Genomic DNA, 121,896 nt, shown 5'->3' with positions numbered 1-121,896 from the left:
GCTGGACATATCCCTCCCTACATATGACTCTGTACTTGTCCCTTGCTGCCTCTGCCTTGTTCTTGTCCCTGTCCCTACATCTAACTCCATCCTTGTCCATATCTCTAACTCTATTCCCCTCCCCACCTCTAACTCTATCCTCATTTCCATCTCAGTCTCTATCAAGATCCCATCCTGATCCCCACAAGTCTCTGGAAGTCTCTCTTCCTATAGCAATCATGGTGGACATCAACAGACCCAAACTTGTACCGTCCCCCTTAGCAACCCAAACAGCAAGGGAGCATCTTCCTTATAGCTCTGGGAGTTAAATCTCAGACAATTGTCTGACTGGCTATGTGAGGTCATCTGCTTTTCTCTGAAGTTGATAGTAATTAGGGAGAAAGGTAATGTGGTTATCCAGGTTTGGGTCATACCCAACCATGTGAATAGGACAGAGTGGGTTCAGCCCCTACCTGAAAGAACCACATGGAGTGAGCGTCCCTACAGGAAAAAAAAAAAAAAAAAAAAAATCCAAAATAAGGGCAAAAACAGCTAGGCTGGCAAAAAAAAAAAAAAAAGGAAGATTTCTACCATTGATATGTTTTCTCCTTACAGAAAAGAAAACTGAGCTCAGAAAGAGTGTTTTATTTTCCCAAGGACACACAGGAGGTAAATCATGAAGCTGGGATTCAAATCCAACTCTGACTCTAAAGCCTTGTCCCCAAACCATTTTGCTGAATTATGTTCTTTTATATAGACCTAAAAAGTAAACGGTAAGCCTTCAAAATTTAACATGACCAAAAATAAAGAAAAAATAATTAATTCGTCTAAATTTGTGAGGCAGGGCTAAGGCTGTGACCGGAATTGTCATCTATATGCAATCCAACCAAAGTAAGACTCCTTACCAGAGTATACTATTCCTTTTTATAATGGTCCATTAAAAAAAAAAAAAAAGTCCAGGGGCGCCTGGGTGGCTCAGTGGGTTAAATAAAGCCTCTGCCTTTGGCTTGGGTCATGATCTCAGGGTCCTGGGATTGAGCCCCGCATCGGGCTTTCTGCTCAGTGGGGAGCCTGCTCCCCCCACTGCTGTCTCTCTGCCTACTTGTGATCTCTGTCTGTCAAATAAACTAAACAAATTTTTTAAAAAACAATAACATATAATTGTTCAAAAACAAACAAACTTTGTACCCTTAGGGGTTTTATTGTTTTTCTTTGCGGGGAAGATTTATTCTTTAAATAGGTAGTCTCTGCAGAGCTATTTTTCTAAATGATGCTCAGCTTCTTAATACCTTTTCCTAACTAAACATAATCATAGCAACCTTAAACTACCAAGATGGATTCCCATGTACATACATTATATGTGTCTTGATGTTGTTCTTTTCTTTCCTGTTTGTTTTTAATTTAGTATTTTTTTTAATATGAGTATAGCTGACACATCATGTTACATTAGTTTCAGGTGTATAATTTAGTGATTCAAAACCATAGTCATACATCAGTTAGAATAGCTAAAATCAAAATGATAAGAAATAACAAGTGTTGGTGAGGATGTGGAGAAAAAAAACCTTCGTGCATTACTGGTGGGAATGCAAATTGGTGCAGCCACTGCGGAAAACAGTATGGAAGTTCCTCAAAAAATTAAAAATAGAAATACCATATAACTCAACAATTCCATTATTGGGTATTTACCCAAATAAAAACCACTAATATGAAAAGATATATGCACCCCTGCTTATTGTTGTTTATTGCAGCATTATTTAGTCAAGATATGGAAGAAACAGAGCATCCATCAATAAATGAATGGATAAAGAAAATGTGGTGTGTGCATATGTATATGTATGAAATATTATGTGTGTAACCTAAGCATCCATCAATAGATGAAGGGATAGAAAACATGGTTGCGTGTGTGTGTGTGTGTGTGTAATATTTCAAGCCATAAAAAGGATAAGAGTGTGTCATTTGAGACCACATGGATGGACCTATAGTGTATTACACTAAGTGAAATAAATCAGTCTTAGCATTATTCTTAATACTGGTCATGCCTTTTTGGTTTCCCTAACACAGTACAGGCTACTCTACCCACATACTTTCTATGTTTAATCGCTCATCCATAGGAATCCTAAAGATGTGGATGTGAAGGCAATCTGGCTGCAACATCTGTCACCCCACTGATCGCCAGGGTTGATTCGGCTGATCTGGCTAGCTAGGCGCGTGTCCCCTTCCTCCCTCACCGCTCCATGTGCGTCCCTCCCGAAGCTGTGCGCTTGGTCAAAGAGGACGACCTTCCCTGATAGAGGAGAGGACCGTTCTTTGGTCAAGGGTATATGAGTAGCTCCGCTCCCCTGCTAGAACCTCCAAACAAGCTCTCAAGGAATCCTAAAGATGTTAAACATGCCATGTAGATATTAAGGGATTTGGGTGCAGGGAATCATCCTAGAGATCATTAAACCCAATCATCTCATTTCATAGATGAGAGAAACAAATTCAGAGGTTAAGTGGCTTGCCCAAAGTCATTCTACTGGTTTGGCAGAATCTGGGACTAGGTTTTCTGGTGCTTTTTCTAACATTTTACCATTATTCAGATTGTGCCTTATCTCATTTACCATGCACTGTTAGGTCTTCCTCTCCAGGACCTGAAATACAACCTTCTCTAAAACTCGGTGGGCCAGAAAATTCAAGCAGTAAATGTTTGCCCCGGCATACTAGTCATGTGATTAGTATGAAAATGAAGCAAATACAGTCAAATTCCAAGAAATATAAAGGTGCCATTGAAAAGTACCAAAGATAGATAGATGGATTGATTTAAATTTGAAGTTTGTATTTGTTATTTATTAGAGAGAGAGAGACCAGAAGCAGGGAGAGCAGGAGAGGGAGAGAGAGAAGTGGGCTCCCCACTGAGCAGGGAGCCTGACATGGGGCTGGATCCCAAGACCCTGAGATCATGACCTGAGCTGAAACCAAGACTTGGATGTTCAACCGACTGAGCCACCCAGGTGCCCCAAGGGTAGAGTATTTATAGAAATTATTTGAAAATTTTCTGCACAGAAGATCTGTCTCATCTCTCCCATTTATTTATATCTGTATGGACTCATAGATATTTATTGTATATTCTGAACTATAATCCAAAGCTACTTCATTTATTTTGTTTCTCAAAGTGTTCTAATTTTGGCATTGGACGTTCTTTCAGCTGATTTCTGTATTCCTTTGACATACCTTCATATTAGTTGAGTTTGGTTTTGTATTTTGAGATGTTCCAGGCTCATCTTATATGTGTATATTTCCTGTTTCAGTCCTAGAATCAGATATTTCTCCAAGGATCTATGGTTTTGTTTTGTTTTGTTTTTTAAAGGGCAATTAGAAACCAAGATATGAGCAGTAGGTATGTTCATTTCTACTTGGGTGTCATTGATTCTAAACCCTCCTAGCTGACAAGCCAGGAAATATTTATGTCTATACTAACTCATGTATATATAAATATCTGTAACTATTTATATATACAACCATTCATATCTGTATTAGACTAAACATGAATTCCCACTATACAACTTAAAGACCACAATACAGCCATTTATAAAACAAGACAATATGGCTTTAAAAATTATTTAAAACACAGAAATTCATATTAGGAAATTCAATTATTGTTACTGTGCTGTTATTTAATTTTATTGAAATGACTTCTATGAATTAAGAATGACTTTCTGTGTATCTCTGTGTGTCATGTTTTCTGGTTATCCTATAAACAATGGTTACCCCGCAGTTGGCTGAATAAAATTGAGTTAGAGATACATGAAAAAGTACTTCAAACAAACATTAATGAATAAACATTCTGTCATCACGGTGCAGGCCTGTTTTAGAGAGATACCAGTGTTTTATCCATTCTAGTGTCACACTTCAACGATCACGTGCAACAACACACAAAGTGAAGAAGAATGACTCCCAGGACCCTCGTTGCTTAGGTCTGTGTGGCAAGACTACTCATCACGTTGCCGCCATTATCCCCTCCTTTTGTTCCCAGTATAAAGCACGCTAGCCTTGTCACTGCTGCAGCTGAAGATGAGTCGTTATGCCTCTAATAAAATGTGATTCTAGGGAGGCTTCTGAGTTCAGCATTGAGGGAACATGAGTTGGCCGTTTCCAGCTGGGGAAGAAGACCCAAACATTTTTCTCTTCTCCTTTTCACAGACTAAAATTATGAAAACTCTCAGATGTGTCCAGAAAAAGAAGCTGAGAAATGTGTAGCACGAGATCTAGTTCATGGTGCTCTTGCAAACAGAGCTATTTCCTGCCCACATGGTTGCCTTCTACAGTGTTGTGATTCCGAACAAGGCTTGTTAGAAGCAACTTTCAGCAATTTAGGGGAGCTATCTTCTCTAAAAACTAAATTCACATAATTCTGGTGGGACATTTTGGAATGTACCTGAGCGGTATACTCGCCTTCAGTCTGTGGTGACCTCCACATCCAGAAACCCAAATTATCTTGGAAGGCTTGTAAATTGCTTTGTAAAGAAGGCATCAATCTCATTATCGGTGGTGTTATGTTGAAATTCATTACGTGGTCTTATTTCTGAACAGACTGGGGGAAATTTTCTCAGCTTGACATAAATCCTTAGATGGTAGAGAATGATGATCAGTGGCGAAAAAAAAAAACACACTTTCTTTTTTTCTCTTTTCATGGTTAAGTGTTTCAATTGCATTTCCTCACTTTAACTGGGCATAAGTCACTTACCCATTGATGACTGAATTAAGTCTGCAAACCATGAAGGGAAAAAAAAGTTCATTTTTCTGAGAGGAATCGACAGCAGTGAGCAGTTACCCTTCAGGCAAGAAAAACATAATTTCAGTGTTCATTATTTAAAATTGTGCCGTTGTTTTCTTTTCTTGAAACCTCCTTTTTCTTTGAACATACGATATGGGGACACAACTATACAAATGTTTATTTTCAAGAAAGCCAGCTGAGCATTGTAGAAAGAATGTGGGCTTTGAATTCATACAGACAAGAATTTGAATCTCAGCTCTACCCCTTAATAGCTACGATTGTTACTAACTTATTTATCCTCATTGGATATTAGTTTCCTCATTTCTATAGTGGGAAATAATAATGCCTATAGGGCTGCAGAAAAGATTGAATTAGATCAGTTATGTATATGATACACTTGGCACATAGTAGGCGCCTAATAATGGTTGTAATTAGCATCATTATTGTTGTTTACTAGTGTTATTATTTGTCATGTAGCTATTTTGCTATGTTTAAAACAGAGAGGAAAGTATATGTCTACTTCTGGAAACAGATTGGCCTGAGCAAATTATATAATAAAGAGCTTAGTCAGAGAATACCTGAATGATAATCAAATAGTGATAAAGGGGAAGGGAAAAGCTGATTAGAATAATTGGTTGCTAAGCTATTTTTTCCCCCAATTAAAAGTCCACCCCATGGAGTTCAATGAAGACTTTCTGCATATCTGAATTTCAATGATTCTATCACCCATCCATTCAGAAACTGCCCATTTATGTCACATGAAAGGCACTTGGGGAAGAGGAAGGATCAAGAAATAGGTGGATGCAAGGAAGTCTTCATCTGAATTGTAAATATACCAAAAAAAAAAAAAAAAAAGCTCATCCTAAGCCAATGTTAAGAAATGTAGATTAATAAAAATATCAGGTACTTTCTCTCACAGGATTGAGAAAAATGAGAAAGACTAATAGCATGTAAATTGGCAAAGATACTGAGACACTCTCATCCAACCAGATGAGTGTAAATTGTTAAAATTATTGGGGGGAGGAAATTTGACAATATCTAAGTTTAAAATGTGCACAGCCAGACAAGTTTTAAGAATTCATCCGTGGTGGCTCAGTCACTGAGCGTCTGCCTTCATCTCAGATCATGATCCCGGGGTCTTGGGATCAAGCCCCACATCAGGTTCCCTGTTTGGCAGGGAGCTTGCTTCTCCCTCTCTAACTCCCCTGTTTGTGTTCCCTCTCTTGCTGTGTCTCTCTCTGTCAAATAAATAAATAAAATCTTAAAAGGAAAAAAAAAAAGAATTCATCCTATAGAGGGGCATCTGGGTGGCTCAGTTAATTATGTGTCTGCCTTCAATTTGGGTCCTGATCTTAGGGTCCTGGGATCAAGTACCACATCAGGCTCCCGGCCCAGCAGGGAGCCTGCTTCTCCCTCTCTCTCTGTCCCTCTCCCTGCTTGTACTCTCTCTCTCTCTCTCTCTCAAATAAATAAATAAAATCTTGGGGGGAAAAAAGAATTCATCCTATAGAAATAATATCCTGAGGACATAAAGATATATATGCAAGGAGGTTTGGTGCAGCATTGTTTATAATTGTAAAAAAGGATTCGGGAAGAACAACACACTTCTGTTTCTGGGTGATAAGTTATCCTCAAGATTAGCAGTTCAAAACAACAATTCTTTATTATCTCCCAGTTTCTGAAGGTGGTGAATTTGGCTGTGGCTTTGCTAGGTGATCCTAGCTCAGGGTCTTTTGTTAGTCAAGATGTTTGCCAGGAGTGCAGTCTTTGAAGGCTTGACTGAGACAGGAGGTTCTGCTTCTAAGAGGGCTCACTCACATGTCAGTTTGTCGAAGGGGCCTCAGTCCCTCTCCACACCAACCACACGACTCTCTCCCTAGAGCTGTTTTTGCATTCTCGTGACATGGCTGCTGGCTTATTCCAGAACGAGTGATCTAAGAGAGAGCAAGAAAGAGCTGCCATGCTTTCTGTGGCCTTGCCTTAGAAGTCACACACTATCATTTCTACAATATTCTACAGCATTACTATTCTATCCATTCTACAATATTCCAAGTTATCAAGTCCAATCTAAGCTCAAGGAAAAGTGATTTTGTCTCTACTTCTTGGAGCGAAGTGTTGACTGATTCTTGGACATATTTTAAAACTACCCCAACTTGTCTTCTGGCTATACATTATTAAAATTATTTTCACAGAGAAAATATACTCATCCCCTTCTAAGCCTACCCCCGTCTACCCCCAAGTCTCAAAACTTTACAGTATCAGCTTAAAGTTCAGAAACATGTCATGTTAGTTGGATCAAGGAATGGCTGAAGCTTCTCGGTGTCATTCCTTAAGTGCAGTTCCTTTGATCTCAAGCCTTATGAACTAAAAAGACAAGATAACATACACACCCAGCATACATATGTGGGACAGGCCAAGGATAACCACTCTAGACATTCCTGACTAAAAAGAGGGGAAAATGGGAGGCCAAAGCAATCACTGTTCTAAGTTACAGGTTAGAAGTTTCTTGATTTGAATTCAGTCTTACTCCTGTCAAGGCATGATTCTCTGTGGCCCTTGGCTCCACATTCTGGTTGCTTGATTACCTCTTTTGATTTATCCTTCCTTTTCCTTGAAAGGTAGCCTGTTTTGGAGCTGTGTGGTTTTCCCAGTAAAATTTTGGATTCCAAATGCCTCATTTCACTGTGTACTATCTCTGTCTCCTTCAGTCTAATACAGTGGTATTTCTGTAATTATAATTATTTTGAGTAACCTGTGGGCCTAAAGGCTTGACTTGGGCTGGCAGACCCACTACCAAGATGGTTCACGGAAATGTATATTGGCAGAGGGTCACAGTTTCTCACTGACTATTGGCAGGGGCCCCTAGCTTCTTGCCATGTGGGCCTTTCTTTAGGGATGCTCGAATGTCTTGGTGACACAGAACTCGTTTCTCCTTGAATGAGTGGTCTGGGAGAGAGAGGGAGCAAAAGAGAGGCTGCAATGTCTTTTATGATCTATTCTCAAATGACACACATTGTCACTTCTGCCATATTCTGTTCATTAGAAGTGAGTCACTAAGCCCACACTCAGAAGGGAATTATTCTCCAAATTTTGGAGAGGACAATCAAGAACAAGGAGAATTATTTTATTTAGGAATCTGTCTTAAAACTACCTCAATCCTCATTAAAATTAATGAAGTATGTAAAAAAAATACTAACTTAGAAAATTGCTATTGATACACCATTAAGTAAAAAAGAACAGAGCAAGCTTTTTATTTTTAAGTTTTTTTGTTTGTATGATTGTTTGTTTTTTGTTTTTTTTTTGTTGTTGTTGTTGTTGTTGTTTTGACAGAGAGAGATAGATCACAAGTAGGTAGGGAGGCAGGCAGAGAGAGCGGGGTGGGGGGGAAAGCAGGCTCCCGGCTGAGCAGAGGGCCTGAAGCGATGCGGGGCTCAATCCCAGGACCCTGAGGTCATGATCTGAGCCAAAGGCAGAGGCTTAACCCACTGAGCCACCCAGGTGCCCTCCAGAGCAAGCTCTATAATAATATGTATAGCATGATCCTGTATTTTGGGAGAAACAAATCTAACCTTGCATATGTACATATAAACACAGAAATATCTAGAAGCCTACAGACCAAAATGTTGATAGTGCTTACAGAGATCTGGTAGAATGAATTCTACATATTACTTTGAAAAAAGAGTAATGATTTTTTTTTTTACTGTTTTGTGTTCTTCTGTGTTTTCCAAATGTGCTAAAAGAAACCTGTGTTGCTTATATAATTAGAAGGTAGCAAGGTATATAATCGAGAGAGATTTAATAGTTAGTTATAAATATTGAACTGAGATTGAAAGAGAACAGAGATGATATCCTAGCCAAGTCTCAACATAATGATCAAATCTCCAGGAAGAAAACCAGTTTGGTCCTACTGAAGATTTGATTTGTTAGAAGCTGATAAAAGCAGACATGTCAATTGTGAAAAATATAATTTCAATTCTACTTGTGGTACTAAACAGTAAATGTTGACAAGATTGTAAGAAATAATATGTAACAAGGGATTTCTAATTAACACAGAAATATGGAAGACTGAAACATGCTTTACCTATTCATCCCTTCTAAGTCTCCACTACAGTGACAGGAAGGGGTTACCAACATACACACACACACACACACACACACACACACACACACACACACACAGTGAGAGAGAAGAAGGGAGGAGAGAGAGATACAGATAGAGATGGAGGGAGAGAAGGAGGAGAGAGAGCCAAGGGAGAGAGTATGAAAGAAGACAGTGGTATAATTTTAGCTGGATAACTGATCTGGGTAACTCTCACAATATTAACTATGGATAAATGGTGACTAACTCCACAGGAAGCTGAAACCCAAGCCCACCAGGACTAAACCTAAGAAGCATATCAACCCATGCCAAGGATTTAAAAAGAAAAAGAAACTGACTTTACCAAGTACTTCAGAATATGGGAGACCAAGTAGAGAAGAAAACAACAGGGTTGGTTGAAAGTCCACAGAGGATATAGATCATTATCTAGGTCCTTTCCCCAGCCGGGTAACTGCCTCTTCATGAAGCTGACAGAAAATCAGAGGTTTACTCCCTGAAGATGGCAAACCAGAGGTCTCTAGTCTTAGTGCACATAGCGTAAAAATTGTGCTACCAACTAAACACGGGGCCACTGAATGAAAGCCTCTATTCTAAACAACTTCCATGGCTCACTCTTAGATGCTGGCAGCCATGTTTAAGGGCAGGATATTGAAGGAATTCTCTCAGAGGAAAGTGATCAGCCAAAGAGAAAAATGGGGGAAGAAATAAAATGTTGACACTTGGGAGTTCCCCAGTGAAATGGTTGTGTTCTGCCCAATTACCCTCCAGTGAAGTCCAGTATTTAATAAGCCCTACCCTGTCTCACAATACAGGGCTTCTTTCTTAAATATGAGCCAAAATAAGAATGATGAGAGATTTGAAGGCAACTTTTAATATCATGGAGACCAAAACTAATAGGAAAGATAACGGAGATGAAACTGACAAGAAGCAGAAGAGAAACAGACAATAATTATCTTCAGGGAAATAAGAAAAAGCATTACATCCATCACACACACACACACACACACACACACATACACATCATGAAAAAAGAACAATTAGAAAACAAAACAGACCACCTAGAGGCACCTAGGTGGCTCAGTCTCTTAAGCATCTGCCTCAGCTCAGGTCATGATCCCAGGGTCCTGGATCGAGCCCCTGCGTTGGGCTCTCTGCTCAGTGGGGAGTCTGCTTCTCCCTCTGTCCCTAACCCTATCTTGCAAATAAATAAATAAAATATTAAAAAAAAAAAACAGAAACACAACAAAACAGATCACCTAGAAATTTTATAATATGACACCAGAAAGTACAATCTGGAATAAAATTTAGAATGCCTTGATGACGGGTATATAGAAAACTATCAGGGGAGCCTGGGTGGCTCAGTAGGTTAAAGCCTCTGCCTTCGGCTCAGGTCATGATCCCAGGGTCCTGGGATCGAGCCCCACATCGGGCTCTCTGCTTGCCAGGGAACCTGTTTCCTCCTCTCTCTCTCTCTGCCTGCCTCTCTGCCTACTTGTGATCGCTGTCAAATAAATAAATAAAAGTCTTAAAAAAAAAAAACTTGTCAGAAAACTATTAAATGAAAAAAGAGATAACTATTAATTTCAAGGGAAACATAACATACAAGAAAAGAATATAATAAGATATTGGTCCCGATAAAAATAATTTTACATGGATACAATAATGTAAACTCAAATACTGATCTATGAAAAAATATATGGTTATATAGATGGGTGGATGCAGAGAAATCTGTGTTTGGGGGAGTTGTGATTGTCTTCAATGGTGGGGACCAGCCTAGGTAGTATGTAAAATACAAAATTTAAAAATAGTACAATAAACTCATCCATTAAAAAGCTGCGATAGATATTTGTCATTTCTTTTCAGTCTGTCCAGCTCCTTTTGTATGACATCTTATTATATTTGGGAAATTTACTGCCATATGTGCCCCCAAAATAACCTCCAAATTCTGTTCCAGTGTCTTTGGCAGCTGGCATAGTCACCTGGGACCTGGGCTCCACTGCCAGACTCGCTCCCTTGAGTGTCTGCCTTAGAAGGGGGCACCTCGAGGAAGGGGCCCTCCGGGGAGAACATTTGGCCAGTAAGGGAGTGGCAGAATCACTGAGCTTCAGAACATGGCCACAAGGTCGAGTTTCCGAACACATTGGTACCAGTGGGGAAGTGGTGGTAGAACTTTCTTTTTTTAGGGCAGTGTGTCACATGGCTTTAACCTCGGTTCCTAGAAACTAAGCACCCCTGTGAGCTACCCAATTGTCTGAATCGGTCTGCTGTTTGCAACTAACAACCCTGAGAACTGCTGGGGCAAAGAAGAAGAACCCAGGAACTTCAAAAGGTGGTCTTAGGAGTGAACATGAGGAGTGGGAAGGGCTGCATCAGGACACGACTGTTTTTTATTATAAGCCTTCGTCTTCCTAACGGGCTCTTTAACCACGACTATTTGAGTTTCTAACTATGCATATGTACAAGTTAGATAAAAATTAAAATTGAAACAAAAGGAAAGAAAACAGAAACAATGAGAACAATCTTTTGGAGAGCAAAATGCAACCCTTTTTGGTCTGTGGGAGATATTACTAATGGATAACAGCTCTTTTTCCCTCCGGGGCCTGGAAACAAACTCACAAACCTTCCCAATATCTATTTTAGGTAATGAAGCTGGGTCTTCCAATGAAAACTATCTGCCATTCTTAGCCTCAGAGGAAATACTCAGTCTCTTAGAGGCCTGGACCTGCATTCCTGAACTTAGATGAAAACAAGCCCAGAATATATTTTATGGTATACAGAAATTCTGTATTACTTACATCCTGGTATACCTAATTCTGACAAATCCCTTAATTAAAGGATATAAGTCACCACTATAGAACTGTATTACTCCAGTGAAATTGCTATGGTTGAAAAAAAAAAGCCATTTAGGTTTCTGAACATGAACATGAAGATATAGTTTGAAGCTTTACAGCACTATGACTAATAGAATTTTATTACTTGAGAGTTCTCAAAGTGCTGCAAATCTCCTCACTGGCAATATTGGCATAACACCATAGAAGAAAAAAATGTTTCTTCAAGTCAACATATAGTTAATTCGCGTTTGGAGATAAGGCTACCGTGACAACATGACAATTTAATGAGGTTTGAACAGCTTTAGAAAAGGGATTATTAAAAGGAATAGAAAAGAAATGTTCTGTGAGAGGAAAATGGAATACCAGAATTACCTGGACAATTTTTAACAGTCATTTGCAAGGATTTCTTGTCACTTCTTTTATCATAATTCTTTTTCTTTCTCTCTCCCTTTCTTTCTTTCTTTCTTTCTTTCTTTTTTCTTTCTTTCTTTCTTTCTTTTTTTCCCTTTCTTTCCATTTCTACTACTACAGTGGTTGGGTTATTTGTCTACGATGATAATGAGTTTCTGTACAAGATTCAAGACGAATACTTAAATCCATCGAGCACAGCATCTGCTAAAAATCTTCTGGCATTTTGGAGAACCTGGGTAGCTCAGTTGGTTAGATGTCTGCCTTCGGCTCAGGTCATAATTATGAGCCCCATGTTGGGCGCCCCACTCAGCGGTGAGTCTGTTTAAGGATTCTCTCTCTCCCTCTGCCCTTCCCCCACAGCCCTGCTCCAGCTGTCTGTTTCTCTCTCTCTCAAATAAATATATCTTGGGACATCTGAGTGGCTCCGTCGGTTAAGCATCTGCCTTCAGCTTGGGTCATGATCTCAGGATCCTGGGATCAAACCCCATGCCAGGCTCCCTCCTCAGCGGGGAGCCTGCTTCTCCCTTTGCCTCCCCTTGCTTGCGTTTCCTCTCTTGATATCCTTGCCAAATAAATAAAGTCTTTAAAAAAATTAAAAGAGAAGCTTGAACATTTGACACTGCAAGTTATGCAAATTAAAATTTTTTATTTCAAATTAAACAAATACTTCTTGGGTACCCAATACAGACCAGGACATATACTAGGTGTGTTCATATATATTATCTATTTTATTTTCATAACAACAAATAACTTTATCAAAAAATACTAAAGTTATAAACCTTCATCTTAAAATTTTTTTCATTGTTTTGTCTTCTCTCTACCATCTGCAAGCTTTCTTCTGATCTATGCTCTAGTTCACAAATTCTCTCTGCACCTGTATCAAACTAGTATTACATACATCAATTGTGTTCTTAATTTTGGTTGTTAGTAATTTTTCTTAGTTCTAGAATTCCTATTTGGTTCCTTTTCAAATATGCTAAGTCAGTTTTTTTTTTAAGTATTTATTTATTTATTTTTTATTTGAGAGAGAGAGAGAGAGACAGAAAGAGTGAGTGGGAGGGAGAGGGAGAGAGAATCTGAAGCAGACTGTGTTGAGTACACAGCCAGACATGGGGCTCGATCCCACAACCCTGAGACCATGACCTGAGCAGAAACCAAGAGTCAGATGCTCAACTGACTGAGCCACTCAGATGTCCCACTAAGTCACTTTTTATATTTAGTCTCCCTAAAGACTTTTTCAATCTTGTCTTTTATGTCTTTAACCATAGAGTTTTACAATTGTTTTCTGATTCCAGTATCTAAGGTTTCCATGGTTTGGTTTCTGTGGTCTGTAGTTTATACTGATTTTCCCTGAGGGTATCTTGTTTCCTGGCCCTGGATTATCTTTGAGTGTGTTCTGGTCACTGTATTTGAGAAATTATTCTTTGGAGTAATCTGAGGCCTTGAATAATTTGAATCTTCACCAAAGAAAATGTCTGCTTCCTTCCTCCTGCTGTCTTAATCACCAGTCTAATACTGCCTCAGCCTTGCTCTGACATTGAGGCTGTCCTGAATTACCCAGGCAATCCAAAACTGGGTCACAAGTCACTAAGGGTGCTTATTTATTTCCATCTTACCATATTCCTGAGGGCAGCCCTGTGGGGTTCCAATTTAAAGGCCGAACTCCTTACTTGGAGTGAGCCCAGGCTTTGTCTTTTGTTCCATTTGCTTAATAAGACCAACACAACTGCCACTCAGTTTTGTAGTTATTCCTCCCAAAGCATCAAATGCCTTCCAGGCAAAAGCAGCATTGAGGCTGGGCCCACTTCTCTAGGTTATTTCTTGCCTTTTCCTAGACTTTGACCCAATAATTTCTCACTATCTTATTAGCTTGGGACTTGAAAATCTTTAACAGAAATGAACTTCTAGGAAGAGTTGACTCCCCAGAGGGGGCTCCAAATTCATTTTCCCCACTGGGAACTTTTCACTTCAGCATTGCCCCTGCTGTGCCCGATTCCAGGAAATAAGTTATTCCATCCATGAAACTTTAGCTCAAGTTGATACAGAATCCTTCATTCCCCTTAATGCTCAAGAGAGGATGACTTTTCAAAACCATAGTGCTAAAACACTAAGGGTCTATAAGAAGGCAAAGTGAGGGAAAAAATTATGATTGCCATTTTCCAAAGACTTTGGTTTTGTTTTCTGAACCTACGATGAGTCCTGATGCTTATAATTCCCATCAGAAGGACACACTCCTTTGGCACCTAAGCCCCTGGCCAGCCAAAACTAAGAGGTAAGGACCTCCCATTTACTCTGAATTCTCTTTGGAGAAGCAGCCCTTACTAGGAGAATTGATAGGACTGTGAATCATAATGCAGTGAAAGACCTCTCCCTGCCCTGCTAAGGGTCCCAGGGATGTATTTCTCTTCTTCCAACCTAGAGATGGTGGAGGAGACTTTCTTAGTCCCTCTCAAATCACATCCAAATAATTTAGAATCTCTGTCATTGCATGACCCTTCACACTTAACAAAGGGCTTTAGTACATTGGCCAGGCACCTGTATTCTGGGGCTGGTCTGTCCAATATGGTAGCCACCAGTCACATGTGGCTATTGAGCACGTGAATATGGCTCTATGAACTGATTGTGCTGTAAGTATAAACTACACAGGAGATTTTGAAAACTTAGTATGGAAAAAAAGAATGCACAGTATCTTAATAATTTTTTATATTGACTATGTGTTGAAATAATATTTTGGATATCTTAAGTTAAATAAGTATATTGTTGAAATTAACTGCACCTACTTCTTATTTTTTTAATTTGACTACTAGAATATTTAAAATTACATAAGTGGTTTGCATTATATTTCTATTGGACAGTACTGTCCTTATGGTGATCTTGTTTGTAAAAACTAAATTTCCTTTTCCTGAATAGTTATATTCCCAACTAGAATATGTACTGAATATGTATTGAAGTATCTCCAGAAAATTCCTCAATTTGCTTCCATTTATAGAAGCAGCATAATATAATAAAAAAACACTCTAAAATCTCTATGTTTCTTATTAACTAGCAATGAAGGTAGTCAAATCATTTTAACTCTTCAGATCTGAGTTTTTTCATATAAAATGAAAAGGTTAAACCACATCACCTCTATGGTTTCTTCTATTCTATGATTATTTGATCATTATTATGTTAAAATTTCTTCTAAAATATTTTCTATGGATAAGATAGACTTAACTTTTTATTGTAATGTCTATACAATTTCTGAACCTTCTCTTGGAGATATAAAAATAAGTATTTCCCTTGTAAAAAAAGACAGACGTTAAGTTAATTTATATAAGCTTACTTATGCTTAAGTGAATGTTCCTTTTCTGTGCTAGCATTACAAGTTATGCTGTGAAAACTTTGTTTTTCCATTTTTAAGGTTCAGTCCATGGGTACAATTATTATTTATTTTATATCATTGGTCCTCTGGCTTCTCCTCCACAGATCATTCTCATTCCTCAAACATACATGTCTCCTATACTCTCTTTTGACCGTTTCTGGTTATATTTTATGTCTTATTCTGTCCTTGCTGTGTCCTCCAATTCTCTTTCAGGACTGAGCTCTCTTGCCATCTCTCCCCAGCAGCCTGGTCACACTCGTCGTCTCCTCCTTTAGACTCCGAGACTTCCTGCTTTCCTCATCCCTTTCAAAACAATTTAATCTGAAAAGGTAAAATAATAGGTCCGCTTCAGGGTAAATCCAGTCTTTGCAGTTAGTATTTATTTGAGCGGTGAGGGGTGGTGAGGTGGTGGGAAGGTAGGTCTTCCATATCAAGCCTTAAATTTCATCCCCATATGAAAGCCTCTATTCCTATTAAATTGAGTGGAGTGTTTCCATCCTATATTTAAATCTTCTTAAACTCTATCACATACTTACGCTTTGCAAGCCCTGCCCACACCCATTCTTTTTTGTAAAAATGTGGCTTTCAACACATTTACAGTTACCTATGCAAAATTCTGTCTGCTCAAGAAACCTACTCAATCTTAACGTTTGGGCAGAGTTTGAGGAGCACAGCATTTAGAGTAAAACGATCTAGGATCATTATCTTAGCTGCATTTGAACTAGATGTATCATCTTGGACAAATTCACTATTCCGAGGTTCAGGTTCCTAATCTGCCAAAAGGAGCTGGAATAACCCCTGTTATACATGTCACATGGTACTTCTGAGCATCTAAAGGAATAATGAGCATGAACGTACTTACCAGTGGTAAAGCGCTACACAGCATGAGTGATATTGGACATCCTGAAACTCCATTAAATTTTGTTCCTATTTCCATTTTCCCTTCTTCGGGTCAGAATAAATACATTGACCCATTAAGTTTAGACAAGAATAAAGAATATGACTTCAGGTTTCCAGAATAATGGAAAGTTTCAAGTTAAGATGAAATGATCACTCTCTTCATTCAATCATAATGAGAGCTATGAAACACTTATTAGAACTAATGACCTAAATTACTTTACACAATTCATCTAGGAAACTCAATTTGTCAAGAAACAGCAGACGGTTTTTTGAAATTCAAATGGAACCTGGATGGAGGGATTGGGGTCAATGGTAAATTGACAGTCATTTTAAGGAGCAAATTAATGTTACTGTAATGAAAGCGGAGTGCAAAGAAAAGATTTTTAAGAATTAGATGTTAATCAACCAGATTCCCGAGAAAGAATGATGTTCCTAAAATTGGTACAAAAATATTTTCCAATTACAAATTCAAATGCTTAAAAATATCACCCAAGGTATCAACAGAAAAAATCGCGTGTATGTATACATGTATATATGCATATATTCTTTCCTGTTCTTTGAAATCAGAACTATGACACAGAGATTCTATCATCAATTATTCTTGGAATTTAGTGAAAAAAGAAAAGAATCTGGAATCAGTCACTCGGTTCCCGCCTAACCCTACTTAGGAGCTATTTCCTTCTCCCTAAAAAAGGGAGGCAATCCTGTCTGCTCCGCCTAACTGGCAAAGTTGTGGTAAGGACCTGGGCGCTGTATGGGAAAGACAGGTACAGCTGCTGCTGTTGGCTGAGCGGCTGTGGGCGGAGCAATGCAGCTTTAACCGACACCCCCCCCCCCCCGTTCTTGCGAGGGGGAAGGACACCTTGGCCTTGGCCAAGAGAAAGGTAGTTCTCTTTACCCCAAGTGTATTTCACTTTTCATACTATTTCAAAGGTGGGTGAGAGGGAGGAGACCCAGGGGGATTTAAGAAAGTTGGATGCTGGGGAGAATGGCTGGCTCATTCAGTCAGTAGAGCATGAGACGCTCTGATCTCGGGTTGTGAGTTCGAGCCCCACCTTGGGTATAGAGGTTACTTACAAATGGGATCTGAAAGAAAGAAAGAAAGAAAGAAAGAAAGAAAGAAAGAAAGAAAGAAAGAAAGAAAGAAAGGAAGGAAGAAAAGAAACGTGGATTCAGATCCCCCCCCCCACTTTTCCTTCCTTCACTGAACAAATATTTCTCCAACCCTGTTGGGTGCCCGGCCCTGGGCTAGGGAAAGCCACGAAGAGGAAAGGACCCAGAATAAGGTCCCGGGGAAGACTGTCCAGGGAGCAGACACCGCACGGGTAACCCGCGGAGGGCGAGGGCCCGGGTGCCACCCAGCAAGGCTGCTCCGCTGCGGCTGCCGAGCCCATCCCCCCGCTCCCCTTCCCTGAGGCAGCCGCGTCGCCATGGCAACCAGTGGCGGTGCGGCGGGCCGTAGGGTGGCCGGGAGGGAGAGGCCCTAACGGCCTCGGAGGCCGCGCGGAGGGCGGGCCCGGGTGGCGGGAGCGCGGCGGCGGGAGGCGGGCGGCGGGGCCCCTGGGGGCGGGCCGGGCGGGGGTTGACCCCGGCGTTCCTGCTCCGGGGGCCTCAGACCTCTCGGGAGAGCGCGGCGCGGCGCAGGTAACCCGCCCTGGTCCCCGGGACCCGGTTTCGACCCTCCGCCCTCGACCTCGCTCCTCGGCCAGGCCTGCCCAGGGTGGGCCCCGGGGACCCCTACAGTCCGGCAGCTGCGCTGGGGGGCTGGACGTGAGCGGTGCGCAGTCCGGTGGGGGCGGCGCGCGCTGGCGGGGAGAGCCTGGGATGTCCCCAGGGTAGCGCAGAGCGCAGAACCCAGAGCCCCGTCTGCCTGAGTCAGCAGGTGTAGGTTCTAGCTTTGTGGCCTTGGGCAAGTAAACTAGCTTGTCTGTGCCTCAGTTTCCCTGACGTTACAGTGAGTGATTGGAAGAACCTGCAAAATCAGTTTACTCATCTGTTCTGTCAAGTTTTCCCTCCCCATTCCTGCTACTCACCTCTCCGCTCCACACACAGTCTCAGAGCCTCTCTTTAAACTCCCTTAATTTGGAAATGATGTGAGCTGGGAAGTCTTCCTCTTCGTTCTACCATCTTGAATGCTATTTAATTGGCTTCAATTCAGTGATTCAGAGCAGCTGAAGTTCTTTTCAGTACTTTGTCCACTTATCCTCATATGTTGTAGTTGTAATTAAAACTTTGTTACCTGGGAAAACTTTTTTATCTTACTTTTCTTTTTTATAATTTAGGCAAGTACTAACATCCAGATAAGCAGTTGCCCAAAAAGCCACTGAGGAATTGTAAGATTTATATTTTTAGGCAACTCTTAGTCCGTTTGTCCTAAATCTCATGGTATATTCATTCTAACAAAGCCCAGAAAGGGCCAAAAAGAGAATTTACTCAAATAAAAGGCAAACTTTTAAGGGACAAGAAAGGAAAGTTTGAGAACATTTAGCTGTAACTCCTCTACAACAGGAATTCTGTTTTACTCATCTCTTGTGATGAGCACTTTGCAAGGTACCTGGCGCCAAGCTGTTCTTCAGAAAATAGCCAACGAACGCTCGTTTCAGCCAATACCACCTATTTCAATTTAGGACTAAGCCTATGTCATAAATACAGGGGAGGGATTTTTAAAAAGGCCTAGGGGTGCCGGGGTGGCTCAGTGGATTAAGCCTCTGCCTTCGGCCCAGGTCATGAGCCCCACATCGGGCTCTCTGCTCAGTGCCCCCTTCCCCCTCTCTCTGCCTGCCTCTCTGCCTACTTGTGATCTCTGTTAAATAAAAATAAAAAAATAAAAATTTAAAAAATAAATTAAAAAAGGCTCAAATTTCTACATTTTGTAGAATCAAGAGCTACTACCCTTGGAGAAGCACACATTCCATGGTTTGCCAATAGTAGAATTTTCCTGTTTTATAGGTTGATAAAGTAAGCATTTTAGTAATCTACATCATTTTCCCCCTAACAGATTAAAAATCAAGACACAAACCAGATGCAGCAGTTTCTTGACATGGAGAACCAAACCCATAATGCGATGGGGTAAGTGTTGATTGAAAATTTTCTGTTTAATAAGTGAGTCTTTAACTATCTCCTAAACTCCCAGATAATACATGAATTTTGAAATTTAAATATTAATAATAAGATGTGCCGATTAGTATTGGTGAGGTAGATGGAGGGAAATTCAAATGATTCTAATCAAGAACCTATGGTGTGAATCTTTCCAATTTTGACTATGGGTCTGTACTCGAAAATCACCATTTTCCAACTTTTAGTGAGTTTTTCTGGTGTTTTACGACGATAGCTGCCCACAAAGGCCAATGTGCAGCTCTTGGGTTCCCAGCATGTCCCACCCAGTTTGTTCCTTTATTGCTGCACTGAGTATCCCAGGTTTCCCTCCACACTTGCCCTTAAGGCTGAGCTCAACCCGTAAACATAACCTCAGAACAGATTTGGCTCGTACAGACTCCAAACTACAGAGAACAAACTGATGGTCACCAGAGGGCAGGTGGGTGGTGTGATGGGTGAAATAGGTGAAAAGGATGAAAGTGTCCTTATCATGATGAGTGCTGGGTGATGTATAGACTGCTGAATCACTATATTGTATACCTGACACTAATATAACAATATGTTAACTATTCCGGAATTAAAATTTTAAAACTTAATAAAATTAAAAAAAAAAAGATTTGGGGGTGCCTGGGTGGCTCAAGTGGGTTAAGCCTCTGCCTTCAGCTCAGGTCACGATCCCAGGGTCCTGGGATCAAGCTCCACATTGTACTCTTTCCTCAGCAGGGAGCCTGCTTTCCCCTCTCTCTCTGCCTGCCTCTCTGACCACTCATGATGTCTCTCTGTCAAATAAATAAATAAATAAAATATTAAAAAAAAAAAAAAAAAGATTTGACTTCCCAAACAACTTATTGTTGTTTGGATATTTTACCAAAGGTTTCATGAAGAGATAAGGAATAAAATTTGTACAGCGTTCCCCATTGTAAAAAATTAAATTCCCTTTCACAGATATCTTGTCCCCACCCCTCCCATGCCACCAGGACCACAAAGGTTTCTTTTCCTGTTGTTTCATTAGTCAGCTGGCCGCTGGCTAACCCCAAAGCTGGGGACTGGGAAGCAGGGGCAGGTGAGGGGTGAACATGGGAGGGACAGTGGGTAGGAGTGGTGCTCTAGTGCCTAATCTTGACTGTGTCTGACTTGCACTCGTCAAACCACTCCAATAATAACTCCTTTCAGTTGTTCTGCTCAGACCATGACTTTGACATCAGGCTAAAGGAATGCTGCACAGGTTTGGGTAAGAACAACGGTCAGTTTTCTAGATCTTGCTGCACACATCTTGCAACAGCCTGGCTGGATACTGTTCTCATTGTATAACTAAGAAAATCATATGCTTGTTAGACTTGAGTCTAAGGTCTTGTAATAAAGAGACCCCAAAAATACAGTGGTATAAATAAGTTTGAAGTTTATTTCTGTTTCATGGACAAGTTTTGGGATAAGCAGCCCAGGACTGGGAGGGCAGTTCTGCCATCCTCCCTGCATGATTTTTATGTCTGGACCCGAAGTGATGGCTTCAGCTTCCACCCTTGTGCTCCTGCCAGAGGGAAAGGGCCAGGGCAAGAGGAGAGGAGATATGGGTCCTTTTTGGAATGTGTCCTGGAAATAGCAGGCCTCACTTCTAGCCATTTCCCGTGGGCCAGAACTTCATCCCAGAACTACAGCTAACTAGCTGCAGGAAAAGGTTGGGACATGTGGTCTCTAACTGAGTAGCTCAATGGCCAGCTAAAGCCTAGGTGATAAAAGGAAGAAGAATGAATACTGGCAGACAGTTATCAGCCTTTGCTGTATTTCTGAGCTAAGAAAGAGAAAGAAAGCAGCAAATTGCTCCAGAATGTACAACTGGTTGATGAAAAAGCAGAATTTGAATTCAGATACGTGTGGCTCTAATCCCTGCAGGCTTTGCTACACTGGAAATGGGTGGCAGTGAGATGTGGGAGCAGCCTGCCTACTATGTGCAGAAGAGCCAGGTTAGGATCCGGGATTGAACAGGTGTTAGGTCCCTGATGTGATGATGGCACTGAGGGCTAAGAGGCAGACTGAAGGTCTTGAACCTTTGGTTGGTACCAGATACCTCTTCACTCTTGCAGATCTGAGGCCATGGGGACTGCTGTTTGTCTTCATTCATTCTTTCAGGGGGAATGTGTATAATATTGAATGCATGGCAAGCACAACATTAAGTCTCTTGGTTTATACAAAGATCAATAAGAAACAGACCTTAAAGAACTTAGAATTAGTCAAGAGTCATAGAGCTTGTCTGGGTACAATGTACTACAAGCCAGAAGTGAGTGAGAATCACTAGAGGTTTCCATGAGGAACTACCGTATTCATCCCAGCATGCATGGGACCAGACATTGTCTACCACGGTCTACAAAGCATGGACAGCCAGGTTGGCTTTGCTTCTGTCCTTCATGCTATTGAGATAATATGTAAAAATCTAGATCATAAAGACAATAAAACCTCATCAGGGGCATGTTAAAGAGCAAACCATGTCACCTACATGCACGGTAATATTTTGTGGCATGACATCATCTAACAGATATCTAGAGTCTACTATAAGCCATTGACTGGTCTCAGCACAAGAAAGAGAGCAGTGAATGAAATAAGACCACTCCTCCAGGGGTTAGTGGGAGATATGAAATGTTTCATATGGTCCTATGAAGAAAAGCAAAGCAGGCTAAGGATGAGAGATTGAATGGGATGATCAAACAAGGTTCCTGGTAAGGTGGCATTGGAGCAGAAATTGTATTGGGCAAAGAGAGCTCTGGAGACAGTAAGAACAGAAAGTGTGAAGGTATAAGGAGGGAGCTTCTGCCCAGAACACTTGTTGGGTGAGTCATTATTTTCTGACACTTGGGTTATCACAGGGTTTGATTTTAATTTTATATCCATGATTCCCCGATTATAGGTATTTACATTTCTGTTGTATTAATCAACCTACACTCCTTCTAATCAAAACACCCATATCTGAGTTTGTCCTTTCCGTTTGCTTTTAGAGTGTGTGCCCAGAACATAAATTACTGCAGAATGAACAAAAGGTCTATTCGTTTTGGGCCTATTAAAGAGCACCGTGTCTAGATTTTGCTTTGTTTCTGTTTCCTTCTTATATTCTACTCTTACTAGCTTGTCCTTATATGATTTCTTTTACTTATCTTGTTCCCCTGATTTTTGAGTTGAAAAATCTGGTTGTTATTCTTATGATTTCTGAATTTTATGATTTCTTTAAGTAATAAAAGCATCAAAACTCAAGTTTCTCCTGAGTACAGCTCTGCTGTGGGCCATACTATTGGTGTTTCCACTCTCATTTCCTAAATAGCCTGGTATTTCAATTTTGCTTTCCTCTGTGACTAATTTGAGATATTTAAGACATGTAACTTCCAAGGGTGGGGGGGTAATTATATTTTTATTACTATTACTTTCTAATCTCACTACCGCCACTGTGGCCCATCTGATATTCCAGTTTTGTTTAGCGTGTTCTTATAATCTCTTGCATGATCAGCTGTTAGAAATGTCCTTTGGACATTTGAAAACTCATGTATATTCTCTAATGCTTACATAAAAATGTTAAAAAATTTTCACACAGATCATCAGACCTTTTACTATGTTTAAATCATGTTTTTCAAATCCATCGTTACCTTACATTTTGTCTATTTGATCTGTCAAATTTTAAGAAAGCTCTTTACCATATTGTAGTTTTGTCCAATTCTTTTTTTTTTAAGATTTTTAATTTATTTATTTGAAAGACAGAGATCAGAAGTAGGCAGAGAGAGAGAGGAGGAAGCAGGCTCCCTGCGAGGAGAGAGCCCGATGCGGGGCTCGATCCCAGGACCCTGGGATCATTACCTCAGCCGAAGGCAGAGGCTTTAACCCACTGAGCCACCCAGGCGCCCCGTTTTGTCCAATTCTTATATTCAAAACAGTTTTTGTCTGTTTTTTTGTCTACCATTTCATTCTATTAAGCAACAGTGTTCTGTTGCTTAATGCATTGAGGTTCATGGATGTTGTATCTTGATGCATTACACAATGTAGCTTTATGAAAGAACTCACAAGTATAGGTTCATGTGTTTTTTTGTTGTTGAAATTCTGCTTCGCCTGATATTCATATTGCCACTTCTGCTCTCTCTTTCATTTACTTGAGTCTGTAATGTCCTTGATCATCCCCTTTTGTAATGGAAGAAACTCAGTCTTTTCCTTTCTCTTTAGGGAGAAACCAGTTCTTCTCTCCTATGTCTTTCTTCCCTGTGTGCCTTTATCTTCACAGAGAACACTTCACTTCTGACACTTCTGGTCATCAAATGTGTGGAGGTTTACCCTCACCGAGCGATTGTCTGTGTCCCCCCACGCCGGGTGTCCTACAATTTAACACAATTCTGACACCACCTACCTGGAGATGGCGCGAGGCCACACAGGTGAAGAGCTCAGCCCCACAAGGCTGTTCCTGCTGCCACTTTAGATTCCAGGAGCAAGCCCAGGTTGCTGCCTGTGCTTCGGGAGGCTGTAGATGGGACATTCCAGTGCCCCCCATCTAATTTGCCAGAGCAGTTCACAGAAGGTGGGGAAACATGTTTACCAGGATGAAGGAGAAAGGCTACAGATAAACCACCAGATGGAAGAGAGGCAAGGCAAGGTGTGTGGGAAGTCGTGCTTGGCTTCCAGGCTCTTGCCAGGCGGGCCAGCCTCCCAGCACTTCCTGTGTTACTGACCCAGAAGCTCTCTGAACACTGTTGCTTTGGGGATTTCTATGGCCACTCCATCTAATAGGCCTAATGGACCATTAACTCCATTTGCAGTCTTTCTCCCTTCTCAAAAGAATGGAAGGTGGGGCTGAAAATTCCAAGCTTCCAATCTTGGCTTGGTCTTCAAAGTGACTAGCCCTCGGCCAGGAGACCACCCAGGATTGCCTCATTAGAATAAAAGGCACTCCTACCACCTGGGAAATTACAAAAGTTTCAGGAGCCCTGGGCCAGGAACCCAGGTCAAAGACCTGGTGCTATTATCACTTAGGAAATGGCAAGGATTTTAGCAGCTCTGTGCCAGGAATCGGGACAGAGACCAGTCTATATTTTCTATCATCTCACACTCTTGTTTTGAAATTTTTTATATCATATTGTGTTTCTTGTAAAGAACATATGATTAGATTTAAAAATATACCTCAATTGGAGAGTCTTTGCCATTAAAAAGAGGATTTATTTATTTATTCATTTATTTACTTATGCTAATATTTGACCCATTTTGATTTCCCCAAACTTACTAGTCTGATCTAATTTTCTTTTCCCTCATTTTCTCTTAGAAGTTTTACATCCTATTTTTAAGTTGTCAGTGAATATTTTTTTAAAGCTTTTATTTATTTATTTGAGAGAGACAGAGACAGAGCCCAAACAGGGGGAAGGGCAGAAGGAGGGGGAGAAGCAGGCACCTCACTGAGCAGGGAGCCTGATGTAATGCCGGGCTCTCTTTCAGGTTTGTTCTTCCCTTTCTTTTCCTTTCTCTCTCTCTGTACGTGTGTGTGAAAGTTTATAGGATTTCTTTTTATCCTTTGAACTTACAATTTATCAGGAAAGCTTTCTAGGGACGGATTCTTTTGCAGTAATCCTTCACAGCATTTGGTGAACTCTTTTGCACAAAAGATTCGTATCTCCTCAACTCAGTGACATTTTCTTCTATTTCTTTGGTTAATGATTCACCACTCTCTTCTGTCAGTCTCATCTCCTAGGAGGATCTCATCTTTTTCTTTCCTCTTGTAATTTCCATTGTTGTCCTGGAGGAATTTCTTGAGTTTTCTCACTTTTATTTCAGCACTGACTTTTTGTTTTTACTGCCTCTCCTGAGAGAGATCTTTAGTACCAGCAACCATGCCAGGACCGTGAGATCATGACCTGAGCCAAAGTCAGAGGGTTAACTGACTGAGCCACCCAGGCACCCCTAAAGGGCATTTCTAAATAGGAATTTGATCAGAATAAAATGCATTGAGTAATCCTAAACTCAACAAAATGCATATATAGAGTTCCAAAATGTATGAATTCCAGAGTGTTGCTTTTAAGAAATGTTTTTTTTTTTCCCTTGTGTAAGTGGATTCCCCTATAGTGGCTTACTTCTTTAAAATATCTTTTCTAACTGAAACAGAACATTTATCCAAATCTTTCTTTGTTGAGTTACATATATATATAGTTTAAAAAGTCATTTGGTTCCTTATCACTGTTATCAAAAAACAACAGTCTCCTGTTGCCTCCCCAGTTTTCCATTGCCCAGAGGAAATTCTTTTGGCGGATTATTTTGGTATTTATCTCTGTATCTCTATATAACATGATTATTTTGATACTTCTTGATTTTTCAGTTTTAGGCATTATCTATTGATGCCCATTTTGGTTATTTTTCCTGCCTCCGCCACTTCATCCCCACCATATACAGAGTCTCATACACACACATATACACACACACACACACAGAGTCACACATGTACACATACACATGGTCTCACACATACACATACACAGTCATACATACACACATACACATAGTCCTACATAAACGCAAACATACAATCCCACACATACACATACACAGCCACACACATGCACGTACACAGAGTCCCACACACACAGTCCCACACATATACATATACAGTCATACATACACATAAGTAGAGTCCCACACATACACATATACACAGTCCCACAATACACATATACAGTCATACACACATACATACACATAGTCCCACATATACACATACATACAGTCCCACACATACACATACACAGTCATACACACAGTCCCACACATACAGTCACACACATACACATACACAGTCAGACATAAACACACATAGTCCAGCATATACACATACATACAGTCCTCCACATACACATACACAGTCATACACACAGTCCCACACATACACAGTCACACACATACACATACACATAGTCCCAAACATACACATACACAGCCACACATATGCACATACACACAGTCCCACACATACACATACACAGTCATACATACACACACATAGTCCAACATACACACATACATACAGTCCCACACATACACAGTCATACACACAGTCCCACATATACACAATCACACACATACACATAGTCCCACACATACACATACACAGACACACACGTACACATACACACAGTCACACACATACACATATACACAGTCCCACCCATACACATACACAGCCACACACGTACACATACACACAGTCCCGCACATACACACAGTCCCACACATACACAGTCCCACACATACACATACACCATATACATAGTCCCACACATACACATACACAGTCCCACACATACACATACACAGCCACACATGTGCACATACACACAGTCACACACATACACATATACACAGTCCCACACATACACATATAGTCATACACACACACACACACATAGTCCCACATATACACATATAGACAGTCCCACACATACACATACACAGTCACATACATACACATTCATATAGTCCTACACAAACATATACTCCCACACATGTACATACACACAGCCCGTCACACACATACACATATGCAGTCACAAACATACAGTCACACACATACACACAGTCCCACACATAAATACACACACAATCCCACACATACAGTCCCACACATACAGTCCCACACACACACACACACACACACACACAGCCATACTTCCCATTCTTCCATCCACCCAATACACCCTAATTCTGACTTCATCAACATTCTGTTTGCCTCGTTATGCCTTTATAAATGCTCCTCACCTCTGAGCCATATTGCATGCTGTAGCGACTCTTCCTTTCTTATAAAATGTTTTGTTTTCTCCTGGACTTAAGAATTCTAGAAACTTAACTATAATTTTTAAGTTTTCTTCTTCATGATTTCCTTCCAAAAATGTCTTTCTGTTTGTATTTGACCTAGTTGCGTGAACTGCTTTCCTCAAACGTCTGTAATTGCCGGCTGCTCACCCCTGTGTAAGATGGCAGAGTCAAAGCTGACAGGAAACTCGGATGTATACAGAAGGTGCTTGTTGACAGGGAGCATCAAGGCATGTCATCAGCCTTGTCTTGTTCAGTCTCTGTCTCAGGCTGATCAGATTCTAGAGAACACTCTTCTAAATTCTCCGGCTTAGAGGGTGTAAATTGGGCTGCCAGCACTTACCTTCTACTTCACTGGGTTGCTTCTTGGCTTTGTCTACTGCCGGCTACCATTATCTTTGCCCTTGTAGGTTAAACATATCTCTTTACCTTATTTTAGTAGGATTTGGGAAGGAAAAAATATTTATGTTCATCTATCTTCAACCAAAAATCTCGTTTTTCTCTACTAAATCATTTACTCCATTTTTGATTCTGTGACTTACATCATAGTCATTGAGCTCGTTCATAGAATCTTATCAAATCCTTCCTAAAAATCTGCTGCACGATCTGCCAATTTTTTTTTATCTGCCTTGAAAGTCATATTTTCAAAGAGCTAAGGCAGATGGATAATAAAGCATAAACTTCTCACATCTAATTCAGAAAGATCTTTAAAGCAGTACTCTGTGTGTGCATCTTTCTTAACCTTTTATGTGTTCTTTCCCTCTGAGATGTATTAATTCATAATCACAACTTTACTTCCCAGTTTCTTAGTTTAATACAATTTTAATTATAATTTGTAAAACATTCTAGTGTAATTAATATATTAACAGGTTAATAAGTTGCAGTAAAATATTCTTTTTTAAAGATTTTATCTATTTTTTTGAGGGAGAGAGAGCACAAGCAGGGGGAGTGGAGAGGAGGAGGGAGAAGCAGGCTCCCGGCTGAGCAGGGAGCTCAATGTGGGGCTCCACCTCAGGACCCTGAAATTATAACTTGAGCTGAAGACAGCCGCTAAACCGACTGAGCCACCCAGGCACTCCTAAATTGTAGTGATGTATTCTTTTTCACATTGAAAATTCTTTTTTAAAATATGATTAATTCTCTTGTCTTCTGAATGGCCCAGTCTATACCCCCATTATTCTCCCTCCACTCTTTATTCCCAGCCACACATATTCCTTTCCAGAGTAATCAAATCTGGTAAATTGTACTTCCTGGTTTCTCTGAAGAAGAAACAAAGTGAAATAGACCTAGGGTAAAATCCTGATATTTTACTTTGAAGGTAGATCCTGAAATGTTAGATGGTACTTAGTGCTTATAGGAATTCACTGAGTGATGTTGAAAGGGAGGAAGAAACTGGGAAGGGAGGGAGTGGGTGTTGGGAGAAGGGAGGGAGAGAGCAGGGAAAGAAACAAAGGAAGGGAAAGATTCCTTTGAGAGACAACTGAGCTGCTACCGAGTTTAGGCAAAGATTCAAAACGCCACCAGGAAGGAAACATTTGCATAAACTTTTTCCAGGACAAGTTTTATGTGAGGTTAATTGCAGCAGTTACAAATTACAAATGATATGTGTAAGCCCAGGCACCTACACCACGGGTTAGGCACAAGGGCCGTTTAAAATGGGAAGTCACTGGAGGGCATGGAGAAAAGCAGTGACATTCTCCGACTTAGTGTTTTAAAAGGCTTACTCTGGTTACTCTGTGGAGAAGAGACCACAGCATGGCAAGAGCAGGATGGATAGACAAGCGAAGCCATTGTAGTAATTCGGGTGGGAGATGACAGTGATTTGGATCAGGTTGGTAAAGGTAGAAATAGAAACAAATGGGTACATTTTGACAGAAGTGCTGACAATATTTAGAGATTGTGGATTGGATACGTGGTGTGCAAGAGAGAGATGGACAAAGGATGATGCAAGTCTCTTCACCCACCATCCGGAAGGATAAGACTGTCATTTATTAAAACAAGGAAGACTAGAGAAAACGCAAGCTTGGTTTGAGCTGCCTGTTACACATCCAGCTGAAGATACCAAATAATTAGCTGTGTATACAAGTCTCTGTGTAGCTTTCTGCTTCCCCACCCTCGGGGTGGGGCTTTTTTGTTTGTGGTCCCCTTATGGCCACAAGATGGCTACCCGCCTCAACCGTTAAATCTCCTTCCAGAGTGGGAGCAGAGCAAGGGCAATAGGGTAAAAACAGAAGAGCACACACCAGCGTTTTATTTTGGCTTCTTCCAGAAGCCAAAGCCCCAAGAAACAAGGATTTGGATGCAGGTGGTTTCTTTGATAGATGAAAAATGTGGTGTATTAGTTTCCTCTGACTGCTGTATGACAAACGTGTTGTAAAAACGTGGTGTAAAACAACCAAAATGGATTCACTCACAGTTCTGGAGTCCAGAAGTCCAAAGTCAGTATCCCTGGGTCAATATCAAGGCATCTGGAGGGCTGCATTCTCTCCAGATGGTCTGGGGAAGAATCCATTCCTTGCCTCTTCTGGCTTCTGGTGGCTGTCAGCATTCCTTGGCTCCTGGCCACTCAAGCCAGCATCTTCACGCCCCTCTCTCGTTCATCTCCATATCTCTTCTCCTGTGTGTGTCCCATCTTCCCCTGCCTCTTTCTTAGGGCACACCCAGATGATCTAGGATAATCTCCCAACTCAAGATCATCAACTTATGCCAAGACCTTTCTTCTAAATAAAGTAGCATTTATTTATTTATTGCAGACTTTCAGATGTGATATCTTTGGGTATCGTGTTTCAGCCTACCACCTATAAGGACAGGGAAGTGAAATAAGAAAGAGCAAGTTATGAAACCAGTTATCACTGAGAGTGACTGAAGCAAAACCTACTGGGGAGATTCTGGAACCCAGTCTAGAGCCCAGTCTAGAGCACAGCCCTTAGAGATATCCCATCCAGGGAGAAGTGAGTATTTACATACCAATAACTGACATTCACTGGTTGAGAATTGCTTCTGGGAGGGCTTCAATTTCCTGTTACCTCTGGCCTATCACACAGGTGGCACAGAGGACCCCAGTGGCAAGAAGAGGGACTCAAGCAAAGAAATGCAGGTTCTGTCCCCTGGAAATCAGGCTGAGTGCCCCCAAGTGGAAAGTATGAGCGATGCATAGGCACCAAGGACCACCACCCTAGCTCTCTTCTAAATAGCTTCATGGCTATTACCTCTCACAGGCCAGATTTTGTTGCATGGCCATGCCTAGCTCCAGGAGAGACTGGCCAATGTAGTTGTACTTTTAGCTGGACACGTTTCCAGTCTGAGTAACACTGGAGATCTGTTATGGAAGAAAGGAAGGGTGGATGTTGGGTGCAGGCACCTATCCAAGTGGGAGATAAGAATGGAATCAGACAAGTGATAAGGATGACTCAGACCAAGTTCTTACCACTGGACAGAGTGAGAAGTGATCAGAATTTAGGGTATATATTGGAGGCAATGCCAACAGACCTGTTATTCTGTGGTTTGAGGAAACACGAATCTCAGGTCATGAGGGTTTGGATCTTGAGCCGCTATAGCTGTAATGCCAATTAAAGAGACAGAGTGGTGGGTATTAGCAAGGGCACGGATTACATGGAGCACTGGGTGTGGTGCAAAAACAATGAACACTGTTATGCTGAAAAGAAATAAAAAATTTAAAAATAAATAAATAAATACTAAAGCACAAAAAAAAAGAGAGACAGAGTGGACTGGAGTGGGAGCAGGTCTGTGGTGCGGGGGTTCAAGTGCTGTTTTGAATATGAGAAGTTTGAGGTGCCTATAGACGTCTTGCGAGAATGTTGATGTGGAATGGTAGTTGGATATTGAAGTCTGGAGCTCAGAGCTCTGGCTGCAGAGAGAGATTTGAAAGTTTTAACAATAAGCAGGCATTAGACGGTTCATTTCCAACATTCAGGAAACAGCATCTTTTCTATTTTCCTAATATTGGAAAAACAGACTTTATCAATGTTTAGCTAATTCTTTGCTGTTAGGATCCAGTGAACTAGCTAGCTCTAGTTTTAAATAAAAAGGGGTTAAGTGGCTATCCTCCTTTGTACTACCACTGCATTCTTTCATCAGATAGACCTTTTAGCAAGAGGGAGTTTTAATTGTCCTAGAGATTGGTTTATAGAATCCAAGCTAACCTATATATAGTTTATTATTAATCATACCATGGTTCTCCATATTAATATGAAATATGTCAGATATATAAGTTTATGGGGACAGTTTGGTTATTTGTATTTTTAGGTAATTATAAAAATCACCTGCAGAAAGAGGTTTGGTGTTTGCTAATATTTCAACTATCCTCTTCTATCATTCAGTGTGTGAGCCAAGATGTTACTCAGAAGAGGAGTAGTCATTATAGAAAAAGTTTTTAGAAAAAGTTTAACTGTAATACAGGTATTTACAAGATCTTCCATTCTTTTTAGAACATAAAAACTGTTAGATATTAAATTTGTATGTATCTAGAATTCTTTTTTTTTAAGGATTTTATTTACTTATTTGACAGAGAAAGATCACAAGTAGGCAGAGAGGCAGGCAAAGAGAGAGGGGGAAGCAGGATCCCTGCTGAGGAGAGACCCGATGCAGGGCTCGATCCCAGGACCCTGAGATCATGACCTGAGCCAAAGGCTCACTGAGCCCCTGTATCTAGAATTCTGATAAAACATTGACAGGGACTTGAAAGCTATCACATTGCATTTTATTTCTGTAAATGTCTCTCCTTGATGATTTTGATGAAGGCTCTAGAATAAGGCCTTGATAAGTACATGTAAGCATGCTTTTGGGGAATGTTGGGATTTCTCCTCCACATTCCAACATTAAGCTTATTACAGATGAGGGAGAAGAATAGTCTGAGAATAAGCCACCATCTTAAATATGCCGTAAAGATAGGCGTTGTAATGCTGTCAAGTCAGCACACATTAGTGATGACAGTAAATAGCATTTTTTGGACAATGAGAAAAGTGCTAGAGAAAAGCTATTTTTAGCTATAATTTGGTAGCCAATTTTGAAGGAGGGCAACTGTGAAATTGTGATGGAGGAGTCATAAAGTAGTAAGCCTTTCACTTTACTGTCTTGGGGGGACAGTCAACTATAGAGCAGGCTGACATCACAGATATGTCTATGAAAGTGGGTTCTGGGGCATCTGGAATCTCTCCCATTTGGTTCTATTTAAGTTTCTGGGGTGGTACAGTATTTGATATACGGAACAGGGTCTATGAGCCACCACAGAAAAGTTAAATTATATTGGTATGACTAAATATATAGTAATATAACTAAGTAATATATAATAATATATATAATATATATAATATAATAATCATATAACTAAGTAATATAACTGCTTCATTTTAGAAGAGTTTCATTAAAATATTTTGAAAAAGTTAAGACCTGATATGATGGTTTATATAACCCATCAACCTTTTGGAGACTCGTTCTCTTAGACTCTTCCATGTTGCGGAACATAGTCTCCTCTTTCTCTTCAGCCTATGCTTTCCTTCCTCAATCCCTCCGCTTCCTCCACAATGACTTCCATGTTTGTTTTTCAAATGCCATCTTCTCTCTCTCAAACCCAAGGTCCATATCTATTCTGACATCTCTTACTTCCCCAAATGAACTCACTTTGTTTTTACAGACCTCTTTTTCCATTACTGTTTTCCAGATTGATGATGGGTAGGCAGGTTGTCCCTACATCCCCCTTGGCCCAGAACAATCACTGCTTTATACCTTTGTCCTGGCATAATTGTCATGAGTGCCTCTTCCACTTTCAAAATTGTCCTGGTTTGGATAATAGATAACATGGTCACCATAGCCGTCTGTCTGATGAAGGTCTGCCATTGTAAGGACCAGCACGTAAGCCCATACACGAAAGGACTTTGGAGTAACCTACATGTCCATGTATCTTACTCGAGCTCTTTTTACTCTGAATGACTCTCTACTTTCCATTCTCCTGTCCCCACTACACACTGGCCACCTACCACCATTTATACCATCAGCTTTGTATTTTGCTCTCTTCACGTATTTTGACTCTAGGCCCCTCAGACTGGTACATCACCCTGCAAATCTCAGTGTATCCCCTTCCTTCTGGTTTGAGACCTCTCTCCTGACCGCACAATCCTTCTCTTGGGAATTAGCCCCTGGGGATAAACCCAGTAGTCAGGGCCAAGTTTTATATGTCTATAGTAGTGTATCAGGCACAATCCACCTATTTCTTAAAGCTGGAAGACTCAGAGGACTTTTTTCTTTTTTAATGCCTCCACCAACTTTGCTAAAATTGGAAAAATAAGACCTACTTTATGGGATGTTGTGAGGATCTGTAAGAGGAAGAACAGGGAAGTAATTAGCGTAGTGTTAGTCAGCGTTTGACTACAGGAAGAAATGAAAATATGAATAATGTTAGTGCCCAGCTCTGTGGAAAAGGCTAAACTAAGCCTTTTGTATTTCATTTTGAAGTTCTTTAGATTTAGGAGCAAATACTGATTTTGTGGAGACCAACTTGCTCTTAATTATCCCTGAAAAACTGAAGAAGGGAAGATACACTAGTAGATTAGACAATTGAATTTCAAAAAGGAATATTAAATTTGACAGAAAGCTGAGCTGGATGTAAATCTGAGTTTGACTAAGTCTTCGGGAAGATTCTGGAAGGGATTATGGGTGGCTTGTGAGCATCCAGAGGAGGAAGCAGTGGCCCCAGGACTTAGCACAAACACATACTAGATCAGCCTGGGCTCACGGGGCTGATAAACCAGTGCATCAGGGAGCTTATAGATAGAATCTTACTTGGGCTTTGCCTTATTATTTTACAGGGTTTTTCATGACATTTTTATAGGGGGAAAAAAGAGAAAACATTATAAATTTAAATAAGTGGATTAGAAACTTATTATAAGAAAATAAATAATCACCAGATCCCTGTCACTCTGACGGGCTTGGTAGTGGAATGCCAGAGAGCCCTGTCCTCCATCTTGTCTGGTGTGATATTTTACAGTCACTTGTAGGAAGAAAAAGTATTCATATATGAAACAACTAATGCTTTGCTTATCAGATCTGCAGATGACACAAAACTGAGAGCTATAGTGAATATGTTTTCTGACAGAAACAGCATCCCAAAACATAATAAGCTCCTTAAGGAAGGCTTCTGTGGTAACCCATCTTGTCCAAGTTTGTATTCAGTACCTTTGCTTTCTAGTCCCCGAAGAGCTGCACGTATTCATCAATCTCATATTGTCCCTGCCTTGCAGGTGTCTCTATGCACAGGTCATGTGTCTCTGTCTTCCCAGTTCCTCACACAGCGGGCAGCAGTCCCTGAATGGATGTTTGCTTCATTAACGAACCAGTGATGACAACACACATTGAGAGGCTGAAACTATCACAATGAAATGTAATAAGGATAAATATAAAGCTCTGCCCTTAGAGCAGCCCCCAACCCCCCAGGATGAAACAAAGCACAAGATAGTGGCTTTATTTGTAGCATACGTGAAAAAGGTGTTCGGGCACGAATAAACTCACCTTGAAATGGTATCATATCACTGCTTTGTCCTTCCCCTTCCCAGATTCAAAGCTAAGGTGATCTTTATCTGCTCGAATAAAAACGCATAGCACCAAAAACAGGGTGTGAGAGCCCCTCCCTAAACTGGTTAGACAGCACCAGGGGTGTTCTGTTAAAGTCCTGAATGGTACATTTCAAGGAGGAAATCAACACAGGAACTTGTTCAGTGGAGAGCCACCAGGATTATAAAGGGTCTGAAAATCTTAACGTAGTCATTCACTTTTTCATTCATTCAACAAATGGTATGTTAAGCGTCTAGTATTTTCCAGGCAGTATACTAGGTAGTGAGGGGTAGAGAAAAAAGAAATTTCCACAGGCAATTGGAGGAAATAAAGATACTTGTGGACATAAACAAAGACCACCCAAAGGAGAACAAAAGAAGCCTATTTATTCAAAGCTTGCTATTGCAAGGGAGTCAGCAAACATCACTTACATTTCGCAGAGACTTGAAGGCCAGTGGGAAAGCTTTACAGTAAACAAAAGAGAAAGCTTTGGGCATGCTTTCAGTGGATGGAGGTTGTTACAGGGAAGATGGAAGCAGGATTAGTAGAAAGGGGGCATTCTATATGATTAGTTTGGGGACTGTATTTGGCTTTCTCCAGTTGGTCCTGAGTTGGAAGTGGGGGCAAAAATTAAGGAAGCTGTCAGTCATTGACCGAGTCCTGACCATTCTAGGACTATTGCAATAGAAGTTGTGGGTAAGTGTTCTGGCCATTGTCTATATGAATGTTCAGTATCTACTACTGAACACTGAGAAAACCCGGAAGAATCTGGAGGTACAGATAATGTATTTGACATATTAATAACTGTATTCAAGTACTCAAAAATCTACTGTGTTGAAAAGGCACTTGTTCTGCATGGTCCTAATTTATCAAATTAGAACCAGGGGTTGAAAGAGCTCTTCAAAATGAGAAAGAATTTCTTAAAACTCATTGCTATCTAGCTACAATCTCAGCGGTTACCTGGTAAAGGAGAAATTCAGACCTAGGCTGGGTGACCTTTCGGCAGTGATACTGTGAAACAGATCACAAGCCTTGGCATGCACCAGGATCACCTGATATCTTTGTTAGCGATGCAGAATGAACTCTGTTCTAGACCTGCTGAATCTGATCAGCGGGGCATCATAGATGATTCTCATACGAAACATTGTGAAAGACGTGCACACGCTGGGTGGATAGTTGGACAAGGTGACTTGTAAAAGTCCTTCCACGCTGAGTTTAATATCCTGATTTTTGCATGGCATAGTCATAGGAAAGAAACCATTCGCTCCTTTATTTAACAATATTGACTGAGTGGCTTCCATTATGTCGCTCTCTACTTTTGGCCTATATTTTAATTCCATTGGCATGGTGCGTTCCTACATGCTGAGTAAATAATGATGAAAAGGACTCATTTGTTCGTTTTTCAAAAATTTATTGAGTATCTGCTATGTGCTGGAGCACTGTGCTGAGCTCCAGTGAGATGGTGATAAAATGGCCCTTTCAGAGCTTACAATAGCAGAAAAACAATATATTTATGGTAAAGGCGATACATGTTATGAAAAGAAAATGGTGTGAAAACGATTCTTTTTGTTCTGCTGGTTTTCCCCATGTCGTAACTCCAGTTAAAATTCGATCAGCTTATTTATAGAGGAATTAGTACTTCCTTTCCCTCAGATTTTTTTTAGGTTTTAAGTGAAAATGGAGCGCCTTTGGGCCTTAGTCCAGAAATCCTGCAAGACTTCAGAATGGCACGTTGTACTTAGAAGCTCTCTGATGTCAAAACTGCTGAGTCCACTGGTGAATAAGCCGATCAAAGGGACACCCTTCGTTCAGGTTGCCTGGGCGTTTTAGAAATTGATCCTGGAAATTCTGAGTTCTTTGGGTTCTCATACCTCTTCCTAACCTTATTGCAATGGAACTAATCTATGCTGTGTTTTTCAAGTGAGTTCTTATTCAAAACATCGTGTCTTTTTGCTATGTGGTACACCAAAAGGAGCTGAAGATGGGAAGCAGCTGCCTACAATCTTGACCTGGATCTCCCACTAATTACTGTGTGAGGTTGACCTCTCTGGGCCTGACATTTTTCAGAATGCTAAATGATTCTTAATTACCTCTAAAATTCTGATTTGGTGAAACTAAATGGAGGAGATATTTCTCACCTGCCTTTTCCTCCTGCCTTCCTTTCACCCACACAAATATATTAGAAGCCCCGTCACCACCGTTGAATGGATACTGAAATAACTAGCTTTCTAATCCTGGATGTGTGTATGTCCATGGGCTGAAATCTGAGGCTTCACCATCTGCCTGCATGTCCAGTCTGAATAATTGGACTTTGCCAGGCCCCTGTGGAATACGTCGTTGTCTTTGAAGGAGAGCCCTGCCCTGGGAGCAACAGCAACAGCTAATTGTGTCCTCACAATTAGCACCTCTATAAATCTAGCTCTTACAAGGGTTTTGTTTCAATTATAAATAGACCCTCTGAGAACCAAGATATTGCCCCTTATCCGACTCACAGTATCCCCATTATCTAAAGACTTACATTATTCTGCCCACACCTGCCTGATCAGATTCCTTCCAAAGGGACACCAGCCAGATCACACTACGTTCCCCTCCTGGAGAAGGAGTACTGTCACCCAATTAGTACCCTTGAATCGGGCCCTTCCTAGCCTGGGGTTGCTCTTCTATCCCTGATAGGCACGGTTGGAGTCCCAGTTTGCTTGCCACCAAACTTAGTCAAGCTATGACAGACATAGGTACATGTTCGTACATTTACATAGAAGAGCATTGGACCTTTTTCATAATTCAAATTTTCCATAGAATCAGTCCACTCTAAAATTGTTATATTATTTAATTTTTGTTCAGCTAACTTCATTTATTGTCACCTTATTTCTGATATAACATAATCTGCACATGTGTTTTCATTTTAGGACTTCCTTGTCTAAGTCAAAACTTTCGGCTCTGGGAGACCCAGGTGCTACCACGTATACTAAGAAGAGAATAGAAGCAGTGTCTTTACCAATTATTGCATTATATTAGGACAGCAACTATGATTTAGGAGATGTCAGTTAAAAAAAATTAATGTATATTCACTGTTTACTCTGATATTAGCTTTCAGTTTTAGTTTAAAATTTAACCTCTGGCTTCCAGACTTCTTCCTATTTAAGTAATTGAACAATTTGAGGAAATAATGATCAGAGCACTATTCAGAGCCTTGGAATAATTTTTCTTGTCCTCACATTTCCCTCTTTTAAAATGTGTTTCACTTTCCAACCATTGCCAGAGCTTCTCCCTGTGAGGCCGAACTTCAGGAATTAATGGAGCAAATTGACATCATGGTAAGCAACAAAAAATTGGATTGGGAAAGGAAGATGAGGGCTTTGGAGACACGATTAGATCTTCGGGATCAAGAGTTGGCAAATGCACAAACATGCTTGGATCAGAAAGGCCAAGAGGTACTGAATATATGTGTTGTTAATTCCTCAGGCAGTTATAAATAATATTTATTATTCTTCAGGGTATGTTTTTCATTATGTATACTTTTTATCAGGCATCAGCGGTAGCCTTTACCGCTTGGAATTCTGTCACAGCGTGCTAAATGTGTTGATCAAATAAGTGACAATTGGAGCCTCAACCCATAAAAATTTGCTGATGCAGAAAAACAAAATGCCATCTAGAAAAGTAAATAGACATTTACTATATATATGTGAAATAAATATTGTTTGCAAGCAAAGATGTCAGTGCTTTTGCAACTGTAGAAACAAGCTAGTTGCCCAAACTCTGTCTTTGGAAATGGCTAAGTCAAGCATCTCTTCAAATCTACTAGGAGAACATTTCCACAAAGAAGTGAAATGTCAACACATGATTGGGGGACAGGGAAGAAAAGAGTTAGGTGAAGGGGTGTGACTCTTAAGAGGAGTGCCCCCAGCCCCTACAAGGTTGCTTATAGCACGTCAGTGACTGTAGAATGTACAAGTGCTCTCAGGCTTCCAGACGAGTTCTGGAAAATCACGTACTTGACCTAATGCGGACTTTTGTGTCTGTGAATTTTTCTTCTGGGTGAGGCCTAAGAGAAGTATTTACTTTAATCTTATACGAAACCATCATCAGCCAATTTGTTCTTCAGCCATCTCTCTACCTTTGTTGGCCTCCCAGTAGAACTTACCTCTTGACATAGTTAACTGAGTTATTTAGTTACTGGCATCTGGCTTCCCTTCAGGGTAGAGGCAGGTCATCAGGCCCGGAATATGCAAGAGACTGTTTTCTTTCTCCCATATCTGTGATGACCCAGATGGGTACACAGGTGCTTCCCCTGCGTTTTCAGCCAATTCTGCAAGCCAATCCCCTGGGAACTCCTCTGAGACATCATTCTTTTCTTTTTAAAATGTTCTTCTAAAAATGCAGCCCACACACCATGGTGCCCCCGGAGCAAAACACCCACTGAAGACAGTGGTGCCCAAAATAAAAAGAGAACTGCGTCCGCAGAGGTTCTGCCTGAGTGATGGTGACATGGCCTCCTGAAAAAATTATGCAAAGTAAATACTAAACCTTAATTTCAGATGTGATGGTGACACGGATCTTTTGTCAGACATCCATACCGCCCCGTTCTTATGTGTACCCAGTGGAATAGCGCCAGCAATGTGGGGTTTTGTGACTTTCATTATTAATAGCTATTTTAAGAACTGCAGTGCAAATATTTATTCTTGTTTGGGGACAGCAGTTTTACTTAAAGCATGCTCCTCCTTTGCACATTTTCTGCTTTCATCAGGCAAAATTTAGAAAAAAATCAAAATTAAGTTTTGTTCTTGCTGCAGGTGGGCTTACTTAGGCAGAAGCTGGACAGTCTGGAAAAATGTAACTTAGCAATGACGCAAAATTATGAAGGACAACTGCAAACCCTAAAAGCTCAAGTAAGGAAACAATGTAATTTAATCTCCTTTGGATGATTTAACACATTTTGATACATGTTTTCACATATAAAATTATATCAAATTTATGCATTTATAAGTTGTATTGATTTTATTAAAATGGACCATTTTTAATACAAGTAAAGTTTTTATATTTAATGACGGGTTATATGTTTGACTGTGTCTTTCATTGTTTTATTAGATTGTTTCTTTTATTAGACTGTCAGCTCTTTATCCCTTTAACTGTTAGCATAGTGCAAGACTATTACCTTTCTATTTATCAGATGACTTGTTGATTAATTACATGGTAATAGCTAGCAATGTGAACAACAAAAATGACTTTGCTATTATGAAATAGATAATTGAAAAGGAAAAAACTGGTCTTTGGTACTTAGATACTTGTAGGGCTATAGGTCTTCTGAATAGGGAATACTGATTTCTTTGTTATTTATTCCTCTACTTCCTCACTGTGCTAGCAAGCCAAAAATCTTCTCTCCCTTACCACAAATAATGCATAGGGCAATCATTATCTGTGCATCTTAGATCTAGTAGCTGCTCTTGTCCTTGCTTAACTTAATAAATGAATCAATGGGAAATAGTTTGATCATGAAATTTATGAAGTGCAAAGATTTCACAAGTGATAATACAATTAAATGAGCTTGAAGTAGTTAATTCTTTCTTAAGTACCTTCTTAGGGAAGTCATCAGCTCTTAAGATTGGATATGAAACATTTGATACCACTTAGCATAATCTTAAAAGACTGGCTAGCTCGTAAATTTAGACATTTTTCCTGCAATTCAAAGAGCTGCCACTAGATGGTAGCTTGAATTACAAAACTAAATGGTTTTTCTAAGACTAAGCATTTAACACTTAACTCAATCAACCTTGTTTTTCCTGTAATGATAAAGCTCTGAAATACCAACATATATATTAAATCACTGTATCTGTTCAGTATAAACACGATCTGGAATAAGTTTTAAAAAAAATAAAGAAATGGAGATACGAGTGATATACCATCTCAAAATTATATTTCATTAGTTCAGTCACTGCTTACCAGATATTTAATCTCTGGGGTTTTTTTCACGTCCATTGTTAAAAAGTTGTAAGGCTTGTTTACAGGTGCTGAGTGGTCATGTAATACATGAATCCCTGCCGTTTGTTGGTTTGCAGCTTCGTTTTATTACTTGGCTGCTGGCTAACCAACAGATACCCTTATAGCAATTTCACAAAATTGTGTTCTGTGGAATGCTAATATTGAAAGTTTTAGGAAACGCTGTTTACTTCTTCTTGGCTCCTGGACATTCACAGCGTGCTAGCATACGACAGGCTGTGCAAATTCCTGTTTCAAACAAATCCATTTAACCTTTTTAATCCATTATTTTTCAAAACATATTTGATCGTGGAACTGCATTTTTTAAGCTAAAACCGGCTTATCCTATAGTACACTATTACAGTGTAAACACTGTAAACAGGTGTTTCATAGGATACATTTTGGAAAAACTACATTGTTCTTGAAAGAGCAGCCATCTGCTTTCACTACAGTTTTCTGCTCTTCTTTTCTTCTCATGTTAAAAGAAAGAAAAGCGTTAAAGAGGACAGCAGCAGAGAAGGAAAGAGGGAAAAAGAGAGAACTGGTTTGCATAATAGCTCGTAATATGTCATTCTTCTAACTAGAAAATGCTATCTTGTAGCAAACATGCTTTGGTTGCTGCTAGCTCACTCTACTGATTCCTTCTTTGAAATTCCTGGTTTATCTACAATTTCATTTTCCTAAAATATTTTAAGGATATACTTTTGTTGGGTCCGTTATCAAAGGAAAGAGACTGAGACAAAGTTACGCAAAGCCTTATTCTATGCCAAGCATTAGAAGTTAGACCGACCGGCCAGGGAAATGAGGCTGCGACAAAGTGAAAGTTATGTAAAGCTTTATTCTATGCCAAGCATTAGAAGTCAGACTGACCGGCCAGGGCCTACTCCGAAGACTGCGACGCCCCTTGGTCTTACAGGCTAGTTTTTATAATGCACAATCTCAGGCATCTACATATGTGGCTTTGGCTGATTGGATGTCTCCCACCTGTGTGTTTTAGTAACGGTTACCTGGAACTGATACTAGTAACTGTTGAGGCGTTTATTAAACAACAAAATGGCCTTGTTTTAGGTATGGTTTTAGTAATAGTTACCTGGAACTGATATCAATAACTGTTGAAGCATTTATTAAACAACAAAATGTCTACCTAGGCAACATGGAGTCACTATGGCTAAGTAGGCCCAGGCAGGCCCTAGGGGGTTAACATGTTTTAACGTGGAATCAACCCCAACACTTTACCATACTCTTCTTTGAATAACTCTATCAAAACTTTCTTATAGAAACTGCTTCTTTTTAAAAAGAGAATATTTCCTTTTCCTTCTATCCATTATGAAACTATGATTAAATTGTATATATATTTGAGATTTTCACTTCTGGAAAGATGGAGTAGATGCATTTAGATCCTGCTAATTAAAACTAGAAAGCCTGGACATTATTTATAAAATGAGAAAACTCTGAGAAGTGGAGGGAGAGACAGGCCAACTAAAACCTTGGTACCCAAGGAGTGACATAGTGGTGAGTTCCCTGGGATTTCTCTTTGCCTCTTATATCTCATGCTGGGGAATGGAGAAGTTGACAACCCAGGCACAAACAAACAATCCCAAGGAATGCCTACTTTCTGCAGCCAAAAGACTGCTTAGCAAGATTACACACTTTTAGATAATAACTTCTCTACTCCAGCCAAACACCACAGAAAAAGACTTCAGCCCCAAACCCACCCCCAGCTCAGCACAGACTGTGTAGATAGCCTCTTTCTCATCAGCTTGTAATGAGTTAGTCCAGGCTCCTGAGCCTGGGTGGTATGAGAGAAGACTGGAGTGGAGAGCCAGGAATCTCATAACCAGTAAGCATTGGCAAGGCCTTCCCCAACCCAAGGTGTTAGTGGAGGCCATGTGGAGAGCCTGGACTAGTATGTCCATTTGGTGGTGAGGAGGCAATGCCCCTCCTCTCTGAATGGTATCAAGGGAAGCCTAATGAGGAGTCAGGATGTTTACCACCTCTCAGGGGTAAAGAGGCCACTTGCCCTCACTACACTTTCACTGAAGGACAGGTGAGAGGCAATAATAAGGCACGTATGCCCCTCCAGTCAAGGTGGTATCATTGAAGACTAGTGGGGATTCTGAACTCCCATTCCCACTCAGCAGGGATAAGGAACGTCTCCCTCGGGTTACCGACTGAGGCCAAGAGCTGAACTCCCACTGCCCGCTGGCAGTGATGAGACAGCGTCTCCCTTTCCTTGCCAGAGTGCTGTCAGGAAAGGATGGCTGAAACACAATCCCTAAAGAAAATCTAGTGTCTCATAGCACAATACCCAAAATGTCCAAGTTTCAATTAAAAGCACCACCCATCACACCAGGAACCAAGAAGATCTCAACTTGATGAGAAAGATAACCAAGAGATGGCAACACTGAGTGAATACAGATGTTAGAATTATCTGACAAGGATTTTAAAGCAGCTGTTATAAAAATGCTTCAGCGAGCAATTACAAACACACCTGAAACAAATGAAAGTTTTAGCAAAGAAACAAAATTATAATAAACAGCCAGTTAGAAATTTTACCTCTGGAAAATGAAATAGCCAAACTAAAAGAATTCAGTGGATGTACTCAAAAGTAGGATGAAGAGGACGGAGGAAATAGTCAGTGAGCTTAAAGATAATGGAATGGAAATTAACCGATCTGAACAACAGAGAGAAAACAGACTAAAAGAAAATGAAGCTAAGGGACATGTAGGACTATAACAAAAGATTGGAAATGTGTGTCATAGAGTCCCAGAAGGGAGAGGAGAGTGGGACTGAGAAAGTATTCAAAGAAGTACAGGTGAAAAGTGTCAAAACTTGGTAAAAGATATAAACCTACAGATTCAAGAATCTGGGTGAAAGTCAAACAAGATAAATACAGAGAAACCAAGACCGAGACACATTGTAGGCAAAGTTCTCAAAACCAACAGATGAAGAAAAAAAATCTTGGAAGCAGAAGAGAGAAATAACACCTTACCTACAGGGAAGAATCAATTCAGATAACAGATTTCTCATCAGAAACCATGGAGGCCAGAGAATGTGGGACATTTTTCAGTTGCTGAAAGAACATAAATGTCAACCCAGAATTCTATGCCTAGAAAAAATATCCTTAGGAATGAAGGGGAAATCAAGTACTTCTCAAATGAAGGATAACTAAGAGAATTTGTCACTAATAAACCTACCTTCAAAGAATGGCCAAAGAAAGTTCCTTTAGCAGGAAGGAAATGACAAAGAAAGAATCTTGAGATATCAGGAAGGGAGAAAAAACAATGGAAAGAGTTTTAAAAAATGGATTAATGCAATACTTTCCTTCTCGTTGAGTTTTCTAAATTGTTTGACAGATAAAGCAAAAATTATAATAATGTCTAATGCAGTTCTTAATGTATGTTGAAGGAATACTTAAGACAATTATGTTACAAATGGGTCAGGGCAAAGAGAGACATAAAAAAAAAGTAAAACTTCTGCATTTCACTTGAACTGGTAAGATGTTGACACCAGTAGACTGTAATGACTTCTGTATATATAATGTAATACGTAGATCACCAATTGAGAAAGCTATTCAAATAGATAATATTCAAATACCCTATAGGTAAACCAAGAAAGAATTATAAATAATGCTCAAATAACCCTGAAGAAAACAGAAAAGCTAAAATAGAGAAACCAAAAACTGGAAAACAGAAAAGAACAACAAGAGGCTTAAGCTCTAATATATCAATAATTACATTAAATGGGAAGTGTCTAAATACATCAGTTAAAAGATGGAGATTGACAGAATAAATTAAGAAAATATGATCTCACAGTATGTTCTGTTCCAGAAACTCACTTCAGACATAACTATATAGGTAATTTGAAATAAAAAGGTAGAAAAAAATACCATGCAAATACTAATCAGAGCAGAAGCGGTGCCAGGATAATTCTGTGGAGAAAGAAGAGTCTTTTCAACAAACATAAAGGCACAACTGAATATCCACATGTAAAAGAACTAAGTTAGACCTAAACCATAAATAAAAATGAACTCAAAATGGATTAAAGACCTAACTGTAAAAACTTAATCTATAGGGGCGCCTGGGTGGCTCAGTGGGTTAAAGCCTCTGCCTTCGGCTCGGGTCATGATCCCAGAGTCCTGGGATCGAGCTCCGCATCGGGCTCTCTGCTCAGTGGGGAGCCTGCTTCCACCTCTCTCTCTCTGCCTGCCTCTCAGCCTACTTGTGATCTCTGTCTGTCAGATAAATAAATAAAATCTTAAAAAAAAAAAAAACCTTTATCTATAAAGCTCTTAGAAAAATCACAGAGTAGCTCTTCATGACTTTGGATTAGGCAATGGTTTCTTAGATTTGGCACCAAAAGCTCAAGAAAAATCAGATGAATTTAACTTCACTAAAATTAAACCACCTCTGTGCTTCAAAGGACACCATCAAGAAAATGAAGAGACAACTCACAAATTGGGAGAAAATATTTACAAATGATATATCTGATAAAGGACTAGTGTCCGGAAAAAAAAAACAAAACACATACTAGTCAATAATAAAAAGTAAATGACCTAACTTTAAAATGGGCAAAGATATGAACAGACATTTTTTCAGAAAAGCTATACAAGTATCCAATAAGCATATGAAAAAATGCTCAACATCATGAGTCATTGAGGAAATGCATATCAAATTATGAGATACCCATTCACCCTGGCCAGAATGGCTATAATCAAAAAGATGGACAATAGCAAATGTCAGTGAGGATATGGAGAAATTAGAACCCTGTATGTTCTCAGTAATACTGGGAAATGGTGCAGCCACTTGGAAAGTAGTTCAGCAGTGCCTTAAAAAGTTAAACTCAGAGTTTCCGTAAGATAGCAATTCCACTCCTAGTTATGTATCCAAGAGAAATAAATATATGTATCCACACAGAAACTTGTGCACAAGTGCTCATAGCAGCTTTATTTGTAATATGCCAAAACTAGAAAGAATCCAAAGTCCATCGATTGATGAACAGTAAAACCAAATATGGCATATCCATGCAATAGAATACTATTCAGTAGTGATTCATGCTACAACACAGATGAATCTTGAAAGCGTAAAGTGAAAGAAGCCAGACACAAAAGACCACATAATGTATGATTCCACTAATATGAACTGATCAGAATAGGCAAATCTATAGAGACAGAAAGCAGATTAATAGTTTCTAGGGACTGGGGGTAGGAGGAAATGTATAACCATTCTAACATTCTGGGGTTTCTTTTGTGGTAATGAAAATATTCTGAAATCAGGTAATCTGATTATTGCACAATTATGGAGTATACTAAAAACCAGTGAATTTTATTTTTAAAAGGTGATTTTTATGGCAGGTGAATTATATTTCAATTTTAAAAATGATATGAGATAAAGAAAACAAGTGACTATATTAATATCAGAAAAAGTAGATGCGACCGTTCATAACTTTATTTGTGGGAGCCAAAATTGGAAATAACCAAAATGAATGGTCAAGCAAATGCAGTTCCCTCCATACCATGGAATAAGACAACAATAAAAAGGAATAAACTATTGATACAAGCATGCATCTTCTGGGCATTATGGGGACTAAAAAAACCCAATCTCAAAATGTCATATACTATTTGATTCCATTTTATAACACTCTCAAATGACAAAATTACAGATATAGAAATAAATTAGTGGTTGCCAGGGGGTAGGGGTGGGAAGATGAGAGGTCTGAGTATCACTACAAAGGCAGGGAGGTTTCTGTGCTGTTGGAATGGTTCTGTATCTTGATTGTGGTTGTGGTCACACAAATCTACACAGGTGATAAGATAGCATAAAATTATGCACATCTATTGTACCAATGTCGTTTCCTGGCTTAATATTATACCGTATAATTATACTGTATAATTATTTCAGAATTCAAAACAAAACCAAAAAACTTTTATAAATAGTTATCTAGAAATTTCTTCACAGATGTTGATGGATCATGCTGCTTCTAATCTATTATTGAAGGTATAACAAAAAACAGAAAAAATAGTACAGTCTAAGTTAAAAGAATTATTGCTAAGAAAAATTGTATCAATTTGATACTTAAATTTATTTAAACTTATATCAACATGAATAAGTAGTTTATGCTGTTTGTAGCTTTTAAATTCAGTATTCAGTTTCTTGAATAAAATATACACTTGTTATTTTATAGAAGGGGTTACTGAAATTAAAATTGTCAACACAAGATGGCACTAAATAAAAGAAAAAACTTGGTTTTTAAAACTTGTAAGCTTTGCTACATATGGTCAAAACAAAGCTAAACAAAACATTTATGTTTTGTTAAATGAGTGACTCATTTAACTGTGCAGTTGATGAAGCCCCAAATTCACATGAAAACCGAATGGTGTTCAGCTCCAATAATTTAGTTTTAATAACTGGTCCTATCTTCACAAATCAGAAGATTTAAGCATTACTGCATTTTTCCAATCATAACTTAAATCATCAAAGACGTGCCCAAGAAAAGAACTCTTTTGAATTCAAGTCAGAAAAGCCAGTCACGGGGTGCCTGTGTGGCTCAGTGGGTTAAAGCCTTTGTCTTCGGCTCAGGTCATGATTCCAGGGTCCTAGGATCGAACCCTACATCAAGCTCTCTGCTCAGCAGGGAGCCTGCTTCCTCCCTCTCTCTCTGCCTGCCTCTCTGCCTACTTGTGATCTCTGTCTGTCAAATAAATAAATAAAATCTTAAAAAAAAAAAAACTATTAAAAAAAAAAGAAGAAGAAAGAAAAGCCAGTCACAGTGAGACGTTAGCATTCTTTCTTACTTCCAGTTTTCCAAACTGACGAATAGCTTTGAGAAACTGAGACTACTCCAGATGAAACAAAGTAAATTTCGGCGAAAGGAGTTACCCAACCTCAAAGAAGAAACGCCCTTTGAATTGAGCAACTTGAACCAGAAATTAGAGGTGAGCCATGTACTTTGTTAGTTTCTTTCCTGCACGGTCAGGATCGATTCCTGCCGCTGCTACAAGCTGGTCTCCGGTCTCCGCTGTGCTCCATGGCACGTACAGCTGTGGTAACAAACACCATTACAAATCAGCTGCTCATTCAATGTATTTTCTTAGTGCACCTTCCCTTTAGGCACTTAGCGAATTAAAACATCACTTTGATTTATGCATCTTTTATACAGATCAGCATTTTTGGAGAGCCAAAAAAAAAAAAAAATAGAGTTCAAAGAAACTGCAGATGTTGAGTGAAATTGAAGGACATCCCTGGGGTCAGTTAAATTGAATATCTAATAAATCTTTTAATGGCTATTTAACTATTGGGTACTTAAATCCCAATGAAGCCTCCCAACAGTTTTTGGAAGAGGGCTTGGAGTTTCAGGGGTTTTTTCTTAAAGAGGTAGTGCCACTCCAAGATAGCAACCATTACCCAGAGCTTCAGAGATCTCTGTCTTACTATTCACGGACGCATTTATTTTTATCCCCTAACTTCCCGACCTTGGAAAAAGCAAACTCATTATTTTCCGGAGCTCTTGAACATTCCTGCTAAAGGTCATGTAACAGCAGGTAGATTCTACTATAAATTGCTGTTGTCTAACCTGAGACCAGCTCCTAGGCCTTCCATTATTGTTCATTAATTGACCTCAAGATAGCCTATTCCATTTCTTCTTTTGCTCTCAAGCCCTAAAACCCAGCATCCCCCTTACCATCCCCAGCTGGTGATTTCCCTTCCTTCTACTTGCCTGATACATAAGAGTTGGCCTCTCACAGTCACCCAGGTACATAACTAGGAATTGATCTGTTCTTTTCTCTTACCCACTATATTCCAGCCCAGGTTTGCCCTTTTCCCTGGTCTCCTGCCTCTTATCTCCCTCCTAGCTAACTGCCGTTGCCGTTTGATTTTCATCATTTTACTCTTCAATTCACAGTCCTTCTTAAACTTTCCCTCCAAAATATCTTTAAAAGAAGAAAGAAAAATCTAGGACCACAACCCTAAAATCAACCTGTTGCAAGAACTTTACTGAAAAACTTGGGTTTTAGCTTTTAAATTCCTATAAATTTTACATTCTACTGAATAATACACGTTTTTTAAAAAAATTCAAAATTACTACTGCTAAGTAAAATTGACTCTATAGGAAAATGCACCATGTGCCACGTGTAACCACCTGGCTCTTATGGTGGTATGACCAGACTGGCTTCAGAAATATCCTGATCTCAGAAGGTGCCCAAAGATGTGCTTTCACTGAAAATGCTGAGATCAAGTCACTGATTAGCCTTTTGATTGATTTCTCATGGGGTTTTATGGGACAACCACAGCCATATAAATTATTCAGACAGAAAAAGTCTGAAATTAATATTAAGTACTTTGTGTGAACACTTTTACATTTAGGGAATGAAATATTTACATAGAACAGATTTCATGAATTTATAGATGAAATTAGTAGCAAAATACGAGCTGGGGCACGTGGGTGGTTCAGTCGATTAAGCATCTGACTCTTGATTTCGGCTCATGTCATGATGTCAGGGTCATGCGATTGAGCCTCATGTCAGGCTCCATGCTGGGGGTGGAGGCTGCTTGAGAGTATCTCTCTCCCTCTGCCACTCCCCTCCTCTGCTCATGCACTCTCTCTAAAAAATATATATGTATGTATATATACATATATACACACACATACACATATGTATATATATATCATATGTGTATATATATACATATACATATATAATATGTATGCATATATATTATATATAATATATATGACTTGATGGGTTTCTACTTATATAAAAATTCTTAAGCACACTGTATAGGTGGTTTAATCTGTATAATTATGGAAACACTTTTTACTTAGGGCCATATGAAAAATTAATGTGTAAGAGATGGGCTATTCCAGTTTTAATCTGCATCTAAGCATGTTTTTCCTTTGGGACAAATGTTTATTTACTTAACAGAGAAATGGGAAATAGCATGTTGATGTGGAAGAACATGACAGTTTATAATTTAGAACACTTCCTGACTGACTCATTTATTTGCCTTGTGACCTGTAGGCAAGTTGTTAGCCTCCCAGAGATTTCATTTTTTCACCAATAATTGGGGTTAAAGTACCTTATAGGTGACATTGTGGCTACATGAGAAAAAAATACACATTTGTATATATTTAGATGCACGCTGACGCATTTAGAGGTGAGGATACATGAGGTATGGAAGTTGTCTTAAAACAGTACAACAAAGAAAGGGTGGAGAGAGAGGGGAGATGGAGGTGGTTAGGTTGATGGTGGTCAAACTGGGTGAAGGGTACATGGGAGTTTTTTAAAAATCTCTACTTTTATGTAAGTATGAAATGTTCATACTAAAAAGTGAAAGCCATCTTACAGGTGGAGGTTTGTAGAGTCCTTGGCATACACCATCACTAAGGAAATGTGAGTTTGTCTTCCAGTATTTAGTAAAGGGATTAAAAAACATATATAATAATGGACTTCCCCTAGAAATTAATCTTAATGACCCTGACCCGCTCTCAACCTTGAAGAACCAGAAAAGTTTTTCCAGCCGTGGGGAATTTACTCTGGAGGTTTAGGCAAGTCTACGGACTCTCTGAAACCGAGTGGGGACAACTCCAGCCCCTAAAAAAAATCCTAATAAATCTCCCTAGGTCTCTTTATGGTCCCATAACTTATGGATATGTTGTGTGGGCTTGAAACCAGTCTTGAAACCAATACATCTGTAAAATCAAGAAACCAGGACTGTTCTGAGCACCTGCTGATATTTCTGTGACCCATATTTCTAGCCTACTTGGCCTCATTCTTGACCTCATTTCTACCTGTTGTAGAATTTGTAAAGAGAATTTGCCTCCTCTTAAAGCATGCTGGGAAATACTTATTTTCAAGATTGAGATTGTTGGGTGTGTGTTGCTAAATACTAGTATTATCTGAAAGATATGAACCGTGTAAGTCAACCTTGTCCATATTTTGACTTCTAACTCCAAAGATTCCTTCCAAAATTAAAAGTAAACAGGAATTTTTAAAATCTGCATTGTACTAATTTGAAATATCAGCTATTTTGTATAGGAGCCTAGTTTTGTAAATTTGTCGCTATTATGGAAGACCCTATTTTTGTGTACCTAATTTTAAATTGTGAAATGTCAGAATCAAAGTCAATAAATTTATATGAACTGTTCCCATTTGTCTTAATAAATATGGTCCATTTATCATAGGGTATTATATATTTAAAGGGGGGCATATCCATAGTTTTCCAATCTTATGACTACCACTCAATTTCAGGTCATCTTTAATTACTGTAAGAGCCTCCTAATTTATAGCTTTCCTTGACTGATTGGTTCCCAAAGCCATATCCTTTCCTTGTGTTAAGTTGTGAACACTCATGTTCTACAAATACACTACTTTGAACAAAAACTTGTAGAACCAAGTATGTTGCATCAAACTCATTCCACCACTTCTTTCCCAGGGCAGCTCTGCTGGTATCCCAAGTTAGGCCTGAAATAGCTGTTCTGTTCCCCAGAATGAACTGATTTTGGCTTTACCTTGGACAGTAGCCTTGAAATCCACAAGGGGACAAAGTCACTAAATCAGTCCAAGCCTCATCCCATAAAAACAAACAAACAAAATTAAGAATACAGGTTTGGTGATAAGAATCAGAAGCTATATCTGGTAATAAACTCAAGATGAGTGACTTAATATTTATTTTGTTTTCCAAATGAGGAAAGAATGGATATAGTTGTTTAGAATGAAGATGTACAAATGAAAGAAGCCTTACTCATTGTGCTTTTAAGTGAATAATTTTCTTCAATTTATGTTTGTCCCCCACTTTCTAAAAAGGAATTTAGAGCAAAGTCAAGAGAATGGGACAAGCAAGAGATACTCTATCAGACTCATCTGGTTTCTTTAGATGCTCAACAAAAATTATTATCTGAGAAGTGTAATCAATTTCAGGTACATTACCTAATACTACCCTCTAACTTAGAAAAAATTAGAGGTTAACTATTACCATCTTTGTAACCAATCTTATTACAGACAAAAATGCCAACTAATTAAGAGAAAATAACCAGGGTAGGTCTAACACTGGGTAAAGTCGCAAGTGCATGAAAATTTGTAATGGTGAATTTAGTCTACATGTCTCAAAGGGTGGTACTTTTAAAAGTGACCGTTTGATTATATCATTAAAAAACGTATGTTTTTGCATGCCTATGGGCAAGTTGCTTAAAAAGTCTGAGATTGCTTGGTTCCTGACCTCAAGAACCTTACAGCTTAGGTGTAGAGACAACACATGTATATATTTACAGATAATTAATGGCAAGTGAATAGGAAACCCTTTTAGAGTTCAGAGGAGTAAGGGAAAAATTTGGGCTGAGATAGTGAGCAACTGTCCTCCAACAGGAGTAGGACTGGGGCTGGACCTTGAAGAATGGTTGTATTTTGAGAAGGTATTTTGGGTGATGGAAGTAATGGGAGTAAAATCACTGAAGCAAGAGAGCAAAAGGCAAATTATGGGTATTAAAAATGGGACAGTTGGCTGGGAGTCCCTGTGGAAGGCGAGGAAGGGTAGGAGTTGGTAAGTCTGGTGAGTTGAATACAGGTTATAATAAGCTTTAAAGTCCTGGCTAAGGAATTTGGAATTTTTATTGAAGCCAGTGAGAAACTATGGTTTTTGTTTAATTTTAGTTTTGTTTTCTTATTTTTCATTCTTTACATTCCTTGAATTACATAAGTTGTATATGTTCTCTGAATTCAACAATACAAAATAACCCAATGTAAAACTTATAACTTCATCTTCTCTATTCTTACTGATTTAATACAAATAATAGGTGTTTTTCTTTCCATACTTTTTCTTTTGTTTGTACAAACATGTAAAGTATGTATTTGGGGGAAGTTGTATATTTTTTCCTTTTTAAAATTTTGTTGTTTTACTTAATAATTATCCTTCCTCATGGATACTCTTTCAAGTCATTAATTAATTCTGAATAATATTTAATAGAATTTGATTTCTATTACGATATGTATCATAGTATATAGTAGCTATACCATAATTCTTTCAATCATTTCCTTATTGATGAACATTCAGTTTGTTTTTAGTTTTTTTGCTATTATAATACTGTAACAAATATCCTTGTTACATACATCTTTAAATGCTAGTATTTTTCTTTTGTTAGATTAAAAATCCTAGAAATAATTCTTGAGCCACAGGGCATTATGTCTATTCAAATTTTTAAGATAAATACTAGCATATTACTTCCCAAAAGATTATAGTAATTTCCATTCATGGACATTTTGTGGGGGTACTCATATATTCACCAACATGGAATGTTATCAGTCTTTTGATTTTTACCAACTTGGACTGATAGCAGAATGGCTTGATTTGTTTTGCATTTCTCTGACTACTTCTAAGGTTGAGCATCTCTTCCTTTCCTTCTTAGCCTTTTCCATTTCCTTTTCTGTGATTTCCTGTTTATAAATTTTGCCAGTTTTTCTTTTGTGATGTTTCTCTTTTTCTTATGAATGTAAGAAATTTTTGTACATTAATAATTGTTGACCCTTGTTATACGTGTTGACAAGTCTTTCCTACAATCCAAGTGTCTTTGTTTAATTTTGTTCATTTTGGTTATTTTCCATCCTATTGACCTTTTCAACTATTGTGTGATTATAGCCACAATTTTCCTCTTCTGAACATTCTTTCTTACTTACTAAGACTTCCCTACTCCAAGCTCCCTCCCCTACTCTGTGTCTTTGCTCTGAGGTTCTACAACTATGTTTTCTCTTTACATCATCCGAAATGGAGGTTTTAGAAAAACAACACAGGACTGAATCACAAAAGAGAAACTTCACTACAAACATACTGAAAGATGTTTTTCCCGAGTCTTTTCTCCCATTCTTGAATGTTACTTATGGAAGCTTAAATACGATGTTTTCCCTTTCATTGACACAGTCTTAATCTTTCTCAGAAACAGGCACAAAGTTACCAAACTCAACTCAGCGGTAAAAAGCAGTGCTCAGAAGACAGCAGCTCGGAAGATCCTAGGTTGATGAGCGACCCAGATCACAGTTGCGAAGCCAGTGAAAGAGATGAGTTCATTATTGAAAAACTAAAGTCAGCTGTGAGTGAAATAGCATTAAGCAGGAATAAGTTACAAGATGAAAATCAGAAGCTCTTACAGGAACTGAAGATGTACCAAAGACAGTGCCAGGTGATTCTTTATTTTACAACTGATCCTGCCCACAAGTTGTAGAAATCGTGACTGAACTGGTATATAGATTAGAAAGCTAATTTTCTATGCCATGTGTCAATTCTGTTCCTAGTTCTTCTTAGTAATTCTCACTTGATAGTAAATTCTGTAATCCCATAGATGCTTTTCCCCACCAAAGTCAACATGAGTCCTCCAGTAGTACAGAACGATGGCGTTACCGGGACAGAAGAGCGCTCGCTCATAGACCCCTGTGCCTAGCACCGTGGCCCTCTGGCCACACGCTGCCCTGTGCCTCCCTGACTTGCAGGAATCCTGGGTTGGAGATCCAGGAGACCAGTAAAAGGTCAACACTCTAATTACCTCAATGAGAGGCATGGAGGTCACTCCCTGGGATTTATCACTGTTCACTTTATCATAATATTTACCAAGTAGTCTGGAGTTTGGGGTTTTTTTTTTGTTTGTTTGTTCTGAAGTAATTTCTATATTGGCAGATGTGATTGCTGGTTTTTCTGAGCATAAATTTTCGTCTTAACCCAGCAGTCTTTTCTGTCTCTTCCTCCCTCCCTCCTTCCCTTTCTTCCTTTCTCTGTTCTTTTTTCCTTCCTTCCTTTCTCTCTTTCTTCTCTCTTTCTTTCTTGTCTACTTCTGCATCACTAAGAAAGTAATAGAGCATTCATCAAAATTGTTCATTACCAATTTCTTTACTAAATATATATTTCTTATTCATGGATATCCCAGTTAGTTGACAGATTCTATAGTTTTATCCCCCGTTTTGGTCTTATCTCCCCCCTACAAGCATTTGGCCTTTTTCTACCAGCTCAAGCATGTCTGCTGGCCCATTCTTAGTCCCACTCCATCCCTTCCTCACGCTGAGATATATACTCTGGAGGTCACTACCTGAGCAAACCTCCATTTCTCTAAGATATTCCTCAGGATCTTCTACCACTTAAATTCCCAAGGTCATTTTTTAGTCTTGGACCAACTCCTCATTTCCCCATCCTGCCACATTATATATGGGATTCGTTCTTTTATTTCTTTCTCTACCAGCATCTACTCCTCCATTTCTTCTTTCTCCGTGTCTATAGGGGGGCTGAACACGAGGCTCCTGGCTTCTCCTCTTCCATGGTATTTCTAAGAGAAGGACATCTCCTCCATCCCCAAATCCAGCTTTGTTTGGGGCAGGGGGTGGGGCAGGGGTGTGATTCTAATACAAATCATCATATAGATGTAAACAAACAAAGCGAACAAACCACAGATCCTAAGCCCTGAACAAGCCACAAATTGTCTAGAAATAGGGGTGGTACCAACGGTGTTTTCTCCAGCTTTGCTATACCATAAATCAGACTAGCCCTTCCTCTTCTACTCGAGAGGCTGTCAGGTGGCTTCTGGTGTTCAGTTTGCCCATCAGCCCACCGGTCCTGACTGAGGGGTTTGCAGGACCTCTACTTCTGAGGCCATTTTCTCTCAGGGGCTCCCTTCTCAATCTCCCTGGGCAATTGGTCAGGCCTCTGGCTCTTATCTCAAGACATTCTGCAGCTGTCTTTGTACTGCTAGAGTCTGCACCAGGATCACAGTCAGTAAGTCAGGAGAGTATATTTGTGGGTAGTTCCCAAATATTCTCCCCTGGACTTTAGATCCTCCAGCACAGACTGAGGAGTCAGTCTTTTGTCCCTTTTTGAGGTCTTTTTGGTTCTGGTCCCCAGAAATCTATTTTCTGTTCTGTTCTCTTTCGTTTTCCCTAACGTATTTCATGAGTGAGCCCAGTTATGGAGTCTGCTTGTATGCTTCAGTGAGGTTCAACTTCTCCAATAACATCAGTTCCTCTTAATCTCGCCAAAAAAATTTTGTCTGGACCTATTATAGCATCCAAGAACATTCTCTGTTATAGGCTGAGGTTCAGCCTTCAGTTCTTGGGCTCACTTGGAAAATAGAAATGGCTACTCTCACCCTGGATTCTAGAAACAGCCTCTGTTCTCCTTCCTTGGCAGCATGACTGACCTTCTCTATAATGCTTTCCTTGACTAGCCCCACCTTTCTCCTTCTCAGAATTTCATCTGTTATATTTTTCCAGGAAGGGAGTTGAAGAATCTGGTTAAAAGAAAGAATGTTGCAGATAGAGGAAGAATGTACATTGAGAAACATTAATAAATTCACATTCTCAGCTCAGACTATAATCTCTTCCCTCTCTCCAAGTGAATGACTTATATGGACACTTCTCACACTGACACTCCTATTGACAAGAAGGGAGAAGGTGCAACCAGAGAATCTGAACGTGTAGCAGGAAGTTAGAGACCTTGGACCACCTAATGCTCAAGGCCTCCCTGTCCTTTGGGAGATGTGTCCTTTGGGAATAAATCAACTCTCTTGACCCAAGTTCAGCAGGGTATGACTCAGCCTTCTGCCCAAGAGCTCTACAGACTTCTCAGGACTTACATACATGCACTCCTGAGAAGGCTCCATAGCTCATCCGGGCTAAGGAAAGGCCATGTTATCCACTTTCACTTTTCCTGATATATATGTATATTAGCATACATAATGATTTACCAATGTTCCTGAATATATAACTAACAAAATAAAAGCCCAGCCACTCATAAAAGTCAATCAATTGTGAAATAATTCATATTGATATTTATACCAAAGGTTATAAAATAACAGTATTAGTTGTCCCCAATCGTTATGACTTTCCTTTAAATCAGTGATTCTCTAGTGGAGTGATTTTGCTTCCCAAGTGACACCTGGTGATACTTGGATATATCTGTGGATGTCATAATGGGGTAGAGGGATGCTATTGGCATCTAGTGTGTAGAGGCCTGATACACTACATCCAATAATGCACAAGATAAACCCCACAACAAAGAATTATCCAGAACAAAGTATAGATAGTGCTGAGGTTGAGAAAACTTGATTTAAATTTTGAAATGTTTCTTTTTCTCATATTCTTCATGAGGAATTTTCTACTCTATTTTATGATCTTTTTCATAGTTAATGATACATTTTAATATGACCCTTATTTATCTTTATTTCTATGCCAATTTCTATGAGACAATTTGCCAAAGTTATTTTTATAGATTTTTGTTCACTAAACAAATAATTTAGTTATCCTTAGGTCTAGGGACATTATTAAGTTTAAACCAAGAATCTCCATTTTGTATTTCACAAAAGAATCACATGTATTAAAAAACCAAATTATTCTGGAGTATGCTTAACATATGAAGGTATGTTAAAGCTTTAAGTGAAAAAGATCTTTGAGAAGTAATTTGGTTCAAAAACTTGAAGGTAGCTAACAGATCAGATTTCTATGCCCAAGAAAACACTACTTGTTTTTGATGTCTTTAGAAGACAAATGCTGAAAATAATGCTTTTATTTACCCTTTTCTTTATTTCTAAATTTGATCTAGGTTTCATTCTCTTGCTTTAAAACAAATACGAAATAAGAAGGTTTTTTTTTTTGTTTTTTGTTTTTTGTTTTTTTTTTACTATTTTTTATTTACTATTTGGTAGCTGGTTTGAAGGTTTAAAAAGCACTGCTCTCAAACCGTTAGGCAAATATCTAACTAAACAGATGAGCCTTAAACTTGTTTTACAAAATTCATATTTTACCAAATGGGAATAATTAGAGGTAAATAATCACTTAACCAGTGCATATATTTAGAAAGAAGTTTCTCTTCTCTTTTTGCAAACCTGTCATGTGACAGTGTTCCACATCTCACACATGAATTTAGAAAGACAACCATTTCAATTTGAATTACTGTCACTTATAGTATATACAATTCTCTTTAGTTTACAACACACTTTAATGCCAGCTGCATCTGGCTTTTCACATGAATCACATCTCACTTGTCTTTCCACAACTTTGAAATGTGTCAGCATACATATTAATGCCATTGCACATATGTATTTACTATGCTATACTATGCTCACATTTTTAAAATATGTGGCATTTCCCATTAGAAGTTAATGACAAAAAGAAATTGTTGCATTTTTCTAATACCTATGCCCCCCCAAAACTGACCTTTTCTGTTGGCTTGTTAATGGATCCTTAAGGCACTAGAGCCACATTGTCCCACAGAAATACAATACAAGCCACAACTATCATTTACATTTTTCTAGTAATCACATTAAAAGAAGTCTTAAGACATAGATGAAATTAATACAGAATAGTGATATATTTTATTCAAACCAACATATATCTAAAGTATTAGCATTTCAGAGTGCCTGGGTGGCTCAGTGGTTAAAATATTATCATTTCAACATATAATCAACGTAAAAAGTTATTAATGAGATAATGAGATATTTTACATTTCTTTTCATACTAAGTCCTCAAAATCTGGTGTGTAGTTACACTTGCAACATACCTCACTTTGAAAGCCAAGTAGTCACTGGAAATACTTGATCTGTGTTTAGATGTCATAAAATTTACAGTTCAAAAAGTAGATTTACAGGGGCTCCTGGCTGGCTCATTTGGTAGAGGATGCCACTCTCGATCTTGAGGTTGTGAGTTCCAGCCCCACATCAGGGGTCACGTTTACTTAAGAAGAAAAAAAAAAAAGTAGATTTACATATCTAAGTTGTTCCAAACAATCTTGATAGTATTCTAGTCACTGAACCAAGTACCAAAGAGTCATTTTCCTAAATATTTGCGTCCACAGTGACAAATAATTAATTTGGATTTTATGCAAAAGCATGCCAATTTTAAAGCTACATCTAAGTTAAACAAATTCACTAATTCTGTGTCAACTCAGTATTATTGACATTGAATTCAAAGGGATATTGCATTAAGTCAAAAAACAACTCTCAATTTATCTGTATCAGCAAAGCTTCTTTTCTTATACTTTTGTAGTCAATTTACATAATTCTATTATAATTAAAGTCTTTTGCATATTCATCCATGCTAGAAAAACGTTTCAAATCATTATTATTGATGTATTTTATGAAAAGTTTCAATTTTGGGACGCCTGGGTGGGTCAGTTGGTTGGACAACTGCCTTCGGCCCAGGTCATGATCCCGGAGTCCCAGGATCGAGTCCCGCATCGGGCTCCCAGCTCCACGGGGAGTCTGCTTCTCTCTCTGCCCTTCTCCTCACTCATGCTCTCTCTCACTGTCTCTCTCTCAAATAAATAAATAAAATCTTTAAAAAAAAAAAAGAAAAGTTTCAATTTTGACATAAATTCTCTTACCTGGGTAGCTAGATCACAAATAAGCTTATTTTTCCCAAATATCAGTCTTATAGGTATTCTTTTCCAATAACAGTAAACAAATAAACTATTATTAGCACATTTTACTGAATTTTAATTAACTCTAGCCCATGGTGACTCTGCATTTCAATGGCCTGGAATTAAAGCCTTTTTATCCTCTCCTTTCCCCAAGTGAAGCTACTTGCCCACATGTAGCTTCAAGTGGTGGCAAATCTGCAAGTCAGGGAGCCCAGATGGTGCCTTCTTCAATTAGCCAAAGTAATGGATGACATATACATCAAATCAATTTGTTTTTCTACTTGTGAATCTATTGTTTCACATTTCTTTTGTTTATTTTGAAATTTCAGCCTCATCTGAAAAATCCTCACTGTTTGAAACAGGGGCTTTATTCAAACACATCTTTATCCAAACAAGTTTATTAGATCACCTGTTGGAATATATTTTTACTCTTATTTCCAAGTCAGCCAGGAACTTGTGGGGCTAACGTATTGCAGTGACGTCTTCCCACAAACGCAGGTCTCTAGGTCTCCCGGAAAATAATATAAATCTAAGGCTTTGGTTAAAAAAAAGTTTCATATGTCCTAGACTGTCTGCATAATTATATTTCTAGGCTCTGTGAATTTGGGGATAAGAATTAATGAATAAGGAAACATGCCCAAAGCATGTTTGTACATGAAATTTTATAGCAGTATTATGGCCAAAAAGAAGAAACATCAGATGTGCAGCAACTGACAAACTAAGAAACAAAATGTGGCATATTCATACAATTAAATAAAATCCCAATACCTGCTATAACATGGATGCACCTTGAAAGCGTTATGCTGAGTGCAAGAAGCCAGTGGCAGAGGCCACATATTATAGGACTCCATTTGTGTGAAATGTCCAGAATAAGCAATTCCATAGAGACAGAACATACATTCGTGGTTGCCAGGGACAAGGGGGAGGGAAAATGGGAAATGACTACGAATGGATATTGGGTTTATTTTGGTTGTGATAAAAATGTTCTGGAATTAGTGGTGATACCTGTGGAACTCTGTGAATATACTAAAGCCCACTGAATTATATAGTTTCAGTGGGTGAATTTTATGGTATGTGGATTATATTCAAATAAATTTGTTATTGAACCAATGATTTTTTAAAGATATCTGTAGTGTTTTCTACAGCCTTTAATTAGTAGGGGAACCTCCCACCTTCATAACACCCCAGCCCGTTTTAACCAGTAAGCTACAGTCTGTTCCATTAATTTTGCGTGAAACGAATTATTTTTGCATTTTGGATGTTCCAACTGGACTAGTAAACAAAGGAGCTGGATTTTTCTTTTCTAAAATCTGCCACTTTTGAGCTTTGTGAATGTGCACCAACTCTGACCTTTGATTTCCTCATCTACGAAAGTGGCAATGGAGCTGATGACCTGGGTCAGGTGTGCTTAATAAATATTAGTTTCCCTATATATGGGAGTAGACGGAACCTGATGATTTGAAAGAACTCTGCCATAACCTTTCTCCCAGAGAGCAGCCAACTACTGCTGGAGAAAATCACTCAACAGGTCACAGAATCTCAAATGAGTACTCAGCACTGCCAGGAATCCTCTTCTGCTGCTCCAGTCAGCAAATTCTCCCATTCTGATTGGCCGCATCAAACCTTCTCCACTCTTAAAAATCAATCCCATGGGCACACCTGGGTAACTCAGTCAGTTAAGCATCTGCCTTCAGCTCTGGTCATGATCCCAGGGTCCTGGGATCAAGCCCCACATCATGCTCCCTGCTCAGAGGGAAGTCTGCTTCTCCCCTCCCCCTCGGCCCCTTCCCCTGCTCCTGCGTGCGCTCTCTCTCTCTCTCTCAAATAAATAAATAAAATCTTTTAAAAAATCGCTCCAATGCCCCCACCTCCCCTTCTCCTTCTAGTGACATCTTTCTATTTCAAAAGAAAAATAGAAGCCAACGAGAACCACTGTCTTATCTCTCCATATTCAGAGGCACAGACTTCCATTCTACATTCCATCTTCCTTCCTTCCTTCTTTTTTTGTTTTAGGTGATTCCTCCACTTGGGCTTTGGGACTCACTCCACCCACCTTCCCAGGAACCGATGCCATTACAATTATTCCTCCTCTCTCCTACCTGAACCCTTCCCAGCAGCTTTTAATCTTGCTCAAACCTCTTAACAAAATAAAACACTGGATTCACTGGATTGTTGGACAGTAGTGGACCCACAGACCATGATTTATAACTCACTGTGTTGGCCAGCTTTGAAATTAGATTCTTCTTGGCTATTGTCTTTAAATTAGGAATTATTGGCATTAATCCAAATTGTACACATTAATATTTTATTCATACCTTTATGAATCTCTCAAACTCCCATACAGTGTGATCAGATTTGTGTGATTAATGATTACTCCTTATCCCTAGACTGTAAGCTCGCTGAGAACAGAGTCTATGTCTGTATCATCAGGGTTGAGCACATGATAAGGACTCAGCAAATATTCGTTGAGTAAATGAATGAATGAATGGAATTCTGTAAGACAGAGCCAACCAAGGACTCAATACCAGTTAATTGGAATTAAGCTGGTTCCTAGATGTTAAATATTTTAAATATATTATAATCATGATATCCAAATGTGAGCACTGGACCTCTTTGATGTTTTTATATAGGCCATGGAAGCAGGACTCTCAGAGGTGAAAAGTGAGTTACAGTCACGTGATGATCTCTTGAGAATCATAGAAATGGAACGATTGCAGCTGCACAGAGAATTATTAAAAATAGGAGAGTGCCAAAATATTCAAGAAAGTAAAAAAAGGTATATTCTTTATACTCAGCAGGCTGAGAGAAGCAGTTCAAGACACAGTGCTTGAATATCTTAAGAGTTTGAGATTTAAAATGAGAATTAAGTCTTTGTTTTGTATTAACATGCTGTTAATTACTGAATAATATTTGGTATTAAAAATAAAATCCATGATTATTTCATCTTCAAAATGAATATATTTACTTACCTAGAAAATTGTATCATATTCTTATTTAGGATACTTATGTAGCACAGTGAGTCAGACATTTTCTTAGAACTTTTGTTTTTCAGGACACTGTAAAGAGAATAGTATTAAGCTGATATTTAATTGCATATATTGATAAATAAGATTTATTCCATATTTTCAAATGTTTTTATTTTGATTGCCTATAAACCTGTTACTAACTTTTTCACTTGTAAATGTATTTCTTTTGGTCTCCATACTCAGTTCCACTAAGGGGGTTTTGTTAGAGCAGATTTTTTTCCTCTTTTAAAATCAGACAGCTATTGTATATTCCAGAACCACAAAGGAAATGGGACTGCTAAGGATAATGAAATATTTATACTTGTGAGTAGAAAGTCTGACTGTTCGAACCACTCACTGATGTTCTAATTCTCACTGGAACTTGAATCCTTCTCAAATCTGAAGGCTAATGATAGGATTTTAAAAACTGATAACCAAATGGTAAGGGATATTTTGCTGAAAGATGATTACCTGATTTTAAAGGCAATGATTCTTTGTTTAAAGTTGTGGGACTTGCTTGAATTTTTTTTGAATGGCAAATTAACTTCCTAAAAATGACCTATTATGTGTCTCACCAAAGATAGTAGAATGCCTATTAGCCAGTCAGCGCTAGAGAGTACTGTATCTGCAAGCTATAGATTTCATCACTGATCATTAATAAATCTACTGGGAAAATATAGTGCATAAGGCACTGTTCCAGTGTGGTGAGTTGATGAGAAATGTCTTTGTACAAAGGATGTATATGCCTAAATACGTAAGAAATTTCCCAGAAGAGCAAACCTTTCACCCCCTGTGTAGCTGTGGTTTTATGGAAGAGCACTGTAGGTACTTTCTGTGGTGCTGTCCCACAAGGCAAGTGCTGAATTCCAGACCTCATCCACTTTCCTTCAGGGTATGATTTCATCTAAAATCTTGCAGTTATTCACATATTTGGCCAATACAATTCTTTTGTTATGCCTAATGCCATTCTCTGTTTAAGGTGGTATTTATTTTGGTCTCCAAACTGCAGCTTTCTTGTTTGGAAGGTATTCCTCAGTTCTAGTATTATTCTGAGATGTGATGGAAAGATAGATACTTATCTTTTCACAGCTTCCATTGTATTTCAGACTTTGGGCCTAGTCTTCTTAGCCTTCGTCTTTCCCATTGAAAGTTTCTCATGCTTTTGGTTTGTTCTTATATGAAGGTGATTCTAGCCTTTCTGTTGTTTCAGTTTCTTTCCTTTGGACTCTATTTTTCTTTCCAGTGGTATAAACATGAGGCAGCCCAGCCTCCTGGGTGTAGACACACAGTAGTTTTATACAAGTAGCATAGTAATGCTTTTTACTCATTTTCAGAACCTTTCTCAATAATGCTATGATTTTGTTAGCTTTTCCTTTTTCTTTAGCTACAGAAGCACCGTGGTATGATATGTTCTGAGAATTATTAAAAATAATCCCAACACTCCTACATAACAAATGATCATTCCTTTACATATTATGATTATTAGCATTTTATATTAGCATGATTACTGTTTTCTTCTTTGAACTTGTCCACATTGACCTTCAGTGTTTTTTCCAGTTGCTCAGTGAAATTTACAAGACCATCATGAGGGTGTCCCCCCCCCTCCGCCCCCGCCAATTCATTCAGCATTCCATTCCTTGAAATTGCTTTGGAAGAATTGAAAAATAGGAAATGTCATTTTTCGCCCCTTTCAAATAATAGCAAATAAGAAAAATTTAAGACTGATTCTGAAATAATGTTGGAAGAGAATATTGGATAAAATGTTCACAATATATTACTGAGTAGGAAACAAAAGGGGACTGAAAAATAATGTGTGCAGAACTTTCTAATTGTATGGGAAACATATACATTTATACCCACGTGCATAGAAGAAAGATGATAATATACACAAAAATGCCAATAATTCTTTTTCCCTGATGATATTATAGCAGCATATACTCTAATATCCTCTGTTTTCTACAGTTAACACATATATTTGATAATCAGAAGAAAGGCAATCCGGTCTAGATACAAGTACCTCAGGGATATCACTACAAACTTATACCTTTTAAAATATCCCTTTCTTTTCAGTATTTATATCAGGTATTTCTCTGTCATTGCTCAGATTCTGTTTTGTGTGGTTTAAGTTTGTGATGTATGGAGCCTTTTAAAAAGTTCTTTGGAAATCTGAACTTGTACTCCCTTACAGGTGGGTACGTTCCTCAAAACACCAGACTTGACTAGATTAGTCAAGCAACAGAAAGCATGCTACTGTCCTTGCCTGGCTATTTTTATTTTCTGTTTCAATGATTTTTTTCTTTTCATTTACCAACTTCCCTTATTTAGAAGTGAATCCAGTTGTACTTCTCCAAACCTCCTATAGAAATTGTACTTTTTATACTAGTTTCTGTGTTTCCCCTCTGGTATCCCTATGCGCTGGCAATTCCTTTTATAAATTAAGCAGCCAAAGAACAGATGTATTTGTGCTTTCTCTGGGTAGACTGTCAGATTTAGTCATTTTGGGTCACTTTTATGGAGTAGCTGCTCCCCTCAGACTTCTCTTGACATAGTTCCTTTCCATGATGTACAAGCTAGTTAGATGTGTTTCCTTTTTTTTAAAGGGGTTCCCAAGCTATTTTATTATAGAAAATAGTCTTCTTATATAAAAATCTTATCTACAAATGCAAACTCAGTATTCTGTCAATTTTCAAGGCATAATTGAAATTCCATATAATTGCTATCTTTTTTTTTTTCACTCAAACCATTTGCACTCAGTTAAATATGTAAATACTTATGGGATCTGAATGTATTAGAATTTGCAATCTGGAACTAGAAATTTTTCCAATAAACTAATAATCTATCTCTACAACCTACAGTAGTCTAAACTGACAGTATAATCGTGACAGTTTACCAAGTTAAGTTTAATTTTTATTCGCATTGTTCAATTTGTAGACTTGAATCATCTTATTCACCTTCTACTAAAGAACCAGAAAGGAAGAGGAAAGAGCTGTTTTCAGTGACCCTAGATCAACCAAATCATGAAAAAGAATTGAACAAGGTATGGGAAAAAATGGGCTTCATTCCTCCAGGCTGATCTGAAGTCCTTGAACACAAAAGGGGCAGGGGGACCTTCCTTCTCATTCCCTTCTTTTTCCTTTTATATTTTCCCCTAAGACAACAATCTACCAGGCTGCTAATTCCGACATTCTTCTGCATGATGCTATAAAAAACACAAACCTTAAGTCCTCACTGTGCCACTGGGAGACTATGACACTAGGCTCCATGACAAGTAGCTTATTGCAAGAAGTATGAGAGCCCAGACTCAGGCCTCCAACCATCTAGTAGGTACATAAGCTTGGGGAAGTTGCCTGGGCAAGTTGCCCATTTCTAGGATGAAGATGGAATGTGTAGTACCCGCCTCCTACAACTGTGATGCGGCTTAAAGGGGCTACTAATAATTCTGCTACTTAAATAGCAGTGTCCATGCACCAGGAGGGGCTCCGAGGGCCTAGCAAATCCCAGCTCATTGATTCCTCACAACAGTTTATAAAGTAGTATAACATCATCTTTTTGTACATTTGAGGACACTAAAGCACAGAGAAGTTGGGTAATTTCCCCCAATATTACACAGCCACCGGCAGCAGGGGTCAGATTCAGATCCAGGCAATCTGACTCCAGAGCCCATACCCTCCCCTTAAGTTAAAATCCATTTTTAAAATGCATGTAAAGTGCTTGGAACAGGGCCTGCCTAGCTCAGAGGAGGCGCTGAGTGAGTGGAGGCTTCCATTGTTATTGGTTACACCCACGTTTGTCACTGAGCACCTAAGCCATGCCAAGTGATCTGCCAATAACAAGCAACACAGGGATGATGAAGGCCTGAGCACTGTCCTCGAAGACCTTGTGGTTCTCAGCTCTCTACAAAAAGTATATTCTCTTCGCCCTCTAACAGAATCCAGGAGGGGCTTCCTTTCCAGGAGCTTATCATGGCTACTACCCATGTCTTTAGTCTTTAGTTTTGAACCATACCTAAATAGTCGATGTTATATGATAAAAGTAGGGAAAACCTTGGCATGGATTCAAATCATCATCTAGCCCAGGACAGCACCTGACTTACAAAAGTGAAAATAAATATTTGGAAAATAAGTGAATTAATATCAAGGTGAAGGTCTCCCATAATTGTGTAGGCTCATGCATTCAGTTGTCATTTGTATAAATTCAAAATACATTTATTGAGCATTGAGTAGGACTATGGCTATTCTGCTTGTTTCTGCAGGAACTACAGTGACGCAAAAGACAAATTCTGTCTCCCACAGAGTTGACCATCACTCTGTAGAAGAGGTGTTATGAACTAATGATCATTTTCCTTTTATTTTTCACATAATCCTATGAAACTGATTTCACTGTATTTAAACATATAACTTTAAAAAACTGCGTCTTTGCTGGTATCCCCAGTGAAGGCATTATGATACAAAGGTTGATTAAAGCCACCTAAAGTAGAGTTATACTATTCTTAACCTCATAGACTCAGTAACACTTTGAATAATAGGGATCTACTGACATTGCACAGTTTCAGTATGGAAGGAGAGAAGGCAAGGCACCAATTCTCTTCATAGGCTCTTTGGAGACCTCTAGATAATGCACTGCCGTGCGAGAAAGGTAACAAATGAATTGTGTATAAATAGCTAGAGCTCCCAGGAAGGGTTTGTGGAGAGCAATTTCATTCTCTTGTAATAAAAGCAACAAGAGCCATGTATTATGAATCCTGCAAGTGTTTTCTTTCTTTCTCTTTTTTCAGTGTAGAACTATTTTTGTCATGGACTTCGTGATAAAATTGACATTTTTAATAAAGCCAAAAGTCATTTAGAGCTCGGTAAATTAATCTCATTTAGAGGGAAGCTCTGCAGCAGAGCATGTTGTTTTAATATCTGAATGCTCTGAAAATAATAAAAACAGTTTACCCTTTTTTCCTAATAGTATATTCTTTTTTTTTTTTTTTGTATTCTGAAAGTTCCATTTTGAGAAAACATGTTAACTACACAACAGGGATGCCATTAGCAAAATCCAAACTGGGACAAACCACACAAAGAACCCCGTGGTTTCATCAAATAAATTGTAAAGAAAAAAAAATTGGATAGAGAAGATTGGAAATGAAAGGAGATGTTTCACACTGTCCTCAGGGTGAGGATATCTGTACTCCTCTCTCCTCTTCTCTTTTGCTCTTAGGAGCTGGATAACTTAGGCCCAGTCCATTCCCTTCCTTGGGAGTCTTTTTTTCCCCTCTCCATCTGTTCAGTGATGGGGTTGGGGTTGGACTGTGAGACTCCTAAGGTCATATCCGAATCTGAAATTCTTTTTCTTTTTTTTTTTTTTAAGGGGTAGGGGGAGAGGGAGAGAGAGAATTTAAGCAGGCTTCACACCCAGTGCAGAGCCCAACATGAGGCTCAATCTCACAACCCTGAGATCATGACCTGAGCAAAATCAAGAGTCAGATGCTTAACTGAGTGAACCTCCAATGTACACCCCCAACTCTGAAATTCTAAGAATGTTAATAATAAACATAGAATCCCACATGAGGGTTTGGTGGTATAGAACTGAGGACAGATCAGGTTTTCCTTCTGGACATGCATCCTTTCCACATTAGGTCATCCCATGCTAGCTTTTCCACTGTGTGAACAACCTTTCAGGGTTCAGCTCCCAGGGGTTACATAGCACCGTGGGTAAGGTCTTGGAATCAGACTTCCTGTCAGCAGGAATAGGACTTAGAAAGGTTACGTACTTAACTTCTCATTCCACAAACTAGAGAACTGTTGCAGGAATTAAATGAAATGATGTATATAGACTAGAACACACACAAACACAAAACAAGGGGCTTTATAAAGATATGAGCCAGTCCTCATATTTAGATCACAATTCGAATAAACAAAAAACATTCATTACAGTCCTGACACATTTTTAAATTTGAATACTTCCTGGATATTTGATGATATTGAGGAATTGCTAATATTTTTAAGATATTGATATTCTGGCTATGTTTAAAAAAAGAGAAAGAGAGAGAAAGAGAGTGCCCTTATTCTTTTACAGATAGATCCTGAAACCTTTAAAGATGAAATGAAAAAAAAAATCAATTTTAGAATTAAGTGCCCTGGAGAAATTCATATAAATCTTTGTGGATGGGCTCCATTAAGCTCTCCAGCCTTATTTCTCACAACACGTCGAGTCTCGGCCACCCCAGGCTCCTTTTGCTTCACTGGGCATGCGTTTCTCCACAAACCCCGACCTCTGCCTGTCTTCCCTGCACTCTTTGCCTGGGGCCCTTCTCCATCCCTGCCTTCCATCTGGCTTCCATTCATCCTTCAGTATTTGTCTGATGTCCCCTCCTCCAGGAAGCCCATCCTGATATCCCCAGCCTGGGTTAAGCATCCCTCTACTGCATACTGCTGATGTGGATTGCTACTCTGTGTTGTAACTATTGATTTTTTTCCCACAAGGGACTATGATTTTCATGAGATTGGCAACTATGTACTTTATCTCCAAATCTCAAGAATGAGAGACAGTGAATGATTTCTAGAAAGGTGGTAAGAGGCTGGACCAAGACAGTAGTAGTAGAAATGGAGAGCGGAGGAGCAGTTTAGAGGTGAAGTGTGAGGGACAGAACTTGCTGCCTGACTGCATTTGGTAGGACAAGGGTGGGGAGGAGCCCAGGGTAATCCGGAGGTTGCTGACAGGGAAGGCCTAACTATGGTTGACAACAAGAGACTCCACCTGTTTAAGGGGAGGAGGTAATGCATTTTCATAGACACATTAAGTTTGAAATTTATTATAATGTGATTCTGAAAAACATAGTGTTTAGACACACAAGGTACACATAATTTAGTCAAAAAGGCACTGAATTTAAAGCTCAGAGTCCTAGGTTCTAGTCCCAGCTCTGTTGGTTAATAGCTTTGTGACCTTGAACAAGTCACTTAATCTTTCTAGGCCAATTTTTTCTCCCTAAAAACATGGTTGGTTCATCTGCCTCTGCGTAGTGGGTCCAAGGCTCTTCTACCAAGCATTCCTCAGTGGTCATTTGATGGGTATCAAGTTAAGTTCTAGAACAGTATCTATAGTTGACAGCAAGGAATTATACACTTAAATTTTTAAGAGGGTAGATCCCATGTTAAGTGCTCTTAACACACACACACACACACACACACACAAATCTAAAGCAAAAAAGGAACACGGGAAACTTCTGGAGGTAATGGGTATGATTATTGTATTGATTGTGATGATAGTAACATGAGTGTATGTCCAAACTCACCAAATTGTATATAATAATTACGTGCAGGTTTTGTATTCTAATTAGACCTCAGTTATGCTGGGAGGTAAGTGCTTGATAATATTTTCTTCACCTTCCTGTCAAAGTAGTTATCTAAGTAGCATTGGTAGTAAGTGATGACTTGCATACAATAGAAACTAGAAGTGAACAACAGAATTTTGAACTTGAAAGGAAAAAAAGTAAATGAGTCATTTATTGTAAGTATCTCTTTAATTCAGCATTGATCGGAAAAGGAGGGTAAAGTGGGGTCTGCCAAAGGTTTAAGATAGGACAGGAAGGCTGAACATAGCTAACAAAAGCCTTAAGTTGCTTGATAAAGAAAAAGACTTGTTAATATTTGCCGCAATGTCTCTACTGCAGATAAGAAGGCAACTCTATCAGGAGGAAGAGGACCATGGCTCTGAGCAGGAAAGAATGAGGAACGAAATCTCTGACCTAACTGAGGAGCTTCATCAGAAGGAGATCACTATAGCAACTATCATGAAGAAAGCTGCCCTTCTGGAAAGACAGTTAAAAATGGAGTTAGAAATCAAAGAAAAAATGTTAGCAAAACAACAGGTACACAAGCAGGCTGGACAGCCCTCATCCGGGTCACTGTCTTGCCCAGTGGAGACCCTGGTTTTCCTCGAGGACCAACACAACACTGTGTTTCTCAGTATTGTGTCTGAGACTAGCATCACGGAAATGCTTGGTAGAGCCCCCTGAAACCTTTGCAAAATATCGCAAAGTGTCATCAAAACAGATCCAGGGCTAAAGTGACAACAGAAGATAATTGCACTGAATCTCATCCTAACCTTTCCTTGTGACACATATCTTGATCACCTCCCACAGAACACTCCAGTCAAAGATTTCTTCCTGAATCTGTGTCCTGTAGTTCCATTAATATTTTTGTCTTTAAAAAAAAAAAGCCTCTATTCCAGGTTTTTGTGGATACTTCTCACCCCCATTTTATGTATTTATTTTGGGGTTTTGGTTTTTTTTAAGGTTTTCTTTATTAGAGCATGAAAGCAGGTTAAGGGGCAGAGGGAGAAGTAGGCTCCCCACTGAGCAGGAAGCCCAATGTGGGGCTTGATCCCAGGACTCTGGGATCATGACCTGAGCTGAAGGCAGACACTTAACTGACTGAGCTACCCAGGTACCCCATATCTTGGGGTTTTAAAAAAGGATGTTGAAACATGAAAATTAGTCCATATTTACTGAACATTGACTCAATGCACAGCATGGTTCATGGTAAAAAAAAGAAAATCAGCAATTATACCATTCTACTGCAAATAACTTCAAAGCCCACCCTCCCTCCCTTCCTTCTATTTCTTTTGAAATGCCCTCAATCCCATACTCATCATTAAATTGGTGACTTGTTAGTTAAAGCTAGGGTTTATCTGTTGTTGTTGTTTTTTTTTACCCCAAATCGAGAGGCTTTGAAAGTACCATTCAGTAACTTTCTAGGCATTTGAGGGTCACTTCATCAATAAGATGGCTATTTAAATCCTGTGTATTATAAAAATGAGAGTTGGCCCTTGTCCAATTATAAATCTTAAACTGTGATTAATTTGTACAGTACACAGGAACACAGCATAGATGGGATAATAGCATTGGTTGTACCTGTACAGGAAAAGATATTGAAAACTGTTAGCAGTGATCTGGGTAGCTGGATTATGGATGATTCTCATTTTATTCTTTATACTTTTCTATGTTCTTAGTTTTTTGTTAGGGAGAACATATTTTGTAATCTATGAAAGTAAATTATTTAAAGGGGAGTGTTTTATATAGAAATGAGACCTATTGAATAAAAGAGCAGATACTATGTCTCAGTGCTGTCAAGTAGAAGAAATCAGGGAAGAAGAAATACATTAGACAAAATGAAGTAGTCACCCCCCCCAAAAAAAGAGGGTAGTTTGGCAGAAATATTAGAACAAAATTAAACATAAAAATCATGTTTGCATATTGTAAAAATTAATTACGTAGTGAAGAATTCCATGGGCAGCATTATTGGAGCATGTTTTTAAATTGTGATTTTTCTGGTGCTAATTTGCATACAGTAGAAAATAGAAGTGAGAAATGGAATTTTGGAATTGGAAAGAAAAAAGTAAATGAGTCATTATTGTCGGTATATGTTTTTAATTTAGCATTGATCAGCAAAGGAGGGTTAAGTGAAGGCTGCCAAAAAGAGAACGGAATGCAAATACTGATTTGGGATGATCATGCCTAATCAGTGTTTGTCTTCACTACACTCAGAAAACATTTAGGTTAATAAAATTAATTTTGATAAAATTGTGGAAATTTTATTATATATTTTACACTCACTTTTACCTACCGATCTGTTTTCAGGTCTCAGATGTGAGATATAAAGCTGTCCGAACGGAAAACACACACCTGAAAGGAATGATGGGAGATTTAGATCCTGGACGGTACATGGTAATAACGCTGAAATCATCCAGTAAATCGAACCGAGAGATTACATAGTCGGTCAGGATTTACCCAGACCTTATTTACTGAGCACCTCCTATGTGTCAGGCACACAGGAGTTGGGCCGCAAATTATCTGGCACTTGGATTGAACTTACTTTTATCCTCGGGCTAGAACATTTGAATTTCAAGTTTTCTCCTGTGTTCTTTTCTTGGATTGGGCTAAATTCTGATCCTTTCCTCCAACATGCTCCTCGCTTGCTTTTGTTCCTGCCATTATCTCTAAAATCCTCCATCCAACATGGCCTGACTCACGTGTCAGCCTTAGCCTTGATGAAGCCGCCCCTGAAACCCCAGTCAGAGTGAACTGGTCCATCCACACTTGATCTGTATTTTCATCTCACTCGTTTGGTAGCCTGTCACTTCCCGGCTGAATGGTAAGCAGGGACCATGTTTTATTCATGTCTGTCACACCAGCACCTCACAATGTCAGGGGGTATAGTAAGGGCTCATTGAATGTTGATTCAGTAAAAGGGAGGATGAACAAATGAATGACCGAGGACTGACCTTGTGGTTTGAAGCATCGCTCTATCGATTAACACAGGGCTGCCTAAGCAGGCTCCGTGCCTTTCATTTTTGTTCATTATACCCGTTGACGGTTTGTTTTTAGATGTAAATAGGAGAACTTGCATTTATCGAACTAAGGAAATACCACCATTACTTGTTTAGCATGTATTTGCTCTCAGAGAAAATCCTGAAATAATTTTCCTGTCATTGAGAGAATGAAAAGGATCAAAGATGAGCATGGTCGGCTGATTCGGTTTCCTTGGCTATGACAGGAGGAAGCTGGAGCAGGGCTTCTCCCTGATACTGTACTTCTGTGAGAATAGGTACTCCTTCCCATGTTGGTAAGAGTTTAGCATCAGAGAGTTAGAAGCATTCTGCAAGCATGCTGCCTTCTTTGGCCCTGGTGACAGATTCTGTGATTGGATGACAGATGAATAAAAAGGAAAGTATATATGTTTCCCTATCTGTTCCATAAAATCCACATGATATTTTGGAATCTTATTTCTAAATTCTTGACACACAAAAATTTAAATTAGGTCCTGCCCCCATGAGTATCTTTTTTCCCCCCTCTCACAAAATGTTTTTTGTGTTATTTTTCTTTTTATTTCAAACTAAATGCTTTTCAGTGTGAATTCTGCGTCATCACAACCCACACTGAGCCTGTTTCGTACTGACTTGTATAGGCATTTGGCTTTCTTCGTTGATTTTTTTTTTTTTTCCCCAAGGAAGAAAGCACATAAAGATATGTAAAGAAGAAGCTGATTATCCCGCTCCTATCCCCAGTCCCAGGTCTGGCTGCAGAGAGAGCCAGTGCTAGCAAGCCAGTATGTAGCATTCTATAACTTTTTCTTGCTCCTGCACACATATAGAAGGGATGAGCTGAGTGTCCCTCTCCAGAAATAAGTGTGTAATAAGTACATTATTCTAAACTTCTTTTAACTGTATGTTATGGACATCTCTATAAGACAGAAAGAAAGCATCTTTTTTCCCCTCATTTCTTAATTAATATATACTCATGTAGTATATATATAATTTTTAATAAATTGAACTACAACTTACACACTAGTGATTTTCACGCAGTCTCTTTTTTCTTGCTTCTCCCCTTCTCCTTTGCTGTGTTTCTCCACCCACCTCATACCCCCATCCATCAGGTGACACAGGTGAAACCATTTGGTGTGTATCATTTTGTACTTTTTTCTGTCTAATAATTCATGTGTGTGTGTGTGTGTGTACATATAGGTATGTAGTCATAAACCTACTTGGGGGTTTTAACGTTTTTTAAAAGTTGGATTACATTTTGCACACTTCTCTGTCTTGTTTTTGTTCGCTCAGCAATATGCTTTGCAAATCCTTATGCATCAACTGGTTTAGATCTATTTCATTTTGCATAATGGCTTAGTAATATCCCATGATGTGAATATATCAAAATTTATTCAACCATTTTTCAGAATCAATCCATTTGAAATTAATTCAACTCTTTTTGGATTTTTGCACAAATAAACAATACTATGTACAACATCCTCATACATATATCTTGGAGCAGCTTCCTAAGAATGGAATTACTGGGGGCGCCTGGATGGGTCAGTTACACATTCAACTTGATTCCAGCTCACGTCTTGATCTCAGGGTCCTGAGATAGAGCCCTGGGCTCTGCACTGGGCATGGAGCCTACTTAAGATTCTCTCTTTCCTTTTCCCTTTGTTCTCCCAACCTTCTCTCTCCTTTTCTTACAAAAAAAAAAAAAAAAGAATGGAATTGTTGAAAGAAAGCATAGGCATTTTTTAGAGAGAAAGGGAGAGAAAGCCGGTAGGCAGGAGGGGCAGAGGGAGAGAGAATCTGAAGCAGACTCTGTGCTGAGTGTGGAGCCTGTTGTAAGCCTTGATTCCATGACCCTGAGATCATGCCTGAGCCAAAACCAAGAATCAGCTGCTGAACTGACTGCACCACCCAGGTGCCCTGTATGTTTTAATTTTAAAACATTTGTTGTCAAATCCTATTTCTCCCATCTGTGTGTGTGCACCTTTTTCTTTCCTCCTCAGCAGCAAGAGGTGTTATTGCTCTTTTAAATTTTTGTCAGTCTGTTGGATGTAAAGTGATTTCTCAGTAGTACTTTAATTTCTATTACCCTGGATATAGGGAGTATATTTTTGTATATTTATTGGCAGTGTACTATGAATTATATTCTTTGCTCATTTTTCTGTTGGGATGTCTTTTTCTTGTCAGTTTATAATAGCATTTTCCTAAATTTATCTTATATAATTTATTTACATCTTTTTACCATACAAAAAGTTTTAAACTTTTATTTGTTGGGGCATCAGGGTGGCTCAGTTGTTTAAGCATCTGCATTCAGCCTTCAGCTGCCTTCAGCCCATGAACTCAAGATCCTGGGATCGAGCCTCACGTCAGGCTACCTGCTCAGTGGGGTACCTGTTTCTCCCTTTGCCTCTGCCTGCCATTTGCCCTGCTTGTGCTGTCTCTCTCCTCTCTCTCTGTCAAATAAATAAATAAAACCTTAAAAAAAAAAACAACTTTTATCTGTCAGACACTTGTATCTTTTTGTTTATACCTTCTGCATATCCATCCTGGAATAACAAGGGTCTTCCAACTTCTAGACAGTATACACTGTTTTTTAGAGTATCTTCAATGAATTTTACATTTTTTCATCTAAGTCTTTAATCTATATGAATTATAATTTTGCATATGATATAAAACAAGAACCCAATTTAAATTTTTATAGGAAAGTTAAGTTCAATTTATCCAGTTTCTCCAGATAATTTCCTGTTGGGTTTTATTTGGAATAAAAATAAATATACATATAACTTTGAAAGAATTAACACTTTTGGGACACCTGGGTGGCTCAGTCAGTTAAGTGGTTGCCTTTGGCTCAGGTCATGATTCCAGGGTCCTGCATCAGGCTCCTTACTCAGTGGGGAGCCTGCTTCTCCCTTTGCCTACTGCTTTCCCTGCTTCTGCTCACTGTCTGTCTGTCTCTCTCTCTCTGTGACAAATAAAATCTTAAAAAAAGGAATTGACATTTTTATGATAGTAAGTTTTCTCATCCAAGAATATGACATCGGTCTCCATTTGTTCATATCTCAGTTTATGCGCTTCAATAAGAGCTTACAATTTTGTTTGTATAGGTTCGTGCCTTCCTTTTAAAATTTATGCTCAGGTGTTATATAATTCTTGCCACTCTTCTAAGTGGAATATTTTTCTTTTTTCCTTTAAGAACTTATTGCTAATGTAGCAAAAAAGTCAAATTGTCTTTTAATTCTAGTGGGAAGTTTCTTGGGTTTTTTGAGATATACAATCATTTCAACGAAAATAGTAATTTCAACTCTTTTTCTTTACTGTTCATATCAGTTCTTTTTTATCATACTGCATTTGCTAAAACCAAGAGAATATGAAATAATGATAGTGATTGCTGACAAACTAATTTCTGATTTCAGATGAAATTGTTTTAGAGTGCTACTGTTTAGAATAATATTTGTTCTTGGGGGGCGTCTGGGTGGCTCAGTGGGTTAAAGCCTCTGCCTTCTGCTCAGGTCATGATCTCAGGGTCCTGGGATTGAGTCCCCGCATCAGGCTCTCTGCTCAGCAGGGAGCCTACTTCCCCCTCCCTCTCTCTCTACCTGCCTCTCTGCCTACTTGTGATCTCTGTCTGTCAAATAAAATAATAAAAAAAATAATATTTGTTCTTGGGTTATGGTCTTAACTCTTTTTATTCCTAGTTTTACTCAGAGTTTTTAAAATTTGCTCCTGGCTTTTGCCAAACACCTTTTCAGCATTTATGACATCATCTGGATTTTGTCTGTTAGTTTGTTGTTGTATATAATAGATTGACATATTTCCTGATATGACCCATCTTTGAATTTTTAGAATAAACCTTCTTGGTCATTGTGTTCATTTGCTAGGGCTACCATAACAAAGTACCACAAACCAGGTAACTTAGAACAATAGAAACTTCTTGTCATACGGTTCTGGAAATAGAAGCCCCAAATCAAGGTGTCAACAGGGCCATACTCCCTCTAAAACCTGTAGAGGATGGTTCTTCTTCACCTCTCGATAGCTTCTAGTGATTTTCCAGTGAGCTTTGGCAATCCTTGGCTTTAGATACACCATTCTGTCCTCTGTCCTCACAAGGCATCTTCCTTGTATTTCCCTTCACACAGCCTTTGTCTGTTTCTCCATATCATCTCCCCTCCATGCGTGTCCATCTCTGTGTCCAAATTTTCCCTTTTTGTAGAGTACCTGTCATATTGCATTAGGGCCCACCCTAGTGACCTCACTTTCACTTGATTGCCTACGTAAAAATCCTTTTCCCAAATAAGGCCACATCCTGAGGTACTAGGAATTAGGACTTCAACATACTTTTTTCTTTCTTTTTTTTTTTTTTTTTGGTGGAGGGACAAAATTCAACCCTTCAACCCCAAATAGCCCTATTCTAAGAATTTTGACATATTCCTGGATTCTGTGTGACAATATTCTCAATACTTTCAAAATAATTTCTAAATAAAATATTTTCTCCCATTCCATAGGTTGCCTTTTCCCTCTCTTGATTGTTTCCTTTGTTGTGCAAGAAGCTTTTTAGTTTGATGTAGTCCCACTTGTCTCTTTGCTTTTGTTGCCTGTGCTTTTGGTGTCATATACAACAAATCATTGCCAGAACCAATATCAGGTATCGGTTGCCCCTCTGCTTTCTTCTAGTTTTAGCTTCAAGTCTGATATTTATGTCTTCATTCCATTTCAAGTTAATTGTGAGTGGTAGAAGATAGAGGTCAGTATCATTCTTTTGCTTGTGAATATCTAGTCTTCCCAACATTTATTGAAGAGACTATACTTTCCCCACTGTGTGTTCTTAGTGCTTTTACTAAAGATTACTTGACCATACCATGTGGGTTTATTTCTGGTCCCTCTATTTTGTTCTCTATCGTATGCCTCAATCACCACAGAATGTCATTCATTCATTCATTCTTTCTTTCTGTGAATATTTATTGAATGCCTACTCTGTATCTGGTGGTATGGGAGTATGGTGAATAAGTCAGAAAAGATCCTTGAAGTCATGAAACTTAATATTAGTAGGAAACCATATATTACCAGATATAGACAGTTACCTGGATAATTGAACTAGAGAGTGATGGGAAAGCTCAGAATTCAGGGAGCCTGACAGGGATTACCTAACCCTGTTTGGGGAGCAATAAAGGGCGTCTGGGGAGCAGTCAGTCAGATGGATTGGTGGGAAAGAGTCCTGGTGAGAGAACAGAATGTGCAAAGGGCAGAGATGAGAAAGAGTCCGGGAACTTGGGAGAACTGGGAGATAACAAGGAGTTGCTACTCATTCCTTGGGTGCTTGTCACATACATGCCTTATAATCTGCCGGATGCTTTACACCTATCAGTGCCTGTAACCTTATAACAAGTATATGCTGGGAGTATGACGATCTCATTTCATAGAAAAAGGAGTGGAATCTTTAAGTGTTTAAGCAACTTGCCCAAGATCACATAGGTGGTAAGTTGGTTTGAATAACTCCAAATGCATGATACTAGTTGTTATTATATTCTGTGATTCTCTCTCTTTCTTCCTTTTTGTTCACTGGCTCTTCACCCTACTGTTCCGACCCCGACTCATTCCACAGGTGTTGCTGTGGGCTCTTGTTCGTCTGGCGATATGCTTTCTGTTAAAGTATAGATCCAGCAACCACTCCAAGTTACTTCCTCTGCATTACCCAATGACTTCCAAGCTCTCCATTCCTCATACCGGATGTGCTTTTCTAACATAACCTTCCCTTTCAAGAACATGTGCTCAGTTCCCAGTAGGAAGTCAGAACTCTTCATATTCTGTGGCTTCCTTAATCTGGCTCTCCCACTTGGTTCCCCTTTAGTGACCTACACAAATCCTCTGCTAGAGCTAGGCCTGTCTTAGCCTCATCTGCTTATGTGATGGTCCTTTCTCATGCTCTTTCTTGCTTCCAGACCTTTACACATGCTTTCCTTCTAGCTAAGAATTCCCTTTTCCTACTTGACATAGCCATGCCCTATTAATGTTTCAGGTAACTCAACAAAATTTTACATGTTATACAAAATCTTCTTTGATTTTCCTTTGCTCTGTTAAGTGTCCATCTTTGAAAGTATCATAACATCTTTTACTTAACATCTATCATAGCACAATGTTAAAATTGTCTATTTCTTGTCAGCTACCATCTCCTTACCAGTATGCTCATTAAGGGCAGTTATGGTCTTAGTTCACTGTTGTACCCAAGCACCTCGTTCAGTGCCTGAATGCAGGAGGCAGCGAGAAAATATTTTGTTAGATGAGTGAATGAACAAAGCAATGAGTGAATGAGTGAGGGAATGAATGAATGAATCCATTATATGCCCTCCACCTGAATGCTTTCATTACTTTACCAAAGCAAAGACATAGTTCTACTTTACTAAATCTTATCAGTCCCTTCGGACCTAGATTAAATTATATCTCCTCCATGAAATCATCTTAATTACTCTAGACTCCATTTACTACTACTTTCTTGGACTTTATTTAGCAGTTATAACAATATAACATCAAGTTTTGAATTGTCTTCTTTTATTTTCTAATTGTTTGGTGTATGTATGTCTTGTCTCATCAGTCATAGACTCCTTGAGGGAAGAAGTGGACTGTATTTTATACTTCCTCATATAGGGTTTGGTATAGGGTAGGACTCGATGAATACTTGTGGATTTATGGCTCTCACCTGTAGTGTAAGAGGCAATGAATAAGTTTTCATGGAAATTATTGCTCACATCATTAAAGAGATTTCCAGAGCCTTGTTTTATCCTACCTCCTACATGATCTTAGTCCAATAGTTTTTGCCATTCATTGATTCATAAAACATTTGAGTTCATACATGGTGCAACATAATTTAATATATAATTATACTTTATATGAGTCACTTTTTAAATGTATGTTAATTTCATCTACTCAGTTTTATTGTATTTTCCATGAAGGCAAGGTCACTTTTTCATACTTGGTCACCTCTGTAGCACTTATCACATTTATATACTGCGCATATATATACATGGTACATATTTGCTTAAAGATTGGTTAATTGACTATCATAAAATGGAATGCCACTGATGAATTGTCCTCAGTGTGATGCCTTATTAAAACAGTATTTAATCACATACACTTTATGTAGGATTGTAATTTATACAGAAAGTTGACTTTATAATTGCTCTCTCTTTTTTCGGATATGAAGATTTGAAATTAACTTTGATAATTGAAATAGTCAAGCCACTCCCCAAAGAGAAAGATCTGGAGTGTCTATTGAATTTAAAAAAAAAAAAAAGAGAAAACATAATTCTTTGTTCTTTAAGAGTTTGCAATCTATTATGTCACTTACCCAGCAATCACTAGTTGAAAGATTTCACATTAAAGAAAACTCCTGTTATGTGTTAAAATCCCATAATGAGATGGTTAATTCTTTCTGAAATAACTGGAATGGATAAATAAGCATGGAATTAAAGAATGGACACTGAAATTTTACCTCAGGCAATAAGAAACAAAATATTTACATTCTTATTTTTAGGTTTTCTAAAATATGTGTTATTTGGATAATATTCAAACAGTAATTATTTGTTTTTCCTTTCTAGACAAGTGAAATGACTGATATTAAGGTAGGTCTCTCCAAAATCACTAGAACTTTGCAATTATCTGCTTGACTGTGAAGCACCCTGCTTATTCACACTTAGGAAAAGAAAGTTTAAAAAAGGCCTTCTTCCCCCTGCAGTAGGGGTAAGAGTCAGTCCTGTTCTCAGTTATTACCCGTTGCATGCTTGGGGCCGTGGTGGCTCTTTTCCTCATCTGCAGAGTCCACTGACGGGACTAACTACTTGGTATGTCAGTTCTCCTCAGGTCTCGTGAGATACTTAAATTAGCGACAGAAGTAGCTCTGGAAAAGATGTTTTCCTTGCATTTGTGCAAGAACAGTTACACAGAAAAAAGTGTGAGGGGTTGACCTTTATTCTCCTGCTGGGTAGCTAATGAAAAATCAAATTTATCATGCTAGTTGTTTGTGATTCCATATTTCCTTAGACCCAGAAGTATATTTAGTAAATTTTCCTTCATTTAAGACAGGTATTATAAAATCAGATTTTATCAGAGCTCGGAATTTATGGTAATTTTTAACTGATTTGCCCTTCACTATCCATAAAGTTTGTTAAATAAAATTAGAGCCTAAAAAATTAGTATCCTCATAAGTATCTAATCCACCCATTTACATATTAAAAATTAATATACTAACCATAAAACATGATTAAAGCTGGTCCTTCCGTAGAAATATTTTGTTAGCTTAGTATTGTTGAATATATATGAACTTAAAAAGAAAAAGTGTACATATAAAATACTATTATTCAGACACTTCAGTAACTCAACTGGCCTCATGCTAGCATGTCAAAGCACGTACACACTAAGAGGTTTTGCCATTTCAAGAATGCAATGGCCAAAACTACAAACCTCTAAAATATGAGAGTAAAAATTTAGAATAACAGGCCTATAAAATAAACCATCAGAATCACAGAGGTAGAATTTAATCAGTGTCTGTTTTCACATGATAACCGTCTACTGGAGGATTATTTCCTGAAATTACTAGAAAAGAATGTAAAAGAAACATGAAATGAGGGAGCCCCAAAATGTTGTTGTCAAGGAAAATAGAATATGCTTTTAAATATATATCATGTAAATACATCACCTGTGTAATTTTTTCAGGTCATGCTCACAATACTTATTTAATTATGGTGTATTTAGAAAATTACAAAGTCTTTTAAAAAATTATTACTATCATTATTAATTACTTTAAACCAACACTAGGCCAAAAGGAATCACAGATGAAATCTAAGTTTATAGAAAAAACTTAAATAAAGTTATAACTGAGAAGCAGACCATCAAGAATTATATATTTTGATGAATAGATTTTTTTAAGAGTGAAATTTTGAATCTTTTCCATGACCTTTCTTGACTAGATCTGCTCAAATGAATATTTTCTTTATGAAGGGCAAAATTTTATAAGACCACATCCTTTGTATGTATTGCAAATCTGCTCTCATTTTAGAATAAACAATCCCTTCTCTTGTAAAGCATAGTACAAATTACTGTTTTATCTGCATTGGTGTATCTCAAATGAGCAAATGGGAAGAGGTATACCTTAAGTATACCTTGGGCCTCCCAAGCAGAGAAATACGTCAAAGATCCTCCTTTTCCAAAGGACATCTTGGTCAATAGCTGTATAAACACATAACCCTTTCTGTATTGTTTTGGGGGAATTTGCCCTTCCGGAGAATTTTCTTTCATTCTAACGATTCATGAGTTTCTGTAACACGTTAGGCAGTAAACAGAAAATAGAGTAAGCAGGCTTGTCCTTTGAAGAAAAAATACAACAAATGGCTAAACATTTTTCATACCTAATATGTATACATTTCTACCCTTCCTTGTTAATCCTGATACTAATACAGTAGTATATGAATAATTTAAAACACGCGGTTCCATCCAAGAAATTGCAATGATTTTATGGGGTGCCTAGCCCATGACATGTCTGCCATGTCAAAGCCTCACATTTAGAAACTTCAAAATAAAGTTCTAAGCCATTTTCATCTATGGTCTTATGGGCTTTTAACCATAGAAGTTCAGAGCTTCAAAAATGATACTCTATCTATGTTACACTTTTTGTGCTTAAATATTGCCCTCTGACAACATTAGAAGTATTGTTGAATCAGCAACTACACGACTCACAGATACCTAAATCACAGGACTAGAAAAGATTATGTAGACTCATTTAAAGCATTTTTATGAGTTTTCTTGGGAGGATATATCCTGTTTTTTAAAACTTTGCGAGAAGAAAAGTTTAGACTCTCCCTGAGAAACTTCTTACGGCATTTAATTAAAAAAACACTGGAAATCTTTGTTCTTGCTCTAACCCTCTCATCTTGTGATTTAAACATGTGTCTCATTCTCTTCTTAAGACCCATTAAAAGCTGGGGGGGATGCTCATACCAGATAGTAGAACTCCATCATGAAGCCACACTCCTCAAAACTATGGTACTGGGACCATCTCAGCTGTTAGATCTTTGCTTTTAAAATGGTCCAGAAGCAGACTCTAGTCTATATGGATTTTGTATATAATTTGTTGCATCACCCAACAGTGGGGAAGCAATATGTGATTTTCTCTAATGACATGTGTTCTTGTCATCAGAAAAAAAGTCTTTCAAAATTGAAATGTATATTTATTCTTGTTCCATTATTAATACCAGAAGGCATACCCCATAGACATGAAAACTCTTAAATCCAGCTAATCTGTTCTAGATACAGAAAATGCTAATGTGTACATGAACATGGACACTAGTGTATGCACTGCTTTTCTGGGGATGTGTTCAGTGGCAGCCGTCACTGAGTACCTGTGTTGTGAGGAGGTGAGGGAAGAAGGGCCTTAGGAAGTACAGAGGAGTAGATCCGTATCTTTGGACTCCAGTGGAAGATCCCTTCCAACAGACGTGTTTAAACGCACAGAATATATGCATCACTTATAAGGAACAGTTTTTTCAGTGATTTTTTCTTTTATCCTTTAGACTATGGACTTCATTAACAGGGAACATTCAAGGCATACATCTATTAACAAACTGGAACATGAGAATGAAAGGCTCCGAAATGATCTTGCAAAACTTCGTGCCAATGGCAAATCAGCATGGGCTAACCAAAATACCTATGAGGAAATGGGACAGTACACCTATCAAAACCGAATAAAAATAGAAAAACATGAAGATAGGTATGTTAACTCTCTTATATAAGGACACAAATGTATGCACATTTAATAGAAATGAATTTTGAAACAATTCAAAATAGAATTTTGTAAACTTGCTCTTCAGTTTAAAATGTTATTTTACAGTGATACTGCATAGTATAGATCTGTTGTTTTATGTGAAATTCTGTGCTGTTATAGCTTTCAAAATCTAACAGGGAAATGGGTAGTGTTACAGTGAGCTTTTGTCTCTTCAGACCCTTCTTAGATACTGATGTAGCAATAAAATATACAAACAGATATCTTATTTTTTTTAAGATTTTTTATTTATTTATTTGACAGGCAGAGATCACAAGTAGGCAGAGAGGCAGGCAGAGAGAGAGGAGGAAGCAGGCTCCCCGCTGTGCAGAGAGCCCGATGCGGGGCTCGATCCCAGGACCCTGGGATCATGACCTGAGCCGAAGGCAGCGGCTTAACCCACTGAGCCACCCAGGCGCCCCCAGATATCTTATTTTTAATGTCAAAAGAAAAACTAGATTTTCATATGTTACATATATTGTTCAAACAAAGTAGAAATATAGGACTATGTCACTTCTGACTCACTTCAAAATATACACTTTATACCGACACTCCAACAGTAGCAACAAAGCAGTGATTGCTTCCTAGGGAAAAAACTGGACAATGGGTAGGAGGTTTCCCCTGAGTGAAGAGAAGCATATGGGGAATTAATATCTGCTAGCAACAGGATCCCTTTTAAAGTGCCTTAGTTCAGAATTTAAGTAAATATGTCAACTATAAAATCAGACTAATTTATTCAACTTTAATAAAATATTTATGGAATCAAATCTGTCTCTGGAGACTTTTTTGTCTTTCTCCAGACTTGGAAAATTCTCAGCAAAATAAACAAGCTTCTTTTCTCACAGGACAGCTCTGAGTTATTAATATGCTAGTGTACATTGTGAGGGTCAAGAAGGGGTGTAGTGTGCAACACTCCCCAAACTCATTTAATATCAGATTTATTAACATTTCGTGGTGCCACAAAATGGTGAATTGATAGGACCCAACTTCAATACAACTTTAGCTCAAGAACTCATAGTACTTAGCAGGAAGACCTCACATACTGTCTTCATAGAACATAATATTTACAACCTTGGGAAATTTATGGAAACTTTGTTATCCTCAATTTCCAATCAATAAATAGGGATAATTATTATAAGTTTCTTTGCGAGAATTGGAGAAGAACACATAGTTCCATGTAAAACAAGTATTTCCATAAATGTTAGCTATTCTTATTGATATTATTATTACTAACAAAATTGTTAGCCTTTAGAATAATATGAATACTTCTTCAACAACTCACAGTGCCTAAAAAGTTGGTGTTGATGGCCAAATGGCTGAATCTGACATTTCCTCAGAGATAGGTGGGGTGGAGGAGGGGTGAAGCTAGGCTCATCCTTGTAACTAAGCATGCCCAGTTCTACAGGTGGATAAATGCATAAATCCATGGGACATACCAAAAAATATGTCTGTTCAACATTCTTGTGGTTGTTGTGTATGTCTCTCCTACTGGTATCACCTCATCCCTGTACATGTTAGAGGATATGTCCTAATCGGATGCAAGAAATGGCCACCTTTCAAAAGTGCTAAATTAATAGACTTTCTTCAAGTAGTTCAGGAAGGAAATGAGGACAGACTGGCTGCTACCCAAAAAAAAAAAAAAAAAAAAAAAAAAAAAATTGATGGCAGGATGCTGGCCAGGGCAGAGGTTGGGGACCTGGGGAGGGGGTGCAGATAAATGGAACAGGTCACTGAGACATGACTGTCGGCCAGTTCTCTGGTGAATGTGCCCATGTGCAGGCCAGTAGAATCGAAAGTCTGTCCAAAAGGGGTGTCATTTTGATTGTGGCACAAAAGTATATTTTCTAATATGGAATAAACCCTTCTTGAAGTGCTCCCCTACTATACAGATTTCTCTGTGGGTCAAATCACAAACCCATGTATACTTTTTTCCCCCCCCTTGGCAAGAGAAAAGCAAACCCCTAAAGATATGATAAAGGATCTTCCTGTGGATCTTAGCCAGAACTGGCCTGGATAGAGCCCCCATTAGGGGCAGAACACTGTTTCCTGGTCTTGCTTGTTGGGAATAACTCTGAAAACCTTAGATGACAGTACCAGGAGTTGTTATTTAAAAGACAGTTACTTTACCTTTTATTATTTTTAAAGAAGTAATTTTATTGTTTGGATTGTCCCCTTTTTGCTTTGTTAGATGGCACAGAATGTGTTAAAAGCACCTAACAAAAATAAGATAGTAGGGGATACAGAAAGCAACACGAGGTAAAGTGCTCAGCAGGAGATTATCTTAATAAGCGGTTTGGACCTACTATTTCTGCTGCAGACCCTTGTGTCCTGCCAGTCTCATCTGTTGAAAGTTTCATTAAATTAGTTTTAATGCCTTGTCTGATTTCAGTGTTCTCCAATGACCTGATTTTTAAAAGAAACAGCATTTCAAATGTTCTGAATAAATTATTACCATGTAGAACCCACTATGGGAAAAGCGTTGTTGAGTTGCAAGGACAGCGGGCTCAGCAGTAGAGAGCTGTAAAGTACATGTCTATTAATTTTAGCAAGTGAAAAATGAAATGTTCCTTCTTTCCCTCACAGCACAGCTCAGTGAAGCCAAATAGCAAAAGCTCTATGTACTCGTGAGACATAAAAATCATCAGAAAACACTGAGTCATATTTACCTAGCAATGGCTAATGCGATGAGGACTCATTAAACTATTTTAGAAAGGAGAAAGCTTTTAGGTACAAGTATATGAAGAAAGTATTCCACAAAATTTTTTTTAAAGACTTTATTGATTTATTTGTCAGAGAGAGAGCACAAGCAAGGGGAGCGGCAGGCAGAGGGAGCAGCAGACTCCCCACTGAGCAGGGAGCCTGATGCGGGACTCCATGACAGGACCCTGGGATGATGACCTGAGCCAAAGGGAGATGCTTAACCGATTGAGTCACCCAGATGTCCCCCACAAAATTTTTAAGTCTGATTTTTAGCTGCTTCCTCCTTTTAGCTGTGGAAGATTGGCATAATACATTTTTTAATTTTTTTTATTTTATTTAAATTGGATTAATTAACATATAGTGTATTATTAGTTTCAGAAGCAGAGTTCAGGGATTCATCAGTTGCATACAGCACCCAGTGCTCACATCACATGCCCTCTTCAATGCCCATCACCCAGTTACCCCAGCCCCCCACCCCTCCGGCAACCCTCAGTCTGTTTCCTATGGTTTGTCTCCCTCACTGATTTCATTTTATTTTTCCCTCTCTTTCCCTGTGATCCTCTGTTTTGTTCCTTAAATTCCACACATAAGTGGGGTGCCTGGGTGGTTCAGTGGGTTAAGCCTCTGCCTTTGGCTCAGGTCATGATCTCAGGGTCCTGGGATCGAGCCCCGCATCAGGCTCTCTGCTCAGTGGGGAGCTTGCTTCCCACTCCCTCTCTGCCCGCCTCTGTCCCTACTTGTGATCTCTCTCTCTGTCAAATAAATAAATAAAATCTTTAAAAAAAATTCCACATATGAGTGAAATCATATGGTAATTGTCTTTCTCTGATTGACGTATTTCACATAATACATTTTTAAATAATCTTTTATCCACTCAGAAGTAACCCAGTTTTTTTTCATTCCTATTAGAATAAGAAGTTCTTCATGCTCATCCACTTAAAATGCAAAGCATTTTAGGATAGTCCAACAGATTTGCTTTCTGATAAGAAAGTTATTCAGCACTTTAAAAAATTATGAATAAGATATAATTGAATTTTGTGAGGATGTATTGAATATTTTTAAAGTTTTTAAAAGTTAGAGTTTTGAAGTTTAAGGGTAATTTACAAGCTAATTTTGAATAGTAGTATCCAGAGCGATTAACATGACTAATTTTAATGACACCTCAATTTTGTAATAAAAGGGGTTTCATCTCTATATACAATACGTACTTAAAAGTCAATGTAAAGTTTTAAAGGTTACATCATGTAGGGGAGGGAGTTTAGTGATCATAAATATTAATCATCAAAATTGCTTCAAATCTAGTTAAGAAATAAAAAAGATTCTAATATTAAGAAAACCAAAGTTGGTGGGTTTGTCATAACCACTCTCACAGAATCCCTTGTCAAGGGATGAATAGTCATCCAGAAGCCAAAAAAGTAAATTGGGAAAATTTTGTACCAAGGTGTTACTGAATAAGGAGCAAAACATAGCATGCTGAACAGTTGTGGGCCAGGAAATAATGAGTAGTTCGTGGAACGGGAGCATCACGTGGAGTGCTAGAAGGCAAGGCTGGAAACAGGCAAAGTAGCACTTGTGAAGGGAACCTGTTCATTCTAAGAATATTATCCTGTAGCCCAGGGAAAACTAACAGAGGACCAGGAACAGATGTCCAGTCAGACAACTCTGAAAACTGTGGACAGCTGACTCCATGGCCTCAGAGGCAGAGCTCTGCTCCCACCAACAACTGGGTCCTGTCCTCCTGGCCTAAGCAGGCAGAGCCCTTGGATGAAGGCCTGTGGAAAAGCTAACTGAAAAGACCAGCTTGTGAGAAGGAAATAAAAGCCTTCAGAAATAACTTTTAAGAAAGCTTTTAAATTGATAGACTGAGCATTTTTTGCAAGACGGTTTTATGAAGTATTTGAATAGCTGCATTTTAGAAGAAGAACTTTTCAGATATAAAGACGACTTAAAGCAAAAGGATTTTACTCCATAATGTAGTCTTTCCTTTCAATCTCTATATTTTATGGATCTTACAGTAAAATGCATGTTCACCTATAAGTTTCAGGAATTAACACTGTAACACTGTATCGATACATCCAAAGCAAAAGGGGTCATCGAGATACTTCTATAGAATATTTAGGACAAATACTTTCCCTGAAATCTTTGTATAATTGAGATTATGAAGAGATATATATTTCTTGAGTCCCTTCTATAATTATCTTATTTTTTCCCACTGTGCTTTGACGTGTAGATGTTACCCTCACTCAATTAAAAGGTTCGGCTGCAGACTCTGTGCAGATGTACCCTGCAGTTGTTATAATTCTATCCAAATTGTGGGCTGTTTCATCTTAACGTGCACATCATAAACCACATTATTTCAGTTTAATTTGCTGTTCTGTTTCCATGGTAATTATGGTTTGGAAGAATAGATTTTAAAAAAGGATATATTTCAAGATCAGTAAAAATGGAAAACATGTTGTGTTTGTTTTTATGTCCTAATTTACAGATGTCTCACTTAACTTTTATTGTTACTTGTATGCACCACTTTGAAAATGTTTACATGATAGGAAAAAAGCCTGTATAGACAGATAGTCTTTGGATAAGAACAGAGAACAGTAATGTGAATTTTTTGCAACTGCAGGAAATTAAAATATGAAGGCTTTGAAAATGGTAAATCAATACCTGTGGAGAATTTGAATAATCAGTAAAAATGAATAAATAATCTTAAGTTGAAGGGATTCTTATGTTTTCATGGGCTTTGATGATTTTGATTGAATTTCAACCCCAATTTCATGAATTAATGTTCAGAAAGACATTTATTTGGTCCCAAATAGCTCATATTGTTAAGACCTCTTTATGTAAAATTTTATGGGAAATTGGTTCGGTTTTTTGCTTTGTTCTTCCTTTGTTTAGTCAGCATACCAAAATTTAAAATCTCACTGGTTTTTTACTCAGTCTTCTACCTTCTATTTTAGTACAAACAACCAATTCTGTACTGTACATTTCATCCAAATTGTGGAGTTCATTTCTCTCAACAGTCCACTTTTTATCAAAGAAAAAATTAAAGTCCCAGAAAGACATAATTTCCTGCTCAAGGTCAAGGTCATAAAACTACTAAGTGTGGAAGAATTTAGGAGATGATACAAATTGAAAAAATGTTACCAATTCTTCTTTTTTTATGATTTTATTGAGAGAAATAGAGAAAATGCGTGAGCAGGAGGGAGGGGCAGAGGGAGAAGCAGACTTCTTGCTGGGCAGAGAGCCCAGCTCAGGACTTGATCCCAGGACCCCCGGATCCTGACCTGAACTGAAGGCAGACACTTAACTGACTGAGCCACCCAGGCACAGCAAAATGTTGCAAATTATGAAGCCCTGTAGAAATTAGAATTATTGTACAAGGACTTATTTTAACATTAAAAAAAAGCAGCATAATGCTCTTAAGAAAGCCAGCAAGGTTAAGTGAAATAGAGAATACAAAAAGAGGATTATTTAGAATTGTCAAGGGCATCAGTGTGAGCTGTTCTGAGATTCTTCCCAAACTGGTATCATGTTATTGAATTAAATGGCAAAGAGACCCAAAAGTAAAACACAGAAATCGTGTTACTGTGTTTCTTATTGCCTTCAATCCAGGCAATAAGAATAGAAGAATATTTTTAACAATTACTAAGTTTCCTGTTCACTATTAATCATTAGAAATGACTCATCAGGAAGATGATTTTCAATGAGATACTGAGATAAGAAGCCCAAAGTTTTTGTGCTTCCCCCCGCCCAGCCACCACCTTTAGACATCGGAGAAACTTAGATCCTTAGCCGCGAGAATAAGCAGTGTCCTTGGTATAGCAGTAAACGAGGACCATCCTTCTCTTCTAGACTTAGCCAAGATCGTGAGCCAAACCGAAGTGTGACACCTCCTCTGCCACCTTTGCCATTTCAAACCAAAGAAATGACAAGTCCCCTGGTTAGTGACGACGAAGTGTTCCCATTGGTGAGTGGCTTATTTTTTTCCTTTAGGGAGTGATTACTCTTACACTGATACCTATATACTGATGTACACATTAAAAAAAAAGTTGGTCCTTGGATTGGACTCCAAGGTGGGTCTGCGAGTCATCTGGCCATGCCTTTCCTTAGAAGGAAAAGAGATCCATAATGCTCCATGAAGTGTTTCTGTCTCTGGCTATTACCCTCTAGTGCAGGCCAGAATTACTGGTGAAAATTTTAAAATTTTAAAAATTCAAATTTTTAAAAATTCAAATGCTTAGGACTCATCCTTTGACACTCCATGAGCCCTCAATGATCTGTCTATTTTAAAGAGCAACAAATGATCTTTTACACCTCTTTTATTTTTTTTCTTTTTAATTTTTTTTCTTTTTTAGATATTTTATTTATTCATTTGAGGGAGAGAGAGCAAAAGCAGGAAGAGAGGGAGAGGGAGAGGGAGAAACAGACTCTCTGCTGAGCTGGGAGCCCACTGTGGGACTCAATCCTAGGACCCTGGGATCATGACCTGAGCCGAAGGCACACACTTAACTGTCTGAGCCACCCAGGCATCCCTTTATGCCTGTTTAAAAAAAAAAAAAAATCTTTTTATTGACTCTGACATACATACAGAAATATGCACAATCAGAATTGGACAGCTTGATGAGTTATCACAGAGGGAACATCCGTGTAACTAGCATGCAAATAACAAACAGAACATTGGTGACACTCGGGAAGCACCTCTCGCATTCCCTTCCAGTCACCCCTTCCATTTGCTCCTAAGGTAACCACTACCCTGACTTTCAATGTCACAAATTAGTTGTGGCCATTTGTAAATTTTATGTAAATGGTATCATACTATATGTGTTCTTTATGTCTGGCTTCTTTTACTCAACATTACTTCTGAGGTCCATCATCCACATTGTTTTCTATGGCTGTAGTTGATCTATTTTGGTTTCGCTATAGTAGTCCATTGTACATAAATGCTACCTGGGAGAAAACTACAATTTATCCATTTTGCTGTTGGCATGCATTTGAGTTATTTCCTGCTTGGGAATATTACAAATAATACTGCTAAACACATTCTCATATGTGTTTTTGGAACACATGTGTACACATTTCCATTGGGCATATTCCCGAGAGTGGAATTGCTGGGTCAGGAGGTATTCATAAGGTCAGCTTTAGGAGGGAATGCCACACGGTTTTCCTAATTGTTTGAGCCAGTTAATACCCCAATAAGTAGTATATGAGTGTTCCTGTTATATATTCTTTCCAACACTTGGTATTATCAGTCTTTTTAATTTTAGTTTTCCTTGTCAGTGTGTAGTAAATTCCTATTGTGGTTTTAGTTATGTATCTGGTGAATAATGAAGCTGAGCTCCTTTTCATGTATTTACTGGCCATTTTGGTATTCTCCTTTGTAAAATGTCTGTTCAATTTCCTCACCCAACTTCCTGTTGGACCACCTTTATTCTCATTGATTTGTAGGAGTTCCTTCTATATTCTGGGTATAAGCCCTTTGTTGGTTATATAAATTGCAGATATCTTCTCCTACTCTTACTTGTTTCTTCACTTAATAATATCTTTTGGTAACCAGAAGTTCCTAATTTTAATACACTCAAACTTCTATGGTTAACATTTTTGGTATCCTATTTAAAACTTGGCTTGTCCCAAAGTTATAAAAATATTATCTTCTAGAACCTTTGGCTTTTTACCTTTCATATTTACATTTACACCTGAAATCAATTTTTGCATATGGTGCAAGGTAGTATTCTCAAACCCTTTTCCCATGAAAATATTCAGTTGAATTTGCACATGTTTTCCATTCCTGTAGATGCTATTGAATTTTCTGTATCCAGAATCAAACTAATGACAGTTTGTTTTCTACTTTCATATCTTTATACCTTTTTTCTCACTTTATTATTCTAAGGCCTCCTCCAGTAAATGTTGAGTAGGAGAAGTGGTACAGACAGTATCCTTCTCTCATTCTCAGTTGAAAAGAGAAAGCTTTCAGTAGTCCACCATTATGTATGATATTTCTATAGGTATTTTATAGATTCCTTCGAAAAGATGATGGAAATTCCCTTTTATTCCTAGATTGCGAACTTTGTTCACGAATTAATATGGAAATTTATCAAATGTTTTTACTGCTTCTTTTGAAATGACTGAAAGAAAATAAAATAAATGACCATATAATTTTTCTCTTCTGTTTGGTTAGTATGATATCTTTTCTTGTTAACCCAACCTCGAATTCTTGGAATAAACTCCACTTGATTACTGTATTTGGTCTGTTCATATTGGCTTAGAATTTTTGCTTTGTGTTCACTAGAGAAATTAGCCTGTAATATTCCTTTGCTGTCCTTGTCAGCATTATGCTGACCTCATAAAACAGGGGGGAAAGGTTCTTAATTTCATATTCTTCTGTTTCTTCATTTTCCTTGACTTTCTGCATTGGTTTCTATACATAAAAGAGCCACCTCTCCCTGTCTCAAGAAAATGGTCTCCGATAGGTTGATTTCAATCTTTTATTTTTCAAGTCTTGAATTTTCGTTTGATTCTTTTTTACATTTTCTAGTTCTGTGCTGAAATTTTCTGCCTTATGATTTAATTTCTTGAACATAATAATCACGGGGTTTCTTAAAGTAGGTATTTACCTCAGAAAATAACTAGTATTACTCTTCCCAATTGCGTTCACTTGTATTCAAAGTGTATTATGTAATTTTTCAGCGCCTCTCCATGATATACTCATATTGGATACAAATTATAAACAATGGCTACAACAGAAAATGTTTAAACTGGATGGGTATCCCATGAGTACTTTTCTGCTTTTCTGGAATCTATCCCCTTCTTTTGGAAGTAAGATTTAAGCTCTGGTGGAAAGAGAAGACTTAAAACCATTAACTCTTGAAGCCTTGAAATGCTCTTCTGTGTTCACGGCTACCTACAATGCCAGAATTGTTTGAACAGAATAAAATCTCATATCGACAAAGACACTAAACTTCCTGATTTAAGCTACGGGAACCACTAAGGGGATTTAGCAAATTCTGTATCAACAAAATTTGGATCTTTAAGGACTCCAAAGTAAGCATTACCCCAGGGAAAGCAAACATGATGAATTGCTAAATGTTCTAATGTCAGCAGTTGTTAGCATTGTGGGATCGTTCATTTCTTCTCAAATATCACCTCATCCGAGGGGCCTGGGCAACCAACCAACCAGAGCACCTCCCTCTTTATTCCCTGACCCCTCGTCCTGGTATTGGTTTTGTTCATAGCACTTCACCGTAAGACATTTTACGTCTGCTTGTGTGTTTGCCTCTCTCCTTTAGAATTTAAGCTCCATGAAAGTAGGGATTTTTTCTTTGTTTACCATTGTAACCCCTGCACCTAAAATAGTGTGTAGCACTAGTAGGCACATAAAAAGCATATGAGATCATCTGTTTTATTAACTTAATAAGCACTGGGCTTTCTTCTGTCTCTAAAATTCTGTGTTAATCCTTTGAGGAAATTCCTAGCTCCACAGTCACCAGGAAAGAAAATTCTCTACTGTTTTAAGTCCGGGCATGGGGAACTTAATCTGTGATGTTCCCTGAAAGACACAGCCCAGTCCACTCTTCTGGGTCCAGTGGTTCCTCCCCCCGACACACACTTCTGCATTTTAACTTCTACGTCCATTCTGTTCCTTCCAAGACCATCAGGAATCTTCTAGCTGCTAATTAAATATGCGTTTAAGAACTCATCTCCCGGGGCACCTGGGTGGCTCCGTGGGTTAAAGCCTCTGCCTTTGGCTCAGGTCATGATCCCAGGGTCCTGGGATTGAGCCCCACATTGGGCTCTCTGCTCCGCAGGGAGCCTGCTTCCCTTCCTCTCTCTCTGCCTGCCTCTCTGCCTACTTGTGATCTCTGTCTGTCAAATAAATAAATAAAATCTTTGGGGAAAAAAAAAAAAACCTCATCTCCCTTCATCATTTTTTCTTGAAACTCTCATGTCCTCTGGCTTCTATGACCCTATTCTTCACTGATTTTCCTGCTGTCTTTCCAATTCCTTTTTCCCAGTCTGCTTCCAAGCTTCTGCCTCCTATACATCTCCCTTAAATATTAATGTTCATCATTCAGTCATAAAATACGCATATATTATAAGCATCAAGTGTATGGCAGGTTCTGTTCTAAACACATCTTTGATGAGACAGACAGGTCTACAGTCTGGCAAAAGAGAGTAACGCCCCGCACCCCGCCAAAAAATAGACGAATGGATTAACAAATAGTGTTCCAGATACACAGTGGAATACTGTTCAGCCATAAAAAGGAGTGAAGTAGTGATACATACTACAATGTTTTGGGTGAACCCCCAAAACACTAGGCTAATCGAGAGCAATTGGCCCCAAAAGATCATATATTTTATGATTCCACCTATATGAAGGGCTGAGAATAAGTGAATCATAGAAACAGGATGCAGATTGGTGGTTACCAAGGGTAGCAAGGGGAGCGGGGAATGGGAATCAGTGGCTTGATGGGTTGAGTTTCCTGTCAGGAGGATGAAACTATGTTGGAACCAGAGAGAGATGGTTGTTGCAAAACATTGTGAATGTAAATTGTAAAGGCCACTGAGTGATTCATTTTAAAATGGTTTTATTTGATGTGCATTTTACCTCAAAAAAGTGTGGGGACAATTAATGACTGGAAACAAAGGAATATTAAAAAAAATCAAATAGTGATAAATTGTATGACAAAAAGAGAAACCAGTGATGTGACAGGAAGTAACAGGAGTGTGAGAGATTACTTTCAGTTACATGGCCTGGAAAATGCAGAGGGGACACTGAGGGGACCTAAATTAAGTTGAGACCTAAGTTAACAACAACAACAACAAATGATCTAAAGATCTGGAGGAGGAGGTCTGCAGGCAGAGGGAATCCCTGGTGCAGATCTGTAAGGCAAGATCAAGTTTGTTAAGTTTGAGAACCAGTCAAGGAGCGGGTGGAAGAGTCTGGACCTAGGAGGAGAGAGAGGGTGGAATGAAATGGGGACAGAGAAGTATTCAGAAGAAAAGATCTGTAGAGACTATAGGCCAAGGGAAGGAATTTGAGTTTTGTTTTTAAAATATCTTTTAAGAAGACCCTCTTGATCGCCAAATAAATAATAAATTATAGAGGGGCAAATGTAATGGGGAGAACAATTTTCAGGCTATTTCAGTAGTCAAGGCAAGAGATGATGGTGCTGGCTTGGTTACGGTGGAGAGAGAGAAACATCTGGGATCTGGGAAATGTGGTGGAGAACACACCAGACTGACAGGGGGTTGGCTCTGGGGGGTGAGGGAAAGAGAGGACTCTGAGATGACTCCTAGGATGGCATCCTGAGCACTGGGTGGATGCTAGTGCCACGTGCAGACATAAAAGACAAGGGGAAGGAGCAGGGTGAGAGGATAAAGCCATGATTTCTAGATAGGGCACTTACATTCAAAATGTTTATTAGACATGCAATGGGGATATCAGATAGGTGTTGGGATATGGGACTCTGGTATTCCAGCAAGAGATCAGAGCTGGAAACAAAATATGGGAGTAATCAGCACATGGCTGGCATTTAATACTTTGAGAATACTTTGGGTATAATGAGATAAAGAGAATACTTAGGGTATAAATGGGGAAACTGTCCTAAGACAAAGCCTCAGACCATAACACTTAGTGGTTCAATGAGAATCTTGAAGGAGAGGAGGAAAAACTGATGGCAAAGGAGGTGGGACCCGTGAGCAACAAGGTTCATTTGCAGAAACAGCCACCGACAAGATACGAAGGAATAGAATCCACAGTAGAGGTGGAAGTAAGAGTCTCTGAAACTGAGTATGGCCTAAAATATGGCTAGAGGTGCAAAAGGGTGTGGAGAGATGAGGGAGCTCCCTCCTGAGAAGGAGGCACCAGGTGATGAGTGAGAAAGTGAATATCCCAGGGAAGGACAGTAGGACGGTCAGGAGGTGTTAACTAACCATCTGACATTTGTGGTCATGCACTCCAAGTGCAATCAGTCCCCGCAGTGATATAATCCCCACCTGCCCATCTACCTGCCCCTCAGGTGCAGGCATGGCTCAGGCTGTTTATTTAGGCCTGGGTTTTACCCAGTCCCTAGGACAGAGACAGGATACGGGCCGGGGTCGGGGAGGATGGGGGACAAGTTTCTGAATGGTTATAAGGATGGATCTGGAATATAAGCAAAGTTAGAAGGGGATGAGTGACGTGAGAAGGTGGGAATACTAGACTAAGCTGGAAGGATAGCAGACGGGTTGCTGAAAATCTTCATTAATAAATAATGTGGTTATCATTGCTGACAAGGTCGAGAACATGAACATGGAATGGGGGCCTGAAATGAAGTTCTCTCCAAGATCCCATTTTTGAACTGCTTTTTTAATTTGTATGTCTTAGATGACTTCAATCAGACTCAGGGCTTTAATTATCTATAACTTTGAAATATCTCTGATCCAGACCTATCTTTTGAGATCTGGACTGATGACCTACTGCATCTTCTACGTGACATCTGAGTCCCAAGTCACCTCTAATTCAGCATTATTTAAAATCAAATGCACTTACTCCGTTCATATATTAATCTAAAAATTTTGCTTAAAATATACTCTGCCCAAATCTGTGCTAGAACCAGGGGAATCAAAAATAAGTAAGACCTTAACCCTCATGGGCCCCTTTTACCGTTTTATTTTTTCTCAGTAAATGGCATTGATGTCACCCACTCATCAGTCAAGCCAGAAGTTAGGAAGTCATCCATCTGAGATCAGGTTTCCTAGACTCTGAGATGGAGATTCTGATGAAAGTGATTTACTGAAGGTAGTATTCTCGACAGAAGGAGAGTCAGGGAAGCAGGCTAAGGGAGGGGAGAAAAGCTAAACAAGGGCGAGGTCTCAGCAAGAGATTAGCTTGGCCTGGTCTCACCAGGAGCTTGGAGCTCGAATTGCACGACAGGGTAGGTTCCCCTGGAGACGGGAAGTCGGGCGTTCTGTGCCTTGTGTCCATCAGTCCTTGCCTCTGGGAGGAGAGGGAATGGGCTGAAGGGGCGACTGCAACTTCTGGAATGAGGCAGGAGGCTCCTTCCCAGCTGCGGGTAGGTTTCCAGAGAACCAACACCCACAGCAGCTGGGGAATGGACGCACTAGCCCATTGAAGGGAATCCTCATAGGGCACCAACAGCTTCTGCTGCCCTCTGCCTCTTGGACCACTCAGATCATTTTCTCTTCCAATTGTTCATTCCATTCAGGCCTAGCTTCTCCAAGCTTCTGGCTGGCCGTAATTTCTGGGAAAGCTTACGAGGAGGGTGAGTGCAACAAAATACAGGCCTTGACGCTGCCACTGGTCTCAAGGGCTTCCCTGCTAGTCATCATCTCTTCACCCCTTCTAGGCGCCCATGCCCTTGCCAGGATGTGGTTACTTACAGTTAAAAGTGGGCACGAGGGTATTAAAAGAAGTCTCCGTGGCTCATTTGAATATCAGACATGCTCCTTACCACCTCTGTTATGTAGCAACAGTCTTTTTAATCTAAGATTTTCATTATTTACTTGACAAAGAGAGAGAGAGAGAGAAAGAGAGAGCATACCCACAAGCAGGGGAAGCAGCAGAGGGAGAGGGAGAAGCAGACTCCCCGCTGAGCAGGTAGCCCAACGTGGGGCTCAATCCTGGGACCCCGGGATTATGACCTGAGCCGAAGGCAGACGCTTAATCGACTGAGCACCCAGGTGCCCCATGTAGCAGTAGTCTCTGTGGTGATTAGAGCCAGGTTACCTCTGCTGGGGTACTACCTCTTTTCTGAGCCTCTGCTCTGTCTGAACGAGGTGCCCAAGGTGCCTAGGTGGCGGACAGTGCTTTAAGTTTAGTGAGAGTCTTACAGGTCTCTTGTTGGCGGCATTTTCCTCTCTGAGACCAACCACCTCGATACTCAAGATACAAAGACAGAAGGTCCGAATTCTCCAAGTGGGTCAACAGAAATGACAGAGTGGAGCCATTCCTCCATCTTCCCTTCTGTTCCCAGATTCCGGTGTTCTACCTGTTGGAAACACAGTAGCGTGTAATAGCCATTGGTTGACTGTCTACACCATATCCCGGAGAAGGGTCCCCCATCTTCAAAGGGTATAATTTCCTAGCTGATGCCCCAGCCCTGCCTTCAAGAAGTCTTATCAGGCCAGCATCCTCTGGGTGGTGTTGTATGCAGGAAGTCCAATGAATGCCAAGGTCATGCCCCACTGACATACTCCTCTGCTGCAAATTAGGTTCCTTTGGTATTAATCAGGATCCCACATCAGGAAATAGGTCTCTCTGTGAGTTCTCAGGTAGTGGTCAAGGCCAAGGTCCTTTGGGCAGGAAAGGCAAACCATAGAATACATGTCAGTGCTGGTAAGGATGAAACATTGCCCTTTCCAAGGTGTAAGGGACCCTTTGTAAACTGATTGCCAAGAGGCTTGTTGGTGTCCTTGAGAGATGCTGCCCTGTTAGGAAGTCCTCAGCTTTGGTCTCTGTTCCAAGCAGATGAGATACTCAACGGCAACAGCTAGCTTACTTAACCTTGGTGAAAGGCAGACCGCATCATTGGACCCACCTGTAATTTCCACTGCAGTGGCTAAGGACAGAGCTCGATCCAGTCATCCTGTCCACTTCTTAGATGCTCTACCTCAACCAGGGCTCAGCAGCATTACAGAAACTGTTTTTTAACTAGTATAGAGCTTTCTGGCCTTGTTCCAGAATCTGAAAGGCCTTCAATGCAACTTGCCTACTAAACTCATCTATGGCTACACAAGGCATTTTTTTTTTTCTATCAGAGACTCCTCTAGTGTGGGATCTGCTAAGGCATTTGGTATAAATTAGGACTTCACAGGTCACAAAGAATTAAATGAACACTCCCATATTACCACAAAGTGTGTAACTGGGCGCTCACGACTGAGGCTTTGTCAGCTCTAATTGGACAAACGAGCTGCGTTCCAGCATTAGGGCCTTCCCCATGAGGAAGCTTCTCGTACGGCGACATGCACCATGCTGCCAGCCCTCCCCACCTGGCCAACTCCAGACAGCAGTTAGCTCCCTTTTTCCTCCAATCCTTAATTTTTTTTTTTTATCCTATTAAGCTTTCCTTGCCCAAGTCTACTATAATCTTCATTTTAGCTTTTGGGAGTTGCCTATTGTCAGGTGAGTAACCTCGGTTTCACAAATTAGTCAAGTATGTTGCAGGCAAGTTCCATGTTGTCCCTGCTTTTGCAGTTGGACACAGTAATATTCATTTCTAGAGCTTTGGAATATAATGGTGCTGTGATGTTTTCGTTCTGTCAGGATTTCCCGAGCAGTCCCTGTATTACAAAAGCAGAGAGAGTTTAGCGTGGATTATCTCCCTGAGAGTTGCCCTTCGACCATGCCAGGGATGAAGCATGTCTGGAAACAGGAAGGTTTAGAAGGCTTTGTGTTCCTCATCTAACATTTCTTTCTGTCTTTAGTCTCCCCCAGATATAGTCTTCCCAGCCTCTCTGGCTGCACAGCATTTCCTTCTGGAGGAAGAGAAACGAGCAAAAGAATTTGAGAAACTTCTAAATACGCATATTGATGAACTGCAAAGACATACAGAATTTACTCTTAATAAATACACCAAGCTAAAACAAAATAGACACATATGAGCTTTTAAATTCTTTTATTTGCTTCCCCCACCCCAAGAAAAAAAGCTCTGGCAAAATATTTACAAAGCTGAATAATGAAACTGAGAAATTTTGTTCTGTTTTCTTAAGAAATCATTTCTGTTAGGCAGCTAGAAAATATTTTGTTCGATAAAGCTGTTTGTATTTCTACATTTACATAGTAAATTGTTCTGCTGCAGAGCAACGAGAAAATAAACATTGACTACTCCAAAAGAAATTCGTTTCCCAGTCTAAGGAATATTGTGGCATTCAATATGGGGCTTTTCCCCCACTTGAATCGTGTATACTGAAAACCCATTTCGCCTGTAACAACACAAAATGAGGAAAAGGGAGTGCCACCTTCCAAATACCAACGCATTGAGCACAGCTCACTTGTTCTAGGTCTGGAAACTCGAGGATTTTTAAGAATGAAAAGACATTATTTTGAGCTATGTCAACATCCTAAAATTTCTTTTAGGAAAAAAAAAACAGTACAGCTTTACTGGTTTCGCGTTCATCCTTGTAATGTCTCTGTTTTAACGCAATGAGACATGGAACAAGCTATTTACACGCTTAACATATATGTGCCAGCCAGAGATTAAAGCTTTCCTGTTAATGTTAACTACTTCATGGACATGAACAAGATCAAGAAGATATAAAACATTACTGTTGTGACATTCTTCTCTGTAATACCTCTGTTGTTAATATAATAAAGGAATACGAAATTCTGTGGACTGAAAACATAAATGCCAAATCTGTATACAACAGTAATAGCATGGTAGTGGACAATAAAATTCAAGTTACAAACATGTAAGCATGACAATCCATTCTTTCTTTAAAAATGACATTTATATAAAGATTATGAAAAATCCCTCTATAGTCACTCAAGTCCTACAGCTTTTATGGTTTTCTTTTTCTCTTCGAAAAGACTAAATCTCAGCATACTGAAAGATGAAGTCAAGATGTCTAGATAACAAGTGTCATTGTCATGCGAGAAATGCAGAGCCCTGTTCCCTTTAGGAGATGGGACCGTGTACAGCTCTTGATATTTGAAGAAAGCCTTCACACAGCAATATTCATTCCAACTCAAAACAAGCCTGTGAAGTCAGCAAGGCTAGAATCCTTGTTCTTGGGAATCCAGCTGTTAAGAAACTTCTAGAATCAGGGTAATCAAGGGAGTCAGAGACGCCTGGCTTTTAATTATTGGCTCCAGCTCTTCCTACTTCCCAGTTACCACCTTTTGTAAGCAAGCAGATGGTGAACAAGGCTTATCCACAGAAGCCCTGTTTCATGACAAAACATCTGAGGGGTACAAAGTCTTCAGTGTACCCAAAAAAGTCTATATGAGGAAAATAACAGAAGTTATGGCGCTTTAAAACTTTTTAGTAATTTCTAGCCTGGATGCAAAATATTTTTCAGTGTTATCTTTAGAAGATGGGAAGAAAAAGTATGTGTTGGGAAAAGGGCATTCCAGAAACAATTCTAAAAGCTTTGTATCCGTAATGCAAATGCAAACAATGCAAAAGCTTAAATACATGTATCTTTATAATTCCCTAAATCTGAATGCCACTTCATTCTTCTCAGGCTGGAGACATGATTAAAAACTGTGTGCTGAAATGAAGTTCTAGCTAGTTCATAGAACTTCGCAGAGTCAAGAGAGCGTGAACTTGGAGCACATCCAGGACTAACAGGGAATTTGCTCCTCTGGATTATTATTTCAAGTCCCTAAGCAAACTTCTTTTAAATCACTAGTTCAGCATTGCACTTAATATGGGCTTTCTTAAAACAGTAGTTTTCAGTATTTTTTTGCTTAACAGCGGGATTCATTGTTCAAAAGGAATCAAATGCTAAAGCCTAGCATAGATATAATCAAGATAAAAAGCAAGCCAGCTCTGTTTGCATGCTGAGAGCAGGGAAGGAGCGAGGCCACCCCCCAGCCCCCCACCTCCCTCACTCTCACTGGCTCCTCCTTGGCCACTCCCGCCCTCCAGAGACCAAAGGATACCAGTTATAGCCTCCTCCCTTCTCCAAAAGCCATGTTAGCCCATGATTTAGCTATAACATGACGGAAGGAGAAGGAAAGAAAATGGGGGAAAGACCCAGGAGGCCATCTAACACTGGAATTTGGCTCAAGGGAGAAGTGAGACCTGAGTTAACTTTTGCCTCATAATGGCTTCAATATATACTTTAACTTCTCAGTTACTCAGGAGCATATTCACTGGCCTGGGAATTCAGCAAATTTGGGGGAGGGAAGGTGGGCTGCTGGATAATCAGAGGTAACCCCCAATGTCAGTCAAGACAATAGAGAGCTCTGGATTGTCTGTTGACAGAGCTGCTCTGGCTTCATGGAGCTTGGAGTCGCCCACTTACCAGCCTCCCAAGAGGAAGCCCCAGCTAGGCTCTAACTGTCTCCTCCCACTCTGGGAGAGCCACCAGAGCCAAGCATCCTAGAGGCTGCCTCATTAGAGGGACCTCCGTGGCAGTGAGTTTGTCCAGGTCCCTGCTAGGCCTCAACCATGGTTACCCTGGCCCAAGCAATCTAGAATCAGAGTTTCAACAGTGATATGGGGTTATCTCTTCCCCATTCCACTATCTCAGCTAATATCAATTTTCTCTCCATCTATGTGCCTCCTGTCTCTCCATGGGCCCAAAAGATCCTAGAAGAAAGGAGTCCTCTTAGGCTCCCCTGCCTCCCCTGTGCTCCTAGCACAGGTCCTGGCATGGGAGGTGTTTGGTAAGTAGTGATTGATGGGAGGATTGAATCCAGACATGGCTGTGGGGAAGGGGGGATGCCTTCAGCAAAGAAAACAAGTAGAGCAAATTTGAGGCAGTTTATGGAAATGACAGAACACCAGATGTATGAAATTGTCAGCTGCACAAGAGTGCACAGACTATAAGTTTGTCTGAAAGCTGATGGATGTGAGGGGAACCTTCACTCTTCCTTGAGCTCACACAGGACTGCCTGGGTACACATTCCTTTTTATGTTTCAACTATGTCTAGTAGGACTCTGATACAGAACATTTGCCACGGTGCTTCATGGTCGGAGCAAATGAAACCCCGAGAATCCTAGGACTTGAGCAATATGGTAGAAAGTGTATGAGGGATTTGGGCCCAAGGACTTAAAGCCCAGTTAGCAACTGAAACTCTGCCCGACACTTCCAACTCTGTAGCCTAGGGTGTCACCAGGAGCTAAACTCTAAAGGATAAAATATTTAAACTGATAGAAGGTTCTTCCCTCCTCTAATGAGGTTGCCCCATGGCCCAGGGGTGACAGTGAATGGACTATGGGCCTACTGAGTCCTGGCTGAGGGCAAATCCTGAGGGAAGGTTTTCGTGACCTCCAGGGAACTCTCAGGGCAGAGGTGAGGCCAGAATATCGGCACGAGTCACAGAAGCCACCCTGGCAGCGTTCAGAAGCTGCCACTCATCACCATCCTCCAACATGGGTCAAGAGGGGTCAGTCCTATAACAAGGATAAACCTGAGTCAGAGTCAGGTGGGCCATTAGTGTCATGGCGGCCGACAGTCTCATCACAGAGCAGCACTGCCAGGTAATCCAGAATCACGAGGTTTTAAACAGGGAAGTCTTCAGCAGGGCCACATGTAGAGTGGAGGAGGTGCCCAGAGCCATTAGCTAGCCCCATGACCAGACTAGAAATTCTTAGGTCTTAAAGGTTCTTGATGGTTAGGACAGCTTAGATCTGTTGGAGGCAAATGACTCCCCTCGTACCTTGGCCCCTTGACTTCCAGAAAGGTTCCATTTCCTGATCTGTGATCAGTCATAATACTACTGTGTCCAAAAATGGTTGAGGGTTGAAAGAGGTAATATACAGAAAACAGTTAAGAGTCTGGAACACAGCGAGTACTCAGGAAATGCTAGCTGTTAGCCCTTATTGACATCCTTGTCCTCTGAGATAACAGGTCTGAGCTCAGAAAACAAAATATATTCTCAAAGAACAATGCCATCATTTATTCAAGGCCATGTGCTAGCACTATAATATAAAGTAAACCTATTTCATCATTAGCAGTTTTATTAAGAAAGAATTTACATGCCATAAATTTCACTCACTTCCAAGGGTATAATTCAATACTTCACTAAATCTACAAAGTTGGGCAATGACTACCACAACCCAATTTGAGATCATTTCCCTCACCCCAAAAAGATCTCTGTGCCCATCTGTGGTCACCCCCTCTCCTCACGCCCAACCCCAGGCAGCCACCAACCTGCTGTCTCTGACATTTACCTGAACATTTCCTATGAATGGATTCATATAATATGTCGATGTTTGCATCTGGCTTCTCTCATTTAGTAATTTTTGGTGGTTTGTATTTTAGCATGCATCAGTTTTTTGTTTTTTGGTTTTTGTTTTTGTTTTTTTTTTTTTTGCTGCCTGCTATTTGGTTGTACAAATAAACCATATTTTGTTTATCCATTTCACCCGTTGATGGACATTTATTGTTTCCAGTCTGGGGCTATTCTAAATAAAGCTGTTATGAGCATCTACTTACAAGTCTGTGTGTGGATATGTTTTCATTTCCATTGAGCCAATTGCTGGGAGGAGAATTTCTGAGTCACATGGTATATTCATTTTGAACTTCTAAGAGAAACTGTCAAACTGTTTTTCCTAAGTAGCTGTACCATTTTACATTTCCGCTAGCAATGTAGGTGCATTCCAAGTGTCCATATCCCTCCCATACTTGTTCCTCTCTGATTGTAGTTGTTTCAGTGCGCGTGAAGCGCATTCTAGTTTTGATTTGCATTTCCCTAATGACGAATCACATTGAGCATCTTTCTGTGGGCTTATTAACCACATTTTTTGGTGACATGTCTATTCAAATCTTTTGTCCATCTTATAATTATTTCTCTTCTTATTGAATGATAAGAATTCTTCATATAGTTCAGATTTAAGTCCTTTATGAGATAGCAGATTTGCATAGATTTTCTCGGAGTCTGTGGCTTACTTTTCATTTTCCTAATGCTGTCTTTTGAAGTGCATACGTTTTTTTATTTTGAGGTATACAATTCATTTTTTTTTTCTTGTATGGATTGTGCTTTTGGCATTGTATCTGAGAAATATTTGCCCAACCCAAGATCACAAATATTTTCTTCTGGAAGTTTTATAATTGTAAGTTTTACGTCAGGTTTGTGATCTATTTTGAGTTAGTGTTTTTGTATTGTGTGGTGTAGGAGTCCAGATTCAGCTTTTCAAATATGGCTGCCATTGTCCCGGAAGCATTTGTTGAAAAAATTCTTTCTTGGTACTTTTGTTGAAAACTCAGTTAACTGTAAATATAAATATAAAGATATACACACACATACACACACACAGAATATATATACTCTGGACTCTTAATTCTGTTCCATTGATCTATCTTGGAATCTATCCATTGTCTATCCTTAGGCCTAAACTACATAGTCTTAATTCTTGTAGCTTTGTACTAAGTTTTGATATTGAAAAATTGTAAATCCTCCAATTCACAGGATTCTTTTTTTTTTTTTTTAAGATTTCATTTATTTATTCGGCAGGGGGATAGAAAGAGAACATGAGCAGTGAGGGCAGGGGGAGAGGGAGAAACAGGCTCCCCATTGAGCAGGGAGCCCAACGTGGGACTTGATCCCAGGACCCTGAAATCATGACCTGAGCTGAAGGCAGATGCTTAACCGATGGAGCCACTCAGGTGCCCCTACAAGTTTGTTTTGGTTGTTTTGGGCCCTTTGTATTTCCACATAAGTTTTAGGACTAGTTTGTCAGGTTCCTGATGTTGCAAAAACAGGACTGCTGGGATTTTGATAGGGGTTAAAATGACAATTCTCTCCAAATTGATCTATACTGAATCTCAACTTGGTGAGAATTACCATCTTCATAAGAGAATTGCTGTCTTAGGAGTCCCAGGATGAAGCTCATAGGGAAACACTCTTGGGAAAGCACCCTAGGATAGATGCTACAAAATTGACAATTTAAACAGAATCTCTTCCTCCCTTGCCTGCCAAGGAGGGGGGGAATAAAATCCCCTAGGACCTAAGTGGTTAGAGGAAACCATACTTATTTTGACACTGACAGTCGATAACTAATCACTAAGATCTCTGCTGGGTCACAAGACCCTGAGGTGTGACTTCCTAAACACCATTCACTCACATAGAACTGATATGGAAGAACCTATCAGAGATAAAACTTATTGGCTCTGCATGAAACACGCAGTTTCAACTCAAACTCTGCATGTTTCACACAAATGAAAATAAGTTTTCATTTATTTCATCAATATGTCTTTTGTGATGGGGAATGCCTGACTCAGTTGGTTAAGCAGACAACTCTTGATTTTGGCTCAGGTCATGGTCTCTGGGTGCTGAGATTGAGCCCCGCCTTGGGCTCTGCAGTTGGTGGAGAATCTGCTTGAGGATTCTCTCCTTCCCTTTACCCCTCCCCCTGACTCGTGCTCTCTCTCTCTCTCTCTCTCTCTCTCTCTCAAATAAATAAATAAATCTTTTAAAAAATATGTCTTCTATGGTCAACTACCTAAAAGATATTGTGAACTGCCTAAAAAATTATTACAGAAGATGAGGCTAAAGGGCCAATACTAAGACTACGCTATGTTGTACTTGAGGTATGCACAATAGATCTGTCTTCATCAGAGAATTTTATACTTTAAAATGATAAACTATAAAAGAATGGAGTTAACATTCTCCCCATTTGGTATGATCTCTTTTGGGTTTTTGTTTGTTTCTGAAAACAAGAATATTACAAGCTTTGAAATTCTTCATTTTCACCAGCTTGGGGAAAATTTTCCAAAAGTCAGTACTCTTTGAGCTCAAACTATTTCCAATCTAAACATATCTCTTGGCTGAGATAAATTATTTGATGGCTAATTCCCAAATGATTTTGATGGATAAAATTGTGAGTAACCAAGCTAAAACAGCTCTTTGGCTTCAAAGTTTGCTACATACAAAGTTAAATTTATAACCAAATGTTTTTATATTAGCAAGAGTTGAACCCAAGAATTTTGGGAATATATATTTATGTGTGTGTGTGTGTGTGTGTGTATAAGTACATGTATGCCGTGTATACACACACACATACATATACACACACATGAAGCCCTGAAAATAACAAAAATGAGATAGGAGAAAACTTTTGGAAGCAAATATGCTTATGATATAGGTTGTGATGGTGGTTTCATGGACATATACTTATCTTCAAATTCATCAAATTATAGGCATTAAATATGTACAGCACTTTGTATGTCAATCATATCTCAACACGGTGGTTTAAAAAAACAAACATGAGTCAGGAACATCTCAGAGCTTGGGAAATATACACATAGTTATGTCACTATTTTTAATATTAAAAATATGAGTACTTAAGAAAATAGAGGATTTAATGGCCCAACATAATTAATTCATTTTGGAAAATATGCATTTATTTCATTGAAGATATTATGCTACCTGGATAAGGTACCCAAAATTTTGAGTCTGATGTTAAAGCCAACCAGTTTATAGTACTATATGACCCTTAGCAAACTAATACACTCGTGTATCCCAAACTTAGAGCTGAAAAAGCTGGCAATCTTGAGATGGCAAGGGACACAAACAAAAAAGCTCCAGCAAAGCCTGCTCTCTCTAAATAAAAGAAAAGGGGCAGCCTAGCAGGGCAGAAAACTTTTATACAATAATCACGTTGGGGCACCTGGCTGACTCAGTCAGTTAAGCATCTACCTTCGGCTCAGGTCACGATCCCAGCTGGGATCGAGGCCCTGCATCAGGCTCCCTGCTCTGCAGGGAGTCTGCTTCTCCCTTTCCCACCACTGCTCCCCTTGCTTGTAATCTCTCTCAAATGAATAAATAAAATTTAAAAAAAAATAACAATTACTCCAATTCAGCCAAACACCCCAGAAAGAACTGTAGCCCCACTCTCACCCCCACAAACAAATGTAGAGAGAGAGCCTAGATTTCCAGCCTTGTCCCAAACTCCCTACCAGAGTATCGGAGAAGGTTGAGTTGGGTGGCAGAACTCTCATCCCCGTTAGGAGGTGATGAGGCATTCCCCCTCAGCAGTTTCAGTGGAAACTACTAGGGAGCCCCCATGAAGCAGTAACAAGGCAACCCTAGTCCTCTCCAGTACAGTGATATCAGTGGAGGACATGGAAATTCAGGATACTCACCATGGCTCAGTGATGATGAGGTCACTCTCTCCCAACAGTGTCACTGGACTCCATGTAAGAGGCAGTAATGAGGCTCCCTTGCCCCATCCAACCAGAGTAGTATCAGCAAAAAACTACTGGGGAGCCAGAACTCCCACCCTACTCAGCAGCGATGAGGAAGCCCTCTCCCTTTGTATTAACAGAGGCTGAGTCAACACCTCGACTTTCACTACCATCTGGCAGTAATGAGGCTATACCCCAATTCCCTGCTCCAAAGTTGTGAGAACAGGCCTACCAAAACATAGCATTTAAATAAAATCCAGATTCTCACAATGTAGTGCCCCAATATTTAAGTTTCAATCAAAACTCACTTGTATCAAGAATCAGAAAGACCCCAACTTGAGAAAAGACAATCAGTAGAGGACAATAGCAAGATGGCATAGATGTTAGACTGATCTGGCAAAGATTTAAAGTAGCCATCATAAAATGACTCAGGAAGCAACTAGAAACATGCTTAGAAAAATGAATATATAGGAAATTTCAGCAAAGAAATGGAAGATATGAAGTGAAACCAAATGGAGGTCTTAGAACTGAGAAATACAGTATCAAATAAAAACACAGTGGATGGACCCTAAAGTAGAATGGAGGAGACAGAGGAAAGAATCAATGAACAATAGGAATCACCCAATTTGAACAACAGAAAGAAAATAGAATGGAAAACAATCAACAGAAAAAAAATCTCAGAAATATGTAAAACTATAACAAAGGACCTAACAATTGTATCACTGGGATCTTGAAAGAGGAAGAAAGGGCAGGGCTACAAAAGTACTGTAGAGATAATGCCTGAAAACTCCACCAAAACTGAACCAACCCCAAACAAGATAAACCCAAGGAAATCTACACTATGACATGGTATAGTCAAACTTCCAAAAACTAAAAACAAAGAAAAAATATTGGAAGCAGGAAGAAAGAAACTGTGTCTATAAAAGAAAAACAATTTTAAGTAAGCAGATTCCTAATCAGAAAACATCAGACCAGAAGTGAATGACATAATATTTTCAAGTGCTAAAAGAAAGAACAATTAACCCATAATATTATACCTGGTGAAAATATCCAGGAATGAAGAGGAAGTCAAGTCATTCTCAGATGTAGGAAAACTAAGAGAATTGGTCATCATTAGATCTACCCTAAAAGAATTAAGGAAGTTCTAGAAACCAACTAACTAGCTGAATAAATGGAAGGACGGATGGATGGATGGATGAATGAGAGATACCACCAAGCAGAATACAAATTCTTCCGAAGTGCCCTCAGAATGTATGTCAAGGTCACAACACGAGTCATTAAGCAAACCTCAACAAATTTAAAAGAAACTAATTAATAGTATATTCTATCACCACAACAGAATCAAACTAGATATTAATAACAGAAAGAAACTAGAAAATGAACAACAGGAAAAGAAAGAACTAAAAATCAATAACAGGAAAATCTCCAAACAGTTGAAAACGAAACAACATTCTAAATAATCAACGGGTCAAAAGGGAAGTTTCAAGGGAAATTTTAAAATATACTGAACTGAATGGAAATGAAATGCAACATAAAATTTATGACAAACAGCTAAAGCAATGACAAAAGGGAATTTTATAGACTAAATGAACACATTAGAAAAGAGAAAAAGTCTCAAGTCAATCATGTAAGCTCCTCTCTCAAGCATCGAGACCAAAAAGAACACACTAAATCCAAAGGAGGCAGAAGGAAGGAAATAAAAATGATAAGAGCATAAATCAATAAAACTGAAAGCAGAAAAAAAAATAGAGAAAATCAGGGAAACAAAAAGCTGATTCTTTTTTTTTTTTAATCAATAAAACTGACAGATCTCTAGCAAGACTGACAAAGAAAAGAAAAAAGGAAGAAGACACAAATTACCAATATCAGTAATGCAACAGGGGACATTACTGAAACTCTGCAGAAATCAAAAGGATAATAAAGGAATGCTGTGAACAACACTATTATGAAAGCTGTGAACACAAATATTTATGTGACAACTTAGTTGAAATGGACCAAGTTCTTGAAAAACACAAATTGCCACAACCCACCAATATCAAGTAGATCACTTGAACAGCCTTAAAACTATTGAGAAAAGTGAACTCATAATTTTAAAACCATCAAAAAAGAAATCTCCAGGCCCATGTGTTCTCACTAGAAAATTTTTTCAAAAGCTTGAATAAGAATTAACATGAATTCTGCACAATCTTTACCAGAAAATAGAAGACTTCCTAATTTATTTCTTAAGCTAACATTACCATGATCCCCAAGCTAGACAAAGACAGTCCCAAGAAAGTGCAGACCAGTATCCCTTGAGAATATAGATGTAAAAATCCTTAACAAAAGATTAGCAAATAGAATTCAGTAATCTATAAAAGCGATTATACACCATGATTAAGATTTATACCAGGGACTCGAGGTTGTTTCAATATGCAAATATCAATCAATGTAATCTGCCTAAAGACACACAAAGACCAAAGAAGAAAAATCATATGCTCACATTGACTAATGAAGAAATAACATTGGCAAAATTGAACACCATTTCATGATTTTTAAAACTCAGAAAAATAGTAATAGAAGGAAACTTTCTCAACTCAATAAATAACATTTACCAAAAAACCTATAGATAATATTTTACTTAAAAGTGAAAGAATGTTCAGGTCCACAGCAAGTATGTCCATTCCCACCATTTTTACAAAAACTGGAAGTTTTAGCCAGTGTGATTAAGTGAAGAAAAGAAAAAAAGGTACCCAGATCAGAAACGAAGAAATAAAACATTCTATTTGCAGATGACATGATTGTCTGTAGAAAGTCCCAAGAAATCTACAAAGGAAGTCATAGAAGTAAGAGGTGAGGCCAGCAAGCTTACAGAACACAATAGAAACATACTGAAATTAATTGTATTTCTATATACCAGCAATGAACACCTGGACATTGAATTTAAAAATATAATATCATTTACAATCATTCAAATAAATGAAAGTAGGTATAAACCTAACAAAACACATGTAGAACTTGTATACTGGAACACTGAGAAAGAAGTGAAAGGATAGTTAAATAAATGATAATGATGGGTTGGAAGATTCATAGGAAAGATTTCAGTTTTCCCAAAATCAATATATAGGTTTACACAATTCCTATCCAAACTTCAACAAGATTTTTTTGGTAGACATAGACAAGATTATTCTAAAATTTTTATAGAAAGGCAAAGGAACTAGAATAAGTAAAGGAATTTTGAAAAAGAATAAAGAAGATTCAGTCTAACCAATTTGAAGACTAAATATATAGGGAAAATAAGCAAGACATAAAACATGTTAAATTTCATACTTTATTTAAAAAATCGACTTTTTTTAGTAATCATCAAATTGTAAAATTATACAAAAATGGATGATGGGCGCAATTGCACTGCTGGGTATTTACCCTAAAGATACAAACGTAGTGATCTGAAGGGGCACGTGCACCCGAATGTTTATAGCAGCAATGTCTACAATAGCCAAACTATGGAAAGAACCTAGATGTCCATCAACAGACGAATGGATAAAGAAGATGTGGTATATATACACAATGGAATACTATGCAGCCATCAAAAGAAATGAAATCTTGCCATTTGCGACAACATGGATGGAACTAGAGGGTATCATGCTTAGCGAAATAAGTCAATCAGAGAAAGACAACTATCATATGATCTCCCTGATATGAGGGAGAGGAGATGCAACATGGGGGGTTAATGGGGTAGGAGAAGAGTAAATGAAACAAGTTGGGATTGGGAGGGAGACAAACCATAAGTGACTCTTAATCTCACAAAACAAACTGAGGGTTGCTGGGGGGAGGGGGGTTGGGAGAGGGGGGGTGGGGTTATGGACATTGGGGAGGGTATGTGCTATGGTGAGTGCTGTGAAGTGTGTAAACCTGGCGATTCACAGACCTGTACCCCTGGGGAAAAAATAAATATATGTTTCTAAAAAATTTAAAAAAAAAATGGATGATGGGCTTAAATGCAAAACTATAAAATTTTTAGGACAAAAACATAGGAGAAAATTTATGGGACCTATGAGAGTTTTTACACATGAAAGGAAAACCGTCTATAGAAGGAAAAATTGATAAATTAGAAGTCATTAGAATTAAAAACATTTGTGCTGCTAAAGGCCCTGTTAAGAAAAAAAAAAAAAAATGCTGGAGCCCTGGGTAGCTCAGTGGGTTAAGTGACCTCTTCTTGTTTTAGGCTCAGGTTATGATCTCAGGGTCATATAATTGAGCCCCACTTGGGGCTTGGGGCTCAGAGGGGAGTCTGCTCCTCTCCCTCTCCCTCTGCCCCTCCCCCCTCACACTCTCACTCTCTAAATAAAATAAATAAACCTTTAAAGAAAAGGAAAAAAAAAAACCTACTGGGAGAAAATATTTGCAAACCACCTATCTGAAAAAGAACTAGCATCTAGAATGTATGAAAAGTTCTCCAAACTCAACAGCAAAAAAAAAAAAAAAAAAAAAATCCAATTAGAATATGGGTAAAAGACATGAAGACACATTTCAGTGAAGAGAATATACAGTCTGCAAATAGGCACATAAAAAGATGTTCAACATCGCTGGCCATTAGGGAAATGCAAATTAAAAACCACAGTAAGGTATCACTACACATCTATCAGAATAGCTAAAAATTAAAAAATAGTGACAACACGAAATGCTGGCAAGAACACGGAGAAATTGGATCACACGGCTGGTAGGAATGTAAAGTGTGCCGCTGCTTTGGAAAACAGTTTGGCAGCTACCGTATTCGATGTAGCAATTGCACTCGCTGGCATCCATCCCAGAGAAGTGGAGACTTATGTTCACACACACACACACAAACCTAGCCATGAATGTTCATAGCAGCTTTATTCATAATAGCCCCAAACTGGAAACAACACAGATGTCCTTCCCCGGTGAGTGATTACAAAAATAAGCACAAAACGAAGTTCAGAGAAAGAAATGGTCACCACAGCAGGGTCGGAGAGATGCCTGAAGTTGGCTGAGAAGGTGAAGAAGGGGGACCACAGAGCCCAGGAACTCAGGCAGCTTCTAGACCCTGGAAGAGATTTTCAAAGCAAAACCAGAGTCGGAACCTTTGCAGCACAGGACAAAGAGAAAATTACTAACGGGTCTTGGCAGAACCGGGCGGAGAGGAAAGACAATCGCTAATGCAGAGCCCATCTTCAACACGACATCTGGAGCGGAGTGGGCATTGCACTCCGGAGAGCCTCTCTTAAGGACGTCCGGGAGGGCGCTGGGCAGCAGCGCGCATGCTCACCCTCGTCTGGGGCACCTCGCACCTCGCAGACTGGATGGGCGTCTTGTGCTTCCGGTTTTCCCTCGCCTGGACCGGGAGTGGGGAAAGTATGTTACTGAAAAGTGACTTTGTAATGTCAAATGTCAGCGCTCTTATCATTCAGTGCTTTCTGCAAGTCAAAAGACTTTTGGTAGACAGTGAAAGTCAAAAGACTTCAGAATTTTGGTGAACTTTTGTATTTTGTGCTTCTTTCAAAGAAGGGTAAGTGTAGGTGAAAGCAGAACGGGAGGATAATGGGATGATGAGAGCTTTAGGAGTTGGGTTCTCTGAGGAACCCATGATGCTACCCGTGACTGTAACTGTGTTGTTGTTGCCATTGTTTAAGATTTTATTTATTTGAGAGAGAGAGAGAGAGAGAGAGAGCGCCCAAGCAAGGGGACTGGCAGAGGGAGTGGGAGAAGTAGACTCTCCGCTGAACAGAGAGTCGGATTAGGGACGATCTCAGGACCCTGATATCATGACCTGAACTGAAGGCAGACACTTAACTGAGTCACCCAGGTGCCCCCTGTAACTCTTTTTGTAAACAGTTTGATTTTTAACTCTAAAATTGGATGGTCACATAAATTCACCCTAAAGCCCCCACTAGTTGGACTCAGCATATCATGTCCACTATAGACTTTCAATAACCATTTATAGTACTCAGCTTTAAAAAATGACGGTGCTTTTTCAAAACGTGAATAGGCTTAAATAAGTTACATTCATATTTGCTGTTTATAGAATTGGTATCAGTGTAGCTTCTGATTTATCCCAAAATATTTTTTTAAAAAAGATTTTATTCATTTATTTGACAGAGAGCACGAGCAGAGGGAGCAGCAGGCAGGGAGAGGGAGAAGCAGGCTCCCCACTGAGCAGGGAGCCCAATACAGGGGCTCGATCTCAGGACCCCAGGATCACGACCTGAACTGAAGGCAGATGCTTAACCGACTGAGCAACCCAGATGCCCCCTGAAATATTAACTCGTAACTGTTTCTCCTATTCTCAATTTTAAAAGAAAATCCAAGACTAAGTGACCAAGCAATCTTAAACATCTTCTATAAACCCATGCTGCTGTAAATTAAGTGACTAAACACTATTAGAAACAATTCTAAAGAAAACAGGGTACATCCAAACCATGGAATAGCAGTCAGCAATAAAATAAACCAACCAATTCATACAAAACCTAGAGGACCCTCCACGGAATTATGCTGAGCGAAAAAAGCCAATCCCAAATAGTTATACTTCGTTATACAGCAAAACTTTCTTGAAATGACAAAATGACAAAACCAAATTAGAGGTTGCCCTGGGACAAGGAGGAATCAAGGGTAGAAGTGGGGTGGGTGTGGCCATAAATGGAGCCCGTGACCATCCTAGTGATGACCTGTACCTTGACTGTGTCAACCTCAACATCCTGGGTGTCCTAGGAGGCTGCAGTACAGGTCTGAAAAAGTTAATGTTGGGGGAACTAGGCAAAGTGTACAGAGGATCTCTCTGTATTATAAACACATTTGAATCTACAATTATCTCACAATAGAAAGTCTAATTTAAAAAAAAAAAGGTAGCTATTCTGAGCTCTCCATCTGTTCAAAAACAGATGGCAGGCTGGATTTGACCCACAGGCTGTAGTAGTTTATTGAGTTTAATGCAAACACCTAGAAACACTATGCATTCATTTAATGGTGTTTGAGATGCTATATGCTGTCAGTTGTTACTCTTATACTTACTGTAGTGGATTTCTAGAGGGAGATGTCCATTCGCACTCCTGACTTGAAAGGGAAACAAACAGCGGGTCTGTAACCTCCTCTGGACTTGGTCTTCAAAAGCCTCTGTTCTTGCTTTCCTATCAGCATCCTCAGCTCGGGTCTGCTAAACCAGTTACCATGCGTCTGTTTGCTTCCCCATCTTCCCAGATGTCCTTCCTCTTAATTCCGCTCACTTTCTCTTCGTCCTGGTTCATGGTTTCACCATTAGGAGGGACCATGTGCTCAGCTCACTGTCATTAACCAGAAGTCTTTACTCAAATAATCATAGTGGGAGCCCACACATCAGGGGCACATGCAGTTGTAAGGGTTTTAGCCTGACATCTGGCCTTGACTTCATTCTTACCTAGTGAAGAATGGGGATGTGGGCATATGCCCCAATCCGTGGTTCCTTCATGGATAGGGACTCAAATCGTCCCACTGGATGTAGCTTAGATGAGTTCTTATCATTACTGCAGGTGGTTAGACTAGAAGGCAGAGGGGGTCAAATCCCCAGCTGAACTTGAAGAAGGAAGTACAGTAAGATATCCTTATTTGGATGTGGAATTTTCTTCAAAATCCTTTTTCTCCTGCTTTTTGTTCTGTTTTGCTAATACCAACATTTGGGGCCCATCCCCAGGTGCAGGCTGGAATCCTGATCTTAGCCACTTAATCAGAATCTATGAGGGTGCTGTGCTGCAGGAAGAGGTAGGAGAGTGAACCAGTAACCCCTGTAGACCTTTCTAGAAAAATGCACATTTATAGTTTTATGGAAATGTCCTCTGAGTTCCAGGTAGCAAATTTAAATGTCAGCAACAAGATAAACACCAGCCTGGGGAGATGCTCCGTGGAGGGAGAGCTTCAGATGGGGCAGACTGACAGTGAGGGGGCAAGGACAGCTAAGCACAGAGCTCCTGGGGGCTGTTCGGGAGTGGCTCGGCCAAGTTTGGGGCCTGTCAGGACGATATGTATCCTGCCTCAGGCCAGGCCACCCACTGAAATAAGGGGAAAGTTGGGATACGACCTTACACCCTTACAGGAGTAGTACATTTCTTCAAGGTCATGGCTCACCTTGGATGTTCGAATGAGGGGATTAGGAACTGCAAAGGACTACGTCGTGTTATCTATTCTGCTTGACATTTTGCAGGATTGACACATTATTGAGGTATGCATTTATAAATGAAGCAAGGACTTACAGCATGTTTTTTAAGTTGTGCCAATTTGACAGGTAAGATGGGATTCTAATGTTACTCAAACAGAAGTACCTTTGTTTATAAAGTTGTGCTTTTCCTTCCCATGGACTTGCTAGACATTTGTATTTTTCTTTTGTGAATCAAGTGTTCTCTCACCTGTTTGAAAATATTTATTGGTCACCTCTGTTAGTTCCTGAGAAAATAGGGTTAACAAGACAAGTTCCTTTCCCATTTCATTGAGCTCATGATTTAGTGGAAGTAGACAAACATTAAATAAGTGAGTAAGTAACATAATTTTGGTAAATGTTTCTGAAACTTAAAAAAAGCCAAGAATTTGATATAGAAGAGTCAAGTTATTTTATTATGTGCGGGTCTTCTAAACCTTTATCTTTTATTCACTTGCTCTGTCCTGGGCTGAAAATTGTAAAAAAAAAAAAAAAAAATCTCCACTTACTAGTATGTTTCTCTCTGTCACCCCTGGCACTTCTTGTAATTTCTGCTAAGAAAAACTTGATCATTTTACCTGGTGCAGGCACTGTGGAAGAGAGTATGGAGGTTCTCAAAAAGTTAAAAACAGAACTACCATATGACCCAGCAATTGCACTCATAGTTATTTATCCAAGGGATACAAAAATACTGATTCAAAGGGGTACCTGCACCCTGATTTTTCTGGCAACATTATCACCCATGGCCAAACTATGGAAAGAACCCAAATGTCCATCTGCTGATGAATGGATAAAGAAGAAGTGATGTGTATATATACAATGGAATAATACTCAGCCATCAAAAAGAATGAAATCTTGCCATTTGCAATGACATGGATGGAACTAGAGGGAATTATGTGAAGCGAAATCAGCCAGAGAAAGACAAATACCTTATGATTTCACTCATATGTGGAGTTTAAGAAACAAAACAGATGAACATAGAGGAAGGGGGAAAAAAGAGAGGGAGGCAAACCATGAGACTGTGAATGATGGAAAACAAACTGAAGGTTTATGGATGGAGGGAGGTGTTGGGGGGTAGGGCTAGATGGGGATGGGTGTTAAGTAGAGTACTTATGGTGATGAGCACCTGTGATGTATGGAAGGGATGAATCACTAAATTGTGCCCCTGGAACTAATATTACACTGTATGCTAACTACAATTTTAAAACATACAGACACACACACACACACATATACACATACACACATATATTGAAATTGTTATAAGAAAAATTTGATCATTTCATGTATATATTATATATACACACACACATGTATGTGTATATATATACATGTATATATACATATATGTGTATATATATACATACACACATATACACATACACACATATATTGAAATTGTTATAAGAAAAATTTGATTATTTCATACATATTCATAATTTTTACATCTCCATCTTGAATTATATACTCTATCATTATCTTTTTTATGCTTTTTGTTCCCATTCAGCTTAACAGTGAGGTTGTGAATACTTTCTTCTTGTTTGCCAATTTCATGTTCTCCTATTTCTCGATACAAATATTTAAGGCTATAATTTCTCCTCCCAACACTGTTAACTGTACTGTCATTTTCTGCCTGTATCACTGATCTACCTTTTGCCCATCCTTTTACTTTCAGCGGTCTCAAATCACTTTAAAATGTATCTTCTTTATATGATGTGTACTTGGGTTTTCCTTATAATCCTACCTGAGGTTATTTCTTTAAATAAGTATATCCAGGCCCCTTACATTTACAGAAAAGACAGCTCTTTGGTTTTGTTTCTGCCGTCATTTTACAATAATTTCCAATATGTGACTTACTTCCTTTGTTCATGTAGGTGTTCTGATCGTTTTAAAGGTTTTTATTTTGTCTTACCTTTAAGTGGTTACCTTAATTTATTAATTTCCTTTTCATTAGTGTTTATCTAATAACACCATATACAAACATGACAGAGCACCTGGGTGGCTCAGTTGGTTAGGCATCTGACTCTTGATTTTGACTGAAGTCATCATCTCAGGATCATGAGATCGAGCCCTGGGTCAGGTTCCATGCTGTCTCTGGGGCCTGCTTGAGACTCTCTCTCCCTCTCCTGCTGCCCCTCGCCTGCTCATGCTTCTCTCAAAAATAAAAATAAAAATAAAAATAAAAACAATGACAAAATAGTATGCTTTTACTTCTTCATACTCTCCCTTCCACTAAATTAGCTGGTTGTATTATTTCTACTTAATCTTTCAGTACTTACCCTTATACTTTAAATTATAAACTTCAAATAATTTTTACTCCTAATAACGACGACAGGAAATTAGAACTCTTAGGCCACTTCTTACCTTCTCCTCCTCCCTCCAACTTCTGTTACAGAGCGTTTGTATCTGTAACTTCCACCCTCAATCCCTCTTCGTCTTAGAGAAATTCTTCTGCTCTTAGTTCCTCCATTTAATCTCCTGTTTGGACTTTATCCTCTTGTAGCTTCCTCACAAAACGCTCATGAGAGATCTATTCCTTAATTTTCCCATGTTTGTGTGCATTACATTCACACAGAAGTGGTAGTCGGATTGATACATTCCTTTACTGGAATGGACACTTGTCAGGAATAGGTGTCTGTTTCGTTCATTGGTATATTTCAATGCCCAGGACCGTACCCATCACCTAGTTGCCCTATAAATATTTGTTAAATGAATGTACAAAGGAAAAACACGGAAGTGGTCTTGGGTTGGGCTTTTTCCTCTTGAGAATTTTGTCAGCATCAATCTTCTAGTGCTAAATGCAAAAGAGGAGACAACTGAGTCCTGATTTCCACCTCCATAACAATTTACTTTTGGTTCTCAGCAATCTGACCTTGAGGTGCCTAGGTGTGGTGTGTGTGTGTGTGTGTGTGTGTGTGTGTGTGTATCTTGCTTGGAATTATTGAACTTCTTGAATCTGTGGGTTTATATTTTTCATCAAATTTGAAACATTTTAAGCCAATTTTTATTAATGTTCCAGTGTGCTCTTAAAAAATATTCATTCTCTGTTGAGTGAAAAGATCTGTATTTATCTACTAGATCAAGTTGATTAATTTTATCATTCACAACTTCTATCTTTGCTCTTTGCCGCTGATTTAGCCCTTCCTGAAAGGTGTCTCTTAAAATCTCCCATGAAAACTTTTGATCTATTTCTAGTATGTCCCATGGTCACTTGCTTTATCTATTTTGAAGCTATATTGCTAGCAACATATATATCTATGATCAAAATATCATCATTTATTATTACGAGACTAGTATATGTCATCCTTTGCCCCTTATGGCACGCTCATTTTATAACTGTTTTGCTGATGTTAAAATTATTGCCATGGCCAGTCTGAGAGGACTGTGAGAGGCAGGGAATTTCAATGTTTCTAGAAAATCTGGGTGGATGAATGGGTGCGAAGAACTTCAGCTGAGCCTGTAATGCAGTTAGAGGCAGTGGTATCTCAAGGTGCCGGGGCTTGCAGAAGGAGTCCACAATGGCTTTATGCATTCACTCCAGTCCACGTGAGCTGATGACTTGCTGAGTCAGGCCTAATCCCAAAAGGTTTAACATGCTTTCTCAAAGAGGCAATCAGCATGTAGGCAGCTCTGCTTTGTTTCAGTTGGAAAAGGAATATTCCCAGGTGGAGACAGGTGTCTTTCCTAGGAAGGTTCAAAGATAGATAGCTTCATATAACAATGGGGAAGTCCACAGTGAGGGAAGGAGAGAGACCCTCACCCATGGCAATACTGCGCATCCCAACGCTCACTCTGGTCTACTTTCCTTAGGTTATTTATTACTCAAGAGTTTAAGGGATTAAAAGCTTTTTGAAAAGACTGGCTCCTTTCCAGAGGACTGGCAGGCCGGGAGATAGTCGGAGTCATTTTCCTTGTGGAATAATGAGAAAATACTCAGAATAGAAGATGACAGAATGGATACTAATCTGCACAGAGCCCCCTAAGAAAAATTAGGCCTGACACAGTGGGTGAAGCAAATCCCACATACATAAGTGCTCTTCCTTGATCTTGGAAGCCTGGGGGTAATGGGACAAGAATCCAGAGGACGGGCAAACCCTCAGCCAGTTTGAGTACAGATATCCTAAAAGGGTCAAAAGGAAACTAGTCATATATTTCCTTGATCTTAAGATTCTGTATCTTTTTTTTCATGCTTCCCCAAGTCTGTGGCAAGTACTGTAAAGAACATAGAATTAGAGATGGCTCCGGGGCGGGCGGGGTGGGGGGAGGGTGGATTGCATTCAAAGTAAGGCAGACATCTTCAGGTAGACAGGCAATGTGGGACATTTTCAATATGAGGTTATAAAGGAATACACACACACACACACACAGAAATACATACACGCACATATAATATGATGGTAGACTTCCAAAAATAAATCTAAGAGCCACGCTTTCAAGGGATTTCCTTCTCCTTCTACCTCCAACAGGTAAGTAATGATATGAGATCCTTTGTGGGGGAGAAGGGAAGGACGATCATCCCTTCCCCATCTTCCTAACAACCCTGAGGCAGGGCCCCCAGCTCCAAAGTACAGGTGAGTCTTACCAAACACTTCATATTTCCTGAAGGACGCACGGAGGAAAGGTGGGCACGGGCTGCTCGGTTTGGAACTGTCAGGCAAGGAATGAAAGCTGGTAGCTTCAGAACCAGGAGACACACAAATACATCTTGGTATCAGGATTTTTTAAACCACATCGAGTGACACCTTTTAAACCAATGACAATGGTTTCGTTTCTATTCCCATTTCTACCCCGATTCCTCTTTGGGAATTTGCTCTTCAAGAAACTGTAGGCCGGGTAATGAGGGCCCTGAGAGCCAGGAGCTCAGATCCCATTGCACACACACAGCATGACTTTCTGTGAAACTCCTAATAAATCATTCAGTTTTGCCTTGAAGCCGCTGAATAACTTGGAATAATGTGAAAGCTGGTGTCTCAAATCATTACCGGGCCACCCACCCGGGAGTACTGTTTATCCTGGGAATCGTTAAATCCCAGCTGCCATACATTGGCGTCTCCTCCCGGCCAGGAGGTGGTTCACATCAAAGTTGTGTTAACTTTTAAAAGTCCATTTTCAGCCTGCTTTCACCAAGCCTGTCTGGTAATTGCCTTCTCTTGAAAATCCAGATCAAATCCACTAGGCCCCCTGACAGACAACAAAGAGGAAAACAGTGAGTGGAAATGAGAGCCAGTTGCACCTAAAGGATCTGTTACGCAGTGGCTGGTGGGGTGTTGGCCAGTGTGGAGAGCCTTGGGGGGGCAGGCCTCGATGTACATTCTGTGAGGTTTGATGGGGAGGAAGGGAATGGCCACTTACTGAGCATCCAAAACGTTCCAGGCACGATGTCGTGCCCTTTTCCTATTTATCCTCCCAACATCCTCCACATGATAAAATGAACGTTCCTTGATCGACTTGATCATGGGTCACCTGCAGGTTATGGGACCTGACTGAGGTCATCTGGTGAGAAAGTGGCTGAGTGAGGCGTTCCCAGAGTGTGTGCCCTTCTCACACCATACCCCCAAATGTCCTAGGCAAGAACGCCAAAATGTTGTGATAAGGGACCCACAAGACAGATGTTTCTCCTGGATTGCTCCAGGGTTGAGGGTCCTACCCCAGCGAGCAACAGACGAGAGACTGAGTGGGCTGTTAGATACGCAGTGGACAAAGCTGATCTCACGGCCTGTTGGTCTAAAGATGGCGTCCGCAGATGTTCGTGACAACTGTTACTGATGAGGGCTGTTCACACATACCTAGGCAGGAAAGGTTTCTTTAGACGCGGAGAGTGGCAAGAAGGAAATCAGTATTTATTAAGAGGCAATGGACCTTAATGACGAAGAGCACAGACGCTCGAACTGGACTGTCTTGGGCCTTAATCTCATGTGCTGTCTTGCCGCAGAATGACCCAGCGTGTGTGCCCGAGAGGGTGGCTGGGGTGGGGGCG

General features: G+C 39.2%; 1 protein-coding gene across 3 annotated transcripts; it reads left to right on the top strand.

The window, feature by feature from the left end:
* The first annotated feature begins 17,077 nt into the window (after positions 1–17,077).
* Positions 17,078–100,054, top strand: DEUP1 (deuterosome assembly protein 1). 3 transcript variants are annotated; one of them, XM_032852818.1, is made up of 15 exons: positions 17,078–17,101; positions 19,333–19,403; positions 38,068–38,239; positions 39,599–39,694; positions 47,581–47,715; positions 51,586–51,699; positions 53,706–53,948; positions 61,792–61,937; positions 65,098–65,203; positions 69,821–70,018; positions 71,789–71,875; positions 80,058–80,081; positions 83,025–83,221; positions 89,822–89,936; positions 99,392–99,568. In XM_032852818.1, exons 2-15 carry the CDS (start codon positions 19,357–19,359, stop codon positions 99,566–99,568), a joined length of 1,857 nt encoding a protein of 618 aa, XP_032708709.1. In that variant the 5' UTR covers positions 17,078–17,101; positions 19,333–19,356. The 3 variants fall into 3 exon arrangements, with proteins under 3 accessions (XP_032708709.1, XP_032708710.1, XP_032708711.1); XM_032852819.1 differs by lacking the exon at positions 17,078–17,101 and adding an exon at positions 17,878–17,978 and having other exon boundaries at positions 99,392–100,054; XM_032852820.1 differs by lacking the exons at positions 17,078–17,101; positions 80,058–80,081 and adding an exon at positions 17,878–17,978 and having other exon boundaries at positions 99,392–100,054.
* The last annotated feature ends 21,842 nt before the right edge of the window (positions 100,055–121,896 follow it).

The sequence above is a fragment of the Lontra canadensis genome, unplaced genomic scaffold (assembly GCF_010015895.1).
Source record: "Lontra canadensis isolate GAN:19392208 unplaced genomic scaffold, GSC_riverotter_1.0 scaffold7, whole genome shotgun sequence".
NCBI lineage: Eukaryota > Metazoa > Chordata > Mammalia > Carnivora > Mustelidae > Lontra > Lontra canadensis.
This window is presented reverse-complemented; position numbering and strand designations above follow the sequence as displayed.

Bases quoted from the DNA above. Each gene is read 5' to 3' on its own strand.
- DEUP1 (XM_032852819.1), top strand. From the start codon at position 19,357: ATGCAGCAGTTTCTTGACATGGAGAACCAAACCCATAATGCGATGGG. The intron at 39,695-47,580 runs GTAAGGAAACAA...TCTTACTTCCAG, and splicing joins TGCAAACCCTAAAAGCTCAA to TTTTCCAAACTGACGAATAG. The intron at 80,082-83,024 runs GTAGGTCTCTCC...TTTATCCTTTAG, and splicing joins GTGAAATGACTGATATTAAG to ACTATGGACTTCATTAACAG.